General features: G+C 52.4%; 3 protein-coding genes and 1 pseudogene across 6 annotated transcripts; 2 read left to right on the plus strand and 2 right to left on the minus strand.

The window, feature by feature from the left end:
- Window positions 1-17,732: 17,732 nt before the first annotated feature.
- SLC17A9 (solute carrier family 17 member 9) lies at window positions 17,733-33,889 on the minus strand. 2 transcript variants are annotated; one of them, XM_030915088.1, is made up of 13 exons: window positions 33,759-33,889; window positions 28,362-28,559; window positions 27,824-27,963; window positions 24,980-25,079; window positions 23,237-23,367; window positions 22,615-22,711; window positions 22,309-22,405; window positions 21,671-21,758; window positions 20,759-20,793; window positions 20,203-20,318; window positions 19,745-19,800; window positions 19,594-19,623; window positions 17,733-19,016 (listed from the first exon to the last, which is right to left on the minus strand). In XM_030915088.1, exons 1-13 carry the CDS (start codon window positions 33,872-33,874, stop codon window positions 18,853-18,855), a joined length of 1,368 nt encoding a protein of 455 aa, XP_030770948.1. In that variant the 5' UTR covers window positions 33,875-33,889; the 3' UTR covers window positions 17,733-18,852. The 2 variants fall into 2 exon arrangements, with proteins under 2 accessions (XP_030770948.1, XP_010363516.1); XM_010365214.2 differs by having other exon boundaries at window positions 33,628-33,867.
- A 4,480-nt stretch (window positions 33,890-38,369) lies between these two features.
- Window positions 38,370-48,231, minus strand: GID8 (GID complex subunit 8 homolog). Its single transcript, XM_030915092.1, has 5 exons — window positions 48,008-48,231; window positions 45,174-45,303; window positions 43,592-43,788; window positions 43,085-43,282; window positions 38,370-42,059 (listed from the first exon to the last, which is right to left on the minus strand). Exons 2-5 carry the CDS (start codon window positions 45,289-45,291, stop codon window positions 41,886-41,888), a joined length of 687 nt encoding a protein of 228 aa, XP_030770952.1. The 5' UTR covers window positions 45,292-45,303; window positions 48,008-48,231; the 3' UTR covers window positions 38,370-41,885.
- Window positions 48,232-48,286: 55 nt separating this feature from the next.
- DIDO1 (death inducer-obliterator 1) lies at window positions 48,287-111,853 on the plus strand. 3 transcript variants are annotated; one of them, XM_030915090.1, is made up of 16 exons: window positions 48,287-48,478; window positions 73,658-73,855; window positions 76,941-77,781; window positions 78,551-78,872; window positions 81,499-81,711; window positions 82,729-82,942; window positions 91,659-92,115; window positions 92,251-92,410; window positions 93,815-93,931; window positions 94,065-94,169; window positions 94,845-94,980; window positions 95,204-95,732; window positions 96,451-96,604; window positions 97,343-97,432; window positions 98,274-98,469; window positions 107,122-111,853. In XM_030915090.1, the coding sequence occupies exons 3-16, from the start codon at window positions 76,943-76,945 to the stop codon at window positions 110,346-110,348; spliced, it is 6,759 nt and encodes a 2,252-aa protein (XP_030770950.1). In that variant the 5' UTR covers window positions 48,287-48,478; window positions 73,658-73,855; window positions 76,941-76,942; the 3' UTR covers window positions 110,349-111,853. The 3 variants fall into 3 exon arrangements, with proteins under 3 accessions (XP_030770950.1, XP_030770951.1, XP_030770949.1); XM_030915089.1 differs by lacking the exon at window positions 48,287-48,478 and adding an exon at window positions 60,341-60,494; XM_030915091.1 differs by lacking the exons at window positions 91,659-92,115; window positions 92,251-92,410; window positions 93,815-93,931; ... (5 more) ...; window positions 98,274-98,469; window positions 107,122-111,853 and having other exon boundaries at window positions 48,322-48,478; window positions 82,729-83,846.
- Window positions 111,854-117,465: 5,612 nt separating this feature from the next.
- LOC104663894 lies at window positions 117,466-118,298 on the plus strand (annotated as a pseudogene).
- The last annotated feature ends 11,225 nt before the right edge of the window (window positions 118,299-129,523 follow it).

Genomic DNA, 129,523 nt, shown 5'->3' on the forward strand with positions numbered 1-129,523 from the left:
AGAGTCAGTGCCACGGAGAGGTGTCCGGCCTGCGGCTGCCTCGTGCTCTCTGTAAACCCAGCCACGCAGGCCCAGCTTATGAATATTGATGGCGCCTCCTTTGTGGTGAGCGTGTGCCCAGCCACCCGGGTCCTGATGCAGAGCAGCCACCCCTCGAAGATCGATCCGGCTTTGTTGAGTGTCAGGACACACGGCGGCGACAGATGGACGCTCGCCTTCAAGCCTCTGTGCGCCTGGGCCCCGCACAAAAGAGCCCAGGATGTTTTTAATATCACACACTTGCCTCAGGGCTTGTTTTAAATCCCCATTTACCAAGGGTTCCAGCTTTTTATCAGTCAAACGCCTTAAGCACTTTGTCAACCTGGACATCTGGCCGCACATTTAAAAAATTTTTATTTGCTAAAATATTTAGTAGTATGGCAGGGGGGCTAGCTGGAGACTTGGGCGGCCACGCATATGCTCACACCCGGCCACTCCTGCAAAGAGCTTCACCAGCTCGGGGCTTGGCTGTACCAGTCCAGGACGGGGGAGGGAGGTCAGGAATCGGAGAGGATGAGCTCTGTCCTGGCAGGAGGGGCCTCCTATGGATAACCAGAATCTGCCCCAGTCGGGGGCAGGGTAGGCACTCTTGGGGAGGATTTGTAGCCCTCCCCACACACCAAAGACCAAGGGGGAATCTGCAACCTCAGGACACAGTTGCAGCTGAAAACAGGGGATCGACCAAAGCTGTACGTGTGCATCTCGAGAACGGCAGAATTCAACGCCTCTTCAACAGGACACAGGAGCCACGAGGGGGTGTCCAGCCCAGTGCCCTCAGCCAAGGACAGATCAGTGAAACGCCATCCACCCCGGCACCTGCATGCCACGGTACGCCCTTGCAGTGTAGGTGAAGCACGGATTCCTGCTACCACAGGGGCGAACCTTGAAAACTCGACGCTCCGTGGAAGAGGCCGGACACAAAGGGTACTTATGATTCCACTTTCATGAAATGTCAGAAATCGCAAAGTCACGGAGACAACAAGGAGATTGGTGGTTGCCAGGGGCTGGGGGCAGGGGGTTGGGAGTGATGGCTTACAGGTACAAGGTATGTTTTGACAAATTGAAAAGATTCTAGAAGTAGATGGTGGTGATGGTTGCACAACATTATGAATGTCCTTAATGCCACTGAAAAGCACACTTAACAATGGCTGAATTTGCTGGTCGTGGTGGTGCGGGCCTGTAGCTCAGCTGCTCGGGAGGCTGAGGCGGGAGAATTGCTTAAGCCTAGGAGGTCAAGGCTATGGTGAGCTGTGATTGCACCACTGTAGTCCAGCCTGGGCTTGCCTCAAAACAAACAAACAAACAAACAAAACAAAACAAAAAAACAATGGCTGAAATGGTAAGTTTTTTGTTATGTGTATTTTGGCACCTTTTTTTTTGAGATGGAGTCTCGCTCTGTCCTGTCGCCCGGGCTGGAGTACAGTGGCGCGATCTCAGCTCACTGCAAGCTCCGCCTCTTGGGTTCACGCCATTCTCCCGCCTCAGCCTCCCAAGCAGCTGGGATTACAGGCACCCACCACACACCTGGCTAATTTTTTGTATTTTTGGTAGAGATGGGGTTTCACCGTGTTGTCCAGGATGGTCTCGATCTCCTGACCCCATGATCCGCCTGCCTCGGCCTCCCACCTCCCAAAGTGCTGGGATTACAGGCGTGAGCCACCGTGCCCGGGCTCTTTTTTTTTTTTTTTTTTTTGAGATGGAGTCTCGCGCTGTTGCCCAGGCTGGAGTGCAATGGCGCAATCTCGGCTCACTGCAAGCTCCGCCTCCCGGGTTAACACCATTCCCCTGCCTCAGCCTCCCGTGTAGCTGGGACTACAGGTGCCCGCCACCGTGCCTGGCTAATTTTTGTATTTTTAGTAGAGACGGGGTTTCACCGTGCCAGCCAGGATGGTCTCGATCTCCTGACTTTGTGATCCGCCCATCTTGGCCTCCCGAAGTGCTGGGATTACAGGCGTGAGCCACGGCGCCCAGCCTGGCACATTCTTTACAAAGATAATCACAAAGAAGAGATGGCACTGATGTTGATGGTCGCAGCCTTAACCCTGTCAACGCTGACTGATGGGCACAGGCTTCTGCGTGCCCACTGAGGACATGATGATGGACAAGAATGGCCTGGCCTCACCTCAGTAGAATCCCCAGTCAAGAGCAGGCACAGCAGTAACTAGCCAACTCAGTCTGAGAAGAAGGAAGACTTCCTGGAGGAGGTGACCCTTGGGGTGGGCATCCAGGCAGGGGAACAGCACATGCAGGGCCCTGAGGCAGCAATGAGGGTGCTCAGGGAAGGGGAAAGGGTGTGTGGGTGGGGGAGGGGGACTAAGATTGGGGAGGGCGGTGCCAGGTGCCCTGGTTGGAATGGAGGTCAGGGGCCTGTAATGGGGACAGGGAGGGGTCTGCTCTTTGCCCTGAGCTCAGGGGTTGTCACTGTAGGAAGGGGGTGGGGATGATGAGGGTAGTTCAAATATCTGTGATGGAAACCCCATTCTGTGTGCCTGCCGGGGAGGCCACAGGCCTGCAGTTTTGGGGCAGGGCCTTCAGTCCTCTGTGAGGGCAGGTAAGGAGGCACCACCATCCCCCACCCTCTTCTCAGCCACCTTTAAGGCCACCCATGGGTTCCACAGCTTCCCTATTCCCCCTTCCAGGAACAACCCGGGTTCCCTGCCCGTGTGAGCCATCGAGGTGCAGCTGGCTCCTCCGCCATCCACTTGGAGAGGGCTCAGCCACCAGCACCTCCCCTGGCCGGGTCTCAGTCCCGCCTGCAGAGCCTCTGGAAGCCAACTCCAGAATGCATGGGCCATGAAATGGATTTGTCTTTGCCTATTAATTAACAATGCATTAGCCCAATCACAATGCATTAGTTGGAAAGCCAGGAAGGACAAGAGTTATAGCCATGAAATGGTCCCGGGGCAGTGGCCGTGGGCCAGCCAGGGTGAGGTGGGAGGGCATCATTTGTTTTCAGGCTTAAACATGTGACCTCTTCCATATTCCCTCCCCACTGCCCACAGGATTGGGACAGGGGAGATGGGGCTGACCCAGGACTTGCCCCCAGGCCTGAGAACCCGAAGGCTTCTCATGGCAGATCCTGAGGGCAGGCTGCACTCCTGGCCCCTTGGGCTCACAGCTCTGGTGTCCAGCAGAGAAGGACGCCCAGCTCTAGGGCTGTCAGGGACCCCCAGAGCCTCTGAGCACAGGGAAGACACAGGGCAGGGCACCCTCAGTGTGGAGAACCAGGTGGGGTCTGGAGAGATGGGGGTCCTCCCCAAGCTTATGGCCTGGCAGCTGTGGTCACTGGAAGGAAACCCCTGGGAGGAAGTGGAGAGAGGTGGGGAGGGGTTGGGGCATCTCTGCTGTTGGAGCACTTCTGGAGGAGGCCAGAGCTGGGCACTGTTGGTTGCCTTCCAGGGTCCCTGCACTCAAGGTCTCACCAGCCTCAGACCGGCCCAGCCTGCTCCTGCTGCCTCCTGCTGCCCCTCTCTCAGCCTGCCCCCTTCTCCCGATGCCCAGGGCCCTCTGCTGTCCCCAGCCCAAGTGGAGTCTCTATCCCACCAAGGGCCTGCTTACTGCCGCCCAGCAGGTCTTGGTCTGGCCGCTCCCTGGCCCACTGGACCCTGAGGCCTCACACCTGCACCCACGGTCCACAGGCTTCACGCTGGCGAGGAGAGAGACAGCCCCGAGGCCTCAGAGTGGGTCACCCGGGTCACCCTCAGCATCGGAAGGAGCACACTGAGGGTCAGAAGATTCCAGAGGGTTCCGTGCAGCCAACTCACCCTTGGAGCCTTCGCCTGTCCTGGATTCTCACAAAGAGACGTTAAACCGCCGCCCCCAAACCCACCCAGCCTTTGCCCATACTGGTCCCGAAGCCCTGCCTGCCCTCCCCAGCTCTTCATGGCCTCTCTCCCCTGAGGACACCGCGCCTGGCTTCCCCTAGCCCAGGGTCCCACTTCCCCATTGCATGAGCTGATTCATGCAGTTTTCTGAACCTGGGAAGATGGTGGGACTTCCCAGCACCATGGACAGAGCCTGGGGCCGAGGGGAGCCCAGCAGGAACCCCAGAAGGGTGCACACGGCCCCATCCTGAAGCACAGAAGGAACAACAGCATGAGGTGACTTTGAGGATGGGGGTGGCAGCGGCGCCCGCCCAGCTGAGCCTGCCCCAGAGGAGAGACCCACGGAGGTTGCTGGGGGAGGGGGAAAGGGAGGGAAGCGGGGAGGGGGGCGGGGGGCAGGGCCGGACACCCGCCGCCACCTGCCGCCACCGCCCGCCACTCCAGAAGCCGTCTCCTCTGACACCGGCCCCGCTCACCGCAAACTTCTTCAAAGCGAACATTTGTTCTCCTCTCAAGGAGACAGGCACCTCCCCTCCCCTGCTTTCAAGTCCCGGCAAAGGCGCCAGTCAGCAGGAGCGCTCTTGCCTGGAGCCTGCCAATTACGCCGGTCCCGGAACGCAGCCGAGCTCTCGTGTGACCCGCGTTTCAGCGACAGGAGGCTGCCTGAGCCCCTCCCGCCGAGCGGCTCCGTGCCTGTCACCCCCGCCCGTGCCTCTCTGTGCGCCCCGTGCCGCGCTGTGCGGTGCTGTCTGCACCCCGTCCCCGGGGGCTCCGGTGGGTCTGGGCGCGCGGCCCCTCCACCAGCGACGCCGGACCCAGGCCGCAGGTTTGGACTGTGTTGTCTCCTTTACCTTTAGATGTTCAGCAGCATGAATATTCTTATTTTTTATTTAAAACTAATTTGGAGTTCTCGCTCTCCAAGGGGCTTCTAATCACCAAAAAGTGCCTCCGGCGAGAGCTGATTGACAGGCAGCGTGGCCACTTCTGAAGAGCGAATTGGCCACTGGCAGCGCCGCGCACAAAGGGAACGCGCAGCGCTTATTATTTATGAGCTATTAGGGAGAATGCGATTAGCATCTGCTTCCCACATGGGCAAAAACACCTGTCAGACATCAGGAAACCGTAAAACATTGCACGTTTAACAGCTACTTTGTTTAAAAAGTCATTAAAATTGAATGTCAGCTAAAACTTAGGAAAACATTTATTCTTCAACCCCCTTTGAATGGTGCTGGTGAGCAACGGAAGATGGGACTGATTTTGTCCGGGACAGACACCCGTGGTTTGAGTGCAGAGAGGGCCTCCCCCTGAGCAGGCACCACCGCCGGGCTGGGCAGTGATGGAGGATGCACTTGAGCCTGAGATGCAGGGTTAGGACTGCAGGACCCTCGCCCGTGGGGTTCAGACCAGAACTGGCAGGGTAGCCACCTGTCCCTGCCTGGGGCTGCTGGAATGAAAGGACCCAGTCAAATCTGGCAACGGTGGGCTGCCTGCGTTCAGAGGCTATTCTCCTCTCTTCGTTTTTCTGAAAACAAACCAAGTTTCCTTGCCAGCTCTAGACAGCGTCCAGCCAGCAGGGTTGGGCAGGGCTGGCAGGCAGTCCTGTCTCCTCGCGTCCCCTGCAGGGTCCCCTGCATACTGGCTGAGACGGCAGCTCTCTGCCCACAAGGGGACGGCCGCTGCCCCTCACTCTTCTCTCTGAGAGCTGCCGAGAAGCCGCCAATTAGGGCAATCCTGGAGATGACTGAGGACAGGAGCCTGTGGCCCAGAGTGGTCTGCACTGCAGGCAGGGACGCTAATGAAGGAGCTGGAGCAGCCTGAGCCATGCTGAGGGGCTCTCCATGCTGGAGTGTTGAGCATCTGTCTGTCCTCTCCCAGGCCCCAACTTGCCCAGGGACAGGGCGGGCCTGAGCTGCCTGCTGCCCATGGTCACTACTCCATATGGACCGATCTATGTGGAAAATCCAAGACCATCATGAGCTTTGTATTGCAGTGGGAGGGGCAGAAAGCTCCATTATGGGCAGAGCTGCTGTCACCTCAGCCTTCCTGGAAGAGGGGGCAAAGAGGGCCCAGCCAGAGAGAGCCACGTCCTTGGCCCTCACTGGATGAGGGGAGGACCAGCCAGGGCATCGAGCTCTGGTCAGGCACAGGAGCCAGTATGTGTTCTCAGCTCTTATTGGGACACCCTGGCTCAGCTGTTTGGGCCCCAAACATTCGTGATCCAGGTTTTCGACTGCTTTTGCCTGGGGCCTGTGCAGTGCTGTTGAGCTCAGGGTCACGTTTGTTACCCACTAAAGGCCGATGGGAGAACGACCTCCACTTGACGTCAGCTAGAGCTTCAAACCTGGCCAGGAAAATGAAGATGCCCAAGAGAGATGGGACATGATGACTGGCAAATTTTGACAGTGGCCAAGGCTTGTTCTAAGTTTTCCACATAAAAAAATTAATGTTGGTAAAATCATTTCCTCCAATTAAACATGGAAATGGAAAATGTTTGAAAACTGGGTACGTGACTGGTGATCCTTGAGTTCCCTTGGTTTAGCAAGGGAATGTCCTGGAAAGTCCCTCCTAAAACCATCTGCTCCATGGGATGCTGGCAGAAACACAGAGACAGACTGTCCTGGGGTCAGCGTGGGGGCAGCGGTCGGTCGTGCTGGTGCCTTCCCGAGCCTGTGTCCAGGTTGTCTATTTGAGGAAAAAAATGGCGGCGCAGGGAGCACATAAACAGCCTAAAGGACGGAGACAGCTCCTTCCCTGAAAACCCCTCAGGGCCCGTGAGAAACCCCAATGGTCACTGAGTGTCCACAAGAAACACCCCGGCCTCCGAGGGTCCCCCGCGTCCCTGGACGGCACTGTCCTCCACCAAGCTCCGCCCCCCAGGACAACGGGGATGAGGAAGTGCTGCCCGTGCCCAGCTCACGCCCTGAAGAGGAGGGGCCCGGCTGCTCAGGGCTTGTCTCCAGCTTCCCCACGCTGGCTCAGGCTGAGGGAACAGAGGATGCTTGGGGACAGAAGGAGCTGCAGAAGCAGAACCGAGACTCAGAGACCATAGAGGGGGTGGAGGCTGAGTCTTCCTGGGCTGGGCAGGGGGAACTCCAGCCCCCAATTGCCCAAATGAGCTTCAGGAAAGGCTCTGGGCCTTGCTCAGGTGCGCAATCCTCCCATCCTTGCCTGGGACTATCCTGGCTCGGGGGGAGGAAGGAAGGAGGGCAGCCTGGGTACAAATGGCAGGGAGATGCTCAAAGGAAGTAGCCAATCCCGGATCCCACTCTCAGCCACCTGGGACAGTGGAGGTGGTGTCCGGCGTTGGAAGCAGGGAGCAGTTTTCTTGGCCTCTGGGGCTCACAGCCCCCTGGTGTGTGTCCCTGGCGAGGCCCAGGGAGGGGGATGCTGAGCAGGGGTGTCTCAGCAGAGGGAGAGGGGGGTGGGACAGCCGCTGCCCTGGACGAGAGACCCTACGATCCAGCAGGAGAACGCTTCCCAGCAGGGGGCACAGGGGGACCGCGGTGCACAGATGTCCAGCAGCTCGAAGGATACTGACCAAACCCCAGAGGATGCCCGGGCAGCGCTACTTCCCTCCGTTCACTCGTGGGTTTCACCTTCTCAGACAACAGTATGCGGTTTCTGTGACGTCCATCAAGGTGACATCCTAAAACCAGAAAAAGGAAGTGCACCAGGAGGGGAGACAGCCCACGGGAGCTGTGAGACCCCACCCTGGCCTCGTACCCTCTCAGGGACTGGCCGCCCCAGCAGGGTGGTGGGGACGGTTCGGGGCCACGTCCATGTACTCCACTTTCACAGGGGTGTCAGCAGCTCCCCGACACCAGGCGGGCTCTTGGGACCCCTCTATGGCCTCAACCCCTCCTGATCCTCCCGTGGATCACAGTTCCAGCCATTCTAGTGGGCGCAGCATCTGGTGGGGGGTTTCTATTTTGTTTATAATGACACGTAATAACAGTGCATGTTGCAGGCACAGCGTCCTGTTGCACACAGGGCACGGCCATTGGAATAGCGCAGCTGGCATCTCCACGCCTCGGGAGGGTTCTGTGGGGCTGACAGACACTCCAGGCCCAGCTTTCCTGGCTCTGGAGCTTGTGTCACCCCTCTCACCACAGAGCCACGTCCCCTGTGGCAGCACTGCCTGCCTGGACCTATCCCCAGGGCTCCATCTGTCCCCAGCTTCCTCCTGGCTGAACTGAGTCCTGTGGGATTGTGGCTGAACATGTCATCTGCCGTGGTCCTCTCAACCCGGTTTAGAGTTTCTTTCCTTATTAATATGGAGGGTCTGTTGGGAGCCCTCCCAGCAAGAGGCTTGGGGTCTTGCCTTAGGCCGGGCCCCCACAAACTTGACGGAGATGGAGATTTGCCGAGGGAGAGTTCTGGGGCTGGGGGGCAAGGCAGGGTGGGGGAGAAGTTAGGGTGCGATGTGGCCCCGACAGAAGCTTCTGCAGCCCACAGGTGCTCTGGAGCCTCCGCGGCTTTGGGGTTGATCCCCTGGGCTGATCAGTTGTCAGTCATCAGCCCCAGGAGAGGAGCTCAGCTGTGAGCTGTCTGTTGCCACAACCCCTCAGTCCCCAAGGAGGTCGGGGCAACGCCAGGGCAACGCCAGGCTGTCGTACGCTCTCGGGCAGCCTCACTGCTTGGTAGGCCCTGGGTCCAGGGCAGGCGGGAATGAAGCCTTGCTGTGCTGGGCTGAACTGTGTCCCTCCCGTTCCTGTGCAGAAGCCCTAACTCCCACCTCAGGTGCAGTCTCATTCGGAGTTAGGGTCTTTAAAGAGGTAAGGAGGGGCCGGGTGCGGTGGCTCAAGCCTGTAATCCCAGCACTTTGGGAGGCCGAGATGGGCGGATCACGAGGTCAGGAGATCGAGACCATCCTGGCTAACACGGTGAAACCCCGTCTCTACTAAAAAATACAAAAAACTAGCCGGGCGTGGTAGCGGTGCCTGTAGTCCCAGCTACTCGGGAGGCTGAGGCAGGAGAATGGCGTAAACCCGGGAGGCGGAGCTTGCTGTGAGCTGATATCTGGCCACTGCACTCCAGCCTGGGCACAGAACGAGACTCCACCTCAAGAAAAAAAAAAAAAAAGGTAAGGAGGGCACACTGAGGTCATTGGGGTTGGTTCTAATCCAGTCTGGCTGGATTAGAAGAGAAAATTTGGACACAGACGCACACAGAGGGATGACCAGCAGGACACAGGGAAGACCGTGGCCTCCGGAGGAACCAGCCCTGGTCTTGATCTCAGTCTTCTGGGCCCCAAAAGTGGGAGAGCTCTTTTCTTTGGTTTGATTCTGCTTTTTGAGAAGGGTCTTGCTGTGCCGCCCAGGCTGGAGTCCACACAGCCACAGCTCATGGCAGCCTTGGCTTCCTGGGCTTAAGCCGTCCTTCCACCCCGGCCTCTGGAATAGCTGGGACTACAGGCTCGCACACCCACACCTGCCTAATATTTCTTCTTCTTTTTTGTGGAGACGGGATCTTGCCATGTTGCCCAGGCTAGTCTCAAACTCCTGGGTTCAAGCAATCCTCCTGCCTTGGCCTCCCAAACTGCTGGGATTCTAGCCACTGTGCCCTGCTGAGAAAACTCATTCTTATTGTTTAGGCTGCCCTGTCACAGGGCCCTGCTAGGGCAGCAGAGATTAACTCACACCACACCGTCAGACCCACCCCAGCACCAGCCTGTCTGTGTGAGAGTTCCGGATTCTGTTCACAGAAAACGTTCCTATAGGCAGCTCTAAAAATAGGCAGCAAGGGGAGAAGGGGGCAGAAAGACCCAGAGCCTCCCTGCTGGGGGGAGGTGGGGGGAGGTTGGGGGGAGGTGGGGGGGAGGTGGGGGAGGTGTGGGAGGTGTGGGAGGTGGGGGGACGTTGGGGAAAGGTGGGGGAGGTGGGGGGAGGTGGGGGGAGGGTGGGGGGAGGTGGGGGAGGTGGGGGGAGGTGGGGGAGGTGGGGGGAGGTGAGGGGAGGTGGGGGAGGTGGGGGGAGGTGGGGGAGGTGGGGGGAGGTGGGGGAGGTGGGGGGAGGTGGGGGAGGTGGGGGAGGTGGGGGGAGGTGGGGGGAGGTATGGGTGTGGGGCTGGTGTGGGTGGGTCTGGGGCACCAGAGGCAGTCCTGCGGCTCCTGTGCTGGGGTGGGAGCGTGCCCCCAAGACCCCCGCATCACAGGGGCACAGGGAAAACAGTAAAACACATTTCCAGCCTGAGTTCTAGCTGAAGGTTCTCCAAGCCGGAGGAAGGAGGGAAGATGTGAGCCACTGCAGGTTTGGAGGATGGTAATTAATGTTAAAGGCATTCAATAATTTAATGGGACAGGCTGTATTTTATCTCGCATGTCTCTGGCATTTTTAGTGGCCTCTCAGGTTTGTCCTTGGCACGGACACCATTGGCTGAGGACTTTTTCCTGAAGCAACTCTGAGGTCCAGCTGCCCAGGTCAGGGGTGGAGTGGAGGTGAAGTCAGTGCTGGTCAGATTCTCTCTGAACAACAAACAGCCATGAGCAAAGGCCAGATAGCCACAGAGGGCTAGGGCTCTCCGGGCAGCAGCTGGCTGGCACTGGCACTCGGGCCAGCACGCAGGCTGCCCAGCACTCCCTGCCAGCCCCCTTCTGCCACCAGGGATCCTGGGACTGTTCTCTTAGTCAACAGCCTTCCCTCCTCCAACCAGCTCAGACACCCCCACTCCCACCCTAGGTGCATGTCCGGCCTCTCCAGGTGGCTCCTGTGTGGCGTGATTCAGCTTCCTCACAACATGGTGGCCGCGTCCTGAGAGTGAGTGCCCAGGAGATACAGGCAGAAGCTGCAGAAGCCACATTTTAGCTTCAGAAGCCACATTTTAGCTTCAGAAGCAGTCACAAGCCCCCACCCCCAGATTCAAGGGGAGGGGACACAGGCTCCATCTCTTGAGGGAAAGAATGTGGGTGCCAGTTTTAAAACAGCCTTAGCAGGGCACCCTCCCATGATGGGCACAAAGGTGCCCAGGCAGTGCTGAGATGGGAAGACCCTAGAATTTCTGCAAATCAGTGTAGGAGACAAGTGTCCCTGGGTGCCCCTCGGACATTGTACTTCCAACCAGCAGACAGATAAGTTGGCGGGGGAGTAGGGGCAGAGAAGAGTGTTTGGATCCCAAGGGGGGGTCACAGGGGCCTTGGCCTCCCCATCCATGGCTCTCTGGCCCAGGGCCCCTCCTGTACCCCACATGGCCACCAGGTTGTCCAATGGACTCCAAGGAGGACCAGCCAGAGCTGGGCTGGAAGGCAAGGGGTGCCCTGAAGGTGGACGCCCCCGGCAGCCCCCACTCCTTTGCACAAGCACAGCCTCCCTGTCAGCTTCTTTGAAAGTTGGGAGCGTCTTTTGTATTGCAAAGGCCAAGGGGCCAAGCACGCCTTTAATTAAAATGCACGTCCTTTAATTAAAGGCCTCATAACACATGAAGGGCATCCACTGAAATACGATGCATGACATAGTCATTACCCTGCTGTTAATTACTAATTAATGAAGCTATTTCAATTAATAGCTTCCCCACCGCCGCTCCCCCTCAGACAGGCCCCGTGCTGGGTGCCTTAGAACACAGACCCCAGCTCCAAGCCAGCAGCCGGCAACACTGAATATTCATGCCTCGACTTCCACACTTTTCAATTAAGCACAATAAAGTAAATTCCCGTCAAAAGTGTATTTCCAACCGCTGCCCATCTTTCCTTCTGACCGACTTGGCAGGACCCAGTGGAGGGGAGGGGCCGGGCAGCCGGGCGGTACCCACTGCCGACAGGCAGACCGCAGCTGGAGGGCTCCTGAGAGGTCTTCCAATGAGGGCGTCCCCCAGGCATCGTCCCAGCTTGGGTGTCCCCATCCAGGGGGACGGATGTCCAAGGTCCCTAAGGGGGCAAGCAGAGACCTCCAGGTATTGCCATCCCACAAATGAAGGACAATGGCCCGGAAATGGGAGGACAGACAGCCCAGAGCGGAGGAGAGGTTATTAACATACTAATGATGGCTATTAAGCTGCCATTAAAGATCCTGATTTAAAGAAAAGACAGAAAGGCCGGGTGCAGTGGCTCACGCCTGTAATCCCAGCACTTTGGGAGGCCGAGGTGGGTGGATCATGAAGTCAGGAGATTGTGACCATCCTGGCTAACATGGTGAAACCCCGTCTACTAAAAATAAAAAAAATTAGCCATGCTTGGTGGCGGGCACCTGTAGTCCCAGCTACTCGGGAGGCTGAGGCAGGAGAAAGGTGTGAACCCGGGAGGTGGAGCTTGCAGTAAGCCGAGATCGAGATTGCGCCACTGCACTCTAGCTTGGGAGACAGAGGGAGACCCCATCTCAAAAGAAAAGAAAAGAAAGGGGACGGGGGGGAGGGGAGGGGAGGAAAAGAGCCTCTTACAGTGACCAGGAGGGGATGTGAGTAGAAGAGCCCTTGGGAGGCCAGTGTGGGGCTGTCAGGAGCCTGGGGGTCAGGGAGCTAGGGCAGGCACAGCCCCAGCCCTGGAGGGACGTGCAGGGGGTGGGGTGTGAGGACTCAGGGCAGTGGGCTTGGGGAGAACCCGGGAAGTGACCAGGGTGGGGCCTCTGGGGCTTGTGGGCTGCGAGGCTGGCAGGGGCAGTCGCGGCTCCACTGCAGCCCGCTGGGAAGCTCGTTCTCCCCTCGACAGGCCTCTGTGTTTCCCAGCTTCTCCAGACCAGCCATCACAATAGTCAACATTTCCAACAGGACTCCCCGTCACAGGGACTCGAAATCTTCGTGCAAAGTCCAGTGGGAAAGAGCAAGCGCAGAGCTGGGGTGGGGGAACTGCAGCGCCCGGACCACCAGAGCCGGCCCCGCCCGCGTGTGACCCCGCCCCAGCCCGTGTTCCTGAGCTGGTGTTGTACCCACAGCCCTGTGCCTCGCCAGCCTCCCCAAGGCCGCGGACCCGGAGGCGCTCCTTAGACGCTGATTGTCCTGGATGGGGCCGGGACTGCAGCCCCCGCCACAGAACTCCCACCCGAGCTGTCTGTCCACACTGCAGCCCTGCCCTGCCCTGCTGAGCCCTGTGCTCTTTGAGGGGAAGGGCATGGGGGTGTGCTGGGCTGTAGGGAGGGGCGGCGAGGAGAGCCTGTAGCTCTGCCCTAGGCCAGGATTCTGCTCTTTGTCCTTTAAGGGGGAGGCAGGACATGCCAGGCACCCAGGGGAAGGACGCGCTGTGGTGACCCAGGCTGGGGACAGAGGAGATGGTGAAAGCGTTCTTGCCCTCCGTGCATCAGGCCCCTGAGGCAACCAGCCCGAGAGGATCCAGTGCCCATGCCTGCCCCTCCCCCACGTCCCGCTCATGGGCCTCACACTCTCCCTCCTCCCGTCCCACACTGGACGTCACTTTGCCCCCTGCCATCCCCCACGCTGTTCCTTCAACTCATAGGTCTCCCTTCCAACCCGTTCCCTTCTCTCCCAGCAGAGCGGCCGGCACCTCCCCTCGCTGTGTCCCAGGCAGAAGACAGCTTTGCTGGGCGCTGGGAGAGCTGGCACAGGCCTGTCCGACGGCACCCTCTGTCGGCCCGACCGGGAATGGCCACCGCGGCCAGGTCCTGAGCTTGTGGGCACATGGGCAGGTGCACACTCAGACATGAACACACAGACGCACATATTCACGTGCACACGCACATGCGGCAACTCGCACCCTCAGGCACATGCACACTCGGATGCGTGCACACACGTGCGTGCTCACCCACACTCAAACACAGGGTTATACACTCATACACACACAGACACACACGTTCCCACACACACTCAAACACAGGGCTACACACTCATAAATACACAGACACCATGCACTCCCACACTCACAGGGCTACACACTCATACACAGACACGCTCCCACACACACTCAAACACAGGGCTACATACTCATACACAGACACATGCTCCCACACACACTCACAGGGCTACACACTCATACACAGACACGCTCCCAGACACAAACAGGGTCACACAACTCATAAATACACACACAGACACACGCTGCCACACACACTAAAACACAGGGTCACACACTCTTACACAGACACACACGCTCCCACCCACACTCAAACACAGGGTCACACAACTCATAAATACACAGACACATTCCCACACACACAGGGTCACACACTCATACACAGACTCGCTCCCACACACACTCAAACACAGGGCTACACAACTCATAAATACACAGACACATTCCCACACACACGGCTACACACATACACAGACACACGCTCCCACACACACTCAAACACAGGTTTACACAACTCATACACAGACCCACACGCTCCCACACACACTCAAACACAGGGTCACACACTCATAAATGCACACACAGCCACGCTCCCACACGCAGCCCCAGCCGGCCAGAGCCCCTGCTTCCAGGGCACGAGGGCGCCAATGAGAGGTGCTGTGGGCCTGCTACGTCCTTTTGGCTTCCAGCTGCCCGCAGGGCTCCCACCTAGCAGCAGAGTGGTTTGTCAGGCCCCAAAACAGTAGTGAAGACCTGGGTCACCCTGGGGGTGGGACAAGAACTGCCTGGGGCTTCTGAAAGTCCAGACCCAGAAATGGGAGCTCCTCGTGGGCCAGCATCAGGATCTGAGGTGGGCGGGCTTCGGGAGCCGGGTCTGATGTGGCACTGACAGCACGTTCTGCCTTCTAGCAAGGTCCCAGGCAGCAGGCACCAAGCACCAGGACCAGGAGCCTGTGTGCGGCTGGGCGTCTCCCGCCCGAGGCTGTCCTGTGCTGACCTGCACAGAGGCCTCCAGGCTCAGAATCCACCCAAGCAGGCCTTGACACTCACTTCCTCTGCAAATGACCGCAGGGCCTGGACACTTCTCCCCAGCCTTCCCAGGCAGGTTCCCTCTCATTCCCGCCCGCGTCCCAGCCCCTCTGCCCCAGCCCGTGGCAGGACTGCCACCCAAGCCTGGAGCTGACCTGCCACCAGCACTCACTCTGTGGCCGAGGAGCCTCCATCCCGCAGTGCATCTTACTCCAGACCACGGGGCTCCCACAGCTCCTGCACCAAGATGCTGCAGAGCTGCCCCACAGGGTGCGGAGGGCATCCAAGCCTGTCTGCAGTGACAGCAACGTGCAGACCCCACCATCCCCTCTGCTGGAGCTGGAGAAGAGGCAAACCACCCACAAACTCCTGGACTCCTGACCGTCTCGGGTTCCAACATCCGCCTGACAAAAGGCCAGGGAAGTGGCACCCAGAAGCCGCTGGGCGGGAAGGGGGTGGGCCTGCCTGCTGTGCCTGGGCCTGTGCCCCCACATCCCACATGACAGCCTCCGCTGGCCTCCACTCTGCAAGGAAGTGACAGAAACTTGACAGAATCCAGAGGGCCTAGGAACCTTGGTCCTGCAGGACTGTGCAGCCCAAGGGGCGGCCCGCACTGCCCACCTAGTCCTGTATCCCTTCCGGGTTCTCCACTCCAGTTCCCTGGGCAGGGCTGCCTCCTAGCTCTCAGAGATTTTACAGCTGGCTGTGGATGTTAGACGGTGCTAACTGGTTGGGCACTGTGGTTCATGCCTGTAATCCCAACACTCTGGGAAGCCATGGTGACAGGATCACTTGAGCCCAGGAGTTCAAGGCCAGCCTGGGCAACACAGCGAGAGCTGGGCGTGGTGGTGTGCACCTGTGGTTCCAGCTGCTTGGGAGGTTGAGGTGGGAGGATCGACTGGAGTCAGGGAAGTTGAGGCTGCAGTGAGCTGTGATTGTGCCACTGCCTTCCAGCCTGGGTGATGGAGCAAGACCCTGTCTCCAAAAAAAGTAAAAGTTGGCTGGGGCCAGGTGTGGTGGCTCACGCCTGCAATCCCAGTACTTTGGGAGGCCAAGGCAGGTGGATCACCTGAGGTCAGAAGTTTGCAGCCAGCCTGGCCAACATGGTGAAACCCCATCTCTACTAAAAATACAAACATTAGCCTGGCGTGGTGACAGACACCTGTAATCCCAGCTACTTGGGAGGCTGAGGCAGAAGAATCTCTTGAACCTGAGAGGTAGAGTTTGCAGTGAGCCGAGATCAAGCCACTGCACTCCAACCTGGGGGACAGAGTGAGCCTCTGTCTCCAAAAAATAAATAAAATAAAAATAAAAGGTGCTAAGTGCACTCTCATGCTCATAGGTCCATCAAGGGGTGAGCAGGTACACAAAACATGGCTTATCCACACAGTATTTTCTTCAGCCTTAAAAATGAGAAAAATGCTGACACTTGCTGCAAAACAGATAAAACCGGAGGACATTCTGCTGAGTGAAATAAGCCAGACGCAGGCAAACCCAGCATCCCTCCACTCACACTGGTCCCCCGAGCAGCCACACTTCAGGTCGAGACACAAAGTGGAATGGGGTTGCTGGGGCTTGGGGAGAGCAGCGGGGAGCTAGCATTTATTGAGCGCAGAGCTTCGGTTTGGGAAGATGAGAAAGTTCTGAAGGCGGAGGGTGGCAGTGGCTGCACAACACGAATGTACCTCACGCCACAGAACCGTGCACTTAAAAATGGCTAAAATGGTGAATTTTGTGTTATGTAGATGTAGGCAAGAGGAGGAGGGGGGAGAGAGGAATTCATTCACAATGCCCGGACCCCACCTCTGAACTCAGTCGCAGGTCGTTTCCCGGGCGTGGCTTCCCAGTCTCCAGACAGCAACTGCCCGGCTTCTGGAAGCCCCTCCTCCCCTGAGACCCCCAGCGGCGTCCAGCAGGGCCGTCCCTAAGCCTCTGTGGGGGTGATGCTCTAGGCTGTACCCATGGTGCCACAGGGCTAGGGCTGACCGAAACTGACGGTGCCACGGGGCTAGGGCTGACCGAAACTGACGTGCCACGGGGCTAGGGCTGACCGAAACTGACGGTGCCACGGGGCTAGGGCTGACCGAAACTGACGGTGCCACGGGGCTAGGGCTGACCGAAACTGACGGTGCCACGGGGCTAGGGCTGACCGAAACTCACGTGCCACGGGGCTAGGGCTGACCGAAACTGACGTGCCACGGGGCTAGGGCTGTGACCGAAACTGACGGTGCCACGGGGCCAGGGCTGTGACCGAAACTGGGGAGATTGTAGGGGAACATTGGTGCTCAAGTGCAAAATTCCACTCTGTCTTTCCACAGCACACCTGGGCTGTCTGACTCCATGGGGGACCCACATCTTGGGAAAGCTGGGTGGACAGCTGAGAGCAGGGCACATCACTGTCATCTGAGACACTCAGGACCCCTGCCGGCAAAGGAACCCCAAAACCCAGCCTGGCTCTGCTGGCACACTCATGTCAACACTCCCAGCCTTGGAGTCTGTTCCTGGGGTTCTCCTTTGACCTGGTTCCAACGTGTCAGTAGTTTCCTCAAGAATTAGTTACAAAAAGTCTTTAACATGGTGTTCACTCTTAAAAAACAAAGGTGTTAAATAAAGCAACAGTCTTCTTTTTGAATAGTTTAATAGTTGCTATTTAAATAAGGCTTTGGGGTGCTTTTCCACATTTTTAGGTTTTTTTCTTTATGTGTACACCTTGCAAGATGTATCATTAACTCATGAAACCACCAGCTCCGCAGGCAATGAAAAGGGAGGTAGAAAGAACGCCAGAGGCCGGGCGCGGTGGCTCACGCCTGTAATCCCAGCACTTTGGGAGGCCGAGGCGGGCAGATCACAAGGTCAGGAGAACAAGGCCATCCTGGCTAACACTGTGAAACCCCGTCTCTACTAAAAAATACAAAACAAAATTAGCTGGGCATGATGGCGGTGCCTGTAGTTCCAGCTACTCGGGAGGCTGAGGCAGGATGAGGCAGGAGAATGGCGTGAACCCAGGAGGCGGAGCTCGTAGTGAGCCGAGATCGCGCCACTCACTCCAGCCTGGGCGACAGAGCGAGACTCCGTCTAAAAAAAAAGAAAGAGAAAGGAGAGAAAGAAAAGAAAAGGAAAGGAAAGGAAAGAAAGAGAAAGAAAGAAAGAAAGGAAGGGAAGGAAGGGAAAGGAAGGAAGGGAAGGAAGGGAAGGGAAGGAAGGGAAGGAAGGAAGGAAGGAAGGAAGCCAGAAAGGTGGGTCTGTGTGTTCTGGTGCATGGGGCCCGCCCCTGAGGAAGGTGCCAGCTGTCCCTGGAGAGCAGAATCACCAGGCCAGGGAAAGCCATGCGGGTTCGAGAACCTGTGCCATGGCCATGCTGGGCAGGGCCCAAGGGGTGCCCAGGCATCTGCCCACTGAGAACACTGTTAGTGCAGAGGGATCCACAGGAGGAGAGAGCGGCGCCAGGGTCCCAGAGAAGGGCAAGGGTCTCTAACCCGCCACCCACCCGTGCCCTGGGGGTCTCTGTCAGGCTGCTGGGAGACACAGAGACTCTGAGGTCGTGTCTCGAGGGTGGCTACCGGGGGAGGCTGAGCAGAGTCTGGAGACATTTCTGGCTGTTGTCTGACTGGGAGGAGGGAGGGTAGGTGCTGCTGGCAAAGGGTGGGTGGAGGCCAGGGATGCCTTTAAGCATCCTACAGCGTACAGGGCGGCTCCCACTACGGAGGACGTCCTGCCAGAGACACAGCAAAGTGGGCTGGGGCTGGGGAGGCTGCAGCCTGGTGCCAGCCTCACATTGGCAGGCGGGCGCTGCAGGAGGCTTGCGGAGAGCATGGCGGCTGCAGGAGGCTTGGCGGGACCCACGGCAGGCATGGGAGCCTTGGCGGGACCCACAGCACTGTGGGAGGCTTGGCAGAACCACGCAGAACAGATCGTGGTGGGAATGAGGCTGCGCCGACTAACAATAACTCCACTCACCCGAACGGCCACACCAGCCTGTGAGGAGGACAGGGCCGAGCCCGCTGGCAGGTGGGGAAACTGAGGCCCACAGAGCAGCGAGCCTAGTCCAGACCCAGGCCCACCCCACCCTCCTGCCAGCTGGTGTGGACTCTCCTTAAGGAGCTTCAGGCTCTACAGCAGTTCCTCTCTGCTCATGCGTCTGACATGAAGTGACCAAGTCCCACACACTGAGTCCCCTCTGTCCCGGGGCTGCCGGTGCCTGGGTCCTCGGAGAGGCTGTGGGGTTGGGGGCTAGAGGTCCTCGTGGGTGGAGCTCAGGTCCACCCTCTGGGCCTGTCCAAACACCAGGAAGGTGCACAGCCCCAGGTTGCTGATGATGGCCACAAGGTTGAACAGGCAAGTCCAGGAGCCCGTGGTCTCGATCAAGTAGCCGCCCAGACACACACCCACGACACCTGCCCAAGAGAGGCCCAGGCGGGCTGAGCATTCCCGGGCAGCCCAGGCCCCACGCCCACCCTAGGTCCCAGGGTAGTGCCGGGGAAGGGCTAGGGGTCTAGCGCCTGATAGAAGCCCCCACGGTTCCCAGGGCTGAATTCGGTGTCCCAGCTGTGGGTCAGGCTCAGACTTGGAGGGTCTTGGAGGGGCAAAGATCTCAAAGGCCATCCAGGAAATGGCCTGGTGATGAGCCCTCCTTGTCCCGCTGAAGGGGAAATGGGAGCCACAGGCCGGCCCAGGCGAGGCTGAGCTGGAGAAGGAGCCCCCACCATCCAAGGCACTCAGTAGGCCAGGTGGTGTCCGGGGACCCTGGGCTGCCAGGATTGGAACCTATTTATGAGTCAGGGCAGATGGCGACCCTTGAGCCACCTGCTGTCAGCAAAGTCCAGTGGAACCTGGAAGGCCTGCTCTGGGGTCTGTGCCCTCCCCTGACACCGGGACCCTCTCTGAAGGGAAGCACACCCCACCCTGCAGCCCCTCGGTGGGCTCAAACCCCACAGACAGGGGAACTCCTGGGCGCAGAGCCCCGCCCCTCACCTGCCAAGGCTCCAGCTGTGTTGGCCACACCTGTGAACAGGCCAGAGCGAGAGAGAATATGGACGGTCAGCGAAAGCCGTCTGGGATCTCCCATGGCCCACCCACCTGGAGGCCCAGGGAGGGCCAAAGCTGGGGTGGGCAAGGTCCTCACCAAACAGAAAGCCGGCGCAGGACGGGGCCAAGTCCTGGATGTTAACGGAAATGCCACTGCGAGGAGGAAAGAGGGTGGTGAGCGGCCAAGGGGCTGGGAGACGCTCAGGCCTGCTCCCTGGCCAAAACGCTCCAGCCCTGCACACCACGCCAAGCCGAGCCCCAGCCGCCCGTCTTCATGGAGGACCTGGTGCAGGAAGCGTCTCCTGAGAGTAAAGCACTATGGGGAAAGCACGTTCGCACCAATCACACACACGTGCTGCTCACTGATGGGAAATGCAGGTTCCCACAGAACTCCTATTGAGTCTTCGATGCAATCGCTGCCCAGCAGCTTGGGAAGGGGGTGAAGTGTGAGGAAGAGACTCAGAGAGAGGCGGACAGAGATGCCTCTTCACATGCACGGGCCTGGGGCATGCTGGCAGCACGGTGGCTCTGGTGGATGGAGCAGTCGGCCCTCACCTGTGGTTGAAGGTCTGGAGGCCGATGGAGGCTGATGCAAAGACCACAGACTCACAGAAGCTGGAGGTGTGGCCCAGGCACAGAGCAAAGACGCTTGAGAGCCCAAGGCCCATGCCCTGCAGGAAAGCACCACTGTGATGGGCGGGCACCCGGCCTGCCTGCAGCTGGGCCCTCTCCTGACTCGGCCGCCCGACAGCTGCCCTGGGCACACTGCACAAGGGTCAGGTCAGCTGGGACCGAAAGCCTCTCTTGGACCAGGACCCCGGAGGAGATCTGGGAGGAGGCCCCAAGAATCAGCCCCGCTCCACAGGAGAGGCCCTATTCGACGTGGGCAAGCCCAGGCCTGGGCCCAGAGGGGCACAGGATGCTGACCCCAGCCTGCCCCCCGACAGCCGTCTAAACAGCCCCCTCTGGACCCCGGGGCTGGGCACGTGGGGAGGCCTGGCATTTGCCTGGTCCCAGACATCAGGTGACTTGGGGACACAAGCCTGTGGTCCTGGGAGACCCTGAACAAAGCAGGGATATCCAGAAAGAATGACTGGAATGATTCTCCTACCTGCATGAGTTTCCGCACCGTGATGGCTCTGTAACCTACAGGGGAGGGACGGCTGTGTAACCTACAGGGGAGGGACGGCTGTGTAACCTACAGGGGGAGGCCAAGGAAGGGGCTCCCATTAGGCCTTTCGTGCTGGCACCCCAGGCAGCGCCCAGAGGGGGTCCCATCCTGAACAGCTGCAGAGGGGCAGCAGGGGAGGAGGAGGCTTGGGGCTCAAGACAGCTATCCCGTGCTGTGGGCAAAAACGTGCGCACACACGTGTGTGTGGCACAGCTACAAGGCAGCGCCTATGCCCTTGGAAGGTTCCCAAGGCGTGGGTCTGGGCAGAAACACAGAAGAACGGCCACACAGCAGTTACAGAGGTGGGGCGAGCGGCCCCACTTCCTCTGCTGTTCCAGATTTTCCAGCTTTTCCACAACGCGTGTGTATTCCTTTTGCAATTAGGAAAAACACGAACATTCTAAGAATAGGCATACATGTGTGGAGAGAGCATGTGGGCACGTGTGTGCATCCGCCTGTACCTGTCTGTGAGGACACTGCACTAGGGGAAGAAACACGCAGCCCACTCGGGGCTCATCCCAGCGTGGGTCTGGAGCACATGGAACAAAGACAGAAGCTCTTCCAAAGGTTCAAGGATGTTTGCAACCTCTGACCCCACCAGGTGCCTTCCCAGAGGGTCAGGGGCTGCATCTGGCCCCCAGGGGCGAGCTCCACGGTCACCGTGAGACCAGACCCTCTCACCACAGTCTAATCCCACCCTTTGAGGAGGAGGCCGAGCCTGGAAAGAAGTGCCCCTCTGTCCCAGCTCTCCATGTGCTGAAGCTGCACCCCCAGGAGAGGAGCATCTTGCCTCTTGAAAGCGAGGCGAATCAGGGTGTGATCCCCCGCCCCGGTCCCCTCCGCGGGGCTCACCCTGATTGATGAGATGATCAGAGAGAAACCCGCTGAATAGACTGGCAGGAATCGCCACCAACCAAGGCACCACGTTGAAGATCCAACCCTGCAGGGGGGGTGTGGCCTCAGAGGGGCAGGGCTAGCACCCGGCCATCTGGAAGAGGATAAGCAGGCTGGACAGCCCCCCATGCCCACCACTGCCCAGGAAAGTTCTCCGCAGGGCCAGCCCTGCTTCTGGGAATGTGCAGCTCTGGAGTCTTGACCACCACCCGGGGGGGCAGCAAGACAACCTCAGAGAAGGAACCGTACTGACCGCAGGTGACCCCTCTGTCCACATCCCGGGTCCTGCACCGGCCTCCTCGGGCCCTGACGTCGGGCTCTGCAGGCCAGCAGGTCACCGGTGAGGGCTGGGAGGGCTGCAGCCACAGCCGGAAGGCACCGAGCGCCCACATCATTTCCAGCCTCAAACACAGAAACCTGCCCCGAGCATGGACTGGGTCCTCCCCAGAGGAAGAGCCTGGCGGTGCCAGGACCCTCGGAGTCCAGGAGGAGCCGAGGGTTCCACCATCTGCAGGCCAAGGACCCTCAGTGCCTGGTGCAGCTCAAGCCTCGTGCCTTCTGGGCGCTCCTTCACCCTGCAGGAGCCCCCGACTCACCTTGGCGTTGGGGAAGGTCTCCTTGAAGAAGGTGGGCAGCCAGGAGATGAGGACGAAGAAGGAGCAGGCTGCAGAGAGCTGGGAGATGACGGCTGCCCTGCGGGGCCCAATGGTGGACCATGACTCTGATGCTGCGCAAGCTGGCCGGGCCTGTGGGACCCACCCCGAGAGGCCTCCCCTGGGGGCTAGAGTCCCACCTCTCTGAGCCCTAGGCCCTGCTGGCTCAGGGGCTGTCAGATCCAGCCAGGTTCACACCCCCATGGGCACCGGCCGCTGCTCCAAAGGGCGGCACAGGTCCCAGCTCACCAGACAGCAGGCTTCCGGAAGAGCCGTCTCCAGGGGACTCTGCTGTGCCTGGACACCGGCAGGCCTTGGGCCAGGACTCCCAAGGCCAGGACGAGATCTGAGGGAGCAACGGTTTCAAAGTGATGGCTATCAGGGCGGGAGGCGCCGTCCGTTTCCAAAGGATTGGGGATTGGGGGTGGTTCCAGAGGGGTCAGCAGCCCTCGTCCACACCTCAGGCTGCACACGGGCGCCAGCCTTCCGCCCACACCTCAGGCTGCACACGGCCTCCCGTGGCCTTCCCTACCAGGCACCTAACCGCGCTCTGAACGACCCTCCACACAGCATCCTCCAGAGCCCCGTCCTGGCCACCCAAAGGCTCGGCTCCTCCTGCACCCTGCCTTGACCTGCCCAGCAGGTCTTCCTGGGTGTCTGCCTTAGCCCTAGATGGAACCTTCCAGACCGAATTAGGTGGCAGAGCCGCTGACAGCTCAGCACCTGAGCACTTTGCCTCACTGCCGGATTCTTTGAGAGGTCAAGGCCGCTGTCTCCGGGCTCCTGCTCCAGGCTGCTCAGTGGCTGCCACCAAGGGAGGAGGCACTGGGCAGCCGTGGTGCCCGGCACTAGCCCACCCGGCCTGCGTTACCTTTTCCACTCAGCAGGTACCTGTACACGTACCACACCCAAAGCAAGGTGAGGCCGCCGGAGAAATAGAAGATGCTCTGCCAGCCGTACCATTCCAGGAGCAGGGAGCCCACTGCCCCGGTCAGCAGCGTCCTGCAAAGACAGGGGGAGCGTGGCCAGGTCCCTCAGCGGCACCCCTTGGGCGAGGAGGGGCCTCTCAGAAACCCCACCTTGGTGCAGGCTGAGCCCCTGGAAAAGAAGGTGTTTTCATCGCCTTCAGAGCGGCAGCTCAGAAGCCCCCGTCCCGGCCTATTTTGTTAAGGACTTTGGACACACGGGGCAGTTGGGCCAGTCGGGCGGCTGCTGTGGAAACTCACGTTGTTTTCACATCTCGCTTCTAGGGCTTCACACTGGCCCACAATTTGTCATGTGGATCCTTTTCAACTAAATGGCACCGAGGAGGAGACGGTGATGAGAATGTACTACAGTGAAACTCCACACGGTGTTTGTGCCTCAAACCTCATTGAGATTAAAATTCAAAAATATTTCTAGATGCAAAAATACCATGATGGCCAAATCCAACAACCCCCATCCCCTGTCCCCGTGATCTCATTGTCCCAAATAGCTCCTCAGAGGCTCCCTTCTGGGTGCAACCTGGCTGGCAGCCCAGCCCCCATCTGCTGCAGAGACCCCTCCGCTGGCACCTGCGGGAACACTTAACATCATGGCAAAAGGAGGAAGAGAGAGACCCAAAGTGGGGCCTGGCATCCAGATGGGGCCTCCTTCCTCCCGCTGAGCCTCTGTGGGGTGGACACAGCTCCTGGGGCAGCAGGGCTTGGCCTTGGGCACCAGGACGGGCTGGGGTAGCACTCTTCCTGCCCCTTCCAGTCCACACTTGACCCTCTCTCTGCTCCCCACCTGGGTGCAGAAAAACCGCAGGACACCCAAAGAAACCAGGTTTTGGAGAAGTGAGGATTCATTCTTTTAGTAGGAGTATATCCCCTCTGGTTTATCTGAAATTCACATTCCTCTGGGCAGTCTGTTTTTATCTGATGAATCTGGTCACCCTGGGCCGGCCTGGGGCTGCTCCTGGCCCCACCTACAGGGGCCGCCTCCGCCCCTCTGAACCTCAGCAACAGTAACATGAGGGCCCGAGCCCAGCGATTAGGAAGCCCCTGTCAGCTCCTGCACCTACCCACCCTGCTACAACCATTGGGAAGGTCTCCCACCCCAGGCCCGGCCTCCATCCAGGTTGCCAGCATCGCTAGAGGGTCTGGAGCTGCCCAAGGAGTGGGCACTGGGAAGGAGGACCAAGGGGCACAGGGTTACCGCCTTGTGGATGAGGACAAGCCGTCCTCCAGCCAGCTGAGAGCCCACCCTGGTCCAGACGCTGCAGGGCTCACAGACCCTCCTGTCGGGGGTGGGGGCCAGCAGAGGGTGGGGGTGGCATCTGGCTTCGTTAGCACAGATGAAAGAAAATGAGATGATATGGCCACTCCCCCAACCCATGTCCCCAGGTCCCAGCCTCATCACCTGCCAGCCACTCCAGAAAGGCAGAAATATGCACAAAGCAAGCGCGGTGCCTGGGGCTGGCACCTGCAGAGCACAGCCTTGGGCTACAGAGCCCAAAAGGCGCCTGCCAGACCCACCTCACCCATGGTGGCCCTGCAGGCCATGTGGCCCATCCCCCACCCAGACCAGGGGCCACTTGGCAAGGGGCTCATCTGGTGGCCTCTCCTGGGCCCCGTCTGAGGCCAGGACTTACCCAAACTGGGAGCCGGCGCCCACCATGCTGTAGGTGAAGGCTCGCTCACTGTCCCGCACCTTCTGTGACAGCAGGCTGGTCAGGGCAGGGAAGTAAACCCCTGCAGCGAGTGGAGGGAGAGTCTCTCGGGGTCCATCCAGGGAGGCTCATCCCGGCCCATCTGCTCAGGTTTGGGCTGTGATTCCAGAGGACGTCCACCTGTCCCTCTCGCTCACCTCACCCACCCGAGGGACCAGCAGGGCAGGGTTTTTTGTGCCACTGAGGAAACAGACTCCTTTTGGGCAAGGCTCGCTCAGGGTCATGCCACCCGCATAGCTGCGGGAAACACCCCTGCTTCGAAGCCAGCCCTCCCATCCCACGAACACGCACACGCACATGTGCACACTCTCACCGCCGGCCTCCAGTTGTGCTCTACAGAGTCCTGGCACCAACACACACACGCAGCATGTGCACACGCACCTGCACATGCACGGGTCCACCAGCACACCACTTCTTGGCAGTGCTGCACGGTGCTCACATTGACGCAGATACACGCATATGCACGAAGATACACAGCTGCATGCACAGAAACCTGCCACACACGTGCACAGACACATCCTTCCCCCAGGAAACCTGCCTTTCTCTGTTGTATTAACTGAGCTTCCTCCCAGGATCTCTTTTGGATCAAGCGTTCTCGGCCGCTTTAGAAGTTTGGAAACCACCTTACCACCCCATGCAGCCCCACATCCAGAGGGCTCTGAGCCTGACGTTGTGAGGGGAGGCACCACGGAGCCACTGTGACAACAGAAGCTTGTACCCCAAACCCACGGGCCCTGTCTACAAGGCGCTGATGCTACCCTGCAGGAGGGCATCGTCAAACAGACGGCCACACACAGGAAGCGCCTGCCTGGCCAGTGCCTGTAACTTTTAATCGCAGAGCGCTCACTCACAGGCTCACGGCTCAGAGGCAGGGCCTATCACTCACTCCCTCGAGGGAGGCTGGGGGCCGCCTGGCGGGGCTCCGTGGGGTTCCCTCCAGAAGTCCGATACCCCACAGCAAGAGCCACAAGTCTTGGGACACCCGGCGTCTCTGCTCTGCCCGAGGACAGCGTGCACAAACACGGCAAAGCCAGCCACAGGTGGTGCCCATGGTTACCACGCGGCTGCCATTGCTACCCCCCAGACCCCCAGAGTAGGCTTGTGGGCACAGGATGACATCTGACATTGAGACGTGCCAGACTTTGAAGGTTTCTAGAAAACAGAATGTGCCACAGGTGCCAAGTCATCGTAGCACAACAAGCTGGCCCCCACAGAGGAAGCACAGCTGGAGCTGGCAGTGAGCCCACGGGGTCTGGCTGCCTGCTGGGTCCCCAGAGCTGCCCATGAGGACAGCTGCCTGCCCCAGGGCTGAGGGTCTTCTCAGTGACACCTAGGAGGCATTGGTCAGCCCAGTCTGAGGCAGTGCCACTGTTTTCTTCACAGCTTCAGCCTTAGGACCCTCCTCCCTCACCCCGAAGACCCTTCAGTAAACAAAGATGAGGCCCCCACCCCCCGCCAGGCCTGTCCTCCCTCCAGGTGGGTGCGATTTGTTCGTCCCTCCCCTCCTCAAGCTCCTGCAGTGAGACCTGGGCAGTGCCTGGGGAGGTGGTGATGCTGGAGGGGCTGGCTCTGGGATGGGGTCTCACAGTAAACACACAATCCTAAGTCCTCAGTTGCACTCACTGCACCCTCTTCTGAGGGTGGGCCATGCACAGGGCCCGGTGGGCACTGGTGGTAGGGCCCTTGTTCTCATGTGAGACCCTGTGACCATGAGAGTGGCCTCTCTCCTGGGCAGACCCCCTTCCTCTGTTACGGAGAGAGTCCCAGGCAGCACCTTTCAGGTGTCACCTTGTGGGGTGAGAGTGTGGAGAGGGAGGAGAAAGAGACCTGGGAGGGAACTCCCCAAAGTCTGGACTTGGGGGAGAGGGAGGGCAGAGGTTCTAGGGGAGCCATGGCCAGGGCTCTGAACCTGATGCCGGCTCAGGAAGGTAGGGGGAGTCCTCAGTGGGGAGTCTGGATGGCCCAGGACACTGGGGGAGGAGTAGCCAGGCCGGGAACTGCCAGTGGGTGGGGCAGCCAGGCAGGCTGGGGTGGGGTGGGCAGGCCCCTGCAGGCTGGAGGCCTAGCTGTTTTTCCAGGGGACCTCAGACAAGTAGGGGCCCCCCAAAGCCCCCTTGGCCCCCCACCCACCTTGTTCTCCTGACAATTAAGGCGCTCCAAGGCCCTAGTATTGGAGGCATCATCGGAAACATGTGACCAAAATTCACAAAACCCAGAGTCCCACAGCAGGTCCCTTGCAGCTGGAATCCACCACTGAACTAAGGTGTTTGGTAACAAAATTCAGGGGCAGGAGCAAATTCACTACGCAGGTGTCCTCTGTGATCCTGTGTGTCACTGCAGAGTGTGCACTTACAGAAGGCACATGCATGGCCACACGTACACCCGCATATGGGCACGCTCACGCACGTACACACGCATATGGGCATGCATACGCACATACACATGGATATGGGCACGCACACACACGCATACAGGCATGCACACCACCTGCACACACACGTGCACACTCACACGTGTGCATGCACACATATGTACACACATGCACAGCACACACGCTCACACTGCTTGCACACACGCATCTGCAGGGACATACGCACTTGCACATGCACACACACTGGTGTACACATGCATGCAGGCATACCCATACACACACACTTGTACACTACCTGCATGCACGCGTGCACCTGCACACACATCCGTGCACACTCCCCTTGTCTCCCCACCTGGTGCCAGAGAGCGTGAGGGAAGTGCCTGAGCGCCCCTTACCTTGGAGCAAGCCCATGAGGATGCGTGAGAAGGTCATGAAGGCCAGGTGGGCACTGCTCAGCTGAGCGAGCAGCGGGGTGACGGTTGTGATGGAGCCCCAGGCAGAGGCTGACAGCAGGATGACCTTCTCACCCCCAATCCTGGAGGGGAGACAGAAGGCGGTGAGGATGTGGCTGCGCAGGACCAAGGAGCACCACCCTGACTCAGGGCCGCCCTCGAGTGGGTGCTCGGAGATGGGCCTGGCCTGTCTGCCTCTACAGGGCCTGCTCATGACCCCAGAGCTGCCTCGTGAGGAGACCAGGTACTCCAGGGGAGCCGCCTGCCTCCTCTGCCTGCAGGGCCCTGGGGCTTTGCCGCGCCTGGCCTCTCCCCTCCCAGCTCCCATCTTCCTCCGGGTGTCTTCGCCCAAATTTATCCACCAAGCTCCTTCCCTGGGAGTTGCATCCTCTGTGTGCAGCAGCACAGCCAGCCCACTGGCCTCTGGTGGCCCCAGTGGAGCAGCCCCCACCAGCCTGGAGACGGGGAAGGGGGCAGTTACCGGTCCCCGAGGTGGCCGCCCACAACCTGCGTCAAGCAGTAGCCCCAGAAGAAGCTGCTGAGTACGATGCCGGCCTCCTTCTTGTTCCAGCCAAAGTCCTGGCTCATGGAGACAGTGCAGATGGGCATGCTGGAGCGGGTGCAGTACAGCAGGCATGTGCCCAGCAGCAGCGTCCCTGTCCATGCCTGGCACTCGGGCCTGAGGGAGAGGAGATGGTCAGGCCCTGGGGAGGCTGCACGGCCCTGCTGCTTCGAGTTTGTCACTTAGAGACCTCCCCCGAGCTGGGGGACGTGGGACTGAATGGGGACAGCTTCGATGGAAGGCAACTTGGCAAGCATTCAAACGCCTAATCACACCTGTCTGCTGACCCCTGGGAGGACACAGGCAGCCAGAAATGAGGCACAGTGACGGCTGGGAGCAGCCGAGTGGCCAGCACTCAGGCAGGTCACAGCAACAACTCATCCCCACAAAAGGTGCCTGGGCTGGGCTCTGCTTATTCCCCACGACCGGCGACCAGGCCACCAGGCCCCCAAAGCCGAGGACCAGCAGCACGTGGTGCCACATTCTCAAGCCTCCCTCGGTCCAGGCAGGTACCAGGCAGGCACCAGGCAGGAATGACAGCTGAGAGCCCACTGACTGTGGGGGTGGGGTGTGGTGGGCAAGGGGCCCCCAGAGCGGCCAGGCTGAGGCAGCACAGGGGGTCCTAGCTGAGAACCTCAAGGCAGGTGGGGCTGGGTGGCCAGGGGAGGACACAGTGCCAGGGGGACGGTTGGCCCCTTGGAGGAAGCTGGGCAGGGGTGAGGCCTTCCCAGCCAGGGCCTCTGAATTCCGCACATGGCTCCTGGCTCCTGTGCAAATGAGGCTCCTTGGCTGCTGTTGTCCCTGATTAAAGAGAGTTATAGGGAAGCTCCATCCCTGGGTCCTGTGGTTGAGCCAAAGGCACCCGTTGGGGGTGAGCTGGGAGGCTGCTGGGGTGTGCAGATGTGTGAGGAGAGGTGCACGGGCTGCAGGGCCATGGGGGTCAGCAGGACTCAGAGCAGCATACAGGGCTGGACATGGACAGTCCGCTAGATACGCAGACTTCTCTCTGTGCCCTGAGATGGATGGGGGCACTGAGTGGGGCCCCAGATGGGGAGGTCGCCTGGGGGAGCTCGGTTTGGAACTTGCTGAGTCAGATGCTGGAGAGAGGGCTTGGGCAGGGTCAGCACTGGATCGGCAGTGACTCTCACAGAGGAGGGAAGGGCCTGGGAGACAGGATTCCCCCATCCCTGCCTCAAGCTGGGGGAGGGGAATTAGAGGATTTCCCACTGGCCACTTCCGATTTTTGTGAAGCAGGTGAGGATGGCCCCTGAGAGTACGGGCTGTCAGGAGGGCAACAAGGACAAACAGCCACTGCGAGGCAGGGGTAGGGGCCAGGTCCTGATGGCACGCTGGGTGCTGGTCACCCCTGGGAGGCCAGGTCTGCACAGTGGGGAGGGGAAGTTGATGCCAGGGTCCAGCCAGGGCTCCAAGCCTGGGGCCTGAGTCCTGGCCAGCGAACCAAAGGGGTTCAAGGTATTAGTGCTGGGAGTCTTGATGAAGGGCAGGACTGAGGACTGGCAGGCCAAGGAGAGAAGGTCAAGGGTGAGGGCCAGGGTGCCATATGGACAGCCCCCGTGGACTTCAAAGTCACCCAAGAGAATGACAGGAGTCAGCTGAGGAGGCTGCAGCCAGGAGCCAAGAGCCAGCATCACCAGGGATAGGGGACATCCAGGAGGAGGAGGCCACATGGGCCTCAAAGAGAACAGGGGAGAGGGTGACCAGCAGACGAGTCGGACACTGGAGAGTCTCACCCCACCCTTCCCAAAAGGTCCTGTCTGCCTGTGCGGGGAGCCGGCTGCACTCAGGGGGTGTGCTCCCAAGAACCTGCCAGAGTGGACGAGGGTGTGCCATGGACAGAGGGGTAGGTATCTGGCCTTCCTGGTGCTCTCTGCAAGTCTGTGCCTGGACGCTTCCCACAGCAGAAAAGACCACCAAGTCAGGCACTTGTCGGTCTTGACCATGACCTTGACCTTGACCATGCCTGAGGTCAAAGCCAGGCCAGCCAGCTCACACTCCCAGTCCTGGTGAGGGAGGCCCAGTGAGATCTTAGAGGCAAGAACAGCTAGCTTCAACACCTCCCGCTCTGCCAGAGGCTGTCCCGCTCCAGCCCCTCCCCACATCAGGGCCAACCATTAACCCCTGAAGTCTGGAGAAAGTCGTGTGGGAGGAAGTGCTGTCTGTCCTGGAACTTAGCTGTGAGTGTGGTTTCACCAGCATCATTTGCAGCTTCCACTCTGGGACAACTGGCTTGCCCCATATCTGGCTGTGGCCTGGGTCTGGGGACTAGGTCTGCTCCCTGGGTTACCACAGGACACAGTCCTCACTGCCAGCCCGCCTAACCCAGTACAGCCCTGGCCTCCATGCCCTGCCCTGGCATGGTTGATACCCGCAGCTCTGTTATTTATCTGGCCCCAGGCTCTCTGTAAACAGTTTGCATTGACTTAACGCAGGAGGCTTGCAGAAGGGACATGGCGGCCCCACTATTAACTTTCCACTAAAAGTCACACAGTCCAAAGGTGCCTTTAAAAAGGAGCTTTAGGGCCAGGTACAGTGGCTTATGCCTGTAATCCCAGCACTTTGGGAGGCGGAGGTGGGCAGATCACTTGAGCCCAAGAGTTCAAGACCAGCCTGGGAAACATAGGGAGGTCCCCGGCTCCACAAAAAGAAAAACACAACTTTAAAAATTAGCCAGGGCCGGGCATGGTGGCTCACATCTGTAATCCCAGCACTTGGGGAGGCTGAGGAGGGTGGATCACAAGGTCAGGAGTTCAAGACCAGCCTGGCCCACATGGTGAAACTCCGTCTCTACTAAAAATACAAAAAGTAGCCAGGCATGGTGGCAGGTGCCTATAATCCCAGCTACTCCGGAGGCTGAGGCAGGAGAATCACTTGAACCTGGGAGGCGGAGGTTGCAGTGAGCTGAGATCAAACCACTGAACTTCAGCCTGGGCGATAGAGCAAGACTCCATCTAGTGAGACTCCATCTCAAAAAAACAAAAACAAAAACAAAACAAAACAAACAAACAAAAAACAATTAGCTGAGAGGCTGAGTGTGGTGGTGTGCACCTGTGGCCCCAGCTGGGAGGTGAAGTAAGAGGATCACTTGAGCCCAGGAGGTCAAGGTTGCAGTGAGCCAAGATTGCACCATTGTACTCTAACCTGGGTGACAGAGATTCCGTCTTGAAAAAAAAAAGGCGGGGGGAAGGTGAGAGACCTGTGTCCAGGTGGCACCTGCCCCGCACTGTCTGGCTGTTAGCTAGAAATGGCAGAAAGCTCAGTGGCACTGATTCTCACCCCCATTGAGGCCAGCACAGTACTGAGAACACACAGCCACTCCCTGACCTCCTTGGAAGGAGGAAGTCAAGAATAGCCCTTCCAGGCAAGCAATCTGCCCTATGCTGCAGGCAGCAGCCACAGCCCCTTCTCTGAGCTGGGCAGGTGGTGCTGGCCAGGCGGGCACAAGGGCACCCTCCACAGACGCTGGGAAGACAAGGATGTCAGGCTGGAGAGGATGACCCATACAGTCAGCTGCCTGAGGGCTCACTAGGACCTCAAGCCCGGAATCCTCCATCCTGCTGGGGGCGCAGGAGGCGGGGGGGTGCCAAGAACCGGAAAGCTTTGGGCAGCCTGAACAGCTTCCTCCCACCACTCTGCACTCCCTGAGCCCAGCAGGCTGCTTCCTGTGAACTTTCTAGAGCAAACGGCCCCTGTGCAGAAGCAGCATCCATGGCTGAGCAAACAGGTGGTCACATGGCCCCTGATTCAGAAAAGGGAACTGTGCCGGGGCCAGGCCAGGAGAGCAGCAAGCTGGAGAGGACACTCGAGTGTGGGTGCCACCTCTCCAGCTCTGTTCTGGCCTGGCCCAGCCTCCGTGATGTGGCTGCAGGAGGGAGGGCTCTTGTCCCCGCGGAGGGCTAGGAAAAGGCGTGGGCGTGGCAGCCTTGACCCACAGGCCCCTCCAGAATCCTTGGCGCTACCCAATAAGGGCCTGCAAAGGAAGTTGCCAGAGCTGTGGCAAGGGTTCTTTTTGAAACCTCCAGCCGGGAGGGAAGCAGTGAAGGCGGAGCCACTCATACCGCCAGTGAGGAGGCCCCGAAGCCCCGGGGAGCTGGCCCTGCCTGGCAGGCCTGGATGAATGTGGGTGGGGGAGGAGGAAGAGAGCAAGGGGCAGGCCCTCCCCTCCAATTGGCGCCTGGCAGGGAGACTCTTGGGCTGTGATCTGGGCTGCCAGCTTTTCCCACGCAGCCAGCGCTCCCTTCATCTGGGTGCCGACGTCCGATGGTGGCACTGCCCCTTTGGGCCTTCCTGCAACTCTTCCCAGCACTTCCAGGGTCCTCAGCTGTCATAGAGCTGGGAACTGGTGAGGCCAGAAGGTGCCATTACCTTGCCATGGTCAGGGTAGGTATTCTGGGGACTCAGTGCGGGCAGGAGACTGCTCTGGAACCCACAGGGCCTGAGTCTAGGCCCAGGGTCCAGCCACTTGAGGGCTCAGCCCAAGACCCAGAGCAAGGGGGTTCAGGAGTGTGGGGGCTGCTCTCAGGAGCTCCCTGGCAGAGGCCCTCCCCAGCTGGCCAATGGCGCGCGGTCACCATCTCACCCCGTTTCTGAGGCATCACCTGCCCAGGCGCCTCCTACAGGCAGCAGTGCTGGTGGCCAGGCAACCTGCCTAGGCCCTGCTTCTCCCCACTACCAAATGCTCTGAGAGCTGAAGCCAGCAGGGAGCTCGTCCCCAGCACACAGCTGGCACATGGTGGCAGGACCCCCGTCCAGCTGCAGGCTCCAGCTCATGCCCCATACCCAGCCTCCTGTCTTGGCACCTGCCTGTCGGGGTCATGCACACACAGGGTGGTCCCACCTGGTGGGGGCTATGCTTCCTGACCATCCAGGACAATGCTCCTGGCCTGGGGAACATGGCCCTGCCTGGAAGAGCCCCAGGAACACTGGCTAGGATAGAGCACTTGCCAGGTCCGGTCCTGGAATCTGATGGCAGGGAGGAAGGACAGGGCGCTCACTTCCTTCCACCTCCCAAAAGGAATACAGGAAGCCCCGAAGCCAGAGGAGCCCGCCCAGCTCAGCGCTCCCCACCTAGCATCGTCCCACCCAGCAGCATCTCAGCTCCCTCCCCACAGCCCCACCCCAACTGCTCTCCCCACCCCCTCCCCCGCTCGCCTCACCCCCGCCACACCTGGACCACTGGCTGTCCCCGGCCCTGTCCCTCCGGGCCTCGTCTGGGGTTGGCTGCATCGGGCTTGGGGTGCTCAGACGGCGTGGGTACAGCTGTGTCCCGGGGCTGCCTCCCAGCCCAGGCCGACCTACCCGGGCAGCACCGCCCAAGTCCACGTGTCAGTCCCAGCGGCACTTCCGTCTGGTTCTCCCAGGACTTGTCGCCCCCAGACGGCCACCAGGGCGGGCAGCGGGGCAGGGCGGGGCATACCACTTGGGTGCCCGCCCCACCCTGCTGACGTCCCTCCCTGCTGCCCCATAGGAGCGGGGCCGACGGTCGCCCTGGCTGGTCTGACACACCCTGGCTCAGCCCCAGCTGAAGTTAGTGTCGGAGCAGAGGGGGGTTCCCAGCAGCAGGCCGGTAAGATTGGGGCTTCAGAGAAGGGCCCTGGTGGTGAGCCTGGTCCCAGAGGTGCCAGCCCATCCTTTGGACACCACAGGGAGCCACAGGGCCGTCTGTCCTCTGTCTATAAAATAGTGGGTGATGGCAGTCCCCACCTCACCAATCAAATAAAATTAGGGATAAAGTCTTTTTTTTTTTTTTTTTTTTTGAGATGGAGTCTTGTTCTGTCGACCAGGCTGGAGTGCAGTGGTGCGATCCTGGCTCACTGCAAGCTCCGCCTCCCGGGTTCACGCCATTCTCCTGCCTCAGCCTCCTGAGTAGCCGGGACCACAGGCGCCGCCACCAGGCCGGGCAAATTTTTCTGTATTTTTAGTAGAGACGGGGTTTCACCGTGTTAGCCAGGATGGTCTCCATCTCCTGACCTCGTGATCCGCCCACCTCGGCCTCCCAAAGTGCTGGGATTACAGGTGTGAGCCACTGCGCCCGGCTAGGGATAAAGTCTTAACCAAGTGCAAAGAGAGTAAAAGTCCAGGGTGACTGACTTTTAAAATGGATCTCTCAGGGCAGGGATGGGTCCACTCCTGAGCTCTTGGACCAAGCCTGGGAGAGCTGGGCAAATCCAGCGCTGGCCAGTGTCTTCTCAGCAGATGCCTGTGAAGGCTGTCATTGGCCCCTGGGATCCTGGACTAAAGGTGCCCTGAGCACCCATCACAGGTCAGGTTCTGGGCTCAGGGGCAGGGGTGATGGGGTGGGACCCCCACTCTGCATGCTCCTGCTGCCGTGCCGAGGACGAAGCCGGCAGGGGAAGGCCAAGACCATGCAGCCTTTCCCCAGGAGGGGCAGGGCCTGCTCCTCAGGCGTCACCCCCACCTCCACTAGGGCCCACCTCAGTCCACCCTCCACGCAGCAGCCACCACCCAGGGGCCGAGGAAGACACACCTAAGGTGGGGCCCTGCACTTACAACAGGGCTCCTTCCCCCCAGCCCCCAGCCCTCAGGTCTCCAACAGCCCAACCCACTGCACTGCAGAGCCTGCTCCCAGAGCCTAGTGCTGAACAGATCTTAAAGACACAGCCCCTTAAAAAGCAAGGCCATGCTTTCATCCACCCTGATGTAGGGTAGGGTGAAAAGATGGTGGCAGAGAGAGGTTTATCGCCCCAAACAGCCCTAGCCCACAGCCAGAAAGTTTGGAAACTGTTGCTGAACGTATGGCTGTCAACAGCATCCTCTTTGCGGTGATTCGCTTCCATTCACTGTGATGGTGATTTCCTACCAAGATCTGTGATCACGCTGCAGCAGACATTTGCCATCTGGTTACCCAAAGTCCCCTTCCTCCTGGAGCTGATGTTCTGGGGCAGGTAGACAAAAATCAAAGAAGTGAAAGGGGTAGGGAAGGGGTGTTACTTCAAGTAGGTTGGGCTAAGGAGGCACCCCTGGACACCTGAGTGAAGGCTGGATGAGCTGAAGGAACGGGCCGTGCAGGGATGGGTGGGTGGGCAAAGGGTCCATCTCACAGGGACGTTATAAAGCTGGGTGTTGGTGGTGGCCAGATGGAGACTCTCCAGGCTTCTGGTTGATTCTGAGAGCTGCCCCGCACCCAAGCATCTTTGAGGCCTAAGGTGAAAAGTTATGTACGGACAGTAGACAGTCAACACCTGGGTTTTCAAGGACAGTGGGTGACCTTGTGGACAGGGCAGTCACAGCCAGCACCCACTGGCCTCTGCTTTTGGAGGGCTGCGTTCCTCTCTCTTGTTGGTCTGGCCCACCTAACTTCCACTTGTTTATTCAAGTGCTGCTAAGGGGAGACGATGCTAGAGTTTTTTTTTTAAAGCAAATTTATGCCTCACTACATGCGTGGCTCCCGTTGCTTGGCCTCTGCCTACACACACCGCTGCAGAGGCCTCAGGAGAGCCCAGTATAGCCTCTTGTAAACCAAGACAAGCCAGCCCTGGGCCTGGGGCTCCTCCCTGCACCCCACTTAGCCCTGCACCCTTCCAGCCCAACTACAATTCTCAAGACAAGAAGTCCGTAAAAAGGAGACTGACAGATGACTTTCCTCCGCCATGACTGACAGGCAGCAGCAAGAGGGGAGAACACGGCACTGGACATCACGTGCAGGAACTGCCTCAAAAGTAGGGGCACCTTTCGGGCTGAGTTAATCCTGTCAACAGCAGACTGGAATAAGACAAGGAACTGTGTGCTCGAAACCAGAAGACGGTGCTCGAAACCAGAAAGATGAATTCTGTGATGACGACAAATGAACTCAGTGCGATGTGGGTGCTATACAGAGAATCATTCCTCAAGGTTCTGGAGCAGTTCATTTTTTTCAGTGCTGTAAACTCATTGTTCGAATCTTACAAGCACTAGTGTTCAACACTTCTAAAACTGGAGGGCCCAGTGAGGACTGGATGGGCACACAAATCTATAAACGAGCAGGGACAAACCCGGGGCTGCTGTGACTGCCAGCACCTCTTCCCGATCCTCCAAGACCCTCTGTGGCAGAGAATCCTTGGTGACGGGTCAGCCTGCTTCACTTTCAAAGCCAGCTGGGAAAATTATCAAAGCTGTCAGTCACACACCGTGATCCACAAGAGGGAGAAAAGCTCGTCTGTGTGAGGAACGCCTGCGGATGTGTCTCCAGGAAGCAGAAGTCACAGCCAGGCAGAGACCTTGCCTGACAGGGGCAGCTCAAGGCAATAGCAACTCCACCGCTTCTTCCTGGTTCCCAGGCTCATCAATTCCATCTCAAATACACAGAGACCCAAGCACAGGAGGCGCTGCTGCACCCAGCACTCTTCATCTCCAAAGTGAGCCTGCGGGGTGAGCAACTGCCTTGTTTGGGTGGACAGCCGGTGGAAGAGCCTGCAACGCGACCTGCATTTAAAAACGTGGGAAAGCCTGTGGAGGAAACCCACTCACCTTCAGTTGTTACTCCTTTTGTGAATTCTTTTGGTTATAGCTGTGCCTGTGGGTCTACGGACTTCACCTGACAAATGGTCTTCTGTACTACGGACAATCTGGACCCGTCAACCTGGCCTTCCAACTAGGCGACAATGAAATGCTGAAGACAAACCAGAACGTCACATTCCCTTTAAATATTCTCCACACACATACACCAGGCTGCCTGGTGGATACCAGGGTGTGAAATGAGAGAAACAGCCCCCAAGGCACAGATGCGGGGACATGATTATTACCAATTAACCACAGGCTGCACTTCAGCTCCTGCGCACCAGGTGCCTCGTGCCGGTGGCTCTGTAGCACTGGCCTGTTTCTCTCCAAAGCCATTCTGTGGCTTCTGGAAAAGGCAAACAAGCTCAGGACATTGTACCTCCAAAGAGCACATCTCTTAGAAGATTCTTGCCATAGCAAGTTACACCAAAGGCCCATTCAAACCCCATGTTCTACTTTTACAGAAGTGAAAAATTACAGGCAAGGATGGCATTCCAAAATAGGGCAGAATATGCAAGACAGGAAGGTCACGTGTGCAAGGACGGTGTGAGCCTCCACACTGTAGTGTGGGAGCTCACACTAAAGCATTCCTGGTGACGCCCACCTCCACCAAGAACTACCGTGCTGCCTTCTGACCCGTGAGGCTGACGGACTGGCAGAGGCGTGTGGACGTCAAGAACACTGTGACATGCCACTGCCACACAGGGAGGAGCAGCAGGTGAGGAGAGGCCTTCCCTGTTCTCTGATACCCAACAAACATCCAAGTGTTTGACGCCTTGCTCCATGATGCCCACTGCTCAGCTTCTGTGCACAGGCAGTTTCTGAATTTCACCTCAGGCCCTTGAAGTGGTCCGTCTGAGTCCTTTCCAAGAACCCTAAAACTGCCTTCCACTCATGAAAGCGCTCATGGACCTGAAAGCATGGTAGCCACCCAGGATCAGACACCTGTGGTTATCTCCTGCCTGGGGCTCAGGCAGGTGGTGGTGGGTGTCAGGCTGACTGGTGGATACTGGGGTGTGCTGGCATATTCCCTCCGTCTTTAATATGCTTGGAAATTTTAATTAAGCAAAAAAAAAAAAAAAAAGAATAATTACTTAGGCTATTCAAATCCGTTTAAAATCATGCAATGGGTAGCTCAAAAGTTCTATTTCCTTCACACTAAGGAAACCAGTTTATGAAACATTAAGTGCCCCAGTCTAGACAGCAGCTGATAGGTTTCAGATTAAACACACACAAGCACAGATTCACAAACTAAAAGGCGCGGCACTGTCAGAGCGTGAGGAGAGCCAACTACAGTTCTGTGAGGCGAGCTTGCTTCTGTCCTTCCATTCCAAGATACCAACGTTCAATACAAATGCATTAGTATTTGTTATTAAAATATCCTTAGAAAAAAAGAGAGCTTCCAGATAACAGTTCTGAGAAAAATGTGAAAACTTTTACTGTTACATTAAGAACAGGCAGTAGAAGCAACCTATTCTGCACTTCTCAGAAGATACTGGGGGGCACATATGCCACGCTGGGATAAAGTATACAGAATCAAACATGTACAAAGGTACCACAACAGGTTATGGTTCATACAGGACTTTAAATGACCAATGTTGACAATACAATTTGCAAAAAATATGAGAAAAGCAATACATATTTCTGAAACAAAAACACACCTGTTATAAAAAATAACACGCATAGTATCAGAATAGAAAAGTCAACAGAGCAGCAGTTCCTGAAGACAGATGGCAACAGGCAGCTGCACCAGCCATGGGTCTGCTGTGCGTCCACACCCGTCAGGCCCTATTGTGAACAACGCAACATTCTCCATCAGCGGGGAAGCACACAGACCGCTTGGCCACCACGCTTTCCGCCCGGTCTGTTCACACTCAGATTCAGCAGTAATAGCCCAGAAGGGAATGCAGCTCCACACTCCCTAAGACGTCGATGTCTTCAACACGTGTAAGACTCTCTCTGGAGCCCCTAGCTCCTCCACTCTTCCGAACTAACAGCATACAGAAATAGAAACAAGAACGCAAAGACGCCACATGGCCTTAGAAGAGCGGTCCTCAACTCATCTTCTCTACGCTTTCTGATCGTGTCCTGACGGAATGCAAAGAGCAGCTCCGCCTCCCCGAGGCTTCTGGGGGCTCCTCACACACACAACCACCAGTCTTCAGTCACGCACCATGGAGACTTTGGTCCCAACCAGTGTCTGCCTTTTCTAGAAACTGGAGACCCTGATTCAAATGGCAAGATTTGTTAGTTCCCATTTGCCTTGCAATAACGCTATGCGTCACAAAGATTCCAGACTAGGGGTTGTCCTCACCCAACTTCATGCATCAGGAACACAGAGTACCAGAATATCCTCACATTTTTATTCAAGGCACTCTCCACCAGAAAGTATGAAAAGAATAAACTACTCTGTAAAATGTGACTACATTTTTATAAACACAACAGTGAGATCCAAAATGAGACCAAGTAAAAATGAGACAAAGTAGAATTATACTGAATGCTCATTATCCCAAAGTGGCTTAATTTCATTTGCTTGCTGCAAAGACAAAGACTGTAAAAAGGAGCAGAGAGAGAAAGCGTGCAAAGCACTTCCTTGGAAGATCTCCAGTTCACTAACAGATCGCGAGAAAATCAGGTGTGGCCCCTCACACGAAGGGAAGGAAGGCAGTAACTTCGGAGACTTCCCAGTCTCCCCGACGTCTGCTCACGCTGGATGCTGGCACCTGGATGCTGGCACCGGCGTATCAGCTACCCACTGGCTGAACTGGAAATCAACACCAGCACTTCACGTGACAGCCACAGAGTGACAGTCCAGGCATGTGATGACCCCACTCATGTCCCCCAGTTTGTGGAGAGACTTCCCATTGCTGTGCTTCTCACACCCTCTAGTTTTAAGAAATATGTCAAATTGATTATGTATTATGCAAGTAAATTATCTTATATACACGAATAGTAAAAGGTAATTAGGAATATGCTGAATCATCTGCTGTTGTTGAAGAAAACATGCAGATGTATCTCTCTCACCTAACAGTTTTCTTCTAGCTTCCACTATATTTCATCACCTATCAGTTACTCTCTTTCTCTCCAACTTATCTTCATCCTCAAACCTCAGAGGAAATAATTGCAAAGGTCACATCTGGGAGAGCGGTAGTTGGAAGGCAGCATTTCTAGGGGGTAGGGAAGCACCACCTCCCCAGCACTGCATCCTCACAAAACCCAAAGGGCAGCCAATGAGTCAGTCTGGAGGCCACCAAGTTTCTGTAACAACTGCAGCAATTTTACCTTTGCATCTCTTACTGGATTACACAAGCCATCTAGGTAAAAGTAAATACTGCCAAAACCTCCTACCTACTGGAAAGAGAAGCAGAGGGCTTGAAAACACAACTTCGACAGGCTTCAATGGAGAAGGAAGCATCATTCAGAGATGAGAACAATGCTGTGGACACCTCGTGATCAACACTCAAGGGATGCAGGAGCTCAGTGAGGATGGTCCCTCAGAGGCAGCTGACCTGACCAGCTCAGGCACTGGCGAGCTGGCCACCACACCCAGACTGTGCTTGTCAAGATGCCTTGCTCCTTGAAAATAAGGCAAGATCCCAGATTCAAGTGCTAGCAGCATTTCGCCCCTCAGATGCACCTGCAGGCTCCACTGGCTCCAAAGGATGCCCTTGGATGGGTCAGCAATCCCATGAACATCCACAAAACCAACACTTAGTACTGCTCAGTGGGGTCAACAGTGCCCGTGCTCCGCTGCAACGAATCCAAACACATCTGCGCCCAGAGCTCCATGGCCATGTGCCCATCAACTGTCCCGACTCGCAGGCAATGCACACAGCCCTGCACCACTTCCCTCCTGCCCACCATGGAGCAGGGGACAGTTCTGTGAGTGAACAGAAGCAGGACATCCACAGAGCCGGCTGACAATGGAAGATGAGATGCTGCTGAGATGCGGAAGGGCAGATCACTGAGGCTGAACACGCATTCCTTCTGCCAACAGTTGCACACCACCAGCTGGGGCCCTGCGTCCCCACTGCCCAAGGGCTGCCTAGTTCTAATGAAGGCTGCTCACTCAGCACAGGGCCAAGTGGCCTTTTTAGCTGCAGGTACCAGAAAAAGCCACTGCCACTAACACAGGGGGAAGAATGCCCCAAAGACAAAAGGTCATTTGAGATGATTAACACCTTTTAGAGGCCATTTTGGTCATTCTTGAAATCAAAGAGAAACCTTTATTTTCAACAAAACTGCCCAGAAGAGATGGTTCATTGATCCACTATGAACAAGTCTCTCACCATACACAGCACCAAAATATATATTTAAAAAATTAAAAAACACAGAGTCCCCTCACACGCATCTCCCAAAAGCCACACAACCCAGACCAAAGGGAAAACAAATCAAACTCAATGCCCTCACACACAAGCCGTCTTTGAATTAGGATTTACAAATTTATATATTTTTTTCTATGGAAGAAAAAAAAAACACACACACAAAAAACCACTCGGGTAAGGAAAAATTTGTAGGTGAAGGCCCAATGTCTGCCTAAGCTAACAGAAAGCAGAATCATGATTCGTGCTTTTCCTGTATTTTGAGAGGGATGCAGCCTAACAGCACAGCCCTCCGTGGCCCACCAAATCCTTCAGCAGTCATAGGCCCCCGGAACGCTGGAAGAGCAAACCGCAGCCTTCCAGATTCTTCAGCGAGTGCCAGAGTGCAGGCTCTGCATCAGACTGCCAAAGAGACGGCAGCTTTCCTTGCAAGTTTTCCACTGCCTACAAAGGCCATTTTTCCCTATAAAAAAGATGCCAGGTCAAAAAAAAGTACAAGGGAGAAAAAGAGTTCTCTACTGCAGTGAGAATCTTGCAGTCGCAGGCTGATCTGAGGCAAGTCCCACGACGCAGGGGTGGTGCTGGGTCCACCACACAAGCGCAGGCGTTACTTGGGCTCCTCGATCACACCCTTGCTGAGGTCTGTCATTTTGGGATATTTTACTTTCTTCTGGTCCAGCTCGTTCTGAGCCCAAAGTAGTAGTTTCAGTAATTTTGCCAGTTTGGGTGTTGACTCGCGATTTTCATAATCTAGGACAGCTTGGTTAACTTCACTCCACACCTAGAATATAAATACATCTGATAAAAACCACCACACACGCAGAGCACCAGTAGAATCTATTAAAAACATGCAGTTTAAACAAAGTTTAAGCCCTTAACTGCAAGACACTCTCGGGACATGAAACACATAGTCCTTGCCTGGGGAAGCTCACAGTCTGGTCGGCAAATGTCACATCCAGCCTCGATGGCAGTTAAGTGCCACGAGCAAGGCTTGAAAAAAGTGCTGAGGGGACTGTGGAGAGGCAAGACCAGCGTAGCAGGACATACCAGCACCCTCCTCACAAGCCTCAAGAAAGCATCTCAAGTGGACTCTAGGACAGGCGATCCTTCCAAGACAGTGTAGGGAGGACAGAGCCCTAGGAGAGGACCTGGGGGAAGAGGGATCTGGGTCTGGAAGGTGAGGAGCTGTCATGTTCTGCCAGACAAAAACAGCAGTGAGGAGAGAAAAGTTTCAGAAAAAAGGATTTTAAATGAAAAATACTTGGGACCTAAACAGGAAGAAGGTTCAGATAAACATGGGAAATCAGCAAAGGGTGTGAATACTCTGCAACGGTCACCAAGTCTGTTGTCCCTAGTTTGACAAAAGATTAAAAGCCAGAGAGGGGCCAGGCACGGTGGCTCACACCTGTAATCCCAGCACTCTGGGAGGCTGGATCACCTGAAGTCAGGGATTCGAGACCAGCCTGGCCAAAATGGTGAAACGCCGTCTCTACTAAAAATACAAAAATTAGCTGGGCGTGGTGGCACACTCCTGTAGTTCCAGTTACTCCGGAGGTAGAGGCAGGAGAATCGCTTGAACACAGGAGGCGGGGGTCGCAGTGAACCGAGATCTCATCCCTGCACTCCAGCCTGGGCGACAGAGCAAGACTTTACCTCCAAAAAAAAAGTCATGAGGGAACCACTTAGCATCCCAGGCACAGAAGCCACCTCTCAGTCCACACCACAAAGCCACACACTTGGTGTCTTTGCGAAGCCCCCCCGGAGCACGCTGGGAATGGAAGAAAGCTTCCCTCTGGTGGGCCCCACCTTCTGCCTCTGCATGGTGTGGAGGAGGTCTCCGAAGGGTGACTCCTCAGGACTGTCAAAGGCCAGCAGCGCCAGGGTACGCTCCATCTCTGTGAGGCACTCTCGACTCTCCTCGCCCTGCTCCGCCAGCTGAGTCTGTGCAAACTCCAGTGCCGCCTCTGTCTCCCGCTGGCGGATCAGCTCGATCAAATGCTGTTGCTGGAGGCGGAGACAGACAAGCTTGACCCACACACACCCAAAACAGGGACTCAGGGCAGGTGGTACCAGGTCCCCATCAAAAGTACATCACAGAGGGAAGACTTTTCTTGCATCTCTGAGTTATCAAATTCGCATTTTTAAAACAAAAAAATAGTTTCTGAACTACATAAAAGAGCAAACTCAAACCCCTCCCCCCCACATGCATTAAAATAACATTAAAGCAAATTAGCCTACTTATTTCTCGATCATTGCAAATAACTTTAACTTATCAAGTATCCACAAACCAGACTGCTCTCTCCTGAAACTTACCTGCAAATGGAAGTAAAGATATCGGTTTGTGTCCAAGAGCTCTGGGTGGAGGCTGTTGATCAAGGCGATGGCCTCCTGAATCTGACCTTTCAGTATCATCTCCCGGATCTTGATTCGTTCATCAAGTGTTTCCAGATCCACACTAGGTTCGATCCCAGATTCCATTCGAAACTTCTCCGCTGCTTCCTTAAAGCCCTCTGAAAAGAAAAACCATCTTCACTGCTAGGAAAGTTAGCAAGGAATTAAGGCAAAGACTTTGTATCTCCCGAAACTCCAATTGCCTCAATTAATCACCTCTAATGTGAACCACACTTTCTCAAGAACCCAGTATTAATATCTTTGTAATTTACAAGTCATGCTCTCAAAATACATATAGAAAATGAGAAGAATATACTTCATTCTTTGTTATCCCATCCAAAAACTCTAATCCGTTAGCAAAGGGGTCAGAATGGCTGCTGGCCTAGTGTGTTGGTGTGGGCTCCTTTGAGGATAGATAATAGGTCCAGATGCCAGCAGCTGCAGCTCTGGTGCCAGATTAGGCAAGTCACACTGGCTCAGCCTCCACAGCCGGCTCAGCCTCCACAGCACAGGAGCCCTCCATGGCCAGCTCCACCTGCAGTGGCCTGGTGACTCCCACCTCTTAAGAGTGTCTACAATTTTTCAAAGCCAGCATGTGTGCCCCTTCCCCTGCCCCCGACATAATTATAGGCCTAAATTTCCTCATCACCTTCCAAAAATATTTTTTTTTGAGATGGGGTCCCATTCACTCTCCCAGGCTGGACGGCGGTGACACAGTCTTGGCTCACTGCAACCTCCGCCTCCCGGGCTTAAGTGATCCTCCCACCTCAGCCTCCCAAGTAGCTGGGACTACAGGCACAAGCCACCACACCCAGCTAATTAAAAAATTGTTTTTGTAGAGACAAGGTCTTACTATGTTGCCCAGGCTGATCTCCAACTCCTAGGCTCAAGTAATCTTCCTCTGTCTCTCAAAGTGCTGGGATTACAAGCATGAGCCACCATGTTTGGCCTAAAAACTTTCACAGAGATTAATTTGGGAGTACGAAACGGGGACTAACAGGAGGGAGGTTTTTCATGTCATGCCTTTTAAAAACATCTATTTTCTCGCCATATAAAGCACTGCCCTTCCTCCAGCCGACATCAAGAACAGCCTGAGTGTTACTTCCCTCTGCACGCTTCTGCCCTTCCCCATTCTCGCCCTCTGAGTTGGGCATACCTTCTAGAAACAGGTCACCATACTTTAGCAGACTGGCCAGAAGAGATCAACTATTTGGGCTTTAAATATACTTACTTCACAACAGTCTCAATTACCTTGACTAACTGTAAAACTGTCAAAGGCTGAGAAATGGGTTTGTGTTAGGGCTCAGAGACCTGGAATAATCTCATCTTCAGAAAAGGTTATCTTTCATATGATAATTTACAAACTTATCAGGTTAGCATTGTGTTTTTATAATGTCTGAACACAAATAACTACGTCGTCAAACCTCAGGGCTACAGCACTCCTTATGTGTTCAAAAAGGGAGAATCACATTCACGCAACAACATCCTTGCTGTAAGCCATTACCTGTGACCAGGTAGTTCATGATGAGGCGGTTCATGTCTGCTCTCTGGACGTGCAAGTTATTGAGTTTTTCCATCCACTCATCTTTCGTGATTTCATCGGGTTTTTCTGCATAACTCATTCTGATTTATCTCTACAGGAAAAAAATAACAGCTGAGGGAGGGGTTTAGATGCTCCTCCAGGTGCAAAGGGTAGGGCTGGAGAGCTGTGAGCTAGAGAATCCCACACTGAGCATGCATTGAAAGAGAACGCTGCCATGGGACACCCATCAGACTGAGAACGCCAGTGCTTAGCAAGGAAGAAGTTCATTTGAACTTTCCTACTGTGGCATCAGGAGAACAGACTATACTGCGGAAACAATCTGGCGTTCCTTATGAAGCTGAATATGTGTGCTCCTCACAATCCAGGAATTCTGCTTTTAATACACTTATATTCTAGAAAAACTCACCAGGATGCACCAAACACAGACAACGCTGTTCAAAGAAGCACTGTTCAAAGCGGCAGAAATGTGGAAGTCACCCACCTGAGCACTCCTTCAACAGCAGCATGGACCAAGGGACTGTGGCACACAGAACAACTGTGTGTTTAAAACCCTTGGGCAGATGGGTTTTGGAATTCAGAATTCTTCAATGTACAACGATTATTTGGCACAATTTACCATATAACAGCCTCACTGGAGTTTGGGGGAGCTCCCCATCATCAGACATTATTTCTTCAGTGTAATGTGTTAAGTATCCATACTAAGTAGTAGAGGCTATTAAACTTCACCTGGTGAGGTTTTGGCCACCAAATAGGTTAAAAACAAAACCAGAAACTTTGGTTTCAGAGATGTTTAGATTTCAGCATTGCTGAGAAGGGACAGTGGTCATGTACTCACACAAGAGAATTTCATAAAGCAGTTAAAATAAATGAACATCACATAAAGTCACACGGACGGCTCTCATAAAACAATTTGAATGAAAGAAGAGAGATGAGGGAGAGGCAAAATGTGGCCTGAGTTTTATTAGGAACAACAAGACAAAATATATAGTATGTGCTTTAGCAACAAATATGTGGCAAACCTATTTTGTTTTTTAAAACAAGGGCATGAAAGCTGACACTCAGGAGGGGGTTACCTGTGGGAGGGGCAAATGGCTGAAGCCCCAGGCAGGTGTTGCAGCTATGGGAGAATGGGCAAGTACTTGAGACAGGCAGGGGCATGCCACAGTCCACTCGGTCTTTGTTTTATCACTGATACATATGTTATACGATGCTACTTTATACAAAGTACTGCTGAAGTGTTTCAATAAATTAAAAAACTTTGGTCTCTTGGCTGAAAACTGGATGAATGCAGGGTGGTGAGAGCTGAGCAGCAAATCCATTAGGGAGACACCCAAGTGAGAGAGAATATCGGCAGAAGAGATGGAGAGCAAGGTGAGATCAAGATGCTTCGGCCACAGAGTCAATGGCTGCTGCTGGACAGAAGATTACCGGACAAAAGAAAGGGAAGAATCGAAGATGGTCACAGGTTTCAAGCCTAAGAGGCCCTGCAAGATGGGACCACAAATAAGGAGGAAGGACTGGAAGAAGAACAGGTTTGAGGAGCAGGGCAAGTTTGACGTGACTATTAGACATATGGCTGGAGAAATCAAGCAGGTATCTGGATTACAGATCCTGAGCTCACTGCTGAAAACATGAATTAGTGAAACGGGGGGGGGGGGGGCACAGGAATATTTTAAGTCAAGAATTCAGCAAAGATCATAGAGTGAGGGTAGATAGGGAATGAGAATCGTCATTACTTGGAGGATGCCATCCTTGAAGGTCAAGCAGAGAAAGTGGCACCAGCAGAAGAAAACTTGCTGCGGAGCGGCAGGTAAAGTGGAGGAGAAACCAGGAGTCAGTCGCTGTCACACACGAACACCCATTCTCTCATAATCAATTGCAAAACTCACTGAGACCAAATTTTTATTCATGACAATTAAATGTAACTTAAGGACCCATTTTCTCTTTCTTTTTTCTTTTTTTGAGACAGGCTGGAGGGCAGTGGCGCGATCATGGCTCACTGCAGCCTCGACCTCCTAGGCTCAAGCGATCCTCCCACCTCAGCCTCCCCAGGAGCTGGGACAACAGGAGCGCACCACCCTGCCTGGCTAATTCTTTTATTTTCAGCAGAGACGGGAGTCTCGCTGTTGCCCCGGCTGGTCTCGAACTCGTGGGCTCAAGAGATCCGCCCACTTCGACCTCCGCCACCGCGCACGGCCCTAGGACCAAGGTTAAGAGGTCCCTATGAAAAGGCACCTTTTTCTCTCAGCCCATTCGGTGATCGGTACTCACAGCGCTTCCACTCCGGGCAGTTACATGCGCCCATAAAAAGCAACAACTTTGTAGAACTGGCCCGTCCTGTTGTTAGCAGGAAGAACTCGGTAGTCTCAAACTCTAGCATAACAAGATTCAACAGAAGAAAACCCTACTTTCCATGCCACAGTTTACGTCCTCACCCGCTCGGTTTCTGCTTTAAAGCAGCAGATTTTGTTAAAAAGACCTCGTTACAGACGTCGCTCCGCCACAGAGACAGCTACCGCCGCCCCTCAGGCTGGCAGGGACCGCCCCTGAACACCGGCCCCCGAGGCCGCGCGCCTGGAGGCTGAGCCCTGACTGCCCCCTGGGCACCGGCGCGGGACGGCCGTCCGGCCCGGGACTCACTGCACGCCCCAGCTCCGCACCTGCCAGCGCCGGCGCTTCCAAGACCCCCAGAACGGGGGCGGCGCGCACCCCGGCCGCATCCCGCCTGCCCGCCCGCCCCGGCCCCGGGAGACGCTCGGCCCGGCCGCCCGGGCCCGCCGCCGCCGCCATCTTACCGTGCGGAACCTGCCTCCCACGCTGCACGGTCTGGGCGGCTGCGACTCCGCAGCCTCTCCTGGGTCGGGGAGGGGTGGCGGCGGCTGGGGCGCCCGAGTGGAAGGAGGCGGAGGCGGGGGCCGCAGCGGAGGCGGAGGCGGGGGCGGGGGCGGGGGCGGGGGCGGGGAGCGGGAGGGCAGGAGCACCGGCGGCCGCCCCTCAGCACCTCTCGCGACAGCACGAGAACGCGAGAGCGCGAGCCGATGACCAATGAAGCGCCCCCGCGAGGAGGCGGGGCGGACGGCCTCCCGGAAGCGCGGGACCTAGTTTCCGTCCTTGCGCAGAACTCTCCTCGCGGAGTCCTCGCGCTACGGATTGGCGCGAGAGTCAAAAGGCGTCGGCCGCCTCTGGCAAGATGGCTGCTGCGGAGGCGTTGGAGTGCGGAAACCTGGAGCCGGGATGGCGACGTCTACACTGAGTCGGAGGCGAAGGTCCCAGCCCTTTTCCTGTCGTTTGCGTGAGGCTGGACGGGGTGGGGCAGGGGAAAGGCGCCGGGTGTCCGCGGCCGCCCCTGAGACGGGGAAGGAATCCCCTCCCGAGCGGCGGCCTTCCAGGGCTGGTGTCCCTAAGGCCCAGGGAGAGACCGCGGACCCGAGACCGGGCTGGGCCAGAGCTGTGCTCTCTGCTCGTTGAAGCGAGTTCCTGGGCTTTACTCGAGATGTTATTGAGCGCGTCCTCACTCGAGGCCAGGTGGGGAATCAGAAGGGCCCTGCCCTCAGGGCGCCTCCCAGGGGCTGCGCTGAAGGGCGGGTCGCGGCCAGGGCGCGCGGGACAAAGGGGACCCCACATGCTTGCGGGGCGGAGTCCTGGCGGCGGCGCGGGGCAGGGCCGGGGGTACTCGGTGACTGGAGACCGCCGGGCAGGAGCGCGCGGGTTGAGGCCGCACTTGGGTATTTGCGCGTTTACTTGCTTATTGCCTGTCGGCTCAGGAGGAATGCGAACTCTGTCATCGCAGGGTCCCATGTTTCTGTTGCTGGGAAGTAACTTAAAGTATTTAATAAGAGCCGAAGGAAGAGAGAGAGTCCTTGAGGGGCAGCCCCTGATCTCATCTGCGAGGGATTCACGGGACGGCTTCTTTCTGAAGTAGCAGTCGGGGGGTGAGGTGGTTTCGTGTGTTTGCTTACAAGTGAGCTGAATAACGTGTAAGAAGCTATGTCGGTCGGTCTACTCAGCGACAGTAAGTCCAGTTCGGCAAATAGTTTGGAGGAAGACTGGTTTTGGACATTTTCCGTTAATCGAAGGAGCTAAATCTACAGGTCTAAAGTCTTGACAACATTATGCTTCATACGCAGAGGCAGTACGAGACAGTAATTACATCATTTGCAACTACTTAACCCTATGGTCAACAGTTCTTGGTATTTATTTGTTTATTTTAGATGGAGTCTCACTCTGTCGCCAGGCTGGAGCGCAGTGGCCTCATGTCGGCTCACTGCAACCTCCATCTCCCGGGTTCAAGCGATTCTTCTGTCTCAGCCTCTCGAGTAGCTGGGACTACAGGCGCGCGCCACCACGCCCAGCTAATTTTTGTATTTTTAGTAGAGATGGGGTTTCACCTTGTTGGTCAGGCTGGTCTCGATCTCGACTTCGTGATCCGCCCGCCTCAGCCTCCCAAAGTGCTAGGAATTACAGGCGCGAGCCCCCGCGCCCGGCCTTTTTAATTTAATTAATTAATTAATTAATTTTGAAACGGAGTCTCGCTCTGTCGCCCAGGTTGGAGTGCAGTGGCCGGATCTCAGCTCACTGCAAGCTCCGCCTCCCGGGTTTACGCCATTCTCCTGCCTCAGCCTCCTGAGTAGCTGGGACTACAGGCGCCCGCCACCTCGCCCAGCTAGTTTTTTGTATTTTTTAGTAGAGACGGGGTTTCACCGTGTTAGCCAGGATGGTCTCGATCTCCTGACCTCGTGATCCGCCCGTCTGGGCCTCCCAAAGTGCTGGGATTACAGGCTTGAGCCACCGCGCCCGGCCTATTTTATTTATTTTTTGAGAAGGAGTCTCACATTGTTGCCCAGGCTGGAGTGCACTGTCACGATATCGGCTCACTGCAACCTCTCCTTCCTGGGTTCAAGTGATTCTCCTGCCTCAGCCTCCCGAGTAGCTGGAACTACAGGCACCCGCCACCACGCCCGGCCAATTATTTTGTGTTTTTAGAACAGGCGGGGTTTCGCCATGTTGGCCAGGCTGGTCTCGAACTCCTGACCTCAAATGATCACCCACCTTGGCCTCCCAGGGTCCTGGGATTACAGGCGTGAACCGCTGTGCCCGGCCTATTTTTACTTTTTAAGTTTTTTAGAGACGGGGTTTTGCCTTCTTGCCTAGGCTGGTCTCGATCTCCTGGGCTCAAGCCATCCTCCCACCTCGGCCTCCGAAGTGCTGAGTTTACAGACGTTAGCCCCCACGCCCAGCCTGAACGTCAACGAAAAATGTGTGCAAGGGGATGCAAGTGTGCAAGGGGATGCGCGAGCAGAAAGCTTGAGTGCCAGCGCCTTAAGGGGACATTCCTTGACATTCTAGGTCAAAGAGGCTTTCTCAGTGCTTGCCTGTGGGCCGCAGGTTAATCCCCTCCTCCCAGCAGCCAGCCAGTCACCAGGTCCTACTTGAGCCTCCTTAATCCTCTCTAGAGAGAAACGCCCCTTTGTGTTGTTTCCCAGCCTCTGCCACCATAAATGGAAACCGTCATCTTTGCTTTCTGGACTGCCAGGGCGTCTCCATAACTCCTGTTGAGTTCCGGAAGTCCTGTCACTACCTCTCACACAGCAGACAGGGTGATCTCTCCAAAAGCCATCACTCATTGACTCTAGCCTCCTAACATCCCTTGGGGTCTCCCCAATTGCCTACGTAAAGTTAGCGCAGCTGTAAGTCTGCACTCCTGATCTTACTCTCTGCTCCAGCCATCCCAGCCGACTGGAGGTTTTCTCGTGTCAGCAAGCTTTGTTATCGCTGTGCTCTCACAGTCTGGACCCTGCGTGTAAAACACTTCCCCTAGGCTAACTCCTGCTCACCTCCTCAGTATAGACGAGGCTTTCTTGGGGAAGTCTTCCCTAAACAAAGCTGGATTGAGTGCCTTTCCTTAATGCTTGCACACAATCCTAAATTACCTCTTGGTGGCTCTTAGCACATGGTCCGTGATTCACCATAAAATGGTAAGCTTCATGCGAGTTGATATGGCTGAAGTCTAGTTCGTAATAGGAGCTCCATAAATATTTATTTGTTGAGTGATGAAGGAATAAATGAGAGAATGATTATGAGGATCGTAACTAGAAGCAATAATACTAGCAAAAATGGAAAGAGACCTTCAGTCAGGAGAGAAATGAGCAGTCCTTGGTGGGACTGCTAATTTGTGGGAGCTAAGAAGGAAGACCAGAGTGATGCAGGTGAGTAGCACAGCTGATGAGGTGGTGGCACCAACTGAGAATGATCATGATGAAGAAGGAGGTGCAACAACGAGGGAAAGGTGGTGCGTTCAGCGTGGGCCTCATTGAATTGGAGGTGCCTGTAGGACACATCTAAAGCCCAAGGGGAAGAGCAGGGCGAGAGCTGAGAGTTGATGGGTACAGTATTCAGAGGAAGTCCGTGGAGACAAGGAATGGATCAAGTCCGGAATGCAGAGCTGCAAGCTGTATTCACTGAGGAAGAAGTTGCCTATGAACGGTAGCAAGAAGGTGACCAGGGGGTCTGACAAGAACCAGGGGCTTCAAAGGTGCTCCCTGAAGCCACAGGGTGTTGAGTTTCAAGAAGCTATGTTAGCAGTTTCCGGCAGGGAAGTCCAGGGTGAAGCTGCCAAAACTCGCCATTTGATAGTTTTTGGTGAGAGAGCAAGAAGTTGAGTGATGTGATGGGAATGGGAAACATTGGAGTGTGGTGAACAGGGGTGAGGTGAAGACAGCGTAGTATTTTGAAGGCGTTCAGAAGCCATTAGGGCCACGCACATATGTACTGAGAAGTGAGCAGTGAGCTAGATGCCACCAAATGCTGCAGCAGCAGGTGAGACTGAGGAGCAGGGAAGGGGGGTCAAGGATCATTTCTCAGCTTCTGGCCTATGAATGTATAGGGTGGTGGGACCATCCTCTGGATAGGGAACGCCAGACAAGAGTCTGGATGTATGTAGTAGGGAGGTCGGAAGTCCTAAGTTCATTTTGCTTGTATTAGATAGGTTTTGAAGTGCAGTTGAGGCATTCACATGGAGATGCCAGGGGAGCAGGTGAATGACGGTGCCTGGATCCAGGCAGAGATAAAGCCACCTACAGCCAGGTGTGCATGAAGTCTCCGTGGAGAAGGTATAGGTGGAGGGAGAGGAGGAGAACCTGGGCCAGAGCTCTGAAGACACCAGCATGGAGGGTCACCAAGGGTGCAGGAGAGCAGGAAAGAGGTAGGTGGGTCCTGGGACAGCTCGAGAGGGTGCAGGGCTACACCGGTTGACATCTGGGACAGTGACAAGGATTTCAGCCTGCTGGATTCATCAACTGCCTGAGCTTTCCTGTGACAGAGGTGGGCATGTGGACTAGAGAAACCACAGGCTTGGCCCTTACCGTCAGCTGAGGGGCAACCAGGTGTTCAGAGCTTCCAGTGTCTTGCAAGCTGAGGTGGTGGCTTTGAGCTTGAGTTGTTTCATATTGAAAGAGATGAACAGAAAGAAGAGTGCTAAAGGTATATTACTTGTAAAAGAACATTAATGAGTTTTTAAAAAGGGAAAAGCAGTTTGCCTAGGCTGGAGTGCAGTGGCGTGATAACAGCTCACTGCAACCTACACCTCCCAGCTAATCCTCCCATGTTAGCCTCTTGAGTAGCTGGGACTACACGCGGAAGCCACCACACCCAGCTAATTTCGTTTATTTTTTGTAGAGGAGAGTTCTCACTATGTTGCCCAGGCTGTTCTCAAACTTCTGGGCGCAAGCAATCCTCCTGCCTCGGCCTCCCAGAGTGCTGGGATTACAGGTGTGAGCCACTACGTAGTGTTTCCTGTACTCAAATCATAGAATGTTTGAAAAACCAGGACATCAGCCATGTTTCAAAACCACATTATTCCCATGGATGTTTTGTTTTACTCTCAAAACCCAAAAGCATAAAATCAAACCCCTACATACTGGAGACTTCAGGCTTTCAAAGAGATTGGGCAAATCAAACCACCTTATTTTTCAGGATAGTTGATAAACCCATCTGTTGTTGATGCTCAGAATGATTAGCACAAGTAGGAAGGAAACACGCAGACCTCAATTTCCATAGACTTCACTTTTCACAGTATTTTAAACTATTATTCTTGGACGTTGGAAAGGGGTAAGGAAAAATTTTCCTATTTAGTCTGCTGCACATATTCTTTTTTTTTTTTTTTTTTTTTTTTTTTGGAGACAGAATTTCACTCTTGTTGCCCAGGCTGGAGTGCAGTGGCGCCATCTTGGCTCACCACAACCTCCGCCTCCTGGTTTAAGCAATTCTCCTGCCTCAGCCTCCTGAGTAGCTGGGATTACAGACATACGCCACCACGCCCAGCTAATTTTGTATTTTTAGTAGAGATAGGGTTTCTTCATGGTTGTCAGGCTGGTCTCGAACTCCAGACCTCAGGTAATCCGCCTGCCTTAGCCTCCCAAAGCGCTGGGATGAGAGGCATGAGCCACCACCCCTGCCTTGCTGCACATATTCTGACACCATGTGTTTGGTGAACCCAGACCCTGTAGAGCATCTTTAACTGGCGATTGTTTGATATAGGTGCCCTCCCCCTCCCTCTTTTTGCCTGATTTTATTTCCCTTTCTAGATTATACCACTCAATCAGGAAGCACTGAATATTTTGTAAGTTTGTTTGGGTGAGAGCAAGAATAATCTTTTCTTGATTTTTTTTTTTAACCTTTAACTGCTGCTGAGGTTGAGACATAAGCTATCTAGCATACTGTTACCTGAAACACACATGGCAGGAGGGAAGGTGATACAGTCCTGCCATTGCAGACCAGTGGGAAAGGTCAAAGAGTGTTTTGAGTAGCAATGTACATGGTCAAAGCAGTCATGTATGTACTATTTCATTTGAGGTTGATTATGCACTTTGAACCTGGCTGGTTAGGATTTGATAGACAGTTATTAGTTTGGGATTTTTTTATGAAAATTAACAAAATATATATATAAATATGCACATCTACATGTGGATAGTTCTGTCTGTGTCTTAAGTTCTTTGTATGCGTGCAGCTGTTGTGATCACATGTCTGATGGGCAGGTAGAAGTAGAAATAGAGTTCCTGTGTTTCCCAGGCTGGCCTTCAACTCCTGGGCTCCAGTGATCCTCCCTCCTGGGCCTCCCGAAGTGTTGAGATTACAGGCGTGGGCCACCGTGCCTGGCTCTACATTTACTCTTTAAATACTTTCCTACTGGAATGAAAGAGGCAGGGTGGCTCACACCTATAATCCCAGCACTTTGGGGAGGCTGAGACAGGAGGATTCCTTGAGGCCAGGAGTCTGAGACTAGCCAGGTCAACAAAGCAAGACCTCCCTGCTGTTTCTTAAAAGAAGGGAAAAACCCTCAAGTTCCCATTTGGGTATCTTTTGGAAACTGCTGATAGCTCAGCCTTTGTTGTTACTGTTGGTATTTCCTCCAAACACGCTCTCAGTTTTACCATTTTGTTTTTGTGAGCTAAGCAAGAACAGGAATTAATTTATACAGTTAATCCTATCTGGACAAATTCTGAAAGGTTACTGAAGTCTCTTTCATTTTTTTTTTTTTTGAGACGGAGTCTCGCTCTGTCGCCCAGGCTGGAGTGTAGTGGCCGGATCTCAGCTCACTGCAAGCTCCGCCTCCCGGGTTCACGCCATTCTCCCGCCTCAGCCTCCGGAGTAGCTGGGATTACAGGCGCCCGCCACCTCGCCCGGCTAGTTTTTTGTATTTTTTAGTAGAGACGGGGTCTCACCGTGTTAGCCAGGATGGTCTCGATCTCCTGACCTCGTGATCCGCCCGTCTCAGCCCCCAAAGTGCTGCGATTACAGGCTTGAGCCACCGCGCCCGGCCTCTTTCACTTCTTAAAGTGTTTTCATTTAAGAAAAAAATCTTTAATTGTAGTCTACCCAATTGTAGCCCTATCCCTCCCCGTGAGGTCCCATACTCTGGAGGCATTGAGGTTAGGCAGAAGGCACAAGAATGGGGCCAGGGCCCATTGCTCTGGAACTGATGGCTGCCTCTGACCTCATGGACATCCCTGCACCTTCTTCCTGGTGCTCACCAGCAGATGTAGGAATTCAGTCATCCATGGGTTCGTTTCCCCTTTTTCCGTGGTCTATATTCCATGGTGTGAATAGCCTGTAAGGGTAAATATCCTATTTGGGTACAACCACTTTACTCTTATTCTGTCAGAATCTGTGAAAGCGTTTTTTTGGCTTTCTTGTTTGCTGTGTTCCTTTAAGGATGGTTGAGATAAAACCACTCAGAAAGGAAAGTTTTTTGCCTTATACTTACTAAAATATTAATTTATTCCAAAGTTGTCTTTATTTACTTTTCACTGACCTCAAAGAGAAAACTTAGACAACTCAGAGAAACATGAAACATTCTCAGAGGAAGAAGTAATGAGCATGGTTCTGCATTAATGTGTTCTCTCCTTAGCAGAGGATATAGAACTACTGCAGCTCAGGCCAGGCGTTGTGGCTTATGCCTGTAATCCCAGCACTTTGGGAGGAAGAGGCGGGTGGATCCCTGGAGTCCGAGACCAGCCTGGGCAACATAGTGAAACCCCATCTCTACAAAAAATACAAAAATTAGCCAGGTGTGGTGGCACGCGCCTGTAGTCCCAGCTATTCAGGAGGCTGAGGCAGAAGGGTTGCTTGAGCCTGGGAGGCGGAGGTTACAGACAGCCAATATCACACTACTGCACTCCAGTCTGGCGACAGAGTGAGACCTTGTCTCAAGGAAAGCAGCACTACAAACTGCAGCTCATTTTTTCTAAAGATATCTGGAAAATGACAGAAGAGAGAGTAACACATCCAGATTCAGTTCCCTACCATGAGAAGTTCCTTTTGCCTCGTTTGTGGATATTGTTGTTAGTTCATTGTAGCTGTCTTGAGTAATGTACAGAGGCTAATGTGATCAAAGAAATATTCATCCCTTGTTTTTCTAGTTAAAAGTCATAGCACAGGTTTCTAGTAACATTCAAATGATAAGACACTGTCCGTAATGCTAATTACAAAAATGCAGTATTAAAGTAATTTGGTGCAGCATTTAAGGGGGGTGATCCCTCCTCCCAGCTCATTTCCCTCCCTTTTTCGTATTTCACATTTATTCTTTTGCCTAAGACAGAAAATTGGTATGATTCTCATATGCTGCATAGAACATGTAGCTCCATCACATCCCACAGCTTTCTAGAGGTCTTCGGGGTTGGAACACAAAGTTTAACTTCTGTTTCTGTTTTTCCTTGAATTCTTTTGTTTCCTGGCCCTTTTCCATCCTGTCAGTTCCCCTTAACTTACCACCCACTGTCGTCCATACTCCCCCTCTGTGTTGGTTGTCTCAAAACAGCATTCAGCGGAATTCACTGAGTGGGTGAATTCTGTGAAGTTGCCTTTTCTGGCAGTGCTGTTGCTCAGTGATGCACAAACGTGGCATTTGCTCTTTGGTAGACAAAGATCTGGGGTTTTTTTGTTTTGTTTTGTTTTGTTGGTTTTTTGTTTTTTTGTTTTGAGATAGAGTCTCCCAGGCTGGAGTGCAGCGGGTTCAAGAAATTCTCCTGCCTTATCCTCCCGAGTAGCTGGGATTACAGGCGCCTGCCACCACGCCCGGCCAATTTTTCTATTTTTAGTAGAGATGGGGTTTCACCATGTTGGTCAGGCTGGTCTTGAACTCCTGACCTCAGGACCTCAGGTGATCCGCCCGCCTCGGCCTCACAAAGTGCTGAGATTACAGGCGTAAGCCACTGCGCCCGGCAAATCTGGCTAATATTCTTTAAAGGAGCCAAAGGCAGTGCTTTTACTGTTTGCTTTGAGGGGAAGTAGTGGCCGATCTGATTGTGACACCTTTTAGCATTGGTGACTTGATTTATCTAAAGTTAACTGTTAAAGTTAGCTGGCCTTATACAATGTAAAAGTAATGAAAATTCATCAGGTTCTCCAAAAAAAACAGCAACACCACCACACAGAGCACACAGTGGCTGAAGTTTTTGTTAGCAATAAGAAAACAGTAGGCATATATATATGCATATATATACACACACATATATGCGCGCATATATATATATATATATATATATATATATATAGTCCCCCCCCCCCGGGAATTCACGTTCTCCTCCTGGGTAAAGGAGAGGGTTGTATTTTGTGATTCCTTTTTCCTGCCCCAAGTGGCTAGAGATACAGCCCCTGCGCGCCGGGCACTGAGTCCCTGGAGCACGGCGTGGGGGGCCTGGCGCAGACACGAGTCAGGACCGGGTGGGTCTCCGGCCAGAAAGAACTATGTTCCGGCCGCCCGGGTCGCGGGCCCAGGATGCATCACTGCAGGCCTCCATCCTGCCTCGGCAGAAGTCTGCAAGAATCCTGCGGGCGTCCTCCAGAGCGAGCAGAGGAGGAGCTCAGCGCCGAGGCCCAAGCGCGCCCCGCCGTCGCCCCTCCCTGTGCCCCTCCGCCGCTGCGCCCCTCGCAAAGGGGAGACCTGGACGCTGCCCGGTGGCCTCGGCGGGGGCCCTGTCCTTAGCCGCTCTGAATCCAAAGTGAGAAGAATGAAACGTCCTGACGCTGTCCGGCTTCCGGTTCTTGGAGAGGGCGGGAACTCCCCGCCGAGAGAGCTGTGCGGAGTCAGGAAGCGCGGCGCTCCTTCGCTTTCACGGGACTAAGCGAAATCCGACTTTAAACCAAGTAAAGCCGGCTGCCTGCTGGAGTATTTTTGTCATAGTATTTTTATTTTGGGATCAGGGTATTCTGCTGCGGACCCTGAGTCCCAATGGAGGAGGCTTATAATCGCGGAAACCAATTTTCTTTTCTTTTCTTTTCTTTTTTTTTGAAAGAATTGCTGAGTTTTCCGGATTGTACTTTCAAAAACTTTCCTTAAACTTTGCGTGGCGTGTGTGTTGCAGAAACTGGTGTCTACACGTTACAAAAGTGTACTGTTTACACCTATTTGTGATGCACCCATCGTGTTTTTTTTCCATGGACCACCTATTAAACTTCTTGCTGGAGCGCTCTTGGCCCCCTTCCTGCTTTCCGGGCCACATCCTGTTGTAAATCGGTGCTACTTGTGGGGTTTTGTTTGTGGACTGGGGATATTTAAGGAACAATTTATTGAAACTACTGAAGACTTTGTTTCCTCCTTTGGATTTTACTTTTTAAATAAATTCGGTTAGGAAAAAGCATTCTTTTGCTAGTGGAGTTCAAATTCAAATACCCAGACTGTAGATTCTCCAAATGCCTTTCTCACCAGGGAGGGCAGCTCCCAGGAATAGTGACGACAGGTAAGCTGGGATAGGCTGACTTCATCACCTTGTATACAGGTGGGGAAGGCCAGAATGGATAGTCTGGCCAGGCCTCTACAGCTGAGCCAGCTTCTGGGTGGCGGGGGAGATGAGAACGGGAGGCAGGTTCCAGTATCCTCTGGACTTGCAGGAAGGCAGGCATTCTGCGTATCGCTGAGCACTGCGGTAAGCGCTCCGTTTACTCATGTATTCCTGCCTTTTTCTTCCTCTTGGTTCTCCTGTCCCTGAGCCGCCTTGTCCACTCTTTCTATTCCCTTAGGGCCTTTCCATCTAGCTCCTCAGTGCCCAACCTGAAACTGCACCCAAGAGTTAAAATCTCTTAAAATCTCACCGTCTTGCAGAAAGAAATTGAGGCTGGTTTAAAGATCCCCAGCTAAAGAGAGTGGGCTGAGGTTCCCCCATACCAGTTGGATTCAGAGAGCCTCTTGTAGGGAGGCCTCATGTGGTCTTCACCTGGGCCTCAGCACGTGAGCCCTCCTTTAACAGAGAGCTCGCCCAAGACCACAGTACTTGTTATAGGTGGTCTCAACCCCGTCTAAGCTTCCCACTACCCCATGTCTGAGGGCAAAAACCCCTCTTAGCAACCTGAAGACACACTCAAGATGTAAGACTGTCAAGGCCATCCCTGCCAGATTCCGTTAATGTGGTCCTAATGGGCCACACCAGCATGAAACAAGCTGTGTTGGATTCCTTTGAAGAAAACTAAGTCCGCCTCGGAAACTGGCAGACCCTGTAATCTTCAGAGGTATTATTTAAAAAAGCACACCTGCCTCAAAGCCCCTGGTTCATCCACGGAAGCATCGCAGAAGCCTCTCTGTATTAGGGGCAGCTTTACGGCACTCTGGGCCCCTTCTGCTCTTGACCAGGGCCGACGCCAAAGGCTAGATGGTGCATGCTTCCAGGTAGCGGGTCACTGTTCACAGAAGCGGAAGCATGGGGGCCACCTCCCCCTCCAAGTCCCTGCCCTCGCAGCAAGTGGCCAGTGCCCATGGTGCCTCAAGGCAGCAGCTGCCCCTCCTGCCCCCTCCCAGTCTCTTTCCTGCAGTATCTGGGGACAGACAGGGGATGGGGTGTCACTGTAGTTACTACTGAGCGAACTGAAGAAAATCCACATGGAAGGTTAACATCTACCATACCTCACTTTCCCCTCGCTTGATTGTAAATGTCTAATCGTTCCCTCCAACCCCTGTGGGCAAACATATCCATGCATTCTTTTTGAGTTGTAGCTACTGGTCAGTAGTTCTGAGTGTAGGATTGACATGGTGGGACACAGCCAAGGTCCCTGGGGCCTAGAGGTCCAGCGTGCCCGCCTCCCTTCCTCGCTGTGCTCCTTCCGCTCCCCCCACCCCACGCTCTTGTTTTCTGGCGCCGAGCTTGGGGTGGGGAGGCAGCTGGATAGGGTCTTCAAGTTGGAGAGAAACCCCGCCCACGCCTGGACCCCGCCGCTCCCTGCCACTCCCCGCCGAGGCCGTCAGGGGCTTGCGGTTTGAGAAATACAATCTGGAAGAGAAAACTGCGGCCTTTTCTTCCATTATCTTCTGTCCCCGCCCCCCACACCTCTTACAAATTTAGCCTAGGAGCTTCCTATCCCCACCGACTTGAAGGGTTTATCGGTCTTAAGAGCGAAATCCTGGCGGAGTGCAGTCCCTCGGGGCTAGCATCCACGTTCCGCCTTTGCCCTGCCCGACCTGTTCCGAGGGATCCCTGCAAGGGCAGCGCTCCAGCTTTCACCCTTGGGGTCGGGGAAATAAGGTGTCCACACAGGATGCAACCAAGTCATCGTCAGTGCAGACCCAAAGGACACACCCGAAGTGCAGGTAGGGAAGGCGGGCGCATGCGCGCAGTACGGGGTTAGGCTTCCCAGCCTGGGGCTCCGCTCTAGCCCCGCAGCGTCTCGGTGGCCGGCCTCGTCCTCCGCCCGCCGCGCGGGGGCGCCGCTCTAGCCCCGCGCCGTCTCGGTGGCTGGCCGCCCACTCCGCGGCGTTCGGGGAAATGGCTGCGAGACCCTACAGGCCTGCGGCCTGCGGTAAGTGGCGTCCCGGGCGCCGGGTAGAGGAGCCGGCTGCCGCTTGGGCCGCCCTAGGGAGCGGGGCGGGGCCGGCATCGGAGCCCGGCCGGTGAGAGCCGCGGATCCCTCAGAGGCCGCTCCAGCCGAGAAGATGGCGGCCGCTGAAGGGAGCGGGCGGGCGGGCGGGCGGGGCCGGTGAGAGCAGCCCCGGGCAGGGGGCGCGGGCCTCAGACGCCGGCCCTGGTGGGCTGCGTGAGGTTGAGGCGACTGGCGAGCACTCTGTGGTCGCGGCCAGGAACGGTTTCGAGGTTGGAAGTCGGGGCGGCAGCTCGCGGGGAGGAGCGGAAGGCTGGCCTGGGCGAGTGCGGCCCGGGGCTCGGGGGGCTGCGCAGCTGGTTTCCCTAGGCATCCCTGGGAGCTTTGGCGCTTCCTCCCGGGCCTTGGGTGCGGCCACCCCGTGGCCGGCTTCGCTTCTGGCGTGCCTTCGGGGGATTCCGGCACTGCGGGGCGGCTGGCGCTGCGGGAAGCGCGAAGAGCGCGGATTCGCTTCCCAGAGAATGTGTCCTTACCTCCCCGCGCTGCTTTTCAGTTTTTTTGTGGAATCGTTTGTTGCGTTGGTGTGTACTGGCCGTATCTGTGACACGTTTTGCCTTCCAGTGACCCTGGAAGCCGAAAAGGCCAGTTCCTGCGCTCGGCGGGAGGGGTGCCCGCGCTCCCTCCGCTGCGGCGTCCGGGGCTCCTTCTCGCAGTTTTGAGACAGTGGAGGTCAGGGCCGGCATTTCTGCTGTAAATAAAGCACCTTAATATTTAAGTTTAGAGTTTGGGCCGTAGGTAGCAGTAGCTTACAGAGTTACCAGTTATTGAAAATACTCTTTAACTTGTGCCGAGGCCGTCGATATCCATGTCTGCCTGTTGATGGAATGAGATTTGAGCCTAGTGTACTCAGGGACTTAGAGGAGGGAAAGGGCAGATGGGAGCGCCTTTTCGGTATATTCACATAGCCTAGCTATACCCCGTTTTGCATGGTTTCCCTAGGGCCACGTATGACTTGGTTGAAATACAGTTCTCAGCAGTGAAAAGGTCCTTAGCAGTGCGTTTTAAGGAGTAAATACAGTCCTTTTATTAATGGACATTCATTGCATACTGTGTTAGCACGAGGGATACAACAGTGACCAAGGTGGCCCCTGTCCCAGTCTTCCTGGAGACAAGTTCAGTGGGGAACTTGAGAGATTATTCCAGCTCCTTCCTTTAAATCAGATGTTGCCAACCCATTTACCCTGGAGCGTAGGGCTCGGTAGTGGCCCTTTGGGTTGCTGTTTGTGTATGTATGTGTGTCTGTGACTATTCCACTATTTTTCTATTTTAAATACAGCATAGACATCTCAGAAGTGTCACCCAGGAAGACAGACACAGCCCTGTTGTGAAACTCCCTGCCTAATGCACACTTGGTTTCCTACTTGCTGTGTACATGGGGAGGAGGTGTCTGTTCTTGTAGACTTGTTTCAACAAGTTTCATGAGTACGATACCTCTTATCTTGTTTTGGAAAAGCGTATATCTTGAATTTTCTTCAGGCTTTCCACCAGAGGCTGACCCTTAGTAGTAGTTGGTTGAATTCAGACTATGTCAAGCAGAGCGAATTGTGCTGTGATGAGAAGACAGGGCACAAATAAGATAATTTGTGATTAACTGCCCAGCTGTACCTATGGTTACCAGACAGCCCAGCCCATGTTGCGTGTGTATGTGTGAGCATCACAATGGCTTGTCTGGGATGCGTGTATCATCAGTTTGGCCTTGAAGGGTGGTGGAGTTTCTTCACGTGAGGAGGGAATGATTGGAATGGGCATTGGCTCCCGTTTTGTTTCGCGGTGAAGTTGGCAGGTTCTGCTGTTGATACTGTGTTTTTCTACAGCCTTAGGGTCATAATTCCTTAAGGTCAGTACTGTGGAGCCCAGTGGGGTGCTTCTTTTTAGTGTTTATTTTTAAGCCGTGCCACGTCTTCAGTGTTTGGAATCTCTGTAAACAAGGCACGTTTTTCCTTTTTGTATACCTGTCCAAGTGTATACATGATACCAAGTGGCTTGTTGGGCTCTTGAAGAGCAAAGATTGAATGTGTTTAACAGGTGACTCCCTACTATCCGTGGTCCCTGCACTCTCCACTTGCCTGAGAGGTCTCATCTCTGTCTGGCAGGCTTAGAAGACCACTCGGAAATTCTGTCAACAGAGTCTCTCACTTACCTTTCTTATTTAAATGATGGGGTCCCTTACAGTGGATACTAAGATCAGCCTCTTTATGGCTGCTATCAAATGATGTTCGTTAACTGCATTACAAAGGTTCTGTGATGAACAGTTAATGGAAATGTACTGATTGGGAAAGAGGAGGCCAAAGAACGAAGTCCGCTTTGCTGATTTCCTGTGCGTGTCCACACTCATCTGTGAGACAGTCTGTGCTGTCCAGGCCCATTTTATTTTTTGAGTAGTAATTTTGAGGGTAAGTTGTTATATGAATAGGTGATTGTACATATTTTGATAAGACTTCTGTAACCATGACCATAAAACTTAACAGGTGGTAATAATCGTGTGTTAAATTGTAAAGGAGGCATTTCTCTCCTTGGGTATCAAATTTTGATGCCGTGGTTTTGTTTTGCATATGCTGATACAGACATTTAAGTGGTATTTAATATACCTTTTTAATAAGATAAATCAACTTTTTTTCCAAAATGAAGATACCTTAATGTGTTTGGTTACAAAAATAATGCACATACAGGAAACTTAAACATTATGTAAAAATAGTAAAAACACCAAGAAAGGGCACTGTCCTGAAAAGCTCCACATTACAGCTGTTTTGCACTAATGAACGGGATGTGTTGGAGGCTGTGGCCACTGCCCTGGCCAGCTTGTCCCCGGCTCTCACTTGCGTGCCAGGGAGTTTTTCTCACGGCTGTGCATGTGATGATTCATCACCCTTAAAGAATTCCCAGCCGGGCATGGTGGCTCATGCCTGGAATCCCGGCACTTTGGGAGGCCAAGACACTTGTCAGAAGTTCGAGACCAGCCTGGCCAACATGGTGAAACCCCGTCTCTAATTAAAAATACAAAAATTAGCTGGGTTTGGTGGCACCTGCCTGTAATCCCAGCTACTTGAGAGGCCGAGGTGGAAGAATCGCTTGAACTTGGGAGGTCAGGTTGCAGTGAGCCGAGACCACACCACTGCACTCCAGCCTGGGTGACAGTGAGACTGTCTCAAAAAAAAAAAAAAAAAAATTCCCGGCCGGGCGCGGTGGCTCAAGCCTGTAATCCCAGCAGTTTGGGAGGCCAAGATGGGCGGATCACGCGGTCAGGAGATCGAGACCATCCTGGCTAACACAGTGAAAACCCGTCTCTACTAAAAATATACAAAAAACTAGCCGGCATTGTGGCGGGCGCCTGTAGTCCCAGCTACCCGGGAGGCTGAGGCAAGACAATGGCGTGAACCCGGGAGGCGGAGCTTGCAGTGAGCTGAGATCTGGCCACTGCACTCCAGCCTGGGCAACAGAGAGAGACTCTAAAAAAAAAAAAAAAAGAATTCCCTTAAGCCAAGCATGCAGATGCGTTCCTGTAGTTCCAGCACTTTGGGAGGCTGAGGCCAGAGCCCAGAGGATCTCTTGAAGCCAAGAGTTCCAGGCTATAGTGAGCTGTGATTGTGCTACTGCTCTCCAGCCTGGGTGACAAAGCAAGACTCTGTCCAGCCCCCACCCCCCCCAAAAAAAGAATTTCACTATATAGATGTTTCTTGATTTTTCAAAGTAGTCTGTTAGTTTGTGTTCCGTTTGTCACCTTTCTGAGAAAAAAAAACTCGTAAGTTTGTGTGTACTTCCTACTTACTTCTTCTGGGTCACCGTGAAGCACTCCCTGCCCTCCATGAAAACAGTATGTCTCCTGCTCTCTTCCCTGTGCCAAGCCCATATGGGGCTGTTAGCAAATATGTCGGACAAATAGACTCGCCAAAGAGGGCGTTTCTTTCCAAACCCTCGCCAGCACAGGCTGTGTCGCTTTCTCAGGTGGCACCTACTGTCTGTTGCACACTTGCCACAGATGATTTGGCACTTGACATGTCGCTTCAGAAAACCTTGTAGGAAGCTGTGAGGTCATTACCATCCCCATTTCACAGACAGGAAAGTGCGGCCCTTAGAAGCACTGCCTGGTGCCCTGTGGCCCCCGCATTTGTAGACAGATGCACTGCCTGATACACTGTGAGCCCCTCCCCCCCGCCCCCCCACTGCCGCTGTTACCATTTGCAGCTGGGGTCTAACCCTGCGTTCCTAGACAGGTTCCCCCTTGAGCCCCCCAACCTCCCATCTCCTTCACTGAGGACTTGTCCTGGTTGTAAATGTCTGGGTGGGGGTGGCTGCAGCTGTCAGGACTGGGAACACCGAACCTGCACCAAGGGGAGTGGGCCCCAGGGATACTCCCAAGACCCTGGAGACACAGGCCAGGTAGACACTGGCCTGGCCTCTTTGGATTTGCTAGACTGTAACTAAAAGATACTGTTTTCCCTTTCACATGTTTGAGTAGTAAAATACCTTTCTGCTCACTTCTTCCCACCCATATAGCAGTGATTGGGGGCCCGGGAAGTTGCTTGTCATACGTGTTTGACTCTGTCTAATCCAGCTGTACATGTAAAAATGGATACAGGAAAAAGAAACCCTTTTATGTCAAAACTCCTCTTTGTCTTCAGCTGGGACCGTCCCCCTACCCCCTAAAACAGAACTAGACATTGGCCTCTCAATCCCAGGGAAAGAAAGGAAGATTCCAGCTGAAATACAAAGTTAATTCTTGACTTCTGAGTTTACAAGGTCCTCAAGCAGTAATTTTGCCCCTTAGGCTGTGACCTTCATGAGTTGGAATTCCAGGCTGGGTGTGAGGGCTGATGCACTTTGGGAGGCTGAGGCGTGATGATCACTTGAGCCCAGGAGTTCGAGATCAGACCGGGCAACATGGCAAAACCCTGTTATTGGTTGGGGGGGGGAGTATATATATATATATATATAAATTCATAGATGTATACATTATAAATATCTTTGTGTATGATTTATATTATATATCACATATATAGATATATTAATTTGTACATATATAAATTTATATATATATAAATAAAATAGCCAGGCACTGTAGCGCATGCTTGTAGTCGCAGCTACCATGGAGGCTGAGGTAGAAGGATAACCTGAGTCCAGGGAGATTGAGGCTGCAGTGAGCCCTGATCAGTCAGTCACTCCACTGCCCTCCAGCCTGGGTGACAGAGAGAGACCCCATCTCAACTACAACAAAAAAATTGGCTGCAGCTCCAATTTGAGAAGCAATTCATGTGAGAGAAGGGGTTTTAAAGAAGAAACCGCATTCTCTCCACCTGAACTTAGGTGGACATCATCTCACTTGGCCTTGTCAGTAATCACATGAAACTGAATGAGAATAGACGGGGTGTCTGGAAAAATCGAATGTGGAAGCAGTACCTGTCACTGCCACAAGGATCCTGACTGAACAGGAATGGCCTCGGGGTTGCTCTTGAGAGTCGGGGAGCAGCCTTTCTGGCTCCAGCAGTGGAAGGCGCTGCTCTGTGTCAGTGGTTCCCAGACTGGCTGGACCCAGGACTGCTTTACACTCCTAAAAAGCAGGAAGACTCCACAGAGCTTTTGTTACATCTGTTGATAGTCACCATGTTTGACATTTTAAAATGAGTCGTTTAGGCCGGGCGCGGAGGCTCAAGCCTGTAATCCCAGCACTTTGGGAGGCCGAGACAGGCGGATCATGAGGTCAGGAGATCGAGACCATCCATCCTGGCTAACACGGTGAAATCCCGTCTCTACTAAAAAAAAATACAAAAAACTAGCCGGGCGAGGTGGCGGGCGCCTGTAATCCCAGCTACTCTGGAGGCTGAGGCAGGAGAATGGCGTGAACCTGGGAGGCAGAGATTGCAGTGAGCCGAGATCGCGCCACTGCACTCCAGCCTGGGCGACAGAGCGAGACACGGTCTCAAAAAAAGAAAAAGAGTCATTTAAATGCTTAAGTGCCTTCTATTTAAAATTGTAAACCAGCCTGGCACGGTGGCTGGTGCCTGTAATACTAGCACTTTGGAAGGCCAAAGTGGGCGGATCACCTGAGGTCGGGAGTTCAAGACCAGCCTGGCCAACATGGTGAAACCCTTTCTCTACTAAAAACACACAAAAAAACTGGGTGTGGGTGGCACACACCGGTAATCCCGGCTACTCTGGAGACTGAGGCAGGAGAATCCTTTGAACCTAGGAGGCCGAACTTGCAGTGAGCCAGGATCGTGCCACTGCACTCCAGCCTGGATGAGAGCTAGACACCATCTCAAAATAAATAAGTAAAATTGTAAACCATAATATATTAACATAAGTAACATTTTGTGGAACCTGTTTTCAGTGACCAAAACAATTTAATGAGAAAGATGGTTTTGTTTTTTTCACAAATCTCTTTGGCTTAACTGACAGCTGCTGGATTTGCACATCTCCTTCCAAATTCAAACTTAGTGTCATCTTCGTTCAGCTTCTGAAATGCTCTAGCATATACTCAGAGTGACCGTGGAAACAGCACGGAATGTTAGTGTTGTGCAGACTGCTTTGATCCTGGGGGCCTCCCAAAAGGACCCCTGGACCACCCTTTTTGAGAACCACTTCTCTAGGAGTTGTAAAATAGTTGGCTGTAAACACTTGGGGAAATTGATGATTTCTAGGAAGATAAGCTGTGTCTTTGAACAGTTTTTAGTGGTTCAACCATGTGCTTGCCACTTGGGGCAAGTGTGGAATCAGTCTGATTCGCTGTCACCTGTAAAGCTGTTCCAGTACACACCTCTCCCTCAAAGTGCCCTACACATCTCCTTGCTGAATCCTTAGCAGCAACTCTTGCAGCAGTGAAAATCGGGGGCTGGGTGGGAGGCAAGAGTAGGCTGTGCTTGGGGCCATGGAATTATGCAGGTCTCTAAGGGTGTGGACCAAGGAGGACATAAAGGAACAGTGATTTAAACCCGTAATAAACAGATGCGCTTGAGGGGAAGCAGCCCACGCAGTACCCTGCGGGGATGACCTCCCAAAGCCCACCCTACCTGGCATGGTCTCCAGAGAGCTCACACTGCCACACATGTGGCATGAGGTGGATTTCTTCGTGGGGACAAGAACCTGTGCATTGTGGTCCTCACTAAGGCCCAGGTGGTAACCTTTTATTAATAACTAGCCGGAATCCTGGTATATAGAATTGGGGCTGTATCTTAGTGTTTGAAACCATATTTTCTTTTTTACTGAGAGACAAGAGGAGCCCATCAAAGGTAGTAGTTTAGGAGACTTTTTGTCCAGCCATTAAATAGAGAACAATAAACCTCACTTCTCCTTCACCTCGATAAATGATTTTATGTGACTGTTTCTGGTTCCTGGCATTCATTTGGAGAGTTGAAATTTCCCACCTGAGTTGCCCACTGAGGTCACAAGCCTGCGTTTTGCACGAGAAAGTGGATAGAGGGAAATGGCAGGATTGTTGCAAGCTCACACCGGGAAGCTTGGCGGCCTGGCTGTAGCCCAGGGCTGACCAAGGCGTTAGTCCTCAGCAGGTTTTTCAGTAACAAGTTTTGCTTTTTGTCTCGCGTATCTGTAAAAACACAAATACCCAAGAAATGTAAAACAACAATATAGGTTGTTTCTGGATTTTTCTCTGTATTTTCCTTGTGAGAAACATACTGTGTTGTGGCACCCTTGCTGCTTTTTTTTTTTTTTTTTTTTTTTTTTTTGAGAGGGAGTTTTGTTCTTGTTGCCCAGGCTGGAGTACAGTGGCACGATCTCAGCTCTGTGCAACCCCTGCCTCCCGGGTTTAAGTGATTCTCCTACCTCAGTCTCCCAAGTAGCTGGGATTACAGGCACCCGCCACCACACCCTGCTAATTTTTGTGTTTTTAGTAGAGATGGGGGTTTCACTATGTTGGCCAGGCTGGTCTCAAACTCCTGACCTCAGGTGATCCACCTGCCTCAGCCAACCAAAGTGCAGGCTTGAGCCACCGCACCCGGCCCAGAATAATTTTTATAATGACAGTGTTACTTGGTAAGCAGCAAAACTTTGAATTTGCCTTCTGAAGGATTTAAATGTAATCTATGCAACTGAGTCAGATTCTGCATAGATACTAAAATAAATGAAAGTTGGGCTTCTTCGTTTCCTTGTGGGCCCAGATCTCTCTCCCTGTTTGGTGAGTGCGGCACAGTGTTTCCTGCTGCAAGCTGGTGAAGCTTTGAGTGGCCGTCATGGTACGTGAACGGCTGCTGCTGGTGACTGCCGAACACATCGCATTTGGGGATGTCATATGAAGTTTTTAGGTAGATCCTCCTAGTGACTGTTCTATTAATGAAAACTGAGCTATCAAGAGTCTTTTATTGGGTAATCTTTCCTTCATTTGTGGTAGTTTAAAGAACTTTTAGCTAGTGTCTTCTCTTTCCCTCTTCATCTGCATAATAAACAGATTGATGAGCCAGGAGGCCCTTAATAGGCAAAATAGAAATAAACAGAAACTTTGGCCTCTATCCTGTGAGAATTAACAAAATAATGAAGTTTCGAATAGTGAGGTTTTACTGTAGCGTTATAGTTTCTGACTGGTGGGTTAAAATTGTTTTGAGTATTGTTTCAGGGGAATATGAGGTTTGAAGAAACAGAATGTTTGCCACCAGGTGAGGTAAAATATGCATTTTTGTTTTATCTTTCTGCTTAGAAGTCAGAGCTCTTTTCCTGGAGGTGCGATGTTATGAAAATAGAAACTTGATTATGGTCATATGTCATATGTTAAAGTGTCTTGGAGATTAATTACTCAGAAGCTAGTCTCAGGTTTTTGGAACTGAAAATCTTTAGGTGGGGACTGGGCACCATGGCTCACACCTGTGGTGTCCCAGCTACTCAGGTGGAGGCGGAAGGATGGGAAGGATCGGTTGAACTTGTGTGGTGGAGGCTGCAGGGCGCCCGGATCGTGTGGCTGCACCCCAGCCTGGAAGTGGGCACGCTTGGGTTGATGACTCCCAGCAGAGTCTAGAGTAGCACCAGCTGAGCGCACAGATGGGCGGTGGTCGCACACCCATGCTTTTGTAATAGTTGTTGTTGGGCTTTTTAAAGTAACATAGAGCTGACCTTTCGGGAGGATATTTTTGTTTGGTTTTTAAGAAATTTCCCTTTTGGCTGCTTACTGTTTTGGTGAGTTGGGGAGTCTGAGGGAAGGTGGACAGGTAGTTGTAGAACACTTGTGGAAAGACGTGAGTTGGGGAGTCTGAGGGAAGGAGAACACTTGTGGAAGGACATGTGTAAAGTCTCTTCTGATGTCTGAACCATAGATGTGTATTATTGCTTTGCACACACCCAGTGTACTCCTAAACTGCTAGAAATGGCTTGTTGCCCCAGTTCTCTGTGTTGAAGTCCTTGAAGCCTTTTCTGGGGCTAAGAGGTGAAGATGACTTCTGCATAATAGTCATTTAATAGTACAGGCCTGTTCTGTGGAGTTTGACATTTGCACTGGTGGCACAGGGCAGATTGGAGCCTCTTCAGCACCGTGCATGGGCACCAAATGTTTAGAATATGCCAATTTTCCCAAATAATGTCCCTGATGATGCAGTAAATATTAATTTTATTCATTTGGAACCCCCAAACATACATCTTTTTAACTTTCTCTGTGATTAAATGTCAAGTCGCAGATAAAGCTCCCGCTGCATCCCCACGTGGGTACTGTCCACGCACAGCCCTTGGGCATTGAGCTGGGAGCTGAGTGGTCTCCGGGAACACGGTCCCTGACAGAACAACAGACGGAGGACAGTTTTCAGACTTGGCATGTGGCAGGCGTTTTGTCCAAAACGAATGATGTCTCAAAGAAAGAACGAACAGTATTTGTTGCTAAGGATAAAATTTGAGCTTTGGGGTGAAAATTGGAAGTTTAGAAAACTTGTATCTGCCATCATAAACTCGATGGCTTTCTAGTAACTAAAGTCTTTGTGGAGATTGGACCTGACATTATCGGCCAGGGGAGGTGACTCACACCTGTGATCCCAGCACTTTGGAAGGTGGAGGTGGATAGATGCTTGATCCCAGGAGTTTGAGACCAGCTTGAGCAACGTAGTAAGACCCTGTCTCTACAAAAAAAAAAATGTAAAAATTAACCGGGCATGGTGGCATGACCTGTAGTCCCAGCTACTGGGGAGGGTGAGGTGGGAAGACCACTTGAGCCTGGTGGCAGTGTGGGTGGAGGAGGTGCTGAGGCTGCAGTGAGCCTCGATTGCACCACTGCACTCCAGCCTGGGCAGCAGAAAAAAAGAAATGTTTGTTTTATGCTATCTGATGAGATGTGTGGACATTGAGAATCTCTGTCTGCAACTTGAACCTGTGTCATCCAGGTGACCAGTGTGCACATGGGTCCAGAGTGCAAGGACGTGTTCAGAGTAAACACAGCAGTCAATTTTCCTGTAAGAAACTGCTACTTGACAAGAGTTGGTGTAGTATCAGTGAACATCTACAGTTATGTGAACATGGTTACAATACTCTATTCTAAAGACTTATCTGTGTGAGACAAGATTTTGATGACGTGTTTTAGCTGAAACACTCTGTGGGAACAGATTGAAGGCAGAAGTAGAGATGAACATGGAGCTATCTTCTGTTAAGCCAGAGATTTGCAAAAATATACAACAGGGCCACCCTTCCTGTACATTTTTGTTTTAGAAGTAACTTTCATTAAAGATACTGTTAATGTATTAATAGTTTTATTTTTAATCCATATTTAGAATTTTGAAAACAGCAATATATTCCACATAAACAAAAGCTCTTTGGTGTTCTCAACTTGTAAGAGTAAAAGTGTCTTGAGACAAAAGGTTTGAAAGCCACCATTCAAGCATTCGGAAATCAGTGTGTGTCCTCTGCTGGAATCACCACTCATCAGCTGCTTCTAGTTAAGAGGAAATGAAGCAGTTTTCAGCTGGGGGAAAAATGTGCTTAGAAATGTAGAGAAATATTAAATTTGGTACATTCTGTTTTAACCTGTAGTTTGTTCACTTCCCAGTTTCGAGGATACCCACATTTTTCTTTCTGGGGAAAAGTTGTTACTGATACAATACGGTTGCAGTTTGATGAGCACATTCCCTCCGCAATGTGCTGTGTGGTGTGTAGAATCACACACTAATTCTACACACACAAAAGTTACGTTAGAACACGGTATTTTTTGCTTGGGCCTTGATATACATGTTTTTATTTTACAAGCTGACTGAAATGTTATAGTACGTTTTCTTTATTGAAGACATTATGAAAATAAATCAGTTTTGTAAATGGATGGAAAGTGATCTGATCTTTTCTGAAGGTATATCCTTCGTTGAATTCTACTTAACAGAAATAACTACATTTTTCTGATTACTCAGGACTCAAATCTAGTGTGCTTTTTTTGCAGATTAACATAAATTGAATTTTTAAAAATCAGTTTTCATTCCTGAGAACTTCTAAATTTCTTTGCTTTTATAAATGTTCAGTGTTGGCTGGGCACAGTGGGCTCGTGTCTGTAATCCCCAAAACTCTGGAGGCTGAGGCAGGAGGATTGCTTGAGGCTAGGAGTTCAGGACCAGCCTGGATAACATAGCAAAACCCTATCTCTAAAAGAAATTTTTTCAAAAATTAGCTGGGCATAGTGGCACGCATCTGTAGTCCCAGTTGCTCATGAGACTAAGCCAGGAGGATCACTTGAGCCCAGGAGTTTGAGACTGTAGTGAGCCATGATCAGGCCACTGCACTCCAGCCTGGGCAATGAAGCAAGATGCCAACTCTTTAAAAAATGAAATAAAATAAATTAAATGCTCAGTGTTGCGAAATATAAAAGTTTATTTCCAGTGTTTTCTGAACAGTCATTTCTGAATTCTTGAAGTAATTGTTTTGAATATGATAGTTGTACCACATTGAAGAGATGGTGACTATGAAGATACCATTTGGCTCATCAAAGGGAATGCCTACGTGATCCTTGTCTTATTTTTAGTTTTTGTAGAGACGGTGTCTACATGCTGACATGTTGCCTGGGCTGGTCTTGAACTCCTGGGCTCAAGCAGTCCTCCCAAGCAGCTGGGATCACAGATGCGAAATGCTGTGCCCAGTTGTCATTGTCCCTTTAAAAGGAGGGGAGTTGGAACGTTTGTCCCTTGTTCCGAGGTTGCCAGGGAGACCACAGAGGGAAGGCAGTTGGTCTTGAGGCTGAGGAAGAGGTGAGAGCTGGGGCTCAGCTTGGGAGTGTGGGCTTTGGGGCAGGGAGCTAGCTAGAAACCAGGCACCTGGAACCTTTGAGTGTTTTGATAGGACTATTTGAAAGAGGATATAGGGCCGAGACGGGCGGATCACAAGGTCAGGAGATCGAGACCATCCTGGCTAATACGGTGAAACCCCGTCTCTACTAAAGAATACAAAAAACTAGCCGGGCGATGAGGCGGGCGCCTGTAGTCCCAGCTACTTGGGAGGCAGAGGCAGGAGAATGGCGTGAACCTGGGAGGCGGAGCTTGCAGTGAGCTGAGATCCGGCCACTGCACTCCAGCCTGGGCGACAGAGCGAGACTCTGTCTCCCAAAAAAAAAAAAAAAAGAGGATATAGAAGAAGTGTTTTTTGAATACACGTGGTGAACTGTATCGTGCTGATTTTAGTAAGTCAAACATTAGTCTTCTAAAATTTTTCTTGAGTTTTTAATGAAAATAATACAGCTCCAATATTAAGAATTTTCAATAATTACATTCTTATATGATTTCGTTCTTCAGTCTTTTCACTTTTTGTTCTTGTTCTTCTGTTTTGTGGTGGATTTGATTGAGTGGGGTCCGTCTCGGACACAGGCTCCAAATGGAAAAGAAGCTGATGCTTGGCAGCTCATCTCTGGCCTGCTCTGGCTGTGCCTCTGCCTGTCTCTCTGGGCAAGCCTGGGACTCCACTCCTTCTTGCGCTGCCCCAGCCCCTTTCTTTTGGGGGTTGGTAGCATCTGCTGTCCTGGGTAGAAGTCCTTAAGGACACCGCTCGCATGCTTGTTTTCAACCCCCTAGCTGTCTTTGTGGGCCACACAGCATAACTCAAATAATAGGTGACTCGAGAATTCAGTGCTCCCTTTTAATTGTTGTTGGTACTTAATTTACTTAAGATATGTAAAATATTTTCTTATTTTCTTTTAGGAGCTTACTCCATGGGAACAGCCTCTAGATAATCTGAGTTGTTGAAAATACGAAGCCTGTTACTCGTGAACAGTGGCTGACAACAGTGGTGTTGTGAGCCTGGCTGTCTGCTTGGACCAAGAGGTTTCGTCTGCCAGGGTTTTTTGGTTGTATTTAGGATTTCAGGGAAAAGTGTCCAAGCTTTCAGTGTTGGAGCAGGTAAGGTATCAGTACTGTCAGTAGCAACAAAATTTTAACTGAATGAGTCTGTGTTTGCTATTTATAAAGTGACATTTGTAAAGAAACTGATGGAATGTAGTACTCGTATTTATTTGAAATACACTTGACCATTTGTATCAGCAGTCTTTATAGCATCAGATTCTGCATCTGTGGATTCCACCAGCTGCCGATTGAAAATATTTGGGGGGCAAACAATAAATAACAATAAAAAGTAAAAATTTTATGAAACAGTGTAGTACAGCAGCTATTTCTATGATGTAATCTAGAGGTGATTTAAATACTTGAGAGGTTGTGCATAAGTCATATGCAAATAGTCTGTTCTCTCTTTAATGAGAATCCAGTTTTATCAACTAGAGCTCTTCCCATAGAAAGCTATCAGCATGGGCCGGGCGCGGTGGCTCAAGCCTGTAATCCCAGCACTTTGGGAGGCTGAGACGGGTGGATCACGAGGTCAGGAGATCGAGACCATCCTGGCTAACACGGTGAAACCCCGTCTCTACTAAAAAATACAAAAAACTAGCCGGGCGATGAGGCGGGCGCCTGTAGTCCCAGCTACTTGGGAGGCAGAGGCAGGAGAATGGCGTGAACCTGGGAGGCGGAGCTTGCAGTGAGCTGAGATCCGGCCACTGCACTCCAGCCTGGGCGGCAGAGCGAGACTCCGTCTCAAAAAAAGAAAGCTATCAGCATGGAGGCACCAGCCCTTTTCAGCTGGGTTGGAACTTCATAGGCCTAGAGGCAGAGGGGACTGCAGCTTTGTGCCATTCTGAGCAAAGGCTAGTGCGAGCCCTTCAAACTCCATCTTCAATAGAAACTCCAAGTGTTGCATGAAATCGCAGGCTTGACCCTCTTGAGATGACTGTCACATTTCTTGCAAATATTTTGGCTTGCACAAGCAGAAAAACTTTCCCTAAATGTAAAATTTCCAATGAGAATGAATAAGCCATTTTAACTGATGTGGTTTAATAATTGCTCTACCATATATATTTGTAAGCAGTATTCTCTGCTTTGCCCTTAACCTTTGAGGTCAGCGTTGCCTCCTGGATCAGAGCAGTGTCTTGTGACTTGCCTGGAGTCACCTGGCTGGTGAAGGAAGCCCCCTTTCTGTTTACCACCGTCTCTAGTGCCCCCTCACACAGCAGCCTCGAGTTTGCACCCTGACTTGGAGTCGCTGCTGGCACCCTGGTCGGGTTTAGCTGTGTCCTTTAACAATGGGGTCAGCTCAGGCGAGCAGAGAAGTGATGGGTCCCTTATCTCCAAGGCTAATGTGGAGTGACCTGGGGGTGTGGGTCACATTTACAGAGCATGGAGGCCACGGCCAGGCAGCATCACAGGAAAATGAGAAGTGACAGCATTTAGAGGGAAGCAGAAAGAACAAACACAGGTTGCAAGTAATTTTCCATTTTGTATTTTTTTTTTTTCTTTTCTTCTTTTCTTTTTTTGAGACGGAGTCTTTGCTCTGTCACCCAGGCTGGAGTGCAGTGGCATGATCTCGGCTCACTGCAAGCTCCGCCTCCCGGGTTCACGCCATTCTCCTGTCTCAGCCTCCCGAGTAGCTGGGACTACAGGCGCCCGCCACCTCGCCCGGCTAGTTTTTTGTATTTTTAGTAGAGATGGGGTTTCACCGTGTTAGCCAGGATGGTCTCGATCTCCTGACCTTGTGATCCACCCGTCTCGGCCTCCCAAAGTGCTGGGATTACAGGCGTGAGCCACCGCGCCCGGCCATCTTTTTTTTTTTTTTTTTTGAGACTGAGTCTTGCTCTATCGCCCAGGCTGGAGTGCAGTGGCGTGATCTTGGCTTACTGCAACCTCCGCCTCCCGGGTGCAAGCGATTCTCCTGCCTCAGCCTCCCAAGTATCTGGGATTACGGGCGCCCGCCACCATGCCCGACTCGATTTTGTATTTTTAGTAGAGACGGGGTTTCACCATCTTGGCCAGGCTGGTCTCGAACTCCTAACCTCCAGTGATCCACCTGCCTCGGCCTCCCAAAGTGCTGGGATAATAGGCTTGAACCACCAGGCCCGGCCCCATTTTGTATATTTTTTAAGGCTTTCATTTTATGCCTTGTCCTTCCCCCAGGATGGAACATGGCATAAAATCAGAGACATCATTAGCATTTACATGTAATTAAAACTTGGACAGCTTGGAAAAGAATTCTCAAAGTATATACTATCTATTTCAGATTTTTATCGTTTCAACAAGACTAAAAGTTTCACAAATAAGATTCTTTAATAATGTATTAGAATGAAAGTGAAAAAGAATACAGAAAAGTAATGTATTGGCCTGGCATGGTGGCTCACTCCAACCTGGGGACAGAGCAAGACTCTGTCTCATAAAGTGATCGCCTTGACCATATTTCCTAAGTGTCCCAGTTGTTTGTTGCTGCTAACAATATCTCCAATGCTCAGTAGACTAAGACAAGGTTTGTTTCATATGACACAGTCTGTGGGTTGGGAGTCGGGCAGTTCTCTCATGTTGTTTCCATGAGGGTCAATGAGGGCTATTCCCTTGGCCGCAGGGCTGGCACGCAGGGTCCCAGATAGTGAGAGCATCCTTCCTGGCCCCAGCCCCTGGTTGAGGAGCTGAAAGTTGGGACTCAGCTTCTTCATAGCCTCTTTTCAGCATGGTAGTGGCCAGCCCATGCTTGCAAAGTCCGGAACACACCTTGGGTCCCCTTGCAGGCCACGTCCAAACTGGCACAGCGTCGTCTTCACTGTGCTTGTGGTCAGAGCAGCCCATCTGCCTGCAGAGGTACTGGGGAACTCGTGCCACCTCTGAGCTACCCCACTGTAATGTCCATTATTTCATATTTATCCCTGCTACCTGGCTTGTGAAGCCTTTTCCTAAGCAGTTAAATGATGAAATTGTACATTTGATTTGCTAGCTGTAATTTTGTCTAAACAGTAGTTGTTTATTAAAATTATATTTACGAATCATCTCGAATCATCTCACATAGCACACATTAAGAAACACTGGTCAGAAGGACTTGCTTTGCACGTGTTTGGTGGCAATGTCATCTTTTGTTCTGTGGTTGGTTGGTCACGATGTGCTTACACTTTTCCGCTAGGTATGGATGACAAAGGTGACCCGAGCAACGAGGAGGCACCTAAGGCCATCAAACCCACCAGCAAAGAGTTCAGGAAAACATGGGGTTTTCGAAGGACCACTATCGCCAAGCGAGAGGGTGCAGGGGATGCAGAGGCTGACCCACTGGAGCCGCCGCCCCCACAGCAGCAGCTGGGCCTGTCCCTGCGGCGCAGTGGGAGGCAGCCCAAGCGCACTGAGCGCGTGGAGCAGTTCCTGACCATTGCGCGGCGCCGCGGCAGGAGGAGCGCGCCCGTCTCCCTGGAGGATTCTGGTGAGCCCACGTCCTGTCCCGCCACAGATGCCGAGACAGCCTCCGAGGGCAGCGTGGAAAGTGCTTCTGAGGCCAGAAGCGGCCCCCAGTCTGCTTCCACGCCTGTGAAGGAAGGACCAGCCTCTTCTGAAAAGGTGAAAGGAGGGGATGACCATGATGACACTTCCGATAGTGACAGCGATGGCCTGACCTTGAAAGAGCTTCAGAATCGCCTTCGCAGGAAGCGGGAACAGGAGCCCACCGAGAGGCCCCTGAAAGGGATCCAGAGTCGCCTGCGGAAGAAGCGCCGGGAGGAAGGTCCCGCTGAGACTGTGGGCTCCGAGGCCAGTGACACTGTGGAGGGTGTCCTGCCCAGTAAGCAGGAGCCCGAGAATGATCAGGGGACTGCGTCCCAGGCTGGGAAAGATGACAGAGAGAGTAAGTTGGAGGGAAAGGCGGCTCAGGACGTCAAAGATGAGGAGCCTGGAGACTCGGGCAGACCGAAGCCTGAATGTGAGGGTTATGACCCCAATGCCCTATATTGCATTTGCCGCCAGCCTCACAACAACAGGTAGGTCATGTGTGGGCACGCTGCCTCGGCTCCCACAGAAATCCCAGGGTTGCAAACAGAATTTTCCATTTGTTTTCATTTTAAAGGGCTACAAAGCTGGGCTGGATGAGCAATTTGTTAAGTTGGAAACGATGAACAAGTTATTGTCAAAAAAGAAACACAGAGTGGCTGAGGACTTCCTAGAGCCACCTCTCCACCCTGGTAGCCACCAGCCACGCATGACTGTTGCCAGTCACGTGAGGAGATGAATAGCTCCCCACCCCAGTCACGTGAGCCACATGCAGCCAGTGGCTCTGTGTAGATGGCACGGAGGAGAATGCGTCTGTCACTTGGGCGACTGTCTGTCTGAGACCGCTCCTCTAGACTGTCCCTTGGGAGTCTTAGCAGAGGGCCATGTGCAGACTGCAACTGGCCTAGTACAAACATTTGGGGTAGCTCAAAAGATCTCTGCTAGGACTGGATGTCAGATGGTGATAGGCAGCCTGTTGGCTTGGTGCTGGGATAAAGGCATTGTCGCAGTTTTGAGGGGAGGCTTACTGAGGTATCTGTGGTGGAATGCCTTAGAGTTCGCTCCTAAAATGCCCTACTCTTAAAAAACGGTGAAGCAAATTTGGTTGAATGTTAAAATTAAGGGAAAGGCATGAGGACGTTCTTATTCTTTACTTTGTATATTTGCATTTTTTCATAATGTTAAAACCAATTGGCTTATTAATATGTTGAAAAGTGTTTGTCACTTCCCATTGCTAATACTGTTATTTTATAATTTCAGGTTTATGATTTGCTGTGACCGCTGTGAAGAGTGGTTTCATGGCGATTGTGTGGGCATTTCTGAGGCTCGAGGGAGGCTTTTGGAAAGGAATGGGGAAGACTATATCTGCCCAAACTGCACCATTCTGCAAGTGCAGGATGAGACTAATTCAGAAACCGCAGATCAGCAAGAAGCTAAATTGAGACCTGGAGATGCTGATGGCACCGATTGTACAAGTATAGGAACAATAGAGCAGAAGTCTAGCGAAGACCAAGGGATAAAGGGTAGAATTGAGAAAGCTGCAAATCCAAGTGGCAAGAAGAAACTCAAGATCTTCCAGCCTGTAAGTGTTTGTCCGCTGAGACAAGCATTCCGCGGTCGGCCTCGTGGGTTTCCTCGCTGTTGCTCTCGATAGGAATTCCTCCCAGGACGGGAGCTGCACCCTTGTGGGGCAGTGCCTCTCCTGGGTTCCTGCCTCACTCCACCTGGGTGAGGCCTTTCTATTTTTATTATTACCCTGTCTACCTCCTTTACTATTAATGACTTAATTTTTGAAATCAGCCCATCTTTGAGTATTTGGATGTTGCGTGTATGTTTTGTGTGCACTAGCGGAATTGTTTCTGAACCATGGGAGTGGCGGTGCTCCTGGGTCACCTGCGATCTCCGGCTTCCTCGTGGTTCTGGTGCTGGCTCCTCGGGGTGTTTGTGTTGAGAGTGGTTTGTCTTGCGGCTGTGTTGACTTAATTCTCTCCCCCTGGTGTTGATGACATTTCCACACGCTGTCAGCTTCTGATGCCGTCTTGTGTTTGCAGTCTCCATTCCAGTCCCCACAGGGCAGGTCTGACTTGGGGTGTTTTCACTATGGGCCTTCCCGGGTCCCGGGCCTGTCCCCACCCAGCTGCCTGTCCTCTGGCAGGTATTGGAGATGGATGTATCTAGAAGCATCTCTGCCTTCACACTCTTGCACTGGGTTAGCTGCCAGGTGAGGATGTGGGAAGGCCGGGCCGTGCACATAGGAGCGTGCCCTGGAGGCATGGAAGGACTGAAGGCTCCTGCTGCAGCGCTGTCAGGGACCACATCTAGGCATTCAGAGATGAATGGAAATGGGAATTCATGAGAAAAGTCGGTGATTTTATGTCTTTATTTTTAAATGTATTGATTCTGTTTTTTGTGCAGTTGAGGCTTTGCTCTGTTGCCCAGGCTGGAGTTCAGTGGCACAGTCCCAGCTCACTGCAGTCTCAGTCTCCTGGGCTTGAGTGATCCTCCCACCTTAGCCTCCCAAGTAGCTGGAACTACAAGCACACACCACCACGCCCAACATTTTTTTTTTTTATTGTCAATGTGCTTGACATAACCCTGCACAAACCTAAATTGTATTCTCAGTAAAACTGAGATTCTGTGGAGGAAAACCGATTCTGTTAAATATTTAATTTGAGAAATAAGGTTTTGCTTATGTATGTGTGAAGGACACGTTCATGTGTGCTGAGGCCTGATCATCGAGACAGACTTTGTAAACAGCAGCAGTCGCACTGCCTGTGGTGCGTGAGTTTCCTCCTGCTGCGTGGTGAGTGACAGCAGTCCTGGCTTAAAGGAGCACACGTTTATGCCTCCGTTTCCATGGGAAGCCTGGGCCTGCTGCTCAGGTCTTCCAGGACTGCAGTCACGGTGCAGCGGGGGCTGTGGTCTCAGGGGCTTGGTGTGGGGGATTCCCTCACACTGTTTTTACTATATGTGTGTCTGGCTGGGTGTTGTGGCTTACACCTGTAATTCCAGCACTTTGAGAAGTCAAGATGGGAGGATCACTTGAGGCCAAGAGTTCAAGACCAGCCTGGGCAATGTAGTGAGAGTCCCATCTCTACAAAAAAATAATTATCTGGGCATGGTGGTATGTGCCTGTAGTCCCATCTACTGGGGAGGCTGAGGTGGGAGGATCACTTGAGCTCAGGACATCAAGGCTGCAGTGAGCTATGATTGTGCCACTGCTCTCCGGCCTGGGCAACAGAGTAAGACCCTGTCTCAAACAAAAAAAGTATGTGTCATGCAATTTGGGGGGCATACTTTTTTTGTTTGTTTTTTTTTTTTTTGAGACGGAGTCTCGCTCTGTCCCCAGGCTGGAGTACAATGGCGCGATCTCGGTTCACTGCAAGCTCCGCCTCCCAGGTTCACGCCATTCTCCTGCCTCAACCTTCCGAGTAGGTGGGACTACAGGCACCCGCCACCACGCCCGTCTAATTTTTTGTATTTTTAGTAGGGACGGGGTTTCACCGTGTTAGCCAGGATGGTCTCGATCTCCTGACCTCGTGATCCGCCCGCCTCGGCCTCCCAAAGTGCTGGGATTACAGGCGTGAGCCACCACGACCAGCCTTGGGGAGCATACTTACACTGAAAAATTACTCATTGTTTATCTGACATTCAGATTTCATTGGCATCCTGTATTTTACTTGGCAACCTTGCCCTCAGATCCTAGCTACAGGTAACCCTCTCAAAGCAGGGAAGCTTACTTCAAAACCAGCTCTGAAGTCTTCTCTCTTCACAAAAGACCCAGTTCCTCTTTTAAGGGTTTTTACCTGATGAAGTCTGACCCATTTGACTTGCAGTCATCCCAGTTAGAGCAAAAGCCCTGCATGGGGGGTCCTCTAGCTGAGCCTCTTTGTGGATGTGAGTTCCCATGGGCCCCGCCCACCCTCGGGAGGGTGCACCTAACCGAGGGTGGGAGTACAGGGGTCTCCTCAGACTCCTGCCCCCTGCAGGGCTTGACAGGCAGTGACAGTGTGAATGCCTTACCTGGAGCAAGGGGATTTTCATAGCTTGAATCAACAAAATAAATGTTTCTTCATATTAAAAGTACTATTAGTATCTCATTTTAAAACTGTGGCCTTGGTCCTATGAGTGGTGATTTTACAAGCCACACACTTAACTGCTTAAAATTGGCAAGTACATTGTTTGAAGTCATCTGTTTCGCTCTGCAGGTGATAGAGACGCCTGGTGCCTCAAAATGTATTGGCCCCGGGTGCTGTCAGGTGGCGCAGCCCGACTCGGTGTACTGCAGCAATGACTGTATCCTCAAACATGCCGCAGCGACAATGAAGTTTCTAAGCTCAGGTAAAGAACAGAAGCCAAAGCCTAAAGAGAAGATGAAGATGAAGCCAGAGAAGCCCAGTCTTCCGAAGTGTGGTGTTCAGGTGAGTGAACCGGGACCCGCTGCCCGGGCAGTGGACGCATGGGCACCAGAGCGTTTGTTGCAGACCTGTCGGTTTGTCGACCGCGTGGGGGTGGCAGGTGTAGGTGGCGCACACGTGGTGTCGCCTTGACCTTTGTCTTCCACCTTCCCACCAGTTTTCCCTTTTCTGCCCGTTAGCTGACGGGTTAATTAAAACAAGTGCAGTAAAGCAAATGCTGACAGTGGCACTGCACAGGGGGCATAAGACCAGGACACACCCTGCTGTCTTGCGAGAAGAGTTGGTAACCACCCGGTGGAGTTTGTAAAGCGTAGACTTGCAGGCAGGCAGGAGTGGGAGGTGGGTTTGGGGCAAGGCCGTGGGCTTCATTTAAGACCTGGCTCTCAGAATTGTCTCATGTTTGTACTCCATGTGATTTGGAAAGAATCGAGGATGTTCAGAAATCACAGACTCTTGTCTTAGACTGGAAGGCCCCTTCTGAGGCTCAGGTGGCTGTGGCTGTGTCACTGCCCCGTTAATGTTTGTGACCAGCAAAGCATAACTAGCACTGTTTGAGGAGTTTTCTTGATTATTTTCAAATGATTCCTTAGCCTTCGAATGACTTAATTTTTAAGGCTGGTCCTTTTGAACCCTTGGCATTGGAGAGCCTCCCGCGCAGGCCTTTCCACTCGTTTGGCTCATTTGGTTCATTGCCGCACTCTTCCTGTCTTGGCAGCCTGTCCAGTGGCTTCTCCTCCTGTCATCTTGGCAACCTGGCACCTCATCAGGGTTGCAGGTGACTCCATGCCAGGCGCCCTTCATGGAGCGCAAGTGGCTGAAGTCCTCAGTTTTGCCCGGACACACTGCGGGCCCACTGGATACGCAAGTGTGTTGAACAGCTGCCAAGCAGGCGCAGGGTGGTGCAGGGTCTTCAGATGGCCTCAAGAAGACATTGGGTCCCCACCTTCGTTTTTCAGTGAAATGAAGTGAAGGTGTAATTTCTTACCTTCTTAATGATTGGGGATTTTACTGATTATCCAGGCAGGTATTAAAATCTCTTCTGTGCACAAGAGACCAGCTCCAGAAAAAAAAGAGACCACAGTGAAGAAGGCAGTGGTGGTCCCTGCGCGGAGTGAAGCACTCGGGAAGGAAGCAGCTTGTGAGAGCAGCACGCCGTCGTGGGCGAGCGATCACAATTACAATGCAGTAAAGCCAGAAAAGACTGCTGCTCCCTCGCCGTCACTATTGTATAAATGTATGTATCACCTAGGGGTTGGCCTTCTGGACCCCTCCCGTTCTTTCTGGATAGCCATCCCCTGGGCCTGTCCAGGACTGGGAATTGCAGCTGTGTGTTAAGCTGATCACAGACACCGGCTGCACCATCAGCGGGAAGCAGAGCCCATGTCCAGGATGCCTCCTGCTGCCCTGTGTCCATCCCTAGTCTGTTGGGACTTCCTGTCACTGTTTTCCAAAGCTGTACAAACCTCACTGGTGAACGTTCACCTTAATGATTGATTTTTTAATCTCTGTTTTCACTGTCAGGCTCTGGTAAGTATTTGTATTCTCTTCATGCCAGTCTGATTGCATAGCCACACTGCCCGGCACTCCACATCCACCCCTGTCTGCACCATCAGTTGTTTGACGACAACGCTGTATATGCTTCAGTTTTTCCACATTATCCACGGCCAGCACATGAAAGCATCACTTCTTTTTTATGTTGTGGGAATCTTTGCAAGTTCGTGTTGCATCTGATGCTCAACTTAACGTATGCTTTTCAGGTGTACATTTATTTTTGACTGGGCAGTTAGGGGATTTTTTTTATTCATGTCTGATTCACATGCTACACACCTGCATGAACACATTTGAACTTCGAAGGCCACGCAATCCTGCTTCATAGGCCCCACGGTAAGTGAGTTCACACCTAGAACACTGTCCTGACCACAGGACGCGTGGCTTGGACTTGGTATTCTACATGTGACTGGCTTTCTTGCCCTCCTCTCTCGAATGTTTAGAGTGTTAAGATCATATCCTGCCCCAAATTTCGAATTAATGAGACGAAGATATTTCAAACAGATCTTTGAAACCTCAGATTCTGTGGTGCAACTTTAATGTTTTCTTGTTTCTCAGTTTTCTGCTATAAAACTATTTTCAGTTCAGTCTTTAATGCCTTCTGTCTGTAGTGCATTTTGTGCTTTTTAAAAAAAGCACTGAAAGGTTAAATAGCCTCAATTCAGAGACGATCACAGAGTGCCCTGCTTTCCTCGTCGTCAGACTTTGAGCAGATTCCCTAAGGGAAGGCGCTTATGCAGGTGGGCAGACCTGTGCTAGGTCTGGTGTGCTTTACAAAAATATGTGTGTGTGTGTGCGAGAGAGAGAGAGAAAGAGAGACAGAGTCTTGCTCTGTCGCCTAGGCTGGAGTACAGTGGCGCGATCTCGGCTCACTGCATCCTCCACCTCCAGGTTCAAATGATTCTCCTGCCTCAGCCTCCCAAGTAGCTGAGATTACAGGCCCTTGACACCATGCCTGGCTAATTTTTGTATTTTTAATAGAGACGGCGTTTCACTATGTTGGCCAGACTGGTCTTGAACTCCCGGCCTCCTGTGATCCGCCCAACTGGGCCTCCCAAAGTGCTGGAATTGCAGGTGTGAGCCACTGCGCCTGGCGAAAAATATGCAGTTATTGAGTATGAATAACTGAATAAAAGAAGAAAAATATGTCATTCATTTTGATCATGTAAACAGCCTAGACCTAAGAAATTGAGCCGCACATAAATTGAACCATGCAATTGCTGCATTATAATGAATCTTGAGATACCTTACATTGTTTGAGCTGAGAATTTTATGCTAGCAAATGTCTCAAATGTTCATCAGATTCTAGCACCTCTACAATAGAACAGTGATAATTTCAGCTTGGTTAATTTCCATCTGTGTCAACCAGAATTGAAAAGCTGCCAGAGACTCCACACGTGTAGCTGGAAGAGTCCGAGTACATTGCGGGAAAGGGAGCATTGGTGGGAAGATGGGGAAATGAGGGGCTCTTGGCCCTGGGTTATTGCTTCCTGCCTGCCTTCTGCACTATGAGTGGGGAGAGGTCGACCAGGAGGCTGCTGCTCTGCCCATAGCGGGGTCCTCTGACCTTTTCTCCTTCTTCCCTTCTTTGCCACACATCAGCTCCTCTGGGAAGCTGATTTGCTCCAGGGACAGGAAGTGGGGGAAATTGCCTGATGTTAGCCTTCCCAACACATCACCTCAAGTTAAAATTGGTGGATTTCCAGAATTTATACAGGATGTGAATGGGGACGACACACTTTTGAGCTAGTAGCTTTCTGCTCGTTTTGTTATCCCAGAAATGTCTTCCCAAAAGGTGATTGATAGGAGCAGAGTTAGAGGCATTGGTGAGAGCAGCTACCATGTCTCTGTCTCTCTCCCAAACAACCTCTGCACTTTCGTGGGCTCGACAGGTACTGGGGAGCCTGCCACCACTGTCCGCCTTTGAGGCCTCCGCCCTACCTCCCTTGCTGGCCACAGAGCTGGCCCTCCCTGGTAGGGGGTGAGATTGGAAGTGAGAGGCTGGTGTGGGTCTGTCTCATGAGTTGATTTGCACTTGCCTCACCGTACATGCCATCAGAAGACCCACGTGGTGGAGCTGCCACTGCTGCTCCCCAGAGTGCACCTAGGCACCCTCCTGTCCTTCCCATTGGTACTCGGTTGACCTGGGGGCTCCTGTCCGACAGGCGAGGTCTCGTGTGCACAGACGTTCTGCTGCTGCTGGAAGGAGGCTATGCCCCCCATTAAGGTATCAGTAGGTCCTTCACAGCCTCAACTTGTTCCTCCCATTTGTTTTTAAAAATTGTTTCTTACATATACAGTTTCTTTAGCTTACGTAAACATTTGGCACATAACTTCTCAAATAAGATCATGATAACTTCTTTTGTGTTTTTATAAATTCTTGTTCCATTTTTTTTTTCTCTTTATTTCCACTGTTCACCTCCCATTATTGTCCAGGCATGAAGTCAGTTGGAAATTTTTTTCTGAGATGTACCTGACTGACCAGAATTTTGAGATGGAATTCTGGTATTTATGGGTGTAATTCTTAGTATTTTGGACTCCCTAAATGACTCATTAAGTGACTTAAACACTGAGGATCTGAACAGATTTTGACTGCAAAGCAGATTCTACAGTTTGTGTCATCTAACCGTTGGAATTAAAATGGAAAACCTTGCCCATTTGTAAACCCAAATCCAGATGCTGTGTTCAGCATGGTGCCCAGGTGGAAGCACTGCCTCTCGTTCCCACGTGCTGCCACAGAGATGCCCTGGTGGCGTGAAACGGACGGAGAACACCGTTCACAACGATGACTCATGGTGTGAGCTCCAGAAACACATGTCACTGAAATCCTAAGAGGATCCATTTTCAGTTTTCGATAATAAAAAAATACATGGGGGATTCTAGAACCTAAGAGTGTTTTGCAGGAATTTGAAGCCGGGAGAGGAGGGTGGCTTGTTCACTGGTCCCGTGAGCTCTTTTTATCTGTCTCCTCCAGAGTTGTCAGCGGCAATAAAATGAGGCTGAGAGAGTCATCAGACTCTATGTGTCCACCAATCTCTTCCTCCCAATTAGAAGAATCAATTTACTGAGAAAGCTATAGCTTGAGAGTTGTTTTTTATGTTATCCATATAACTGGAAGTTTCTTGGGCTGTCAGTAGTAACATTCTTTTGGTATTTTTAAGTGTTTTACTTTTTATAAACTTAAAAAGCAGCCTGCTGTTGAAAAAATTACACCAGGGAAAGGTTTCACACCTCCGTAACCGTGAGCCTGCACGGTGAAGCCCCACGTCATCACCGTCCTGTGGCGCCCCTGTAGGTCCCTCAGCTGCCCCCTTTGTGCTTACGCTTCACCCACCTTGGGCAGGTGGGGTGCAGGGATGGAAGTTTCCAGCAGGATCGGTCCCCTTGAATTCACCACCTCTTCAGTGACCTTCATAGGACCTTTGGGAGCTATGGATCTACTCTAATAGTCTAAAGATGAATGCTCAGGAAAGCCGCCTTGGCATTATCGGTGTCACAGAGTGCAGAGGTCAGCTCTGAAGACACCTGCTACAATTCCTCCAATGTGGTACCCAAGTTTCAGGTAGATTTCTATGAAGTTGTAGAATAATACTGGGTTTCTTTTTTTTTTTTTTTTTTTTTTTTTTTGTCTGCTAACACATCAGCATACACATTATATTCCTAGCTTCTAAAAGTTAGAGAAGTAACTTAGAAGATTGACAAGAATTTTTGCACTTATTTAAATGAAGGTTGTGGCAACTTTCATTTGCCGCAAACCTGGAAGAGTTCGGCAAGAAGAGCGTAAGGTAACTGACTTTATCCTCAACTGACCTGCTTGGTGCTGTCAGCTAGGGGCTTAATACTGAGTATGGCCCTTTGGGACTGGAGGGATTACAGGGGAGGGTTGTGGACTAATTGAACCTGCCCCTAACATGTTGGTTTAAGTAGTAAACAATTTAGATAAAGGTTAAATTACTGGTGTGGGAGATCTTGGGAAGAGCAGCAGCTCTGCTCCCAAATGGGTTTGGCAGCCAGGCACACACCATGTGCAGCTGGGCACAACTGAAATTGCAGTTGAGTGGAACGTCCGTCTGTCTACGTGGCCCTCACACGAGTTTCTTAAGGAGAATTACCTCTCTGTTAAGTTGGAAGGCACTCAAATAGTGGGTGTTAGTAGGAAAACTGACCAAGGAAAGCTTTGAGTATTCCAGAGCATGGCGGTCTAGCTGTGGACCCTGCAAGGGTGTCCTGGCTATAGTGATGGTCTCCTCTGAGGAGCATCTGGGATGTAGTCTGCCTGCTTTATTTGGGAATTAACCATTTCCCCCCAACATGAAAGCAAGCTAGTAACTACTTGTAAGAGGCTAATTCATTTGAACACCTTTTAGCACGTTGAGAAGAGCAAAAGCGGAGCATTTTCTCTTGCCACGGTCACCTTGATGGTTCCCACGGGGGGCAATCTTGGTAGTGAAGAAGCAGGTAAAGCGGGAAAGTGTGTAAAACATTGTTGTACACATGCCTCACTGAGGGCTGGAAATAGGCCTGACGTCACAGTGTACAGAATTTACTTCCACGGTTCCTTCCCTGTGTCTCTTGAGTCTATTTTCAGGTGCATAGCATAGGAACAGCCCTTAGAGCTGTAGCGGACAGTGATAGGCAGCATTCAGGACACCGCGGGAGGCCGGTTGGAGGTCTGAGTGCCCCAGCTTCCCTAAACCAGCCAGCAGTACTGTGACAGGGCAGGCCACTTCATCCTTAACACCTAGCGAGGGCGAGTGGTGGTTTTTAGTGATTTTTATAACCAGTTCCTTTCCCTGTGAGGAGCCATCCAGCACATAAGGTCGCTACACGTGGGCCTCTGGACAGGCCAGAACTGAGCAGACTTGGTCTCTTGCCCCATATTTTAATCCCTGTCCTGCTAAAACTTCCACTGGGGCAATTGGATGGGTTCTACAGAGAGGAGCCGAATAGCACCATCCTCCGGCGGGGGCCTGATTTTCTCCTCCCCGTCTCTGCTCAAGCCCAGGTGCCACCCAGTGGCCAGCGGCGCAGTAGCACCGAAACCAGCCAGCCTTCTGCTTGGGGAAATTGGCCAATTAGAGTGTGCTGCTGATCCATGTGCACGACGACGACCTGCTCCATTCTGCAGTTGGCTGAAACCCAGACCGGCAGCAACAGTTTCATCTGGGCCAGTGGCCTAGGCAGGCCCCCAGAATATGGGAGCTAAAGGAGACAGCGCTGCGACCAAGGGGCAGAGAGGTGTGGGGAGGGGGCAGGGAACCCCTAGCTCTCAGGTATCAGTGCTGTGTGGTGTGACCAGGTCACCACCTCTGCTGCCCTCAGGGAACCCAGCAGCGTGTAGGGGAGGCTCGTACCCTGACAGGGCCCTGTTTCTCTGCAGTGGGTTTTTTCCCAGGTTGCTTGGAGTTGCTGCTTGTCTTTGTCTAATGCTGTACACCATAATAGTTCAAAGTGAATTTGGATGAACTTGCAAATCGAATTTTAGCCCTACTAAAAAGTGAGTTTCTGTCCCCATTTCGGCAGCAGCTGACCCAAGTGGAGCACCAGCCGTGCTGTCCCACCTGGTGTGGAATGGCTGTGTGCTCGGGTCCCTGGAGCAGTCGCTGGATGGAACATATCCCTTCCGAGCAGGAATGGGGCTTTCTGTGTGTTGCAGGACACTGCTCCCAGAGGCCCGTCTTAGAACGTTCTGCCGTTCAGTCACCTGACTGCCCATTTCCATGCTCTTTAAAGCACAGATGAGGGATGACAAAAGTTGCCTCTAGAAAGGGAGCAGTTAATTTTCTAAAATAGCAATGGTTAAGGAAAGGTATCTCCTGCTTTTCAAATAAATTACGTTCATCTGCTGTCCGCACTCGAGTAATGGGTGATTTTAATCCTGTGTATTGGGAATGCCCTAAAATTCATGTCTCAACTTGGGTTTTTCCTAAGTGAGGGAGACAGTACTCTAGTTACCCGAGCAGAGATACTGAGCATGGCCATGGACATCTCATTCCAACACTTACGATCTGGAGAAATGGAGTTGATGTTTTTAAAGTTAGCATATAACCCTAACTTGAAACAAGGTGAACACTAAACACCACTAAAGATACCGTTCAGGTCACAGCACACAGGTGTTCTGTGTGTGACAGCCAAGGCATTTTGTTGAGGTTTCTGGAAATGCCTTAAGCCAGCTTTTTAGAGTTCTTTAAACGTGATATTAAAACACTCCAGTTTTCTAGTGCAGGCACTGAATTGGTTTGAGGTTTCAGTTTGAATCATGATGGCTGGCTTCCTGGCAGGTGTTTGCCGCCTCTGGAGACCAGGGCTTGATTCTGGGTGCCTGCCTGGTCTCAGCTTCCTGCCTGTGTGCCTCCAGCGCCCTAGGCCTGCTGTGCCTTTTCATTCCCTCCCCACCCCACCCCACCCCACCCCACCCCACCCCCTCGCTGCTTCCCCCAAGAAAAAGGGCCTCTACTGATTTTTATTTAACCTGACTGACCTATTGGAACCCTGCAGGCAAGATGCTGCAGACCTGTGAGCTAAGTCCGAGTTAAACTGAGTTGTTACAGATTTGCAAACACTAAGGTAGTGACTACTTTGGTGTTTAGACCTGATCTGATGAAATAGTACATATAGAATTAAAAGCAGAGTTTCCAGGACAGATAAAAACTCACCTTTGTTCCTGTTTTGTTAGACATTGCCATTGCTTTATAGTGCACTTTTAAGATCCAGCTCCAACAGGAATGAGTGTTTTGGGGTGCGGTTGGGGGTGAGCGAGGCAGGGCCTGGCGGTGTTGCCAAGCAGGGCGTCCTGTGGCTGGACCACATCTAGCACGGGGTAGGCAGGGGCAATGAGGTTCGACGGGCTCTAAAATGAAAATACAGGATTTGCCTTTACTTAGTTACCATTAAAATGATGGTTAGGAAAGAACACATGGAAATCCTGAAAGTCGGGGTGAATATATGTTAACAGTGACACCATTGTTTGGAAGTCAGGTTATCTGTTAACAGTGACACCATTTTTTGGATCCATGTCGTACTGTTGCAAGTTTTGTAACATGGAAGGAATTGTACTTATCTGGGAAGCTGGGAAGACTCACAGCTGTGAGGCTGCTGCTTGATGGATTGGCTGCTGGGGAGGACTGGCACCCGCTGCCAACATGGCCAAGCCTGGCCGCACATGCAGGGCGTCCTGCAGGACCAAGCTGGGGCAGGCTGTTGAATCAGGCCTTATTTGTAGAGTCTTGGCTCTTTCCTGAGCTTTTAGACTTCCCTCATTTATTGAAAGCAGTCAGTCAGACGACGGTGGAGGAGCGCGGTTTTGTTTTCAATCCCTGGATAAAACTGAAGCGCTCTTGAGAGCATCTGTCACGTTCTCCTGTTAGGCCTTTGGGAGTTTGGGAGGCTTGCTGCTGCACAGATAGTTGGAAAAGCCTTTCCCTAGGAGGGGCCTTGTTTACTTGATCACCCAAGGTAGCTCCCAGGCACTTGCCCGTGGAGCTGAGATGGCCTCTGCTGTCCTGGGGCCCTCACGGGGGCCCCCTATTCCCCAGGCGCTTCACTCCTTTGTCCCACTAGCTGTATCCCTGCCCTGTCTTGCGGTGCACCCCAGTGAGCCCTGTCCACTGGCACGCCGTCTGTCCCCTGCTCGAGGGCCTTTGAGCTCTGACAGTCTCACACGGGGTTATAAAGTGATTGATTCTCCACTGGCATAGAAGGCTTTTTGTGCAAGTTGAGGGGGTTTGACCTCTTTGAGCTTTTAATTATAATCCTTGTTTGGATTAATACTTAATGGAATTACAGCGTGAGGGTTGTGAATGGAAACATTCCTGTAACAGCACTGCTGCGTTCTCAGCTTCTCACTCTTCATGTAAAGATGTGACTGCTCTTCCCGTGGTGCAGGTGTATGCCAGCTTTCCTTATTTTTATTAATGGCATCACCTCCAATGGACTCCAGTCTGAAAGGACAATGAAGTGAGATGTGTCAACCCCACCCACCAGGATAAGAGAACCTGTTTTACCCTTCTAAACGATCTTTTTCACTGAAGTTTACAAAAAAGCTTGCAGTGGAATTAATGATGTGCTGTTCTAAATCTGCCTTTTTAAAACTGATAATGTGAGATGGTCCTTCAGTTTTGAAGCTTAGCTAGTGCTCAAGTCAAGCCTTTAATAACTAGAGTTTGCTGGTTGACGGTAGAAGATGTAATAAAGCATTTTTCTTTCTGAAATAAAATGTAGTCACCGTCATAAATGCTGCTGGCGGTCTTCCCTTACACTCCTCTGAATGTTAAGATTTTACAAATCCTTTTCTCTATGTGTATCCTATTCAGTAATGCCAGGTGGGCACTTACAGGTTTAGAGTCAGGTGACAGCACCCTGCGGTGTCCTCCCTCACTCAGCGCCTGTGTTCTCCTTTGTAGCCACGAAGGAAGACAGGAGGTCCGAGGAGAAAGCGGCAGCCACGACAGCCTCAAAGAAAACAGCCCCTCCGGGCTCTGCGGTGGGAAAGCAGCCTGCACCTAGAAACCTCGTGCCAAAGAAATCTTCTTTTGCTAATGTGGCAGCAGCCACACCAGCCGTTAAAAAGCCACCCTCAGGTTTCAAGGGCACCATCCCCAAGAGGCCGTGGCTCTCCGCTACCCCATCGAGTGGTGCTTCAGTTGCCAGGCAGGCAGGACCGGCACCTGCAGCTGCCTCCAAGAAGTTCCCCAGCTCTGCTGCCTTGGTGGGAGCCTTAAGGAAGCCAGTGGTACCTTCTGTTCCAACGGCCTCGCCAGCCCCAGGACGCCTTGGGGCTATGAGTGCGGCCCCATCGCAGCCAAATTCACAAATACGGCAAAATATCAGACGCTCCTTAAAAGAGATTTTGTGGAAAAGGTGGGCTGTTCTGCTTGATTTCTTACCCATTAAAATGGAAGGGCTTTCATTAGAGTGTGGCTGCAGGATGGCCTCACTGTTCAAAGTTTAATATACGCAAGTGTCTTATGTAGTTCCTTTTTTTATTCTGTTCAGAGTCAATGACAGCGACGACTTAATCATGACAGAAAACGAAGTAGGAAAAATCGCCCTCCATATTGAGAAGGAGATGTTCAACTTGTTTCAAGTTACGGATAATCGCTACAAGAGCAAATACCGCAGCATCATGTTCAACCTGAAGGACCCTAAAAATCAGGTGTGCCTGGTGTCGGTGCGTTGGAGTGTTCCTGTTCTGCTCGCCGGATGCTAAAGGGATAAACCAAACAGTACTTTGAGATGTTTGTGTTCTTTCCAGGAAAGCTGAGGCGTCTCCTTCTCCTTCGTGACCCTTTCGCCAGCCCGTGTATCGTCATATTGGTGTTGAGGGTCCTGGAAGGCCCTTGCCTTCCCTGCCTTAACTGGGGTCCTGTCTGCTTATTGGCTTCCCTGAAGTCCACGTTTTATCACCAGATTAGTCTCCTCTAAACATTGCTGTAAAGTTACAAGCCAGTCACTTCACTGGCTCCAAAATAAAGTCCAATTCTTTTTTGTTGTTGTTGTTTTTGAGACGGAGTCTGGCTCTGTCGCCCAGGCTGGAGTGCAGTGGCCGGATCTCAGCTCACTGCAAGCTCCGCCTCCCGGGTTTACGCCATTCTCCTGCCTCAGCCTCCCGAGTAGCTGGGACTACAGGCGCCGCCACCTCGCCCGGCTAGTTTTTTGTATTTTTTAGTAGAGACGGGGTTTCACCGTGTTAGCCAGGATGGTCTCGATCTCCTGACCTCGTGATCCGCCCGTCTCGGCCTCCCAAAGTGCTGGGATTACAGGCTTGAGCCACCGCGCCCGGCCAAAGTCCAATTCTTTATCCCAGCATATGAGGGTGTCCATATTATGGCCTCAGACAGCCTTTTCTACCTTATTTTCTCATATTGCTCACCAGCTGAGTGAGCCTGACAGTCTGGGCTGCTTTAGTGAGTTCTCACCACTTGGAGGAGGGGCTGCTTATGCCCAGGTTGTGGAATCAGTCCTTCCTCACTGCAGTGTGCGGTGGGTGGTGCTCGACCCATGCAACAAGGACAGAAACTCCAGCTGGGAGGGATAGGCCGCCTGCCTGGTGGCCTCTCACCGCCAGGCTTACAGCCTTCTGGTGTTCTCTCTCCATCGGCCTCCAAACCCCTCCCTGTTTAGAATTTTAGAATATTGAAAGACCCTGACTTTGCATCTCACCATTAAACAGCCACAAACAAGTGATTTCTTCCTTCCTTTGTCCCTGACACTACCTTTTTGACTTGTGTCCACCTTGTGTACATAATTGTTTTTCCTCAGGTGTTGTGTGTTGTTTTTTTAGCAGAGCCAGTACAGCATAGGCCGTGAGATCCACTGTTTAACCTTATGACTTGTGCTCTCTGGGCCCCCATTTGCTCACAGCAGGGATGACCCAGGGCGCACTCTCACAGGGCCATTTGGGGAGTTAGAGAGGTCTGCCCAGTGCCACACGCAAGTGGGCCCTGAGGGCATTTGTCCTGTGCCCGCTAAACTTCTAGGCAGCTCTGTTTTCCATAAGCTCTCTGTATTGACAGATACAGGAATAGTATTTGAGTAAATGAAAAATATTTGTTTATAGGGACTCTTCCATCGTGTTCTGCGTGAGGAAATCTCTTTGGCAAAACTTGTGAGACTGAAGCCAGAAGAACTTGTATCTAAAGAGCTTTCCACGTGGAAAGAGAGGCCGACGAGATCTGTGAGTGCGGAGGGCACCCGCGGAGGCACCCGGGACTCAAGTTTAACAGAAACAAATTCATAGACGGCCGCTTGAGCAATGCTTTCCTCCTAGAAAACAAGGCTTAAGCTCTGTTGTGTCTTTTTCATTTCAGGTGATGGAGTCCAGAACTAAACTGCACAATGAAAGCAAGAAGACGGCCCCCAGGCAGGAGGCCATCCCCGATCTGGAGGACTCTCCGCCAGTGTCAGATTCAGAGGTAGGCGTTTGGGTGCTTTTGTGTTCACCAAGATAGATCAATCCATCCCACATGTTTTGAGGTTATCTTAAATTACTGGGCAGAACACTGAGCTTACAGCAGGTGTATGTCATTGTGGCGTTCCCCAGTCCTTGTATTGGGTGTATGTCATTGTGGCGTTCCCCAGTCCTTGTATTCGGTGTGTGTCATTGTGGCGTTCCCCAGTCCTTGTATTCGGTGTGTGTCATTGTGGCGTTCCCCAGTCCTTGTATTGGGTGTGTGTCATTGTGGCGTTCCCCAGTCCTTGTATTCGGTGTATGTTGTTGTGGCGTTCCCCAGTCCTTGTATTGGGTGTGTGTCATTGTGGCGTTCCCCAGTCCTTGTATTGGGTGTATGTCATTGTGGCGTTCCTCAGTCCTTGTATTGGGTGTGTGTCGTTATGGCGTTCCCCAGTCCTTGTATTGGGTGTGTGTCATTGTGGCGTTCCCCAGTCATTGTATTCGGTGTATGTTGTTGTGGCGTTCCCCAGTCCTTGTATTGGGTGTGTGTCGTTATGGCGTTCCCCAGTCCTTGTTTTCGGTGGTCCTTTTTTCTCCCTGTGGGTCTCAATCCCATGAGACCACTTGTCTTGGGTGTTGTTAATTTGGAGCTGAGTTTGGAGAAGAAATGACCTCACTTTTTTTGTTTTTCTTTTAGGAACAGCAAGAGTCAGCACGTGCTGTCCCTGAGAAGAACACAGCGCCGCTCCTGGACGTCTTCAGCTGCATGTTGAAAGACACCACCAGTCAGCACCGCGCACACCTCTTCGATCTCAACTGTAAAATTTGCACAGGTGAGCACAGTTTGGGGGATGGAGCCTTGAAGCTGAGACTAAACTTGATTTTGTTAAATATCACTGAATCCTTGTAAAAGCAACTACACTTAAGCCAAGCTTAAACGTGCAGAAAGGCCAGAATGATTCCCGCCCTGCCTTTAGAGCGTTGCTTTCGGCTTTGTGTGAGAGACAGTCGTGTGCAGGCTGGGTTTCTCACAGAGCCTTTCCTGGCTTTCTTCAGGCCAGGTTCCCTCCGCAGAAGATGAGCCAGCTCCAAAAAAACAAAAACTGTCAGCTTCTGTTAAGAAAGAAGACTTAAAATCAAAGCCTGACAGCTCTGCGCCTGACCCAGCTCCTGATCCAGCTGATGAGGTAATGCCGGAGGCTCTGCCTGAAGTTGCCTCTGAGCCAGGCCTCGAAAGTGCTTCTCATCCAAACGCGGACAGAACATACTTCCCTGGGCCTCTAGGAGATGGCCATCCCGAGCCCTCCCCGCTGGAAGACCTGTCCCCCTGCCCAGCCTCCTGTGGGAGCGGGTTGGTCACCACCGTCACAGTGTCCGGCCGGGACCCCAGGACCGCTCCAAGCAGTTCATGCACAGCCGTGGCCTCCGCAGCAGCCCGCCCAGACAGCACCCACGTGGTGGAAGCCAGACAGGACGTGCCGAAGCCTGTCTTGACTTCTGTGATGGTGCCCAAGTCCATACTAGCTAAGCCGTCCTCATCTCCTGACGCAAGATACTTGTCAGTTCCTCCGTCACCAAATATCAGGTGCGTCCTTCAGGTGTGGTCTGAACAAGTCAAAGTTTTTTTTAGATTAGCAAAAGGAAAGATAACTGGTGATTAAATAGTTGAACTCGGAAATTCAACCTGGAATACAGCTTCACTCTCATCTTTTAGAGCGTCCCCGTTGTAGGGCGCCTCATCGTCCTTTTGGAAGTAGAGACCTTGGAAATTCACATTGAGATTTGTGCTCATCCAGTTTTGTTATCTATTCACTTTATTTTTCTTTAACCAAAAAGTCTGTATCATTATAATTAAAGTAAGTAATTGGCAAAAGTAAGCTACCAAAAACGTAAAACTTACAAGAGTTCACTTTTGCTTTTACGTATGAAGTCTTTGTACTCTTGAAGGCGGGCACAGTGGCTCACAGCTGTCACCCCAGCATGTTGCAGGGCAGAGGTGGGAGGTGTGCCTGATCCCAGGAGTTTGAAACCAGCCTGAGCAACATGGCAAAACCCCATCTCTACAAAAGGGACAAAAATTAGCCAGGCGTGGTAATGCACGCCTGTAGTCCCAGCTACTTGAAAGGCTAAGGTGGGAGGATCACCTGAGCCTGGGAGGTAGAGACTGCAGCCAGCTGTGTTGCCCCACTGCACTCCAGCCTGCACGACAGAATGAGATCCTGTCTCAAAAAAAAAAAAGTCTACTTTTGAAATTCTCATTGCACAGAGGAACATTGACTTTTTTTCGTGGTTTTGTTTTACAGCACCTCAGAATCACGGTCCCCTCCGGAGGGAGACACGACCCTCTTCTTGTCTCGACTCAGCACCATTTGGAAAGGGTTTATTAACATGCAGAGTGTGGCAAAATTTGTCACTAAGGCGTATCCTGTCTCTGGGTGTTTCGATTACCTCAGCGAGGTTAGAACCCAGAAAATGTGTGTGCGTGTGTGTGTGTCTGTCATAGGAGTTTCTAAACTAGAGTCAAACACATGACTTTCAAGAAGTAGGAGAGAAACAGAAATGCCTGACACCCTTGCAACTGACTTTGTCTGGATACAGAAATGCCTCTAAATGCAAAGTGGTGATGGCTGTGATGAGTCCACAGGTTCAGCAGTTTGGACAGGGTCAGAAATGTGAGCCTGTAGTCTGGCCTGTCAGTGACCGGTTTCTCTGGGGCACTGACCAGATGGCTGTGCGCACAGCCACCAGCACAGCCAGGTGTTCGGAGCCAGCTTTACACACACCTGGCCACTTGTGGGGTGGCGCATATGACCCCATGGCAGGCCTTTTAGTTTCAGAATTAACCAGAAAACAGCACTGGCATTTATGACTTTAATGCAAGGAGTCACCCTGGCTCATATGTGAATCGTTACTCTCTGTGTATGTACGTAAAGACGGCATAGAAGTGTTGGGCAGTAATTTCTAAACATAATCTTGTTTGGCAGAAGGTTGGCATCATGCCCCCCTTGGATTTGGTAACTTGTAATCGTGGATTTACTACAGCATGTAATACATTTAATACAAGAATGACTGTTTTCCTTGGAGTAGTTGTGATCTTCTTGAATCTTGGATAGTATGACTACATTCAAATGACTGCATTCATCTTTTTGTGACTACTGCAGTTCAAAGTGATTTACTCCAGTGCTTTCTGTTTAGGATTTGCCTGACACGATCCACATTGGTGGGAGGATTGCACCGAAGACAGTTTGGGATTATGTTGGCAAACTCAAGTCCTCTGTGTCTAAGGTATCTGCTTATAGTATAAATTCTGCAACCACGGAAAATCGTGTTTATTTAAACACGTCTTTTTTTAACCTCTTATTTTGATGGGTTAACACTTAAAATGTTAGCCTATAGCTTATTAGATATTTCCAGGTGAATGTTAAAAATTAAGTTTTGCAGTGAGCTGAGATCACACCACTGCACTCCAGCCTGGAAGAGCAAGACTGTCTCAAAAAAAAAAAAAAAAAAAAAAAAAAAAGTTTATACAGTTGTATTACTTTGTGAAGGTGTTTGAGTATACAGTGGTAGGGGGTTGCTTCTAATTTATTATAATGTATGTGCAGTTAAATTTTAGTAAGAAATATATAAGCTTTATTTTCTTGTTTTTTTTATGATTGAAGGAGCAGAAGGTGTCTTTTGCGGGGGTGATCAGGCTCAGGGCACTCAACCTGGGCTCTTAAACGGTCTTGGTTTTCTGGGACCCCCCTGAGATTTAGCTACAGCTGTGTGTGTCTGTAGTTTTCTCTCGGGAAGCTCTGTAGTCTTCGTCAGGTTCACAAAAGGGCTAGATCTGTCGTCTAGTTTAACCCTCCTCTGGGGAGGTACATAAGCCAGCCATTGCAGATCATGCAGCTGGTTCCTCGTGACCGGGGCCATCGTGCATGTAGGAAAAGCCGGCTCTGCTCCAGACACTGCTGGGCTCACATGTCACGCGAATTGCCTCACTGAGACAGGAGCTCTGTGAGATCATGGCTGTGAGTAGGAGAGACTTTACAAGGTTTCCTGTTGAAAGCAGGGTGTGAATCGGGCGTGAGATGCTTGAGCCGCATTTTCTTTATGAGTGCTTCCCACTCTTCCATTGCAGGAGCTCTGTCTGATCCGTTTCCACCCCGCCACAGAGGAAGAGGAGGTCGCCTATATCTCTCTCTACTCCTATTTTAGCAGCCGTGGCCGCTTTGGTGTTGTAGCTAATAACAACAGGCACGTCAAGGACCTCTACCTGATCCCACTGAGCGCCCAGGACCCTGTTCCATCCAAACTCTTGCCCTTTGAGGGACCAGGTAAGCACTGGCTTTCTGGGTGGAGGTGAGGCCCACCTGCACCTGCACCTGCACCCCTCCTCCCACTGACATGCCCCGCTGAGTCCTGACCAGCCCAGGGCTCTCTGGGAACAGGAGTTAGGAGCACAGACTCAGCGGTTAGCAATAGGATTCATCTTTGAGGGCGTACGACTGTGGCACTAGAAGTGCCCCTATTCACAGCATACATTGTCTTACAAGAGTTTTTTAGAGGGGGAAAAACCCACAGCTTGCAACCAGCTCATGCTGGCCTCAGGTCAGAGAAGACACAGTGCCCAGGAGTCCGAGGCTCAGCCAGAAAGGGGGTGGCACTGCCAGCTGCCTTGTTTTTCCTCCAGATAGACTCAGGAGCCAGCACACTCCAGGAAGTGGCTCCATCAGGGGTCGCTTCTCTAACGGGTGGATTTCCAGGAGATTTAAAAATAATGACATAGAAAACTATTTCTAGAAAGAATTACTTTCAAATCTGCGGCTCAAATTGTAATAGCTTCATTCATCTTTGGCCAGCTACTTTGTGTTTGCACATTCCTTGGGAAGTACTGTACTTAAACGATTATTTACAAATAGCCTAAAATATATCTTTGTCAAGGGTTGAGGGTGGTTCCAGGGGCCACATGCTCTGTCAGTGACCAGCTCTTTCATAGCCTCTTAGCAGAAGCTGATGTGACTTCAGTTAGGGATGAGTATCTGCTGCCCAACTGCAGTGTCTCCTTGGCCATGCAGTCCCCAGAGGATCCGTGTTCTCTAAAAATGGGTGCGTGAATCACACAGTCTCCTCTTAAGTGCTTCGTCATAAAGGCAGGTGCTGTCTAGACCCTGTGCCTCAGTGCCCTCTGTCCCTGTCACCGGGCCTCGGCGGGTGTTCCTGCCACAGCTGTGCAGGGTGCTCCCACCCACGCTCCTTACGCCTCACCGTAGCTAGCTGAGGTTCTGTAGGGGCCACTCCACATCTTGGGCGAGACTTCTGTCACCCCAGGCACAGCCCATGTTCCTACTGGAGCCCATTTCACAGCTGGAATGGGCTCAGCCTGTGCCTGTGTTGTGGAATTGTATGTCCATAAAGGGATTGGTTGGTATCAGTAATTTCAGGGTTAAATATTTGCTGGCATGATGCATTAAATTATTTTAGTGCCAGGTACATTTTTAAAAGCAAAGTGCTTTAGTGTGTCCCCTCAAATCCTACTTGGGATAAAGAGAAACCACCTAATGGGTGGCAGAAGGGACCCTGGTAGAGGTTCTAGGTGATGCTTGTGAAGAGCTCTGGCCAGCTCCACGTGACCAGGGAGAGGAAAAGCCCGGCCCTCCTGGAGGTGAAGACCGAGAAGCTGACCTCTCAAGCACCTGTGAAGACCACCTGGTCAGTTGCAAGTGCAGCAGTGTGTGTGCAGTCAGTGCAGACACTGCGGCGCCTCAGCGCCTCACTGCTGGGGTGAAAAGAGTACTTTTTATTTATAGAAATGTGAATTCATAGATAGCGAGCCTCCCCTTTTTAAAAAAATTGAAGCGATATTTCATCCTTTTTTGAGCTCCTCTCCCTACTCCGTCTCCAAACTTGGAGCTGTCAGGTGAGCACAGGTTGTACGTAGGGGGTTGAGCGAGCCCCAGCACATGCCGGGCACAGGGTTCCCCACACTGGGCAGTGACAGGGCCCAGGGAGGGCCTCGGATGGGGTTCCCCACACTGGGCAGTGATGGGGCCCAGGGAGGCCACCAGAGGAGTGGCACCCCCGTTCTCCCCACAGCAAGGGCTGGCTGGGCAGGTGCAGCCCTGGGGCAGAGGGAGAGGACCAGTCTCCCGGCACCTCCCGGATGGCACCGGGACAAGGAGGGCTGGGCTGGGGTCACTCACCTTGTCTGCTGAGTGCGATGGTGCCAACCACCCACACTGTCAGCTCCGCGACCAGCTGGGGAAACGTCACACTCGCCCACCAAGGCACTTGCTGAGGCCACGACGCCGCCTGACGGGGGACACACAAACGCTCCGGGGACTTTGACGCACCATAAAGAGCAGAGGCGTCTGGGTAAAGTAACACAGGGCAGGGGACTTTAGAGAAGTAACAGCGAGTGAAACTTTTCCATACACTTCAGAAATGTTTTAACTTAAGGCTTCAGTATAATGTTAATTCTCCTGATGTCCTTGTTGACATGAATATGTGTGCGTGAAATTTCACACACTTCCATGGTCACTAAACAGCCTTTTCCCCGGGCCAGGCCATTGGGTACTTGGCCCACTTCACGTACTGATTATTTGACTTGGCGTTTTCTAGATATAAACGTGTACATGTGTGTCCTGGCTTTGTGGTGTAAACGTGTAGTGCGTGTGTGTGTGTGTGTGTGTGTGTAAGGCTAGGTCCTGGCACGTTTCCTCTGTCTCAGCGGACCCTGTCCTTATGGAGTTAGTCTCTGCCCAGAAGCCCTTGGACAGCACAGGCCACACCTGAGGGCACTGATGGTGTTGACTCCACAGAGCTGTGGTCAGGGGTGAGTGTGTGCTGCGTGGCCTAGAGTCATGCCCCTGGAAGTGCTGGGCGAGGGTCTGCAGGGCCCAGTGCCATTCCAGAGCCTGAGTTCTCTGCAGCACATGCAGCACAGGCCTGAAGGAGACCTGGCGCCCCAGCCTTGAGCTGCCCATCTGCATCAGGGCACGGATGTGGGGGCATCTTCCCCTGGGGGTGTTAAGGAGAAGGTCCTGTTGGGGGTAGAGATTCACACAGAGAAGAGTGACCGACTCATCCATGTGCCTCGGTTCATACCAGTCGCAGGTGTCCTGCCTCCCACACATGGGCCTAATGGGTTCTGACAGCGCGGTGTCCATTCCCAGCCCCGTGGGTGCTTCTTGTTCACATTTCAGCAAGGGAAGGACTGAAGGTGCCCAGCTGTGCCCTCAGGGGAAACCAAGTCACCCGTCCCGTCAACACTTGGCCCTAGTCGGGCAGTGAGAGTGGAGCTGCCCCCGCAGCACCCTCGGGAGCCGTGCAGGTCACAGCAGTAGCGGGATCTCCCTGAGGACGTTGGTCCTTGCATATGTTAATGATTTGTCCACAGAAACACCAGGTTTTCTTCCTCTGCCCTCTGCCCCGCAGTGGGGCACTCTCCGTAACTCAGCATCACTGGGGGGCAACTGGGAGGCCTGGGTCCGGGTGACCTTCTCCACCTAGACGTTCACCCCACTCAGTTCCAGCTCTACCAACAGGGCCCCCCGCAGGGACTTGAGGTGGCAGAGTCTAGGCCTGTCTCAGGGCCTTGTTCATGGAAAGGAGATGAGTCGGGTTGAAGGCTCATTGTGGAGGGTTCTGTGTGGGGCCCTTACAGGACTGGACCACAGCCAGGATGCCTGCCTGTAAACCATGCCCAGCCCCCGTCATTTCCGCGTGAAGCCGCAGGCCTCAGAGCCTTGGTCTGAAATGCCTGTCAAGTGACCTCGGTCCATAAACATGGGTGCACAGTCTGTTCCCCCCAAGTACAGGGCAGGAGGAACACCGCCCTCTGTAGCTGCTCGAATGGAAAGGGCTCTTTTCTCTGAGGTCTTTATACATTAGAAAGCTCTTCTGGGAAGAATGAATCCATAGTGTCCTTCTGTATTCACTTTTAACTGCTTTCTAAATTAGCTGAGAAATTCTGACTTGAAATATTGTCAGGTAAGCATTTCTTCAGTTTTCACGTGTGTATGTAACAGTAGCAGCTTTGCATGGAAATTGTAATCAGAGTCATACAGTATTGAATGGAATGTACTGCCTTCTCCTAAATCAATAAACATATTTCGTGGAAACTGGTCCTTGTTTGTTTGAATTGGAACCATTTGGTGGCTCCTGGTCACCTATCCTAGGCCCCCCTTTGCTTTCCATAAGCCAGCGCAGCACACCCTGGTGGTGCCCCCGGCCCTGCAGCCCACCTGGCAGCTGCTGGAGCTGATGCAGTGCAGGCTGGTGCTGCCCTGGGGCCCTTCTTGGCACCCCGGCACCCAGAAGAAGATGGACATCGCTCTCTCACCTGAGGCGTGCTGGACCCAGGGGCTCTGTGCAGGTCATAGGGATTCCCAGTTGGAACAAGGGAGGGTCTGTGTGTGTGTGAGTGGGTGTGTTTGGTGGGCTGGGGGAAGTCACTTCTTCCCACCTTAATTGCCAAGTCTTTTCTATCCAAGTCATACTCGGAACCCTTGTTGATTAACTTCCACACAGTTTCTGTTCCAGCAGGTGTGAACATTTTGTTTTGACAGAAGCAGACCATTGAGAGAGTTTTCATTTTAAATCACTGGTAGTAGGATGTGCTCGGTGGGTGGGTTTAGGGGTAAAGGCCTCATTGTGATAGTTCGGGGTTGGGAGGAGTCAGGTTTGCAGGTGGTTCATTAGTAAGAGGGAGTGTCTTCCTGCAGCCTCAGGTTCAGTACCAAGGGCGCTTCCTGCACCCACTGAAGCAGGTGGTTCCCTTTGTCAGCTGCCTTGTCCCCCAGTCCCTATTGCCGACACACCTGGACACAGATCCTGGTTTTGGTCTTGGCCCACACAGCTTTTTGAATACACCCTTTGTCTTCGGTGTCTTGCGTTCTTTTCCTGTGCGTGTGGTCTGATTCTGACCACTGAGTCCAGACGCCTCCTTCATGAATATGCAAAGGACACAGACATGGTGCTAAAAAGTCCTATTTGCTTGCACGTGATACGCCCAGAAGGAAACCATTCACCCTCTGGCCTTTCAGAGGGTGTTGGGGGAACGTCCACACCCTTGTTCCAGGCCTGATCAGTACCCTTCAGTGGAAGTGCAGGGGCACGTTTAGCCGCAGCTGGCATCTCTGGGCCCCGGGCCCTGGTTGCTCCTGGCCGCCTGCTTTATGAACGGAGGGCCTCAGTAGCCCTCAGGAGGGAGGTGGGTAAGTAAGCCTGCCGTGCCCTGTGCTGCCTGCGGCCTGGCTGGTGCCCGCTTCACGCAGGCCTCAGTCTCTGCAGCTTCCCGGGGCACACTCCCTCCCAGGGTTCACACACACCATGGGGCAGTTGCCGAGGGGAGGGGTGAGCCTGGGAACAGCCCCTGGGCAACCTCGAGTGCCCCTCCTGAGGTGTGGGCTCTGTGACCTTTTGACCTTGCCGGTCTGCTGGACATGTCAGGCACTGCCAGGCGCTCCCTCTCCTCCAGGGAAGATGGCTCCCAAGGTCCAGTCAGGTGAACGGCACTGCTGCTTCCATGAGGAGTTATTTCCAACGTGCCGGCCACGTTTCACATATTCACGCGACCGTAGTAACAAACAGGAGTGGGTGCCGGCCACGTTTTACATGTTCATGCAACCATAGTAACAAACAGGAGTGGGTGACAAGTTTGACTGTTTCACAATGGGTGTGCTTTTTTGGACAGCCCAATTTAAATTTTAAATGGCGGGGAAATTCAGAATGAACACCGATCTGACTCTGCAGCTTTGCTCAGTCACCAGTGTCTGCAGACGAGAGCACCAAGAGTGGGAGCATTCACACGCGCCAGCTGCGTGTTTGATGCCAATCTCCAGGTGGTTGCTGTTTTCAAGACTGAAGAATCTTGCCAGAGCTGGGATATACTCATTATTTTTTTCATTAACAAGCAAGTTAGCCATTAAAAGTTTGAGTTGGAGTGACACCACAAGACGACCACGTAACCGTGATTTTGTACATCACTCCGCCACCCTGACAGCCCTTCAGAAGCTGAGAGTCTCCCTTGGGCGGCATGTCCCCTCTGTGTCAATGAGGCGGCACTAGGCTCCCCCAGGTGACTTCCCCACACGAGGCCCCACAAGCCCGACTGCCTGGGGGGTCCCTCCCGAAGCCTAGCCCATGCCTGTGTCTGTTCCCCGTGTCAGGTTCTGCAGGGAGAAGGCCTGGCTTACAGGAACTCAGCCTGAGCCTCAGTGCCCTTCCCACCAGGGCGTGGTGGGCTCTGCAGATATATGGTCCGGGAAGGCCGTAATAGCCAATTTCACAACTGACCAGACCCGAAAAGTGGATTTGAGTAAGCTGTGTAATAGCTTATTCAGTAAAAAGATAGCTGTTGTGGTGAGAGAAGTACTATTTTAAAATACGCTTAACTCATGTTAATCAGAACGTGAGGTTGACAGGTTGCCCTTCGTATTTGCTGAGCAGCAGAGCTCAGCTGTGCCCTTCGGTGTGGCCTGGCTGGCTTTCCTGCTTCCCTCCTTCTTTGCCCACCCAGCCCTTTCACTGGCACCGTGCTACCATCCGGGGAACAGAATGAAGAGGAGGTGGAGGTGAGGTGCTGGGATACCTCACCCCTCTCGCTGCGCTCGAGTCTCAGCTCTGCCCAGCAGCCTGTGAAGGAAGAGGCCTTTGGCCCTCTCGCCAGGAGGGAGGGAGTGTCCCATGAGCAGGCTGGTCCCAACTCAGTCTGGCAGGCCTGGTATTCCCCGCTTAAGGGTGAGATGGACACCCACTACCCTGTGTGCTCAGCCTGTCCATCAATTCCTTAGTGGAATTTAGGGAGAGTAACAACAAATGTATTCAGAACTACAGGGTGGTGCCTGTCCAAACAACCTGAAGCGATCTGTGATGATCTTTAACATCACCAGAGGCACGGGAAATCGTACTGGTTTTCATTGTAAGGGAAAAAAAGCTGTAACGTGAGCACCTTTTGTATACCACAGTAATGTTAAATTATCTGTGCATTGAGTTTTGACGGTTTAGTTTCATATATTGTTACGCTGCTGAAACGCTCTGCCCATGTGTAGCATTCTTACTTCAGCTACTGCTTTGGGATGTGGGTTTTTCTATTCCCCTTTGGCATTCTTGATTGATTATGAGTGTGGGGAGGGTTGTTACTGGAATGTTAGTACTCCTGATCTAAGTTACCACAGCTTACAACGTTGGGAATAGTTCTCTTTGAAGAATTTTTTTTTTTTAACTAATACTGTGCCCTAAAACCCCCAGTGCGCGTCGTTCACCTGCTCTGCTCTTTGCCACCTGTTTGCTGAGCACCTCTGTGCTTTATGTGAGCACAGTGTGCTGTGTTTACAAAGACGCAAGCCTTAGGCAGTCTTTGATATGTCAATGCTCACTGAATTTCTTTCTAAACCTAAAACATTTATTTTTTTTTCCAAGACGGAGTCTCACTCTGTCGCCCAGGCTGGAGTTCAGTGGCACGATCACGGCTCACTGCAATCTCTGCACCCCAGGTTCAAGCAATTCACCTGCCTCAACGTCCTAAGTAGCTGGGACTACATGCACATGCCACCACACCTGGCTAATTTTTGTTTTTTGTTTTGTTTTGTTTTTTTTGAGACAGAGTCTCACTCTGTTGCCCGGCCTGGAGTGCAATGGTGTGATCTCGGCTCACTGCAACCTCCGCCTCCCGGGTTCAAGCAATTCTCCTGCTTCAGCCTCCTGAGTAGCTGGGACTACAGGTGTGCGCCACCATACCCAGCTAATTTTTGTATTTTTAGTAGAGACAGGGTTTCACCATGTTGGCCAGGATGGTCTTGATCTCTTGACCTCATGATCTGCCCACCTTGGCCTCCCAAAGTGCTGGGATTACAGGTGTGAGCCACCGCACCTGGCCCAATTTTTGTATTCTTCGTAGAGACAGGGTTTCACCATGTTGACCAGGCTGGTCTTGAACTCTTGACCTCGTGATCCACCTGCCTTGGCCTCCCAAAGTACTGGAATTACAGGCATGAGCCCCCACGCCCAGTCCAAAGCATTTATTTTAGCCATTTCATTTAATGCCGTTTTTCTGTCTAGTTGTAATTCTGACACCAGAGACTAATGGATGACCTCATGCCTGTGCTTTATTGATAACTCTGAATTGAGTTGAATTGGCACCTAATCAAACATTTAATGTTAGTATATTTAGAGTAATTATGTGTTGCAACTCCTAAGTTAAAGACAAAAAGGGGGCCAGGTGTGGTGGTTCATGCCTGTAAGCCCAGCACTTTGGGAGGCCGAGGCGGGTGGATCACCTGAGGTCAGGAGTTTAAGACCAGCTTGGCCAACATGGTGAAACCCCTTATCTACTAAACACACAAAAATTAGCAAGGCATGGTGGTGTGTGCCTGTAATCCCAGCTACTCAGGAGGCTGAGACAGGAGAATTCGCTTGAACCCGGGAGGCAGAGGTTATAGTGAGCCGAGGTTGCAGCAACAGAGCGAGACTCCATCTCAAAAAAAAAAAAAGGGCTGTTACCTTCCTGGCAGTGGCACGAGGGGAAGACGAGCATAGCTGAGCTGTTGTGTTGAGGGCACCTGGGACAATGCCCTTTCCACCCCTGTAGGTTCCCACCACAGCCTCCCTCCCCTCCACACTTCTGCTCTAGCATTACAGATAATTTCTTTAAAATATGTAACAAATTCCGATGATTGGGATGAATTCCCTCGTGAATTGGGCCTTCAGTTCCGTGGTTGGTGACGAGGGGTTAGTCGCCCCCTTCACATGGCTCCGGGAGGACTGGCTCGGTGCGTTCCCGGGATGGTGTGTTCCCGGGACGATGTGTTCTGGGGCAGAATCATCCAGGCTTTTACAACTATCTTGACACTTGATTTTATTTTGCCACAGAATGGCTTATTTCTGTCTATTAAACATTCCCCATGAAAGCCCTTAATAAAATTCACCTCTGAAGGGTGAAAGCTGGATTTAGATTCTAAAATTTGCACAAATATTTTGTTTTTCAGGTCTTGAGTCACCACGCCCGAATATAATTCTTGGATTAGTAATCTGCCAAAAAATAAAACGTCCCGCAAACACTGGAGAGTTAGATAAGATGGACGAAAAGCGAACCCGACTTCAACAAGAAGAAGTGGACGTTCCGGCCTATCCAAAAGTAACCACAGCCCCGCAGTCCGAAAAGAAGCCCTCCAAGTATCAGCTGTACTCTGCAGACACGGCTGTCAGCAGCACACCCCCTGGGTCGCCTCCCCCTCCGCCCCCTCTTCCAGAACCGCCGGTGCTAAAAGTGTTGTCATCCCTCAAACCTGCAGCCACCAGCCCAGCCACAGCAGCCACAACAGCAGCAGCAGCCTCCACAGCAGCTTCCTCCGCCGCTTCCTCTGCTTCCAAAACAGCGTCACCACTGGAGCACATCCTGCAGACTCTCTTTGGAAAGAAGAAATCATTCGACCCCTCTGTCCGGGAGCTGCCTGGGTGCACCACAGGTCTCCCCCAGGAGCCCAAAACCACAGCAGAGGACGGGGTGCCGGCGCCTCCACTGTTAGATCCGATCGTCCAGCAGTTCGGTCAGTTCTCAAAAGATAAGGCTCTAGAGGAAGAGGAGGATGACAGGCCATACGACCCCGAGGAGGAGTACGACCCTGAGAGGGCCTTCGACACTCAGCTTGTGGAGCGAGGCCGGCGCCACGAGGTGGAAAGGGCTCCTGAAGCAGCTGCAGCCGAGCGGGAAGAGGTGGCCTACGACCCCGAGGATGAGACCATCTTAGAAGAAGCGAAAGTGACTGTTGATGACTTGCCCAACAGGATGTGTGCCGACGTGAGAAGGAACTCCGTGGACAGGCCTGCTGAGCCGGTGGCTGGGGCCACCACGCCCTCCTTGGTGGAACAACAGAAGATGCTAGAAGAGCTGAACAAACAGATCGAGGAGCAGAAGAGACAGCTGGAGGAGCAGGAAGAAGCTCTCAGGCAGCAGAGGGCCGCTGTGGGGGTCTCCATGGCCCACTTCTCGGTGTCAGACGCCTTGATGTCTCCACCACCAAAGTCGTCCTTGCCCAAGGCGGAGCTGTTCCAGCAAGAGCAGCAACCCGCAGACAAGCCCGCCTCACTGCCCCCTGCCAGCCAGGCATCAAACCACAGAGACCCACGGCAGGCGAGGCGCCTGGCCGCGGAGACCGGTGAGGGGGAGGGGGAGCCTCTCTCCAGGCTTTCGGCACGTGGTGCCCAAGGTGCCCTGCCTGAGAGAGATGCTTGCAGGGGCGGCCTTGTGGGCCAGGCACCCATGCCAGTCCTGGAGGAAAAGGAGCCAGCCTCTTCCCCCTGGGCTTCAGGCGAAAAGCCCCCAGCGGGGTCCGAGCAGGACGGCTGGAAGGCAGAGCCTGGTGAGGGCACCCGCCCTGCCACGGCTGGAGACAGCTCAGCCAGGCCTGCCCGGAGGGTGCTGCTGCCCACACCACCCTGCGGTGCCCTGCAGCCCAGCTTCCCGCTGCAGCACGACGCTGAGAGGGACCCTTTCACCAGCCCAGGGTTCGCGTCGCAGGACAAGGCTCTTGGCTCAGCTCAGTATGAGGACCCAAGAAATCTTCATTCTGCTGGAAGGAGCAGCAGCCCTACAGTTGAAACAGAGGGGGACAGAGAGCCACAGGCCAGACCCGGCGAGGGCACCACCCCGCTCCCCACACCAGGACAGAAAGTGGGGGGCGCTCAGCCCCAGTTTCAAGGTCAGCGTGAACCTGGACCTCATGCTTTGGGGATGTCAGGGCTTCATGGCCCCAATTTCCCGGGACCAAGGGGGCCAGCCCCTCCGTTTCCGGAAGAGAGTATTGCCTCTAACGAGGGGCCACGAGGGCCTCCGCCAGCCAGATTTGGAGCCCAGAAGGGGCCCATCCCTTCCTTATTCTCGGGGCAACATGGGCCACCTCCTTATGGGGACAGCAGAGGCCCCGCACCCTCTTACCTTGGTGGACCACGAGGAGTGGCACCATCCCAATTTGAAGAACGCAAGGATCCCCATGGGGAGAAGAGGGAGTTCCAGGACGCCCCGTATAGCGAGGTCTCGGGCACCCCCGCCCAGTTCGAAGGGACAGAGCAAGCGCCGTTTCTGGGGGGCAGAGGCGGTGCGCCTTTCCAGGTCGGAGGCCAGAGAAGGCCGCTGCTGTCCCAGCTGAAAGGCCCCCGAGGCGGCCCCCCTCCCTCTCAGTTTGGGGGTCAGAGAGGACCACCCCCTGGCCATTTCGTGGGCCCAAGAGGGCCCCATCCTAGTCAGTTTGAAGCTACCCGGGGCCCTCATCCCAGCCAGTTCGAAGGACCCAGAGGCCAGGTCCCTAACTTTATGCCGGGTCCCCGGGGCATTCAGCCTCAGCAGTTCGAAGACCAGAGGGTCCATTCACCACCGAGATTCACAAACCAAAGGGCGCCGGCACCCCTGCAGTTTGGTGGACTGCGGGGGTCTGCGCCCTTCTCTGAAAAAAGCGAGCAGACCCCGTCGCGGTTTCACTTCCAGGGCCAGGCCCCGCAGGTGGTGAAGCCGGGCCCCAGGCCCCTGCTGGAGCTCCCCAGCCACCCGCCGCAGCACCGGAAGGACCGCTGGGAGGAGGCCGGCCCGCCCTCCGCGCTCTCGGGCAGTGCGCTCTCGGGCAGTGCGCTCTCGGGCAGTGCGCTCTCGGGCAGTGCGCCCGGGCAGGGCCCCGAGGCCGACGGACAGTGGGCGTCGCCCGACTTCCGAGAGGGCAAAGGCCACGAATACAGAAACCAGACTTTCGAAGGGAGGCAGAGGGAGCGCTTTGACGCGGGCCCCAAGGAGAAGCCGCCGGAGGAGCCCGACGCCCAGGGCCGGGCGTCCGAGGACAGGCGGAGAGAGCGCGAGCGCGGCCGAAACTGGAGCCGAGAGCGGGACTGGGACCGGGCCCGGGACTGGGACCGACACCGGGACAAGGACTCCGGCCGGGACTGGGACCGAAACCGGGAGAGGAGCGCCAACCGTGACCGAGAGCGCGAGGCCGACCGGGGCAAGGAGTGGGACCGCAGCCGGGAGCGGAGCAGGAACCGAGAGCGCGAGCGAGACCGGAGGCGCGACCGGGACCGGTCCCGGAGCCGAGAGCGGGACCGAGACAAGGCCAGGGACAGGGAGCGGGGCCGCGACCGCAAGGACCGGAGCAAGAGCAAAGAGAGCGCTCGGGACCCGAAGCCCGAGGCCTCGAGGGCCTCCGACGCTGGCGCCGCCTCGCAGGCCTAGACGCCCCGGCCGGGCCCAGACCCTTTTTAAAGCCACGTTCGTAAAATGCGTTGAACAAGTAGCTTTTGAAACAGCCACGATCTTAGATTCAGGATAGAATATTCTGGACTTAAAAATTACTGTAATTTTGTGTAAATGGTTTCTTACTAGATTTCACATCTTTACAATTCTGATACTTTTTTAAAAAAAAAAACTAAACTTTAATATTTCCATTTAAAGTTAAAGAAATGGGAAATTGCCTACAGAGCATATTGCTTTTTCAGATCATAAAGTTATCTTTTCCAATAACTTGACTATTGTAAATTTTAAGGGAATTTCGTTGGACCCTAGAGCCATACCTTCACTGACATCTCATCTGTTTGTGTTTCCAAAAGCTGCTTTTACAGGTCTTAGCCGCTGTCCCGGAGGCCGGTGTGGGCGTGACCTGCAGGCGTCCACCCTGCGGCTGCGGGAGAAGTGTTAGTAGCTTGTATCTGGAGTCTTGAGAAACACAAAACTTACAAATGCATCTTTCTTTTGTCATAAAATTTGAATTGCAATTTTCAACTGGGAAACAAAAACACATTTCTTAGCGAGCTCAGCTTTTGTAGGTCACCTTATCAGTTTTTTCAAAACCTTGATTTAAAGCAACATCTGTCCTAGCATAATTGTTGCATTTTAAATAACAATTTATTGAAAAATGTTAAGTTTGACCAGCCTAAATAAAAGTAACAAACCAATTAAGTGTACTTTGGGGGTGGGGAGGAGCCCTTGATCTGAATAATCGGAACGTTTTGTCCAGTTTCACCTTCTGAGCAGTTCTGTGTCCCGAGAAAAGTGCAGTCAGCCTCAAACTGGTATTTGTCAGATGATATATTTAAAACTTTGTCCTTGAAAGTGGAGCAATACTCGTATAAAGTCTGAGATGAGAAATAGTGATGATTAGCTCAAGACCTGCAAATGAGATAGGAAGCTGTTCACTGTGAAACAGTCTCTTGCTTGTGTATTTTTTGAGTACTGAAGTGTGAAGTAAAAAAATCTGGCTAATTTATTTGTACAAATACACTTTGATAATTTTTTATATTTTCATAAAGTTACTTTTACAGATATAAAATTAAAGAACTTCACTTGTCCTTTGGAGTCTGTTATTCCATTGTACGTCACTACAGATTTTTCACTTTATAGCACAGATTTCTTAAGTTAAGAAAACATTGAGAACGTATCAGTTTGAGATGTTTGGTGTTGAAAGCCAAGTGTCCATAGGTTAAATTACATTAAAGTAGGTGTCACTTTCCAACATCTAGTACGATGTGAAGGTTTTTTTTGTTTGTTTGTTTAACATATAAAGCAAATTTTTCTAATTTAAATACACAAATGTAAAAATCAAGTGTGTTTCTTTAGTTTACTTGATAGAGATTCCTGTAAATTGTATTTTATATTGCGGAGGCTTCTATCACTGTACATGAGAACATGGAACGACATAGGGTTTGTTACTCGCAGTAGAATAAACAGCCACAGGAAGTTTCTGTCTCGGGTCTTCATCAGCCTTTTTCTAACGCCGAGAAGTTTGGGGTCATGCACGGACGCCCTGGCCACCCAGTTTCTTGTTGCTGGTTTGCCTGGGCATGGGCAGGAGTGCCCTTTGGACCCCTCCCTGAACTCATGCTGAGCCCAGGGTGAGACTGGCTGGGTGCGGGTCCCCACATCCTTCCGTCACGGGGCAACTCTCTCGCTGCCTGCGGGGACTTGGTGACATCCAGCTCTGGAGACGATGGGCAGGAAGGTTGGGAGGAGGGACTCACCCCCTTCAGACCCTCTCCTGGGGCTTTCAGAGTGGGAGCCCGAGACCACCGCGACAGCCTCAGCTGTGGTGAAGGGGTCTCATGGTTGAGGAGTGAGCCCCGAAGCCCCAGCCCATCCAGGCTGCAGCAGAGCGTGCACCCGCGGACTCTGCTGGGTGTGGGCTGCAGCAGAGAGTGTGCCTGGTGGCTCTGCCAGGCGTGGGCTGCTGCTGAGGACACAGGTGGGCAGGCGGGGTTGGCGGCCCAGAGCCAGCAGTGCCCGTAGAGGAGACACGGTACCCCACGTGCCTGCACACAGCGTGGCTGCAGGGACAGGCTCCGTGAGCTGGCGCCTGGCCTGCGCTTGGCTTCTGAACAAGCCTATGGGTCCACAGCCCAGCCATGAGCAGACGCTGATGGGACGTTCCCGTGCAGACCAGTGCAGACCCCTTGGCCAAGTGTCTGGTGGGACAGCAACAGCTCTGACCAGCCTCCTCCAACAGCTCCAGACCGTGAACCCTGCAGCCAAAGGGCTCACTGTGCGGAAAAGTGGCGAGGAAGGCTCAGCTCCAGTCTGCCTCTGGGCTCCTCCACGGCCCGGTCGGCCAACGAAACAGGAAAAGGCCCAGGCCCCGGAGCCCTGGCACCCACAGGCCCACAAGGCACCAGAGGGTCACCGAACTGTGGCTCCCTGTTCCAGCAGGGAGGCCAAGGCAGCTGTCGGGGAAAATGGAAAGAGCCATCTCACTCGAGAACTTGGCACGGGGGCCTCCAACAGGCGGTACCCAAAGCAGCAAGCACCCTCCATGCCCACCCCTCACATCAGGCGTCAGTGAGTCCCAGGGAGGAGGCGGCAGTGGGGACCGTGGCTGTGGCTGAGCTCGGGGGGCCTAACCAGAAGGGCAGAAGAGACAAGACCACAACAGACATGCCCAGACGGACAGTGACTCAGCCCTCAGTGGCAGGGCAGGGCCAGTGAAGAGGCTGAGCCAGGGCGAGACTGGCTGGGTGCGGGTCCCCACACGCTGGGTCTGTCTTCCTGTGGGACACCTAGCAAAGGGAGAAGAACCAAGCCTGCCCAAAACGTCAGACCCAGCAGTCACCACTGTCGTTATTTTGGTATTTTCCTTTATCTTTTTCTCTCTCTGCATCTAAATTTTGACAAAATCGGGGTCCCTGCAGGAGCACGCTGTGGCCTGGGGTTTGCTCCTCCTCCGGCTGCTCTGCTGCCTCCAGCCGACCTCACTCCTGGGCTCAGGGTACCCATGTGGGGACCCGGCCATTGGCTGAGTACGTCTGTTCCACAGGAGGCCGGGAGGCTCACTGGGCTTACTCAGAGGAAAACCTGAACCAACTCCATCATCTGCCTCCATAAACCACAGCTCTGCCTGGCATCTGGGCCTCCTTTCAGATCCAGGGTCTAGAAATTCCTAAAAGGCCTGATTATTTCCCATCCCCGTTGCACAGACTCCTGATAAGCAGAGGAAGATCCATTTGGGAAGGGGTGGTGGGAAAATTAGCTGCATATTTTTGGCATTTAGCAGGGCCCCTTCCTCTGGGAGACGCAGTCTCTCCTCCATTCCAGGGGCCTGGGGCTGTCCAGAGTCTGGAACTTGGCCGAGGGCCCGGAACTCTGTGTTGGGGCTTCCAGTCAGAGCTTGGGACTCCTGCTCTCGAACCTACAGCCTTTCTGCCAGCACAAAACGGGGACGCCTTTGGCAGGATGTCCATTTTTTTCAGTTGTAGGGAAGCCGCGCCCATCAGGCAACGCAGGAACTATGTGGGTCAGATGACGGCGCCTCTGCTGCCCCTCACCGCTGTGCTGGGAATCACGTTGGCCGCATGGCTCCCGCCAGCCCGGAGCTCCACCATCCCCACTGCATTGGGAGTCCAGCTGCATGGCAGCAGTTCCCACCGCAGTTTTGGCCTACAGAAAAGAATGATCACGGAGCTCTCCCCGGGGGCGAGTGAGGATGAGGGTGCAGGTGAGGATGCAGGTGAGGGTGTGGGTGAGGATGAGGGTGCGGGTGAGGGTGTGGGTGCGGGTGAGGGTGCGGGTGAGGGTGCGGGTGACGGTGTGGGTGTGGGTGAGGGATCGGGTGCGGGTGAGGATGCAGGTGCAGGTGAGGATGCAGGTGAGGGTGTGGGTGAGGGTGTGGGTGAGGGTGAGGGTGTGGGTGAGGGTGTGGGTGAGGGTGCGGGTGAGGATGAGGGTGAGGGTGAGGGTGTGGGTGAGAGTGCGGGTGAGGATGAGGGTGTGGGTGAGGGTGCAGGTGAGGATGCAGGTGCAGGTGAGGATGCAGGTGAGGGTGTGGGTGAGGGTGTGGGTGAGGGTGAGGGTGTGGGTGAGGGTGCGGGTGAGGATGAGGGTGAGGGTGAGGGTGTGGGTGAGGGTGCGGGTGAGGATGAGGGTGAGGGTGAGGGTGTGGGTGAGGGTGTGGGTGAGGGTGCGGGTGAGGATGAGGGTGAGGGTGAGGGTGTGGGTGAGGGTGTGGGTGAGGGTGTGGGTGAGGGTGCGGGTGAGGATGAGGGTGCGGGTGAGGGTGTGGGTGAGGATGAGGGTGTGGGTGAGGGTGCGGGTGAGGATGCAGGTGCAGGTGAGGATGCAGGTGAGGGTGAGGGTGAGGGTGCGGATGAGGGTGTGGGTGAGGATGAGGGTGTGGGTGAGGGTGTGGGTGAGGGTGTGGGTGAGGGTGCGGGTGAGGATGAGGGTGTGGGTGAGGGTGTGGGTGAGGATGAGGGTGAGGATGAGGGTGTGGGTGAGGGTGTGGGTGAGGATGCAGGTGAGGATGCAGGTGCAGGTGAGGATGCAGGTGAGGGTGCGGATGAGGGTGTGGGTGAGGATGAGGGTGTGGGTGAGGGTGTGGGTGAGGGTGCGGGTGAGGATGCAGGTGCAGGTGAGGATGCAGGTGAGGGTGAGGGTGAGGGTGCGGATGAGGGTGTGGGTGAGGATGAGGGTGTGGGTGAGGGTGTGGGTGAGGGTGTGGGTGAGGATGAGGGTGCGGGTGAGGTTGCAGGTGTGGGTGACGGTGAGGGTGATGGTGAGGGTGCGGGTCAGGGTAAGGGTGAGGGTGATGGTGAGGGTGTGGGTGAGGGTGCAGGTGAGGATGAGGGTCGGGGTGAGGTATCGGGTGTGGGTGCGGGTGAGGGTGAGGGTGAAGGTGTGGGTGAGGGTGAGGGTGTGGGTGAGGGTGTGGGTGAGGATGAGGGTGTGGATGAGGGTGTGGGTGAGGATGAGGGTGTGGATGAGGGTGTGGGTGAGGATGAGGGTGTGGGTGAGGGTGTGGGTGAGGATGAGGGTGTGGGTGAGGGTGTGGGTGAGGGATCGGGTGTGGGTGCGGGTGAGGGTGAGGGTGAAGGTGTGGGTGAGGGTGTGGGTGAGGATGAGGGTGTGGGTGAGGGTGTGGGTGAGGGATCGGGTGTGGGTGAGGGTGAGGGTGAGGGTGAAGGTGCGGGTGAGGGTGAGGGTGTGGGTGAGGATGAGGGTGTGGGTGAGGGTGTGGGTGAGGGTGTGGGTGAGGATGAGGGTGCGGGTGAGGTTGCAGGTGTGGGTGACGGTGAGGGTGATGGTGAGGGTGCGGGTCAGGGTAAGGGTGAGGGTGATGGTGAGGGTGTGGGTGAGGGTGCAGGTGAGGATGAGGGTCGGGGTGAGGTATCGGGTGTGGGTGCGGGTGAGGGTGAGGGTGAAGGTGTGGGTGAGGGTGAGGGTGTGGGTGAGGGTGTGGGTGAGGATGAGGGTGTGGATGAGGGTGTGGGTGAGGATGAGGGTGTGGATGAGGGTGTGGGTGAGGATGAGGGTGTGGGTGAGGGTGTGGGTGAGGATGAGGGTGTGGGTGAGGGTGTGGGTGAGGGATCGGGTGTGGGTGCGGGTGAGGGTGAGGGTGAAGGTGTGGGTGAGGGTGTGGGTGAGGATGAGGGTGTGGGTGAGGGTGTGGGTGAGGGATCGGGTGTGGGTGAGGGTGAGGGTGAGGGTGAAGGTGCGGGTGAGGGTGAGGGTGTGGGTGAGGGTGTGGGTGAGGATGAGGGTGTGGGTGAGGGTGTGGGTGAGGATGAGGGTGAGGTGCAGGTGCGGGTGATGGTGTGGGTGAGGGATCGGGTGTTAGTGTAGGTGAGGGTGAGGGTGAAGGTGCGGGTGAGGGTGCGGGTGCGGGTGATGGTGTGGGTGAGGGATCGGGTGTGGGTGTGGGTGACGGATCGGGTGCGTGTGGGTGAGGGTGCGGGTGAGGGCGAGGGTATGGGGCTACCCCGTGAATTCACTCCTCAGAATCCTGGTGAAGGGATGACCTCCAAGCCCCAAGGACATCAAGCTGGTCTTGCGTGATAAATCCATCCTAGCGTTCCACTGTCCTCTCCAGTATACTAGGAAAGTTCTGGATTTCACTTAATTTAGGGTCGGCTACCTGTGGGGCAACAGTTTTGGTGATTGGTCAAGAAAATGGGGGCAGGAAGGGTGGTCACTCCCAGCCGTTCACTCCAACACATCAAGTCCAGAATCTCGTATCTGAGTCCCTGTCTCACTTATGCAAGCTTATATTCCTTCCACCCAGATCCCACACTCTCAACATCCATTTCCACACATTTTCCCCAGGTTTTGGTAGGGAAGCATTTGTGGGCCACACCTCACACCTTCTCTTTTGGGGCCTGCTGGAACTCCAGTCTGGATCTAGGTCTAGAAGGAAAACAGAGGTGGTGGTGGGTCCTGGGCAGGATGGTGGCGCCTTACAGGGCAGCTCCCTAGGGAAGGCGCTTGAGGGTCTTCAGGCAAAGGGGTCTCAGCTCCCCAGGCAGTGGTGGAAGAGCCGCATGTGCCTTCAAAGAAGACTTGCGGAGTTTACGGGCAGATCCCAACAGACTTGCGGGGCTTGTGGTCTCAGCGTCACTGGGATCTTCCCACATGCCCCCATTCCAACGCCAGGTTCCAGTTCTTTCCCAGCTTCCCTTAAACTTAACAAAAGAGGCACTGCAAAGTCAAAACTGTAGATTACGCTGTAATTAAATCATCCAGGAGACGAGGCTTCAGGTTTGTTTTGCAGAAATCTCAGCCCCATGGCTACAGAAGATAAGGACTTATTTCAAGGCAGTCATAGAGGCTTTCAGGTTCCTTTTTGGGACTCCAAGCTAGGAATTTAAAGCACCGAGAGCTGGAGCTGCTGTGTTCATCACTAGCAGCTCCTTGTCCTGCTAATTCCTGTCTACAGCTTCACCAGCACATAGGCCAGTGAGACATCCCTGCCTCCCTCTTTCTTCCTCAGCTCTTTCTCTTCCGCCTTGTTCAATTTGCTTGGAAGCATGAAAGAAGGAAATACAGGGCCACCCCCAACCCCTCTGCTTCTGCCCATCACAAGTGCCATGAACCTATGGTCCCCACCATCTCCTCTCTCTTCTCCCACCTCTTCAGCAAGAAGCAGGTGCACATTTGGATGGTTTGATTGGATGCTGCCTACACATTGTGTATAAACTGAAGTTAGGGCAGGTACTCACCACAGTTCTTGCCATTGGTTTTAACATGGAAGCAGTAAAATATAAGAACACTTGTTTTGGGCCGGGCACGGCGGCTCAGCCTATAATCCCAGCACTTTGGGAGGCCAAGGCAGGCAGATCACGAGGTCAGGAATTCAAGACCAGCCTGGCCAATACGGAAGAACCCCATCTCTACTAAATATACAAAAATTAGCCGGGGTGGTGGTGGACTCCTGCAATCCCAGCTACTTGGGAGGCCGAGGCAGCAGAATTGCTTGAACCCAGGAGGTGGAGGTTGTAGTGAGCTGAGATCACACCATTGCGCTCCAGGCTGGTTGACAGAGCGAGACTCTGACTCAAAAAGAGAACACTTGTTTCACAGTGTGGGATGTTGGTGGTCAAGATATAAGGAGGCCTCTCTGGAAGCATTACTTCCAGAATACTCAGGGTCTACATTTGCTGGTAGACAGCAATGATCATGAAAGAATTCGGGAAGTGGCAGATGTGCTGCAGAAAAGGCTTCTGGCAGGTGAGTGTGGAGACGCAGCGCCACTGCTCTCTGCAAACAAACAGGGTTTGCCCAACGCTTGGGCCATCAGTGCGACGACAGATGAGCCAGCTCTTCAGTCTCTTCCTAACAGGACATGGTATGTTCAAGCCACTTGTGCAACACGGAGCTGGTGTGGATGAGGGACTTGACTGGCTGTCAAATAAGTTTTCAAAACATTAAATGGAAACTAGACATCTAACCAAAGACATGTTTGATAAAATTGGTCCAGACTTGCTACAGCAAAATTAGTTTGTATCTTGGTTAAGAAACAGCATCTGGGACTGGCTTGGGCAGAATAATAAACTTATTTTCTTGCCAATTATTGTTTGCCAGATATAATGTTGTTATTTAGCAATGTGCTTGGTTTTAAAGAAATTCTTCTTAGGAAAAAAGTGTCCCCATTTACTTCCCATAAGCCTAAAACCTGGACATAGTTGTGAAACCTTTAAATAAACCACCTTGGAAATTAAAATACAGAAAAATAAATACATAAGGTGGGCGCGGTGGCTCACGCCTGGGGGAGCCCTGTTGGGGAGGAGGTGAATCCCCTGAGCTTGCTGGAGACCAGCCTGGGCAACATGATGGACCTTTTCTCTATTTTAAATAAATAAATAAATAAATACATAAATACATAAATAAATAAATAAATAAATAAATAAATAAATAAAAAGGCCGGGCGCAGTGGCTCGCGCCTGTAATCCCAGCACTTTGGGAGGCCGAGGTGGGTGGATCACGAGCTCAGGAGATCGAGACCATCCTGGCTAACATGATGAAACCCCGAACCCCGTCTCTACTAAAAAAATTAGCTGGCATGGTGGCACATGCCTGTAATCCCAGCTACTCGGGAGGCTGAGGCAGTGAACCTAGGAGGCGGATGTTGCAGTGAACCAAGATCATGCCACCGTACTCCAGCCTGGGTGACAGAGACTCCATCTAAAAATAAAAAAAGAAAGAAAAAAGAATTCAGGCTGGGCATGGTGACTTACATCTGTAATCCCAGAACTTTGGGAGGCCGAGGCAAGCAGATCACTTGAGGTCAGGAGCTCAAGACCAGCCTGGCCAACATGGCGAAACCCTGTCTCTACCAGAAAAATACAAAAAATAGCCAGGCATCATGGCATGTGCCTGTAATCCCAGCTACTCGGGTGGCTGAGGTAGGAGAATCGCGTGAACCCAGGAGGCGGAGGTGGCAGTGAGCCGAGATCACACCACTGCACTCCAGCCTGGGTGACAGAGCAAGACTCTGCCTCAAAAAAATTAATTAATTAAAAATAAATAAAGCACTGACTTGCCATTTTCTTTTCCCAGGTTATCCAGGGCACTTGGGTGAAAGCATCACCCGTTTTTACTAGAATGTTCAATGGCAGCCTTGGTTCCAGAGGCACTTGGTGAATTCTGCCCATCAATGACCATTTGCATGAATTATCAGCCCTCTTTCACGAGGGAAACGGGGTCATGAATGCTTTTAAATCAAAGGCAATCAAAGATCCAGCTCCAGAAAACCCAGAACCAGCTTTGATCACTCCACATCACAGAACAGAAATACCAACTGGCCCAGGAGTCCAAGAAGCTACAAGAGGATGGGAGGAAAGGGGAGCAGTTGCCCGCTGGCCTGGTGACCCTACCCTGCTCAACCTTCCAAGAATTAAAAAAAGAAAAAAAAAAAAAAAAACCCTGCTTGCTATGGTCTGAGTTTGTATCCCTCCAAGATTCATACTAAAACCTAATCTCCACTGTGGTGGCATTAAGAAGAGGGGTCTTGGCTGGGCGCGGTGGCTCACGCCTGCAATCCCAGCACTTTGGGAGGCCGAGGCGGGCGGATCACGAGGTCAGGAGATCGAGACCATCCTGGCTAACACGGTGAAACCCCGTCTCTATCAAAAGTACAAAAAGTTAGCCAGGCGTGGTGGCGGGCGCCTATAGTCCCAGCTACTCAGGAGGCTGAGGCAGGAGAATCACTTGAACCCAGGAGGCGGAGGTTGCTGTGAGCCAAGATCGCGCCACTGCACTCCAGCTTGGGCGACAGAGCAAGACTCCATCTCAAAAAAAAAAAAAAAGAAAAAGAAAAGGGGTCTTTAAAACAATGTCTGGGTGCAGTGGCTCATGCCTGTAATCCCAGCACTTTGGGAGGCCGAGGTGGGAGGATCACCCGAGGTCAGGAGTTCGAGACCAGCCTGACCAACATGGTGAAACCCTGTCTCTACTAAAAGTACAAAAAAATTAACCGAGTATGGTGGCATGTGCCTGTAATCCCAGCTACTCAGGAGGCTGAGGCAGGAGAATTGCTTGAACCTGGGAGGCGGAGGTTGCAGTGAACCGAGATCACACCATTACACTCCAGCCTAGGCAATAAATTGAGACTCCATCTCAAAAACAAAAATAAAAAATAAGGAGGGATCTTTAGGAGGTGACTAGGTCATGATGGGAGAGCCATCATGAATGGGATTAGTGCCCTTTTACAAGAGGCCTGAGGGAGCTGATTTTCTCTCTCTGGTGCGTGAGGATGCAGCAGGAAGGCACCATCTGAGCGGAACAGGCCCTCACCAGTCATCATATATGCTGGTGCCTTGATCTGGAACTTTCCAGCTCCCAGAACTAGGAGCAATACATTTCTGTTGTTTATAAGTGACCCAGTCTAAGGTGTCTTGTTATGACAGCACAAATGGACTAAGACACTGCTGGATTTTTATTGGAACTGCATACATCAATTTTGGGAATAACAGACCTCTTAACACTATCAAACCTTCTAATCCATGAACATAGTATACTCTATATTTGCCCATCTTTTTAATTTATTTCAACAGTATTTTGTAGTTTTCAGTGTACAGGTCTTTCTGTCAAATTTATTTCTAAGCTTTTTTTTGTTTGTTTGTTTTTTGAGACTGAGTCTCACTTTGTCGCTGAGGCTGGACTGCAGTGGCGTGATCTCGGCTCACTGCAACCTCTGCCTCCCAGGTTCAAGCAATTCTCCTGCCTCAGCCCCCTGAGTAGCTGGAATTACAGGTGCCTGCCACCAGCCTCGGCTAATTTTTGTGTTTTTAGTAGAGATGGGGTTTCACCATGTTGGTCAGGCTGGTCTCCGACTCCTGACCTCTGGTGACCCGCCCACCTTGGCCTCCCGAAGTGCTGGGATTACAGGCATGAGCCACCGTGCCTGGCCCTATTTCTAACTTTTTTCATATTTTTTTTAATACCATGGTAAATGCCATCTCTTAAAAATTCGGTTTCTGATTGTTGCTATTGTATAGAAATACAACTGAATTAAAAAATTTTTAATTTGAAATAATTGTAGATTCACAGGAAGTTGTAAAAATAGTACAGAGAGGTCCCATGAAGCTCTCACTCAGTGTCCCTCAGTGATTACAGTTTACATAGCTATAGCCCAATATCAAAACTGGAGCGTGAGCGTGGTGGCTCACGCCTGTAATCCCAGCACTTTGGGAGGCTGAGGCGGGTGGATCACCTGACGTCAGGGGTTAGAGACCAGCCTTGTCAACATGGCAAAACCCCATCTCTACTAAAAATACAAAAATTAGCCGAGCATGGTGGCAGACGCTTGTAATCCCAGCTACTCCAGAGGCTGAAGCAGGAGGATAACTTGAACCCAGGAGACGGAGATTGCAGTGAACCGAGGTTGCGCCACTGAATTCCAGCCTGGGTGACAGAGCAAGACGCCATCTCCAGAAAAAAAACACCTGGGAACAGATATGGGTCCACTGCATGTGTCCAGTTCTGTGGCATCTTCACATGTGCAGATTCATGCAGCCACAGCCAAGCCCCAGCTCTCCCTCTCACCACAGAGACCTTCATGCTACTCCTGAGGGTCAGCCCGTGTTTCTACCCCCCATTCCTTCCCCTTGGCAACCATAAATTTGTTATCAATTTCTATAATTTTATTTCAATACCATTATATACATGGAATTATACTATATAAGTTTCCTGGGGCTGCCATAACAAACCACCACACACTGGGTGGCTTTAAAAAGAAATGCAGCCGGGCGCAGTGGCTCACGCCTGTAACTCCAGCACTTTGGGAGGCCAAGGTGGGTGGATCACTTGAGGCCAGGAGTTTGAGAGCAGCCTGGCCAACACAGTGAAAACCCATCTCTACTAAAAATACAGAAATTAGCTGGGCGTGGTGGCGGATGCCTGTAATCCCAGCTACTCAGGAGGCTGAGGCAAGAGAACTGCATGAATCTGGGAGGCCGAAGTTGCAGTGAGCCAAGATCGCACTAATGCCCTCCAGCCGGGGTGACAGAGGGAGACTCCACCTCAAAAATATTTTAAAAAATAAAAAAAAATTTTAATAAAAAAATAAAAACAAGAAATTTATTTTCCCGCAGTTCTGAAGGCTGGAAGTGCAAACTCTAAGTGTGGCAGCTCTGGCTTCCTCGAGGCCCCCCTTTGTGGTCGCAGATGGCTGCCTTTCCACTGTATCCTCACGTGGCTTTTTAATGAATCCCTGCTGCCTCTTTTTAATAAGGACCCCAGTCATATCGGATTAGGTCTCACCCTCATGTCCTTGTTTCAACTTAATCACCTCTTTGAAGGCCCTGTCTCCAAGTACTGCACTGCCACAGGCCGGGCGCCGTGGCCCACGCCTGTACTCCCAGCACTTTGGGAGGCCAAGGTGGGTGGATCACGAGGTCAAGAGATCGAGACCAGCCTGATCAATGTGGTGAAACCCCGTCTCTACTAAAAGTACAAAAATTAGCTGAGTATGGTCGTGGGTGCCCGTAATCCCAGCTACTTGGGAGGCTGAGGCAGGAGAATCGCTTGAACCTGGGAGGTAGAGGTTGCAGTGAGCTGAGAATCGCGCCCCTGCACTCCAGCCTGGGCAGCAGAGTGAGACTCCATCTCAAAAACAAACAAACAAAACAAAAAACAAACAGCCACATTCTGGGGTACTGGGGAACTAGGGACTAGGACATGAATATATGACCTGGGGGCCCTCACCGTTCAGCCCATGACATCTACTGTATGTGGTCTTCTGAGACTGTGTGTGTTTTTTCCACACAGCTCAATGCCCTTAAGACCCATCGGAGTTGTGCGTATCAGTGCTCTTATTGCCGAGTACAGTTCCATGGCAAGGATGAGTTCGTTCGTTTGACTGTTCCCCTATTCGTTGTTTCAAGTTCTTGGCTATTACAAATAAAGCTGCTATGAACATTCGTGGGTAAGTGTGTGAGGAGATGTAAATTTTCTTTCTCTGGGATGAGTGCCCGTCATTGCTGGGCCATGTGCCAAGCGTAGGCTGACAGATTCTTTGTGGGCCCGCTCGCCGTGGGACACCTGTGCCACCTCGTGACTCTGCAGAGTCCCAGCACCAAGAAGTCCTCACCGGGTGTGACCCCTCGACCTTGAGCTTCCCAGCCTCCAGAACTGAAAAGAAACACTTTCTTTTTCTTTATAAGTTACCCAGGCTCAGTCATTCAGTTTGAGTTACAGAAAACAGACAATGACAGTCATAATATAAAATATTTTAATGCTGGCTGGACGCAGTGGCTCACACCTGTAATCCCAGCACTTTGGGAGCCTGAGGCCGGCGGATTACAAGGTCAGCAGTTCGAGACAAGCCTGGCCAACATAGTGAAACCTCGTCTCTACTAAAAATACTAAAAATTAGCTGGGCATGGTGGCAGCTGCCCACACTCCCAGCTACTCGGGAGGCTGAGGCAGAAGAATTGCTTGAACCCAGGAGGCAGAGGTTGCAGTGAGACGAGATCGTGCCATTGCACTCCAGCTTGGACAACAGTGCAAGACTCTGTCTCAAAAAAAAAAAAAAAAAAAAAAAAGTAATGCTAAAATCTTTGAAATGTAAAAAAAGGTTTTAGACGTGGGGTCTCACTATGCTGTCCAAGCCGAAGTGCAGTGTCTATTCACAGATGCTACCACAGCATGCTGCAGCCTTGAACTCCCTGACTCAGGAGATCCTTTCATCTCAGTCTCCTGAGCAGCCAGTATGATAGGTGCCTGCTGGCACACTTGGCAAACTTGTTTATTTATTTGAGACACAGTCTCACTCTGTTGCCCAGGCTGGAGTGCAGTCGTATGATCTTGGCTCACTGCAACTTCTGCCTCCTGGGTTCAAGCATTTCTTTGCCTCAGCCTCCCCAGTAGCTGGGATTACAGGTGCTTGCCACCACGTCCGGCTAATTTTTGTATTTTTTTGTAGAGACAAGATTTCACCACGTTGGCCAGGCTGGTCCCAAACTCCTGGCCTCCAGTGATCCATCCATCTCAGCCTCCCAAAGTGCAGGGATTACAGGGCTAACATTATTTTAAAAGAATTTTGGGCTGAGTGTGGTGGCTCATGCCTGTAATCCCAGCACTTTGGGAGGCCGAGGCAGGCGGATCACAAGGTCAGGAGTTCAAGACCACCCTGGTCAATATGCTGAAACCCTGCCTCTACTAAAAATACAAAAATTAGCCGGGTATGGTGGCGGGTGCCTGTAGTCGCAGCTACTTGGAAGGCTGAGGCAGGAGAATCGCTGGAACCAGGAAAGGGAGGTTGCAGTGTGCCGAGATCATGCCACTGAACTCCAGCTTGGGCATGGTAGCTCACAACTGTAATCCCAACATTTTGGGAGGCTGAGGTGGAAGGATTGCTTGAGCCCAGGAACTTGAGACCAAACTGGGCAACAGAGCAAGGCTCTTGTCTCTACAAAAAAATTTTTTTAACTGCCAGGTTTTCTGACATGCCTGTGGTCCCAGCTACTGAGGAGGCTGAGGTGGGAGGATCGCCTGAGCCCATGAGATTGAGGCTGCAGTGAGCCACGATCACACCACTGCACTCTAGTCTGGGTGACAGAGCAAGACCCTGTCTCTTGAAACATTTTTTTTTAAGTAATAAACAAAAATAAAAATAAAAATAAAAATAACTTTTGCATCTTTGTTCCTGTCAGATACTGCTCTGTAGTTTTGTTCTGTCTGGTTTTGATATGAGTTATGTTTGTTTCATAGAATGCACTGGAAAGTACCCTCCTGTTCAGTTTCCGGGAAGACTTTGTGTAGAATTGGTGTTACTGCTTCCTGAAACGTTTAGCAGGATTCACTCGTGAAGACATCTGTTAGGGGAGTTTTCTCTGTGAGAAGGTCCTTAATTACCAATTCAATTTTATCAACAGATAGAGAGAAATCAAAGTTATCTATTTATTCTTGAGTGAGCTCTTGTAATTTATATATTTGAAGGAATTTGCCCATTTTGTCTAAATTGTTGATTTTATTGCCATAAAGTTGTTCATAACAGCCTCTTAATATACTTTCAATATCTACAGAAGCCTTTTTTCTTAATTTTATTTTTGAGACAGGGTCTCACTGTGTCACCCTGGCTGGAGTGCAGTGGCACGATCACAGCTCACTGCAGCTTCCACCTCCCGGGCTCAGGTGATCCTCCCACCTCAGCCTCCCAAGTAGCTGGAATCACAGACATGCACCACCGCTCCTGGGTAATTGTTGGTATTTTTTGTGGAGATGGAGTTTTGCCATGTTGCCCAGGCAGGTTTTAAACTTCTGAGCTTAAGTGACCTGTGCACACTGGCCTCCTAAAGTGCTGGGAATATAGGCATGAGCCACCACGCGTCCAATATCTTTAGAATCTTTAGTGCTGTCACTGCCTATTCCTGGTTCTGGTCATTTGTTTTTCTCTTTTTTCCTGCTCTCAGTCTGGCCAGAGGTTGATAGATCTTATTGATTCTCTCAAAGAACCAGCCTTCAGTTTCTTTTTTTTTTCTTTGAGATGGAGTCTCGTTCTGTCGCCTAGGCTGGAGTGCAGTGGTGCGATCTCCGCTCACTGCAACCTCTGCCTCCCAGGTTCAAGCGATTTTCCTGCCTCAGCCTCCCAAATAGTTGGGATTACAGAGATCGTGCCATTGCACTCTAGCCCGGGTGACAGAGTGAGACTCCTTCTCAAAAGAAAGAGATGAGAGAGAGAGAGAGAGAGAGAGAGAGAGAGAGAGAGAGAGAGAGAGAGAGAGAGGAGAAAGACAGCAAATCAGAAAGGATGCAGAAGACCCGAACAACGCCATCAACCAACTTGCTCCAGCTGATGTTTATAGAACACCCCACCACCACCATCAGAATACAGTCTTTTCAAATGGATAGGTAACAACTACCAAGATACACCATAATTTGGACCATAAAATATGTCTTAATAAATTTAAAGAAACTTTACAAAAATATGTCCTCAACCATGACTGAATTTAATTTCAAATCTAATGTAAAGATATTTGAGATATTTTAAATCTCCAAACGTTTGGCAACTAAATAATACACTTCTAAATGTCTCATGGGTCAAAGAACTCAAAAGGGAAGTTATAAAGTATTTAGAAATGAGCAAAAATGAAAAAGACAACATCAAAATTTATGGAATATAGCTGAAGAAGTACTTAGAAATGTATAGCAGCCACCAAAGCCACCACGCCTGGCCAATTTTTGTATTTTTAGTAGAGACAGGGTTTCACCATGTTGGCCAGGCTGGTCTTGAACTCCTGACGTCAGGTGATCCGCCTGCCTCGGCCTCCCAAAAAGTGCTGGGATTCCAGGTCTGAGCCACCGCGCCCGGCCAGCCTTTGGCTTCATCTGAGTTTTCTCTACTGTTTTCTGTTTTTCTTGTATTTAGAAATACAATGGAAACTGATGCACAGTTCTTCTGCTTACTTTACTGTTCCTTTTCTAGCTCCTCAATGCAGACGTTGAGATCGATAATTTGATACTTTTCTTCTTTTGTGGCTGCTATACATTTCTAAGTACTTCTTCAGCTATATTCCATAAATTTTGATGTTGTCTTTTTCATTTTTGCTCATTTCTAAATACTTTATAACTTCCCTTTTGAGTTCTTTGACCCATGAGACATTTAGAAGTGTATTATTTAGTTGCCAAACGTTTGGAGATTTAAAATATCTCAAATATCTTTACATTAGATTTGAAATTAAATTCAGTCATGGTTGAGGACATATTTTTGTAAAGTTTCTTTAAATTTATTAAGACATATTTTATGGTCCAAATTATGGTGTATCTTGGTAGTTGTTACCTATCCATTTGAAAAGACTATTCTGATGGTGGTGGTGGGGTGTTCTATAAACATCAGCTGGAGCAAGTTGGTTGATGGCGTTGTTCGGGTCTTCTGCATCCTTTCTGATCTGCTGTCTTTCTCCTCTCTCTCTCTCTCTCTCTCTCTCTCTTTTGAGAAGGAGTCTCACTCTGTCACCCGGGCTAGAGTGCAATGGCATGATCTCTGCTGTAACCTCTGCCTCCCGGGTTCAAGCGATTCTCCTGCCTCAGCCTCCAGAGTAGCTGGGATTACAGGCATGCGCCAGCACGTCCAGCTAATTTTTTTTCTTTTTAGTAGAGACAGAGTTTCTCCTTGTTGGTCAGGCTGGTCTCCAACTCCCAACCTCAGGTGATCCACCTGCCTCAGCCTCCCAAAGTGCTGGGATTACAGGTGTGAGCCACCACGCCCAGATTTTTTTTTTTTTTTTTTTTTTTGTGAGATGGAGTCTTGCTCTGTCGCCCAGGCTGGAGTGCAGTGGTACAATCTCAGCTCACTGCAACCTCCACCTCCCTGGTTCAAGCAATTCCCCTGCTTCATTCTCTGCAACCTCCACCTCCCTGGTTCAAGCAATTCCTCTGCTTCGTTCTCCCAAGTAGCTGGATTACAGGTGCACACCACCACGCCTGGCTAATTTTTTTGTATTTTTAGTAGAGACAGGGTTTCACCATGTTGGCCAGATTGGTCTTGAACTCCTGACCTTGTGATCTGGGCCTCCCAAAGTGCTGGGATTACAGGTGTGAGCCATCGCGCCCGGCCTGCTCCATGTTTTTTTTGTTTTGTTTTGTTTCGTTATTTTTTACTTTTTTGAGACAGGGTTTCGCGCTGTTGCCCAGGCTGCAGTGCAATGGCACAATATCAGTTCACTGCAACCTCTGCCTCCCAAGTTCAAGTGATTCTCCTGCCTCAGCCTGCCAAGTAGCTGGGATTACAGGTGCACGCCACCATGCCTAGCTAATTTTTGTATTTTTAGTAGAGATGGGTTTTTGCCATGTTAGCCAGGCTGGTCTCGAACTCCTGACATCAAGTGATCTGCCCACCTCAGCCTCCCAAAGTGCTGGGATTATAGGAGTGAGCCACCGTGCCCGGTCCTGCTCTATGTATTTTTAAGCTTTCTAATTAGATGCATTTAATTAGGAAAATGTTCTGTCCCCTATTTCACTGTGAAATGACCAGTATCTCTGGCAAAATTCTTGGCTCTGAAATCTACTTCAGTATTTTTTTTAAATTTTTTTTTCAGACCTGCCCCCTTGAAATTGACTTTAGTATTTATATGCCTATTCCAGCTGCCTTTCGATAGTGCTGGGGAGGTATGCATTTTCCATCCTTTCACTATTTGTCTCTTTCTTTCCTTCCTTCCTTCCTTCCTTCCTTCCTTCCTTCCTTCCTTCCTTCCTTCCTTCCTTCCTTCCTTCCTTCCTTCTTCTTTCATTCATTCATTTATTTATTTTTTGAGACGGAGTCTCGCTCTGTTGCCCAGGCTGGAGTGCAGTGGCTGGATCTCAGCTCACTGCAAGCGCTGTCTCCCGGGTTTACACCATTCTCCTGCCTCAGCCTCCCGAGTAGCTGGGACTACAGGCGCCCGCCACCTCGCCTGGCTAGTTTTTTGTATTTTTTTTTTTAGTAGAGATGGGGTTTCACCGTGTTAGCCAGGATGGTCTCGATCTCCTGACCTTGTGATCCGCCCGTCTCAGCCTCCCAAAGTGCTGGGATTACAGGCTTGAGCCACCGTGCCCGGCCTATTTGTCTCTTTAAAAGGAGTTTCTTACAGGCACTGCAAGGTCTGGCTTTTTTTTTTTTTTTTTTTTTTTTTTGAGATGGAGTCTTGCTCTGTCACCCAGGCTGGAGTGCAGTGGTGTGATCGCTCACTGCAAGCTCTGCCTCCTGGGTTCATACCATTCTCCTGCCTCAGTCTCTAAAGTAGCTGGGACTACAGGCACCCACCACCATGCCTGGCTAATTTTTTATATTTTTCAGTACAGATAGGGTTTCACCATGTTAACCAGGATGGTCTTGATCTCCTGACCTCATGATCCGCCCGCCTCGGCCTCCCAGACTGCTAGGATTACAGGCGTGAGCCACCACGCCCAGCCTCCAAGGTCTGACTTTTTATCCATTCTGGTCTCTGCTTTCTCATTGATGTGTTTAAACCTTTTACATCTTACGTGATTTTTAATTGGATTTAATTCTGCTCTCTTGCCATTTACTCTCTATTTGTCCCATGTGCTCTTTGTTCTATTTTTCTTTTTCCTGCCTCTTGCATTTTAAAATTTTGTATCATTTATTTATTTACTTCAGAGGTGAGGTCTCTGTCGTTCAGGGTGGTGCGCAGTGGCACAATCGCATCTCACTTTCT

Source organism: Rhinopithecus roxellana, chromosome 13, assembly GCF_007565055.1.
Source record: "Rhinopithecus roxellana isolate Shanxi Qingling chromosome 13, ASM756505v1, whole genome shotgun sequence".
Lineage (NCBI taxonomy): Eukaryota > Metazoa > Chordata > Mammalia > Primates > Cercopithecidae > Rhinopithecus > Rhinopithecus roxellana.

Coding starts and splice junctions, on each gene's coding strand:
- SLC17A9 (XM_030915088.1), bottom strand. CDS start 33,874: ATGCCCCGCCCTGCCCCGCTGCCCGCCCTGGTGGCCGTCTGGGGGCGA. Junction 22,712..23,236: donor GTACCTGCTGAGTGGAAAAG/GTAACGCAGGCC, acceptor TTGCTCCCTCAG/ATCTCGTCCTGGCCTTGGGA. Junction 19,017..19,593: donor CACAGCTGGAGCCTTGGCAG/GTGAGGGGCGGG, acceptor TCTCTTGGGCAG/GTGTCGTGGGTGTGTGTCTG.
- GID8 (XM_030915092.1), bottom strand. CDS start 45,291: ATGAGTTATGCAGAAAAACCCGATGAAATCACGAAAGATGAGTGGATG. Junction 43,283..43,591: donor ATCTTTACTTCCATTTGCAG/GTAAGTTTCAGG, acceptor CTCCGCCTCCAG/CAACAGCATTTGATCGAGCT. Junction 42,060..43,084: donor ACACCATGCAGAGGCAGAAG/GTGGGGCCCACC, acceptor TTTATATTCTAG/GTGTGGAGTGAAGTTAACCA.
- DIDO1 (XM_030915090.1), top strand. CDS start 76,943: ATGGATGACAAAGGTGACCCGAGCAACGAGGAGGCACCTAAGGCCATC. Junction 78,873..81,498: donor AACTCAAGATCTTCCAGCCT/GTAAGTGTTTGT, acceptor TTCGCTCTGCAG/GTGATAGAGACGCCTGGTGC. Junction 97,433..98,273: donor TCAAGTCCTCTGTGTCTAAG/GTATCTGCTTAT, acceptor CTTCCATTGCAG/GAGCTCTGTCTGATCCGTTT.